The sequence below is a fragment of the Harpia harpyja genome, chromosome 3 (assembly GCF_026419915.1).
Source record: "Harpia harpyja isolate bHarHar1 chromosome 3, bHarHar1 primary haplotype, whole genome shotgun sequence".
Classification (NCBI taxonomy): domain Eukaryota; kingdom Metazoa; phylum Chordata; class Aves; order Accipitriformes; family Accipitridae; genus Harpia; species Harpia harpyja.
The window spans coordinates 49,547,456-49,691,634 of NC_068942.1; the positions used below are offsets into that span (position 1 = coordinate 49,547,456).

The 144,179-nt window shown below is 38.6% G+C and overlaps 3 protein-coding genes across 4 annotated transcripts; all 3 read left to right on the plus strand.

Moving 5' to 3' along the window:
* The first annotated feature begins 19,815 nt into the window (after positions 1–19,815).
* Positions 19,816–28,782, plus strand: ZNF770 (zinc finger protein 770). Of its 2 annotated transcripts, none has more exons than XM_052782508.1 (2): positions 19,816–19,965; positions 24,785–28,782. In XM_052782508.1, the coding sequence occupies exon 2, from the start codon at positions 24,927–24,929 to the stop codon at positions 27,117–27,119; it is 2,193 nt and encodes a 730-aa protein (XP_052638468.1). In that variant the 5' UTR covers positions 19,816–19,965; positions 24,785–24,926; the 3' UTR covers positions 27,120–28,782. The 2 variants fall into 2 exon arrangements, with proteins under 2 accessions (XP_052638468.1, XP_052638469.1); XM_052782509.1 differs by lacking the exon at positions 19,816–19,965 and adding an exon at positions 20,293–20,647.
* A 10,040-nt stretch (positions 28,783–38,822) lies between these two features.
* On the plus strand, positions 38,823–100,678 carry AQR (aquarius intron-binding spliceosomal factor). The gene is made up of 35 exons (XM_052782510.1): positions 38,823–38,974; positions 39,867–39,923; positions 41,109–41,149; positions 42,171–42,206; positions 44,441–44,561; positions 45,903–46,043; positions 47,656–47,724; positions 48,471–48,571; positions 49,257–49,333; positions 51,175–51,239; positions 53,165–53,281; positions 54,245–54,358; positions 55,171–55,274; positions 56,090–56,192; positions 57,262–57,382; positions 60,360–60,501; positions 61,282–61,460; positions 63,415–63,582; positions 64,026–64,195; positions 69,951–70,192; positions 71,361–71,507; positions 72,073–72,142; positions 74,581–74,691; positions 76,238–76,347; positions 78,974–79,109; positions 80,840–81,049; positions 81,896–82,033; positions 82,921–82,992; positions 86,443–86,630; positions 90,997–91,168; positions 93,859–94,029; positions 94,758–94,843; positions 95,648–95,822; positions 96,889–97,002; positions 100,151–100,678. The coding sequence occupies exons 1-35, from the start codon at positions 38,891–38,893 to the stop codon at positions 100,397–100,399; spliced, it is 4,401 nt and encodes a 1,466-aa protein (XP_052638470.1). The 5' UTR covers positions 38,823–38,890; the 3' UTR covers positions 100,400–100,678.
* Positions 100,679–130,075: 29,397 nt separating this feature from the next.
* On the plus strand, positions 130,076–135,636 carry ACTC1 (actin alpha cardiac muscle 1). Its single transcript, XM_052782511.1, has 7 exons — positions 130,076–130,178; positions 130,805–130,953; positions 132,074–132,398; positions 133,058–133,219; positions 133,333–133,524; positions 134,758–134,939; positions 135,308–135,636. The coding sequence occupies exons 2-7, from the start codon at positions 130,825–130,827 to the stop codon at positions 135,449–135,451; spliced, it is 1,134 nt and encodes a 377-aa protein (XP_052638471.1). The 5' UTR covers positions 130,076–130,178; positions 130,805–130,824; the 3' UTR covers positions 135,452–135,636.
* Positions 135,637–144,179: the final 8,543 nt, after the last annotated feature.

The window sequence follows — 144,179 nt, forward strand, 5'->3', positions numbered from 1 at the left end:
CAGCTGCAGTGGTACAACCACATAAAATACTAGGTGTGAAGAGACATAAGAAAAAGTCAAGACAGGAAAATTAGAAACATGTATCCCCAAAGCCTATTTAGTGGTTGCAACTAAGTCCACTGAACTATATTAAAGTGAATCTGATATAAAGGAATCCAAGGTCTGGACACTCTCTAAAATTTACCATGCAATGGGTTAAGTATCTCAGATAGAACATAAACATTGGGGAAAGCTTCTTCTCTGAGCCAGACAATGAAGACAGTTTGCCAATATGGAAACAAGCCAGAAATGCCACAGTGAGGGAGGAGAATTTATTTAGCAGGCTTCTACCAACTCTGGCAGAGACAATATAAGAGCCCTTGATCTTCTGTGTGGATCTATGGACATCTGCCATTCAGTTATACCTTGGGGGTTTTTGTGCTTCTCATACTTTAGGAAAAACAAATCATGGAGAATGTGTGTTTAGTTGACATGAAATTATTCGACTGGGTCAATGTTAGTAATCAGGGACTTGGAGCCCCACAGTCATGTATGTAACCAGTGAAGAAGATGGAGGAGAGGAAGGAGAAGGAGAAAATGCTGTAGGACACATACTACTCCTGATGAGCCTGGAACTAAAATCTGCTGGGTCCCAGTCAGTGACAGGATCTCCATGTTTTTAACTACTGAAATAGTATTTTTCTTCTGCTGTCCTTTCTACATAAGCCACTTCTGAAAACAAGCAAACCTCATCCTTTTGTTTGGTCTTACCACACTGCCATCAGCTTCATCTGGTGGGCCACGGTTTCTTGCACAGGAAGAGATGACAAGGAGTAGATACCTATCCAGTTCCTCCATTGCTGCTCATTCTGGAATGTGTGATGATTTATACTGCACAATATTGTGCCATATAGAGATTTGGATGCCATAGCCATTACTGCAGTACACAGACTTCTGACTGCAGTGCATTAAGCAACATATTCCAACATCCATATATAGTCTTCAACAACAGTGTACATCTGGAGTGCCTTGCTCATAGCCTGCAGGTTAGGTGAAATTTGTAAGGGCAATTCAGTTACTGACATATGTCATTCTCTTTCCTCACTCTTTTAAATAAGGATCAAAACACAGACGGATTGTCCTGGCAACCTGCTCAAAGGATCAAACAGTTCCTCTCCCAGGTACATGCATATCAGGTGATAAGGGATGCTGATATGCTGGTCATACATTAAGCACATCTGCTGGTGACCATATTCTTCACTTCCTTCTGCAGTCAGCTTCTGCAGTTTCTTCAGATGATTTATAATACATGCTTTCAATATAGGGCAGGGGGTACAGGAGTTTTTATGAGTGGGATCAGAGTGCAGTTGTTGTTATTATTATTATTATACCTGAACCATGCACAATTCTCTGTGTTCTTCCTAGGAGAGCTAACAATTCAATTTAGACATGACGCAGCAAAATGAAATTAAAAAAAAAAAACCAAAACATAGGGCAGCTGGAAGAGGGGTAAGGACAGAGGTTATAGCATTACAGCTACACAGTTAGGCAGCAAAAGCTAGCATGTACAAGTAAATTTAGCAAAGTAAATTTATGAAAATAAAATAACATAAATTAAAATAAATCTATGTCTTTAATATAATGGAATTTAGTAATAATAACAGAGGTCTCTGTAATACACCAAATGAGGTTATCCTTGCTATTAGAACGTCCAATTCAGAAGAAATAAAAGTTAACAACTGATCAAATCAAATTAAAATACAGAATCCCCAGCATACCCTTTCATCATGCTTTAATGGCATGTAAAAAGCACGTACTTAGATAACCATGTGAATCTGAGCAAATCTTTATGCACAGATGTCATGGACAAGGACTTACGTCAGCTTTTTACAATATTCTTTTGAAGAGTTGCAAATCTAAAACTAAATCCGAATGTATAATTACTTAGGGATTCTATATCCAGAGAGTTGAATCAGATCATTTGTGAGAGAAAAGCCAGTCCAGTAGACAAGAAATCTTTGAACTGTACATCCAATTTGTGTACATTATAAGCTTGTATATAAAGAACAATACACAGCTGTATAGCTGAATAAAAAGGGGCAGTAAAGCTAGCCTTTTCTTGAAGCAATGCAAGGTTATCTGAAGGAATTGGCTTTGTGTAATTATTTGGAAGGTGGATTCAAAGCATACTACTATCAGCCTAAAATATTCTTCTTTCATGGAATTAAATTTTGTGTATTCATTCTTTATTTCTCTGTAAAAAAAAAATCTGTATAATTTACGCTCCTGTCCTAGATTCAAAATCCTGGAGGTTGTTTATGTCCTCATTAAGGTCTGTCTGAGTTTTGCTATTAACCTCAGAAGGAACAGGACTTGATTTTAATACTACTTCAGGGGCCTCCTCCAGACTTAAGTCGCTAATCCACTTTTATATGTAAATCACAGAGATCATTGATTTATATGAAACTGAGAGGAAGGAGATGCCTGTGATTTTTCTAGGTGGAGAATCAAGGCCTAAATAATTGTCAGCTCTCAGAGTTTAAAAAATTAAAAGACAAACAAACCCCTTCAGAATAGCAAGAGTATCCAGTTCATCATCATTCTGCAAACTGGTACCCTTTATGGTTTTTGCTCTTTTTCTTTTCCATCCCCACTGTTCTTAATAATTCAGTACCTTCTTTCTTTAATCATATTATTAAAGGCAATGGACTGATGATTCATTTTGCTTTCTTTGCTCTCTCAGTCATGTCCATTAATGAAGACTTACTTTTCAGCGCCATTGACTCACTTATCTAAATTATTTATTTGGTTGAGCAGTTCAGTGTATCAAACTTTTTTTGCTCAGTGTAGCAACTACTTATAGCTCAGATTAGAGTTTCATATTGATTTTCTCCTGGAAAATGTGTATGAAATGGATTGTGCTTTAAAGTGCCGAAAGTGGTAAATGTAGGGCTGAAGAAGGTATAGCTAAATAGATAACAATAATTCCTCTTTCTGTAGCAATTTTTTACACTGGTTCTCCTTTCCATTTGGAATGAGTAAAAGACTTTTGAAAACCTTAATGGTGCTGAAATTCCCATAAAGAAGCCTATTTCCTGCTGGTTAAGGTACTGGCCTGAGGTATGGAAGTCAGATATACACTTATTGCCTTTTGCACTCAGCAAGGAGTATTATTTCCTGGCCACTCCAAATCAGAAAAAACAGATTTGAATGTCTTCCCCACCCAAGGCCTATACACTAAATCATCACCTCCAGAAGACTTCATGTAAATCTTCAAGGAAAGAACATGTATTAAGAAAATTTATTTCACAGATAATCTTCGAGTTATTTCTCTTGTGTCAATGATTGCCCATTGCCTTGTTTGTCCTGACTCTAAGGAAACCTCGGTTGTTTGTGGGATATGTTGGTGTGGCTCAGCTTCATTTTATCCCCCTTTTTCTCTCCTGTGACCATCCAAATTCATAATGCCTCCTTCAGCTGCTTTCACAACCGATCCTACTATCTTCTCCTACTCCTATCTCCTAATAAAAATCTTTTTAAAGAATTGCTTTCAGTCTTTCACATAATCCAATCAACAGAAGTACTTGTTTCGACTTGAATACTTAAAAATAATAGTCTGATAAATTTCCAGATATCCAAATTCTCTTCATTGTGCTCCATGTGACATTTTGAAAGGTTATTTTCTTTGTTATGCCCATATTCATAGATTTCTGCATAATGTTTGTATCACTGTTTCAAACTCTCAGCTGTAGATGAATATTGGGAAACCTCTCTTTCAGTCTCAAAGAAAAGAAAAAAAAATCTCTGTGAAATAACATTTCTTTCAGGGAACAATATTTTCTTCCACTAAATACAGTGGTTTGGGATGATGGGAAAAACTTTTTCCACTCAAAGTCCTTGATCATCTGGTGTTTAGATTCCTAGGACTATCTGTACAGTTCTGATATATTCTGTCGGATCTGTGTAAAGCAGTTATCAGAAACAGGGGTGGGAGCTTGATTATGTGTACAAAAGAGTAAAAATTAGCAGAAACTATAGAAGAAAAATGGAAGGTGAAACTTCTGATAAAACATGACTGATATTTGGCATATGGGAAGGTTCTTTATTGACTATTTAGTTTGTTATGGAAATGATATAGAACAAGCTTTGAATGCAGAAGTATCAGAAATTCCTTCACTTGAGACTTAGTACCTCCACCTGCAGATATGTCTGTGGAATGTGACTCTGGGAGAATCGACCAAAGCTATTGTACTTTCTCCAGGTAGCAGGAATGTTTGTTCATAGGCATTATGTGACACTAAGTATTATGGTGTTTCACCACTTCACAAGTAATAACAAATGTTATTTTAAAGCGTATTTTGATCAAGAAAAGATTTGCTCTCTTCATTTTACAGAAATAAACTGAAGCACAGAGGAAGTCTGAAAGTCATATTTTTCCCTGTACTAGACCATGAAATGATTTATATGTGGAAGATGAATGATATTTCCCATCAGATTGAATAACATTTACCCCACCCTTGTAACCAATTACATATGGGAGCAAGATCGGCCTTTAAATGACTAATTCATAGTGAAAAAGAAATCTTTAGCAAACAAACTGAGAAATGTTACCCAGATCCTTAGAGTACATCATATTAAGAAATAGATTGGCAACACTAAGTTTTCAGTGTATCCCATTATTGCTCCTTAATTCCATTAATGCAGAGCAGATCCCCTCCTCATTACTGCTGGAGTAAATGACACAATAGATGTAACAAATAAATTATTTTGTATTTGACACCACAGAAAATCATGTACTTATTATCAAACCCAGTCCAGGCCATACAACCCATGCTTTCATAGCCTGAAATCTCCAGCACCATTCTCCACTGAAAAAATTGAGATGGAAAGTGTTTTGATAATGGTTGACTGATGAGTTTAAGTAGCTTCTGTTAAATATTTGTTGAACTTAAATGCCTACTGAATACTTGGGAAACGAATGTCGTATTGTTAAAATATCAATGCCATAACTTCTGAATTAGTGAAAGCTCTCTACATAAAATTCTAGGTGCTTCTTAGAGTGGATTCCTTCCCAGCCACCTCTTGCACAGCACAGCAACCTCCCCTCTACAGAAACCTTAACTCAGGATGAAAGGTTAGACATGACACTGCTCATCTAGACTCTCAAACGTTTCAGTGGTAAAAGCTAATCAATATGAAAAAAGTAACAAAAACTGAGGTAGAAAAAATTGCAGACATTTACCAGTACCCTGAGTGCAGCCCCATGCCCCTGCTCCAAGGGATTTGTCTGTCTCTTCTCCAGTCAACACAGACACGGTGCAGCTGGATAATCTGGGTTCAGACTGCTGAGGAAAGACTGCTGTGAGCAAGAACTGTAAGAAGGGGGATGGTTGTACCCTCCTTGCTCGGAAGCTGCTTTCCACCCCCTGCCCTTGCCCTTGGTCCCTGTCGAGGATCCCTGCCTGTGCCTGGCCATGCACCCCACTGATCCAGACCTGACCTCGACCCACTGACTTGACTTCCCAGCTTGCACTTGCACCTGTCTCACCACTACAGCTCTGTCTGGCAACCCCAGGAGTGCTGGCTGACCCTCATTACCATCACCAGACTTGCTGCGCTCTTCTTCTTGGGGTACTATGGGACCGGACCTTTGTTAGTGCAATCACAGCCCTCCACCTGCCTTGGGTCGCCCTTGGCTCCTGGCTCACCTTCCCTTAGAGAGCATCCTGCTCTTGCTGCTCCCTGACGACATCTTTGTATGCCGTAAGAAATCCAGGCCTAACACGCCCCCTGCCCTCAAAAAAATCAGAGAAAAAATCAGAGACAAACACAGCAAAGGATAAAAAGCCTTTGCAGGTCACCTTAGGCATTGCTTTTTTTGGCAGAAACCAATTTGAGTATTTACAGCCAAGCTAAAACCCATTGAAAGCACAGGTCAAAATGGAAACACTGACCCTTACCTACTGCAGGGCTAGTGAGTGCCACCCCTGTCTAAGTACTTGTAAGCTGCTTGCAATAAAAAACCCTCTTACTTTCAGCCCTCCAAGTGTCAGTCCTCTGTACTGGTTAATATTATCGAGGGAATCCTTGCCTGACAGAAAGTAATTTAGGATCCATTAAATATGATTACTTGGCCTTGAAAATGATGGATATTGAACAGAATTATAGGATCACTTTACAAAAGAAAGGTCTCTTTTACATCCTTTCTTGTGGGGCATTAAATAAAGTCTGAGAAAACTCCTAAGGGATTCCTGGCATTTATAGGTTACATTTATGAATAGAAGGATTGATATTCATATTAAAAACTCTAAAAACTGAACAGGGTGATGTGGTAAGCACATGGACAGCTGTGACATGTCTAAAAAGTGACTGACATGTTCACCAACTGTTTTCCTTGCTTCAATTATACTAGAAATATGAAAAGTGCCTTTAATTTCAGACTAATCTTTCATGTTCTCTATTGGACTATTAACCCCAAGTGGTTTCCTACATTCCCCATACTTCTCACTATATCTTCATTTTTAACTGACGTACTTATGCCAGAGATTTTCAAAATTCTTAGGTCACTGTTTTCATCATACCCTTTACTAGCCATGTGTTGAAAGTGAGTTTGTATGGAGACTTAATATGTTTATGCTGCTTTAAACTAACTGAAATCCAATCTTGAAAAGACTATATTTTAGGTACAGGGGAAGTTTGACTTCTTCATTACTAAAGGATCTGCCCTAAAGTTCAAACATACAGTGAAAATAGACAGACAGTTTAATCTTCCTCACATTTCTCCCACTTGAATTTCTGACCAAAATTGATAAACTGAAATCAACTAATGTTTCTTTTTATTCCTTTTTCCATGGAGAAGGTGGGTTGGCTAATTTGTCCTATGGAAAAGGCTGGAAATACCGCCCCATAAATTAGAAAAATAAGGTTTATGGATGGCTCCCCCTGAAAATAAATCCTTGTCTAGAATGCAGGCAGAAAAAGGAAAAATGAAGAGAATAAACTAAAGAAAAATTAGGTCTTCTGCTTTGATCTTCCTCATCTCACTCTGTTTCCACATAACAAGCTGCCCTAGAAACCACGGTATCCTGAAATGCCCACCTTCACTCTGATCAGTCTCTATAGATAAGGGTTCACCTTACAGACAGAAATTCCAGACGCTTTACCTGAATCTTCCTCGTTAACCATAAGGCAGCAGATTCATCACTAAGACAAAAAGCGCATTCATCATCTGCTTCATAGACATAAACAAAATCACAGTATGTCTGGGCACAGCACAAGACATGGCCCACTGACAAATCTTGGCTTATGTGCTTTCTATTTTGAGAGGAGGAAGAGCTTTAATATATTCTCGATGTAAAATTTTCAAGCCAGTATTGTCAATGAATTCCCTGACAACTGATTTTTGATTGCAGTGTGTATGTTGAGCACGTACTCAGACAATACAAGATCGTTGATGTATACTTTGAACCATTCACACACACTGGCATCTAAATTTTAGTTATTTTTTAAATGTTAATGTATCATCTCAATGACATTAAATCACCTCTGTGGTTTCTTAGATCTGACTATATGCAGTGCACACCTGAAGCATGTCTGACCACTTCCAGAGGCAGCCTTTCTGCTACTTCACATTATGTGTGGTCATTTGTACCTGTGTAAACATGGCACAGTATTTTATGGGACTACAATGCTTTAACTTATACCGACAATGGCTGCTACATACATCTAAAGCTGGGCAGATTTCAGGAAATCTCTGATTCTACAGTAAAGTAGGTTAACTCTGAGCCGGTTTTTTTAACTAGTAAAACAGCAATGCTCAGCAGCCTCATGCCTCAGGCACACATCGCATACATACACATGGGTTTAAATTCCAGTTTTGCCAAATTCAGAGCAGAGATCTGAACTGGGATTTTCCACATCCCCTATGAATGCCTCAGCTACTTCTTTGTTCAGGAAGAGGGGCAGTTTCACCTTCCAGTTTCAATCAGGAAAGCACAGGCTTGATATGAGATCACGTCACCAAAAAAGGTGGTGATAAAACTGATAGATGGCTCTGAAAAATTACAGTTTTAGTGAACAAGCATTTTCTGATAAAAAGGTGGTTTCACCAAGAAGTTCTTGACCAGGTCCACTTATGTGAGCTTCGCACTAATTTTGGTGACTTTACAATATGTAAGAAAATGAAGAATAAAGGCCCTGTATTACTAATTAAATTTATAAAAAAACATTTCCTGATAGTATCATTATAATTTCATAATCCTTAGCATGCAAACTAATGCAGTACTTCACCTCTTCCTTTTTTAAAGGAGCCTATGATTACATATCTGGGAATATTTAGCAACATATGAAGTTTCTTTTTGTTTCATTTTTCTTTTCAGTACATAACTGGAATCTTCTTGGAGATAATGATACCTGAAAAGTTCTATCAGCCAAGTATAGAAGGAGATGCAGAGGAAAAAAAAGATATGTGGTTGTAAAGAAAGGGGCACTAGGCAGCCTTTGATCTATGTACTAAAAATCTTTATTAACTACGTTCCAATGTATGGAAATGCACATAAAACCATATTTTTCATTATGCATAATTTAATTATTCCTTAGACAGCAATCTTAGGTAGCCAGATTAGGTCAGAAGTACATTTTTATGGTTGTGACATAAACCCTGACAAACAGGAGCTTATAATGGAAGTGCTAACACAACCTTAGCACTTCAAGTGCAAAGGGTATAATCAAATTTAAAAACAATTGTATCTCATCCGTCAAGTATATTGTCACAAGCTGGCTGTACGACAGGAAAGTAGATGACAACAACATGCAAGCAAAACAAATCAGGATTAACTGACGTTGTTTGTCATATGTGTTTGGTAAGTTTTAAGAATAAAATACATTACGCAGTTTTCAGTGTTGTATTTTTTTATAAATGCTGCTATGATGCTGAAGTAGTCCCGCAAGTTGTATTGCAGTAAACATTTTCTTTGCACATCCCTCTCCTCTCTCAGTTCTAGAAGTGAACCTAACCAGAAGCTGCAACACCCAGACTGAAGAGAACAACATTTCATTCTGTGAGATAGTTAAGAAATGTGTCCTCTGCTTCACTTGCATGCATCAAAATTTTATCCTAAGTTTTTAGTTTCAGGCTCTTCTAGGGTTACATCCACATTTGAAATTTGCCAATTTTTTTCTGATGGTTAGTTGATTGGCAACACAAGCTTCCACCCCGCTGTGCCCATACATACACATCTAAACATCTTTCCTTTCCATTGTTGTGTTTAAACTGCACTACAGTGTTTTAAAAAAAAGGTGCTGAACACCATGGTCATACATTATACTGCTCTGCTGTGTACTGCGTGTATTGCAGGATTTATCACATCATGCACTACTGAATCCCTATCAGAAAACCATACAATTTCAGACCAGGAGTGAAACTAAAGGGTTCCTCTAACTTCTCTTGCTTCATTCTATCATTATTCTTTCTTTTTTTTTTTTCCCTAAACAGTGCCATTTCGAGACACTGGTAGGTGGCATGGAGAAAACACTGAAGACCTCTTATTCTCTACAGTGATTAATACAGATAGGCTGCTGAAAAAATATTTGAAGTTGTGCTGTGACATTAAAACAAAGATTCTGAATATATGAATGAAGACATGGCTTGGCAAACATTGAGCGGGGCTGAGAGGAACCTTATGGTCCGCTCAGACAAAAACACTGGATGGTGCAAGACCGCGGTGAAGAGCAGTAAAACTATTATGAACTGCCCAACTCTGATTATTGCTGATTAGCAGGTAACTATGGCAATGTGTTCTCAGTTAACCATTCATTCATCTTGAAATTAAGATGTTTGTGACTACTGAGTGAGTGCTTTTTCTCTAACTCATAAACCGTGGTAAAATGTAAGAGGTTCTGTTGGTTTGTGGTCATTGGGTTCCCAAAACGTACTAAGGCAAGTAATGGGATACATGCAATCATTTTCCTTCCAATCCCATTGTCAGCATTCAATATCAGAAAGGAAACCTTCTCCTTGGACTGGTGTTTTGGTTTCTAATCTTTCTATATATTGTATTTGTTTCTGCCAGGTGACTTGTCGGTGCTGGGATTGTCTACTTCATCTGTTCATTGGCTGAACTTCTACAGGTTATAAAGTCTTATTATCTTTTTGAAGTTATTAACTTGTTACTATAGAGATGAGGGTGGTTTTATAACAAATGTCCCATGTAAACTCGGAATTTATCATAGGATGGCAAAATTGTGTCATGCTTTTGCCGGACCAAAGACAGACTCTTCAGAGTGAAGCACCTTCACCTTTTGACTTCCTGAAACAAGAGTTTGAATGGAAAGTTACCAAACTTAGACCACAGAGGCCAGGAAGTTGTTCATGATATTATTTGCTTTCTAAGAGATAAAGCAGAAGAAGTTGCAAACTAAGGAATGCATCAGGGTTTTCAGAATACCTATATGGCAGTGATCACACTGCTGGGCAGAAGCAGTCTAAATGTCAGTTTTGAAGCCAAACATACCACTTATCCATATTGTTTGACTACTGGAAAGCTTACTACTAGTAAGAAAGCTGCTTCTTCTGGCTAACTCAAGGATGTACTTTATGTGAAGTCAAGTCCTGGAACTTCATGCCTAAGCCTAGCAGCTTGCTTATGCCAATCTGTGCAGTGATGTCAGATGACTGATGTCAAGCAGACAAGGTAGTTTGGACTTTGTCCTAGAAAAGCCCCAACATCCCCACTAGGGCAAAGATAGACAGGGTTTGTGAACAGGTGAGATTCAGATTGCCAAAAATGGAAATATAACTACTTCCAGATCTTAAAAGGATCACACGGAGCTCTTAGGATTGACCAGACATCCAAGCTATATTCCTTTTCTTAAAGGACTTCAAGAATACTTAAACTACAAATAGAAAGCTGACAACTTCAATAACATATGGTAAAAGGTAGACAATCCATGGAAGGGAGGGATGGGACCCTGAAAAATCAGCATTTTCTAGCTCTCAACTGCAAAGGGCAGTAGACAGCCGTGGGCTGGCATTTAAGTGGAAAGGTGTTATACTCTCATGACAATTCTGGAATGGTCAAGGACACGCAAGTAAATGTGTAGGCTGGCATGAGTACCCATAATATATTGTGATAACTGGAGGACTTGGAGGGTGTGTAAAATTTAAAAATTTTCTATTTTCTTAACTGTTTTTGTTATTCATGTTAAGAAGAAAGTAATTTAAAGCGGAAGTCAGCAGGGTGAAGCACTGTGAGATGGAAAATACCTTTTACCTTAATATCCAGTCCCATAGATCTTATGCAAGTAAAAATCTATCCTTAGAAGCCAAAAGCATATTTTTCTCCAAGTTAATAATCTTATGCTTCCTGCAATATGACTTTAGCTGACATTAAGCACATCTATTAAATTTTAACATATTACTTGAGTTATCAGAAATACTTAGGCTACTTGTAACTCTATGTGAGACTCTTAGTTCCTGATTTTCAGAGTAGCTTTATGATGAAGATTCTTGCACCTGCAGAGACCTCTACTGAGTTTTAGAGGACTCTACACATGTGCAGGCATCTGCTTGTGGAAAGGCTTGCAAGAACGAATCTAGATTGTTACTAAACTCTTGATCTTGAAATTTAAAACACTTAAAAATTAGTTACCCTGCATAGATGATTATACCATCTGCGTCCCACTGCATTTACATGCAATGATGTGTCCATACTTTCTAAATTACAAGATCAAATCTAAATGAAAACATTCATATTATAAATCAAGATAATTTAATTTTTCAAGATTCTCTGCGGTGCAGAAAAAACTAATTGTATTGATGGACAGGAGTTTTGGGGCAAGTCAGTACAGGAGCACTGGAATTTAAGAATAGAAAGGATTTCTTGGCTCATCAAATCCAATTTCCTGCTGTCACAGGTGGTCAGGTGTTTCATATACTACTTCCATTATATTTCTAGAAAAATAAACATACAGCTTTCCTAACTGACCCACACCAAGCCTTACAAATTTTGCTGCTACTTCAGATTTTCAGTCCCCCTTTCCTTTCACCTATCTTGTGATCCGTATTGAAAACTGAGGCAAAATATTCAAATACATTTTGAACCATGCATAATTTATCCTCCATTGCTCCTTTATTTTCAGTGCACAGGGATCTCACTTACTGTTTTCTTAAATTTACGTGGCTGAAGAACCTTTTGCTATATATTTTTTAAGACTAATAACGTTTGACTTCTGGCAAATCTTATTTTACCACTACGCTTCCCATCACTGAGGTTTAGCTTTCCTTGCTGACCACTCTTTGATTTAATTAATTCTCCTAATTTCTTGAAGTTCATACTTTCTTTTGAAATCAAGAAACCTACGGACCAACTTCTATTAATCCTCCAGTTAACCTAAATGTAATCTATATGTGATCACTTAAAAGAATGTTGTTTTTACGACCAACTGTTCTTTAGTGCACTTACCGCTTGCCAAAACCAAATGTAAATCAATTCTAAAACAGAATCAGCTATAAGTGATTCAGTAATCATTGAGTATTGTCTACCTCATCCAGGAATAACTGGCTCTGAATATTATTATTCACACTTGTTTCCCAGGGAGTGGCAGAGAAACTGGTCTGTTCATCAGTGGCACTATTGTGATCCCAGCTCATTTATTTCTCCTTAACTCAAGCCGTGGTCCCACAGAAATATAAACCAGTTTAATTGCCAGCTCCTTTGGCCTTTCAAGCCTCCATCCATTCCAACTGTGGATTCTTTTCTTCTCCTTTGTACTCCAGTGCTCTTCAAACCTTTAACAAAACCACTCCAGAAAAATAAATGACAAATAAAAAGCTCTGCTCTGAAAAATTGTAAAAGTTAGCTGCTGTCGAAGCAGGAAAATTCAAGTCCTTTGTAGACTTAGATCAAGATGCTCAGTGAAACCATAGGCTTAAGAAGTTACAATATAATATAGCTGGATTCAGCGCCTTACTCTGAAAGTGCACCGTTAGTAGGCAGATAGATGCTTATGCTTCCTTGACAACATAGGCCTCAGAAATGAACTACTTCTGAAGATAAGAACCTACACACTTCATGACTAGAAAGCAGTGTTAAAAATGAAGTATTACAAGTTCCTTACATAAACCCTAGACCTGATAGCATAGAATCACAGAACAGCTGAGGCCAGAAGGCACCTCTGGGGATCACCTAGTCCAAGCCTCTGCCCAAAGCCATCAGCTAGAGCAGGCGGCTGGCTCAGGGATAGGTCCAGCCAGGTCTTGAATGTCTCCAAGGATGGAGACTCCACAACCTCTCCGGGCAACCTCTTCTAGTGTTTTACCATTTTCAAAGCAAAAAAGGGTTTTTTCTCATGTTTAGGTGAAATTTCATTTATTTCAATCTGTGCCTCTTGTCCTTTCAGTGGCCACCACCAAGAGGAATCTGGCTCCAACTTCTTTATTCCCTCCCATTATGTAATTATACACATTGATAAGATCACGGCTAAGTCTTCTCTTCCTGAGGCTAAACAGTCCCAGCTCTCTCAGCCTCTCCTCATATAACAGATGCTCCTTAATCGTCTTAGCGGCTCTTTGCTGGACTCACTCCAGTATGTCCATCTCTCTCTTGTACTGGGAAGCCCAGCAGTGGACACAGTACTGAGGTCATGTTTGTTTTCTCCAGCTCTGTTTTTGTTCATGTTCATTTTACTGGTTCCGTTAAAGGAATTTATTTCCATTTTACTTAAAGTCATTTTCAGCTCCACTCCTGCGTGCATACATACACCTTGGCATGATATTGCACAGTTTAATGTTTCAGTGTTGTAAGGAATGCTTTATCACTCAGAGGCCACCTAGGCTAGCAAATGGCACAAACCCAAAAACTTACATATTATACACAGCATGTGCAATTTTATATTGCATTTGAATTTTTCACTTCTAGATCATCATAAGTTCCTTTCAAATTGAAACAAAGGAATCTATAGGAAGGAGGTGAAGAGAAGGGGAACATTCCATGGAGTATGTCAATCTGTAGATTAATTAATACATTGATTCCATTTGAGAGCCTGCATGTACCTGTCTTCCCACTGAGATAACCACTGTGCAATCAGTGGTAATTTAAAAATCAATTGCTCTTCTGCAGTAATTAAATTTGTCCATTTAAACAGATATAATTGATAGAGCCTGCAACTAATATCAAAGCAGGGATTCTTAAGGGATTCTAGAGATTAAGGACTGTGAGCCAGCAATTTGTGGGTTTTTTACTCAACAAATGAACATCTAAATAAACTGTTTTATGTAACAGTTTTAAATATACTATACCAGACATGAAATTTATCTTGAAATATACTGCTAGACAAAGAAAAACATATTGCTTAACAAAGCCAATAATTTAATGGAAGTGATTGTAGTTAGGCACAACTGTATCTTAAAGATATTGAAATATAATTATTCTTACATTTCTCAGAACTAAATGTGTTGCCTATAAAATTTCATCATAATCTTATAAAATTTCTCTTTTTTGATATGATACTCTAGCTTTTTATAAGCATGGCTGAATAAAGTTTACTTTTCTCGAAAACATCATTAAAAGTTGCTTTTTGTTTTGAGCATACAGAGAGAATTTATGGAGCTTTTGCCACACATAGTGCTTAATCAAATAAAATATGATGCTTGCATGTGTAGAATACTTATTTCTGAGATTCGTTAAACAATATCTCCCCTCAAGGCAATTCATTGTTATGCACCAGAGGGCTTTAAGATGGACTACTTAGGAAAAAAAAAAGCAGAAAATAGGACAAGAGAAAAAGGGAGAAACCTAAGACTAGCATGAAATGCATATTCACAGTTTTAAAAGTCTTTGCAATTTACTTCAGCCCTGAGGTGGCATTAATTGACACATTAGCAAGTTATATACTGTGTTATATGCCTATTTAGCCTAGAATTCAATAAAAATAACACCAGGGAAATTGCTGTAACACATTGCATAAATCGCACGTTTAAAGTAGGGAACACCTTACATGTTGCAGTTAACTCACAGACTGCCCCTGCAACTCATGTAACTTAATTGCCAACTGCCAGTTTGCAGAAGCATCTTTACAGTATTTTAAGGCAACATCTTATAATTCCTAAAAATTAGAGAGAATTGAAATTTATTTGAATGAGGTCTGATTTTCCATATCAATATACTATAGTGTACACCCACAAAAAGAGTAATCACTCATTTTTTGTTAACATTAAAACTGAGATGCTAATACCTACTCCAAACAGTGTGCCTTCTATAAGTAGAAGTGGAGTAATATGCATTTAGAACAGTAGGGTACAAGAGTTACATAGCTTAGGTTGTTGTAGCAAGTGGGAAATAAAGTTTTCTTTCACAAATGAAGGGACAATTCAGCATTTCAGGACCTCGAAATCCAGTTCTAGCAAGTGAAACTGTAGTATTGTCCAATTTTATTTTAAGGAAAGTTTAGGAATTTTTTCATTGTTTATTTTTTATGCTTTCTTTTCTTTGAAAAAAGAATTAAGAAAAGAAGCTTACATGTAACACTATAGCTATCACTAGAGCCAGATCTGTTTAACCTCTGGAGTGCCAAGTCAGATAACTATCATGTAGATTGTTTCAGTATGCTCCTGTTTTATTTATCTATTAAATATAACCTAATCCAGATAAATAAAACATGGATAATGGGTATACCAAAACACGCACATTCTGCACATTCTCAGTATGTAGAGAATTGTTAGAGAAATGTTAAGATTAGTGTGCATCAAGAATGCATAGCAATATCTGGGTGTGGAAGCATCAGAAGGAAAAACCAGCTGGAGAACAGTTACAAGAGTGGCCTGTATTCATAGCGCCTAGATTAGCAGGTCATCAAGATCCTAGCACACATCTACCTACAGTTTAGCAGAACGCCCAGATGAGGAGGCAAAGGGCAGTGAGTAAATCCCAAAGACTTGCCAAAGTGGGACAGGATGGTGAAAATAATCACGGTCAGGTTAGAAAAAGGTATATCCAAAACCAAGATGTGGGAAGAAGGTATAAGTGAATGACTGAAATCAGTTTAGATTTAAAATAAATCCACTTTCCACTCCTAGGAGGTCTTGCATTGTTGCTATAATGTTGCAACATTATTTCCTACAAACCGTGCATATTTTATTCTTTAGCATCATAAAAGCAAATAATCGATTCCCTGTGTTCACAGCGTTTTCTACAAAAACACATTGAAGGAATTCACCTGTTTTGTTATAATTGGGCTAAGATTGAATTTAGTATTTTTGGATTACACTCTCCACTAACTCCCAGAACTATACAAGCAGATCCTCAGCTGGTATACATTGCTACAGCTTCATTAAAATCAAGAGAGCTACAACAATCTACACCAGCTGCGGGTCTGCTACCTTAATTTGTTATTGGGCACAGGCAGAACTCAGCTGCTTGCATTCTTGCTCCAGACCAGACCAGATCAGAGGTTTCATGAAGAACGGACTGCTAAGACTGGATATACTTCAAAATGAAAGAGACGCTTTAAAAAGAAAAAGATATATAATCAGGTGATCTGCAATTATTAGATGATTAATAAATTTTCTGAATAGCTTTATGAGATGCTTGTGGCAAACATTATGCACTTTTTATAGCTGGGAAATTGACATCTTAGAAGGTTAAGTGACTTGTCTGTGGTCATATAGTGTTTCCAAGCTTTCAGCTATAGGCTGTCCCAACCTTCGTTTTAACTACAAGACTTGGCTGTCTTTCAATGAGGTTAATAAATGATTGTATGCTATTAAAGTAATGATCAACACTATTTAAGCTGTTTTCTTGAGCATTTAAGCTTAACTGCAAATAAATTTTGTTCTGTAGTGTTAAAATTTGGTTTATGTGTTGCAAACTAGGTCAGATATTATTTAGTACCACTGGCGATGAGACTGATTTGATTTCTAATACTGCTCAACTGAGAAGTAGTGGTTGTTCTATAGACAGTTGTTTCTAGATATCAAAAACTACATCTCAAGGACAGTTCTGCAGAGATACTAGGGCCTGCAAAATTATGTTATGCTTAGGCCTGTAAATGCTGCCAAGTTCTCTTTCATTAATGTATTCAAAATTCATATGAGTAAACAATTTTTTTTATATAGCAATAGGATATCTGTCTTTATTCACCAACAGTGAGGGAAAGGTGATTGGGTGTATCTTCTATCCCAAACCAGAATTACGATGATCAATTTCTATGTTTTGTTATTGTTTAATCAGCTGGCATCATACTGCAATGGCTTATACTACAGAAGCTACCCATCAGTGAAAGATGAACCTGAATCCCAGGTTAATTCATTCTTTTAAAAAAAGAGAGAGACATAAATTACTGCTCTGATTCTGTCTTTCTCTTCGTTTCATTGCAAGTAGGAAGAGTTCTGCCCCATGAGTGGGGAGCATAGGACTGGGCAAGGGTGAGGTCTTCAGCGCAATATAAGTGACGACTAGGTACCTACATCTTTTATTGGGGCTGTTTCGAGCAGCCTGCTAGCAATCTGAAGGTAACTTAAAAGCTCAAAACCAAACAAAATATCTCAGCAAAGAAATCTGGGAGAAAACTTTTCTCTGCATTGGTGTTGACACAAGACAAAATGTGGGCAGATCTTTTCTGAACTACTTTATGAGTAGCAGGGATTTGGATCATGCACATGTTGGAAAAGAAAGCTGAAATTTCACCTTGTAAGCTAAGTTCCTCACTACCACCTGGTTCTCAGCTTTCTTCCAGCAAGCTTGTCGAAGGTTTTGAAACAGCCATGCTGTTGGGAGTTTCCTCAGCACACGATTGCCTCTTGAATTCCCAATAGGGCTTGGAGAGGGTACTCAACGCACAAAGCAGAAAGACAATACAAATTACTGCAGCCACCTCATCTGCTGGAAACTGGAGAAATACGGTGGGGACATAGTGGCTGTTCTGTGCCAATGCAGCTGCCGTCTAGGACAGTTTCTAGGGTACATCTCCCTATTACACCAAGGGGTCCAGCCTTCCACTGATTTAAATCCTTGATTTATTGTCTGTTCTGTTCTGCCCTCTTCTTCCATTCCTCCTCCTAGGAGTCAAATCCTAACCTCACGCATCGCACAGAGGTGGAATCTCAGAAAAAGGACAGCTGAGAGGAAAGTATGAGTGAGCTGGCACTCCTGTTTTTCTAAGAAATTAATGCTGCACATAGAAATAATTATTTTTATTTAATTCCAGTCTGCATGAACAAAAGAAAGAAAATAAGCAAAGCTCTTAGAAAATGCATCTATATTAAAAAAATAAACCTTTAATAAAGTGTTATCTAGTAGAATGACTTATTTTGTCTTCAGTGTTGCAGATTCACTCACAAAGATGGTCTAATCAATTATCTGGTTTTTAAAAAGGTGGATTTTTGTGGGTTGCCTTTTTTTTTTTTTTTTTTGAGAGGAAAGCATAAAAGACATCTTCTACTGATCCTCTGTAACTCCTGGGCTAGGGCAGATTTCTAGGAAAAAAAAAAAATCTACGGCCTGTCTTTATGTGAAAATTTTGATAAGGTGTTTAAGATTTGACTAACAGAGTCCATACTGAGCTGTACACACAGGTGGCTGAGTCAAAACTCTGGTGACTAGGAATTCTCTGTCCCAATGGGGCTACAACCTCACCAGCCTCATCCATGTCCTTCTGTTCTATTAACAGACTTTTACGATGAATCTCTTACACTCTGCTCTGACATCTGCGTGTTCTTTTATGAGGTAGAATCACAGACTCATAGAGTGGTTTGGGTTGGAAGGGACTTTAAAGATCGTCTAGTTCCAACCCCCCTGCCATGGGCAGGGACACCTCCCACTAGACCAGGTTGCTCAAAGCCCCATCCAACCTGGCCTGGAACGCTTCCAGGGATGGGGCATCCACAGCTTCTCTGGGCAACCTGTTCCAGTGCCTCACCACCCTCATAGTGAAGAATTTCTTCCATACATCTTCCTTACTTCTTCCTTAAACCTACTCTCTTTTAGTTTAAAACCATTACCCCTCTTGTCCTATCACTACAGTCCCTGATAAAGAGTCCCTCCCCATCTTTCCTGTAGGCCCCCTTCAGGTACTGGAAGGCTGCTATAAGGTCTCCCTGGAGCGTTCTCTTCTCTTCTCTTCTCCAGGCTGAACAACCCAACTCTCTCAGCCTGTCTTCACAGGGGAGATGCTCCAGCCCCTTGACCATTTTCATGGCCTCCTCTGGACTCGCTCCAACTGGTCCATGTCCTTCTTGTGCCGGGCACCCCAGAACTGGACTCAGGGCTCAACTGGAAATGGTTTCTGTCTCTTTCTGGATGTTTTCAGCCCTTTGCCTGCTGTTCCTCTGAGGTAACCTCAGCCAAGCTGCGCTCACCAAGGGGGCTCCAGCTACTGCAGGGATCCCCGTCCGTCCTTCAGCCCATGAGCTCCTGCACTCCTTTGATCCCTCCCTCCTGCAAAGGAGGCAAAACTCTGCAAAACCGTTACTTTTGTGTGCAGGTGTTACTGAAGGTCTTTTTAGACTTCCCAGCCAAACGTCTCTTTTCCCCTTCTCTTCCAGGCACCACTTTCCGGCCTTTTAGGCCGGTGGGTTTGGCCTTATGGTGCAAGAGGGTAAGCGCGCCAGCATGCTTTAGTTGCAACCCGCAAAACCACCGGGAATCCGCTACTTGCGTTCAGGATGCTGAAGTAGAAACTGTGTCTTATTTGTAGGGAACAACGTGTCACCAGCGACTGATAATTCACCAGCAGAGCCTGGGGGCATTTTCTGCCCGGACAGAAATAAAGCCGGGGGGCACCTTCCCCGCCCCGGCCCCGGCCTCGGCCTGGCCGCAGACCGGCCCGGCGCGGCGCCTCAGAGCGGCGGAAGGCGGGGCCGGATTGCGCGGGGGAACGGAAAGCTCCGGCCTGGGTTTCCCGGCGTCCCGGTGCCATCCGGGGGGAAGAGTTTAGGCGGCCGCAACCCCGGGAGGGATGAGGAAGGTGGAGGCGCGGTAGCTGCTTCTCCAGGTCGCTCCCTTCTTCGCCCCCGGTCCCCGCTTGCCGCCCTTCCCCTCGGCCGGCGGTCAGCGCCGCTGCGGCCTCCGCGGCGGCCCCGGGGCGCTGGGCCGGTGACGGCCGCGGCGCCGCCGGCCGCCAGTGCGGCGCGTCGGGGCAGAGCCCCTGCGGGCATCGCCGGTGCGGGTGCCGGGCTGTGCCGTGCCGTGCCCGGCCCGCCGGCCGGCGAGGGGTGGTGGCACTGCGGGCTGGGGGAGCCGCGGCGGGGGCGGGCGGGCGGCCGCGGGCCGGCCCGGCGGGGAGCCCGCTTTCCGCTGCGGGAAAGCCGCCGGCGGTTTTGTTTTGTGTGTCTGTTGGCGGTCTGGTGTCTGGAAGAGCGCCTCGCTAGTTGCTTTCAAGTTTGTGACTGGATTTAAGCGTGTCCTGCTGGGGGCTGCGGTGGGGTCGGTCTCGGGCCCCTTCAGCGGAACTTCGGCGTGTGCTTAAACCGCCCTGCTTCACCGTCACGTGTCTTTTGTTTTGCTTCGGAAAGTGTCTTGAAAAATACGTGGAAAACGGGAGCGTGAGAGGCGTCAGCTTTGAGGAGCCGTGATGCGTGACGTTGATTTCGATATAACTTGCCGGTGAAGGTTCCGTGCCTGGTGTAACGTGTTCCCCCGTCGCAGCAATCTAAACTTCTCCCTAGGGAGAGCTGGTGAGGGAATGCAGTGTGTTTGTCTCGGCGCTCAGGTTCCCTGTATCTGTTGCGTGCTATGTGTTTCATAAATCGGCAGCTAGATCTTCACTTGTCTGTTTTGTAGTTAATGTTACAGGAGGCACCTTATGTTTATTCACACGTTTATTATTGTGTCTGGGAAGCTATAAGCATTAGCTTATCTCAGGGATCTGAGGATACACTAATGATAATGCGGAAGAATCCTTCAGTGGTAAATTTGGAAATATAGTGAATTTTCAATTCTTAAGTGGCTTGTTTTGAATTATATTAATGAGTCATAGGAAAGCAAGCCAGAATATTTAGCTCGTATGAGGTCAACTATATGGGTGTGGGAATTTGAGAGATGTTTGTACAACCTTTTTTGGAGACCTCTGGTGTTGGAGGCAGAGCGATTTCCCCACACAACTTATTTGTATGCTTATTGAGGAAAAACTTTGCAACTGTAAGGACAATAATGTACTTGAATCCTCTCTATAATTTGAAGCCATTTGTAGTTACAACTATAAGTGGCTTGGGGAACAGCTTGCTTCCATTTTCTTTAAAGCTGGCTCTTATGTTTGGTTTTCTTTGGGGTTTTTTTGTTGTTCTTTTTAATCAGGTCTCCTCTTTTTTAACTTAAACATTCCCAGTTACTTCAATCTTTTCCTGTATATTATATATTTAAGCTCTGATCATTCTTGATCCTCTTCTCTGAATTCACTCTGAATTGCTTGAATCAATTTGAAGGGCAGTATTCAAAACTGGATAGAGTACTCTAGCTGAATTCTAAACAGTAGTGAGTAGTATGGAAGATTTATGTGCTAGCAAAGCTTTACTTCTGTTTACATATCCTGGTACGGATGGCACGCTGTTGGCATATTCAGCTTCTGTTCTAACTTAGACTCCAGGTCTTTTCTGCACAACTATAATCTAGTAAGTTGTTCCACTTCCAGTTGATTATTCTTGCCTAAATTGAAGATCTTGCATTTCTTCTTATTGAAGTGCCCTTCCCGTTTTGTTTTTTGTTGTTTTTTTTTAAAAAAACAACCCTTCTCTAATTAATGAAGACTGGATTAGAATTCAGAATTTTCTTCCATCATGTTTTCATTTTGTTGCAGCTTGCTGCCATCTGTAATATTAATAAACATAATCTTAATCATTAAATAATACTAGACTTAAGAGGGTCTTCTGTAGACTTTCAATGGCCTACGTTACTTCTTGATTTTATTTTTCTGCATGACCTTGAGCCAAGATGAAAAGTAGGGTCAATTTAATATTAAATTGGACCTATGCCACAAACTAAATCCTTATCACATAGGGAAGTACATTTTTCTGACTCTAATTAGGACATGCCTGTGTACTTCCAAAGCTGGCAGGAGACAATATTCCAAGCCTGTCTTTTGCTCTTTGATCTTTAGCAGCAGCATGTTTATTCCTTAGATGTGCAAGGCACAGAGCACCCTGAAATAGATGTGGAGAAGTCTGTCCTTAGTAAATAGGATTTGAAAATATATTTGGGCCACACAGTAATGCCTATCTTGGCTCCTTTCTCCTTCCCCTGCGTCCCCTAAGTTTACCTCATCTGAGCCTTTAGTCTTTCCCAGGGCAAGAAGACCACAGCAAGAAGCTCTACTGTGATTTTGACACCTTGTACTACAGAGCATTTTCCTCATTCACCAGATAGAATCTCTAAAAAATTTATAAGCTAAATGCAAAATCCCTTGTGTAATATGCCACAGCTGTCTCTTACTCTGGACGTTTTTTCTTTGCATGTCACTATACTGTTTGAGCACTTCCCTGATGCCTAAATTAGATCTGTATGACAGTATGTTAACTAAAATTCATCAGTCCTTACAGTTCTTTCTCAGGAGGTTTTCCTTCCCTGCTAATGGAGGCTGCCTTGAGCTGTACAGAACAACAACTGGGAGGAAAAGGGGGTCTCCTAAAGCTAAAGTGTTGTGTTTTCTTGCGTCTTCAAAACAAGACTGAAACCCAGTAGCTGTTAAAATTCTATGGGAAAAGAGACTAGGAAAGGAAAAGTTGACTTTCTCAACTGCTTCATAGCATTGATAAATCCTATCTTGAACTATTTCAGTGAGATTAGGTAATCTACCTCAATGTAGTGACAACTGCGTCTAAGGTGTACATCCAAATGTTATTTAATAAGGCCCATAATTATCTAGGAACATATCTGTTAGAGGTGGAACAATCCCAACAGATGACCAGGTTTCCTTCCACTAAGCTTAAGAAAACTCTTGATTCAGCAGACACTTTCAGTCTTTTGTGCGTGTGTCTTGAATCTCATCATAACTTGCTTTAAATTGCAGTAGGCTTTCATTCTTTGAAAAGACTCTGAATGGACTTTTCAGCTATTTCTGAATTTTTAAAAACTAGGGACACTAACTCTTTGTGAAGACAGGGCTTTTGGAGACACTGAATAAATGAATTTTTTATTCTGCTGGTACATAGAAAGAATGTACAACTTGTGAGTTGTAGTGTCAAAATACCACAAATTATAGTTAGTAGAAATGTCTTGTGTATCTCAAAGTTATTACAAGTCCTAACTATTATGCTGTTGCTTTAAAGTTTGCTCCCTCCATCCCTTTTCTTTTTTATAAAGGGATATAGGTAATACCATACCAGAGGTATTTTTATTCTGTTTTTTGTACTACTCTTGTGGACTGGAATACTTAATCTGTTTTAGATGCTGCAAGTTAGGAAGGATGTGACCAACTGAAATTAGTCCTGAGATGATTAAAAAGACCAATTTTTTTGTTCTTTTTTCTTTTTTTATTGGACCTAAAAGCAATATTTAGAAAAAGCAGAATTTTCCTAGTTTAAAAAAGAAAAAAAAAGAAGAGAGAAAGGAGACTTTGAATATATCAAGCTGTGGCAGAGAACACTTTTTAGTTATTTTACAGGTTCACAGGGGGAAGGATAATGAAAATAACTTTGTAGTAAAGAAAGGCTCAGCTGAGTGCAAAGAAGAGCTTCAAGAGAGGGCAATGCGTTGGAGCAGGAGCCCTGCTGAGGTTAAGGAACCTCCTTCAAGGGAAGTTGTTAAGACTGCTTTGGAGGCTGTCTAGACATAAGCTGGCCTCACAGTGGAAGGCTTGGACTAAATGGTTGCCTGAGGTGCTTTCTAGCTATTCCTATGAATATGTTAATAACTTCTTATGCACTCAGGTATTTGTGAAGTTATTGTTTCTTGTTTGTAAGTCATGCCTTAGCTGAGACACAGTAGCTTGCCCAAGTGTGTTCCATCTGTTGAAAATTCAAGGAAAATTAAAACTGACTATTTCATGATTTTGGTTTAGACTAAAACGTTAGTTATGATGAATTATGATAATGAACTTATATTTATCATGACTTATACGCATGGTTATACGGTGCATATGGCATATATGGTACACACATGGTTAGCTATCGCAACTCTGATATTCTAGCTCTGTGGTGAGATAGTGAACATAGCCTGTGTTCATCCTTGTTTTGGGGCTTATCCTTGTTCTGGTTGTAGTTTACGGTTAGTGTGTTGCTCTTGCTGAATGGTTCTGGTGTTTGTCGTTATGAGATAAAGCAAAAATGATTACACTACTGGATACAGTTGATAAGATGCAGAAATGTGATTAGTAACTTTAACAATACGTTGAAACTAAGTATTTTTACTTCTCACTAACACTGCATTCATTTAATTTTTATTTCTGAAGCCCAAGAATCCCTAGTTCTTCTCTTTTTCTCTCATCTTCATAAATATTGTATCTGGGAGTTAGAATTACTGCTGTAGGGGAGAAATTTATTACAATAAGTTCTTGTGGTTTTTTTTTAAGAATATGCTTTATTTGTAAATAACCCAAACTATCATAATGTAGCTGAACAGTATATTATTTGGAAGTATAGCTGCATTTACAGCACAGATGACTTAAACTTGTTTGTTTCTTCTGGAAAGTAGTCTAGGTTTTTTTTGTATCGTGCAACATAATGAGTGATTACTCCGTTACAAGGAAAGCATTTTAAGCTAAGTTATATCAAGAGTATTCTAATCTAGATGCTTTTGGTCTCTTATGTAGAAAACAAGAGACAAACTTAGGCAATTATGTATTAATATAGGCTAAAATAATACTCTCTCTCTTATTTTAGGGACCTGTGGGATTTAAGAATATCTCTCCTAAGAAAATTTGCTGCTTCTACAGCCTTCCATCTTAGTGTGCAATTGATGACTTCACTTGAAATGCCTATCTGAAGAAACTAACAGTAGGCAAAGTTTAATTGCTTTATAAAAATGTTAAAAGTTCAGCAGTGTGTAACAGCTGACAGGATACCCAAAAAAAAGCCATATATTTGTGACATTTGCTATAAACAGTTTGAAACTCCATCAAAATTAGCTAGGCATTATCTGATACATACTGGTCAAAAGCCATTTGAATGTCATGTATGCCATAAAACATTTAGGCAGCTGGTCCACCTGGAGAGGCATCAGTTAACCCATAATCTGCCTTTTAAGTGTGTTGTTTGTTACAGAAACTTCAAAAACTTAATCACTTTCTTAAAGCATCAGCAGCTTCATAATGAAAATTATCAGAATGATACCAAGCAAGCAGAAAACTCTCTGAATTCTGAGCAAGACAGAGTCACTTGTGGCATATTTCGATGTTCTATGTGCTGGAAATCTTTTACAACTGAAGAGAGGTGGATGCTGCATCAGTGTCTGAAGGCAGATAGCCTACATGGTGCCAGAAGGAGAAAGCAAAGTCATGCTTGTGAATCATGTAACAAGACATTTCCATCAAGATCTAAGCTAGAAAGACACTTCCTTATTCACACTGGCCAGAAACCTTTTAAGTGTTCTTCATGTGGTAAATCTTTCAGACAGTCAACACACTTGAAAATCCATCAGCTCACACACACAGAAGAAAGGCCTTTTCAGTGCTGCTTTTGTCAGAAGCGGTTTAAAATACAGAGCAAACTCATGAAGCACAAACAGCTCCATGCCAGAAATAAGACTTTACCCAATATTGTGTACAAAGCAAAGACTCTTAAATATCCCAGACCACACAACCTGTTGGAAGGAAAGAGGGATAGTTTTGAGAACGCTGCCACTTATGAGTCGCAGGAGAATGACCCATGTGATGTTCACTCGATTTATATTGTACCCTTTCAGTGCCCAGCTTGTGAGCAGTGTTTTGAAACGGAGCAGGTTCTAAATTTGCACAAATGTTGTTATCTGAGAGATGACAAAAGTTCAAAGAATGGTACAACAGCATGCAGCCATGCAGTCAGCGTGAAAAATAAGATCCTGATGAAGCTGAAGCATACTGGAGGAAAGGCAACAGATTTTTCTCTGACTGACAGAAAAAAACAAAAATCAGGTCACTTTAAAAGTCCTGACCTGCTTGCAGCTAGAGATCAGTGTTCTGATCAGCACGCTTCCACTAAACCTTTCAAGGATTGCCATAGCAAGCTTGACATGCACAAGGCACTTAGTAATCGGATGAAAAGAATGTTTACTGTGCCATTACGTTGGCAAGAGCACCTGCAACCTCATGACTTTGGAATTAATTTAAAAGGTATGCTTACTGGTGAAAGCACGTTAAACATCAGTGATTCACTGGATAATAAAGATGATGCTTTTTATGGTTCATCAGATGATGGTTTCTTTGACAATCCAGAAGTACTTCACTGTGCTTTTTCAGCTTCTGCTAAAAATACACATAACAGACACAAAGTGTGTAAATGTGACAGATGTGAAAAAATCTTTCCGTCTTCATCCAAACTTCAAAGACATTACCTTATACACACGGGACAGAAGCCCTTTGGCTGTAATGTTTGTGGGAAGACATTTAGACAGTCAGCTCACTTAAAAAGACATCAGCTCACCCATACTGAAAAGAGACCCTGTAAAAGCCCCGTTTGCCAGGTAGAATTTGAAAACCTGAACAAACTTTTCAATCATCAGGGAGATCACATTGAATTTAAGTCTTCTCAGCCTGTGGGTTATTCAGGTTATTCTCAAACACCTTCACAGGCATCTGGCTTTCAAGAATTTGAGCTGATTCAGTCAAACCAAGCAGCTGAAATCAAAGTTGAAATAGAGTCAGGGGACTTTGTTCTTGACACCAGCAGTAGAAACACACAGCCATATTTGTGTAGTAAATTGTTGGGAACAGAGCAAAGCTGTTACAGCTGTTGGCATGATTTTTCTGAATGTACTGAAAAAAGTGAAGTTGTTAACAAATTGTATCAATGCAGTATCTGCTTCAAAACTTTTAAATCGCCTTCTAAGCTTGAAAGACATTACCTAATGCATGCTGGACAGAAGCCGTTTGAATGTTTAGTTTGTGGTAAAAATTTCAGACAGGCCCCACATTTGAAAAGACATCACCTTATTCACTTCAAAGAGAGCTTAAAGCTGAGTACCACTGAGCAACAACCAGAGAATATATTGTTTTTATCAAAACTGGATAATGTCCTATGAAATTCTATATTAAAATTTTCGGTTGCGTAATTACTAAAAGGCTTATGTTACACCTAAGAATTGACCGAAGGGGATTATCTCTTTCTATTATGGAGATGACCTGAGGAGTTCATTTACTGTCTTCAGAGCTGTCTACTTGATATAATTTGTGATGAATGTGAGAAGATGTTTAAAACAAAACAAAAAAAGCAACAAAAAAGCCACTTCGCATTTTTTTCCTAAATTAATTTATAAATGCACATTCTTAACTGTATTAATAGTGTTGCAGCACTCTGTAGTGCTCCATGAATTGGATATTTTAAGTTATATGTTTTCCTATATAGTAATTTATGAAATTATGCTGTGCAATGATAACTATCAGAAAAGTAAAGATGAAAAGGTAATTTCCAGAATACATTAAAAATGGTCCCTTTACTTTCTTCTGGCTCCCTATACCTTGCAAATAACGGACACTTACTGTATTTATTTCATACTTTTTAAAAAAAGTAACTATTATTTTTAGATAAAAGGTGCAAAAAAGGAAGTAGAAAAAGGGGAAAAAGTTTAATGAGAAAAAATGTTGGTGTGGCATTATAGAACAGTTAATAGAAGAAATTTAACTGCTTTGTAATGGGTTTGGAGATCTATGGATGAGGAACTACATCTTTTCCCTTTTGATGATAAAATAAAAGTAGACATTGCTAAAATAGCAGGGTTTATAATCAATTAATCCATTTTACCACTTCATTATCTCTACTTCTTTGTATATCCCTTGCCTTTCCTAGCTTTTTTGGCCAATTCATACAATACTGAACTATTTTTCTGCAAGAAAAGAGGACAAGAAATTACCGTTAGCATTACAAACGGGCTTACTATCTGTTCCAGTCTCCTTTCCTTCTAGCGTACATATTGCACCAGTAAAAGAAATGTTCTCTAAGATGTGATAATAACTCAGATGAGCGGTTTTGTCGGGAAGTCATGTTCTCATTACATTAAATATAACAGACTGAAAATGACTTTTAGCTCAAATTAAGTAATTCCGATTTTGTATTAATAGAATCTGTAGTTGCACTTTCTGGTAAGTAGAGAGCTTTGCCCATTGTGCCTGTGGGGCTGGCAAAATGTGTAAGTGCAGTGGAGCTTTATTCGTTATGAGCAAGAATGAAGTTTGTTTCTTTTTTTTTCCTCTGAAGAAAATACCTTTTAGGATATTTTCCTTTGTTATACAACTTCTGAATAGTTGAAACCTGAAGTTTTTAATCCTATTTCTAAATTAACATACCTGTAAGATACATGGCATTCTTTCCACTATTTAAATAGATCCATATTTATTTAAGTAAAATGGTTTTGATATTTGGGGTTTTTTTAATTTTTGAAGTGATTTATTTAGGTTTTGCTGTGAGCTTTGCAGTATTTGGCATAAATGAAGGTGAAGGGACATGTTATTCTTTCCCATTTTCAGAGAGAATAAAACCAGGAAAGATACTCGGTCTGTAGTTACTATGATTTTTGTATGACAGACAAATTCAGTATGTTAATAATGACTATAGTTATATATTGAGATTTTTTTCTCCCTATGTGAACTGTTTCATATTGAAAGACAGAATACTGTATAAAATGTTTTGAAAGTGTATTGTAGAGCTCTTTTAAAATACTTGTAATAAACTATTTATATTGTATTATATTGTACTTCTATTGTATACTTTATGTGCAAACCAGAGTTTTGAAACTTTGTAACATTCAACGTGCAGAAAAGTTTAAGACTACATATCAAAATAACTAACTTTGTGTGTTAGAACAATAGGTTTTGTTTCAGATTTTTTTTGTTATAGAAATAAAATAGAAATATGTTTAAAGATAATAAGAGCTTTCTTAAGGAGTCACAGTCATTTTAAAAAATGCTATGTTTGAGAGTAATGTTTAGAGAACACTAACCTTGGTATGTTTTGAAAATACCAATTTGAGTAAAATGAAGGGAAGGTAATACAGAAAGCTACTTTTCAGGGATGAATAGACATACACGGGAAGTATTACTGTCTGATTAATTTGGAAACTAATGTAATCTTTGGGCTCTGGGGGATTTCAGAAGGACAGTAAGGGCCACTTTGTTTATCCAGCTCTCTACCCCTTTATGAAAAGTTTTGTGTCAATATAAATTCATGATTTTAGGGGGATTATAGCATAAACTAGCTAGAAAGGGGTAAAGCAGTTTCTAAGAGTCAGGAGAAAAAAAATCTTAAGGTTGAAATCCTGTCTCTTTTGAAGTTAACAGCAAAATTCTCCAAGTACCTTTGAGAATTTGAATTAGAATGGTTTTCCTAGTGTTAACAATAACACCTAGTGTTGTTCATTAGAATGTTAGTAATTTTCTGTAACACTTCAAGGCAAGTTCAAGCCATCAATCTTTGAAGTGTCTGGTGGCAGAGACATTGCCTGTGGTTTTGCTAGAATGAGCTGATGGCTAATAGTAATAATCTCATAATACTGAAGTTGTGGATTTTTTTTTTAAGACTATATGCAGAACAAAAGCATATTGTAAACAGGAAAACAGTGGGTCTTACTGTGTTAATACTGAGCTCCCCCCCCAAGGCAAACTTCTCAAACTGCGTGGATTCAGCTTTGAGGTAGTTCTATGTGGAATAAAAGAAGGGTCAAATATTTTAAAACAAGCAGGACAAGGTAGAAGGGGGTTATTTTAAAGACAAAGTATGCAATACTAAATTCACTGGAACTGCAGTACTAACTGATTACATCGTCCATTTTCTATCTAGGAAATGTGGCTATGGATAACTTTAAAATGTTTATGATTTTGATTGCTGTGCAATCTTTGCAATGTTTGCAGAAAGTAAAAACTTGCAAAATATATATATATAAGTATTCCTATATATGTCTAGGGGAAAATTCAAAAAGGAAAAAAGCCATCATAAACCACAGAAAAACTGTTTAATCACTTTTGTAGCTCCTTCTCACTGAGCGTTTGGCTTCCTACTTGTCTGTGATCTGCTCTCACTATTATACCCAGAGCCAACAAGAAAAGTTAGTGAGGCAAATGGGAGATAGACACAAAAGAAACTTAACTGAAGTTAGTGAGATTTTAGGCTTCAAATTGAGAAGCTGGATCCAACATTTAGTTTTCCTGGCTGCCTTCTAGTATAAATGTAAAACTCAAAGTCATCTTGCAACAGCTCAGTCAAGTAACACTTAGGTAAGTACAGTTGGATGACTCTTAAATCAATAAAGACTATGGATTCAGTCCTTCTAATGGCCCCTTGTAATAATGTTGAAAATGCCTAGATCTCCTAAATAACTAAAGGGGTCACGGTTCATATTCCTAGCACAAGGTTTTGTGGATTTTTAAAGTGCAAGTTTTAACTTAATAGCCTAGTTTTATGGTCTGATGGCTATGGATGAGATGTGTCTGAGAGGCAGTTATCATAAGGAAAATTGAAATTACAGAAGTGACTTTTCTATGCTCTCATATGCCTTATTTTCTCCAGGTTGAGCAAATTAATTGTACTTCTTCATATAATGACTAGTTCTGTCAAGCAGCTTTTAAACAGCATCTTTTTTAGCATGTGTTTAAAAAAGTGAATCTTCAAAGTCCATGCAAGTGAAGGAGAAATCAGCCTTGTGGCAACAAAATCACTCACAAGTAGAATTGATAATTTCCTTGTTCAGGAACTGCTGTTCTAACATGAAAGTGATGTTATGTCTGTCCTGAGTTGTCACAAGTCTCTGAATGCTGTTTGACTTCTGTACTCTGCCATTCCAGTTCCCGTCTGCTTCCAGGATATGCTAATATGTGGCTTGATTCTGCTATACACCTGACATAGTTTGCATATGCGGCTGAAATTTTTCCTCTTCACTGGAATCCTTCCAGTGTCCCTGTTCCTAAATTGGATGAATCTGTGAAACCCTGTATGTCACTCAGGGAGAGTCATGGAGCTGGTTGTTGAACATGTGCTGCTATAGCATGCAAAGTGCTGCCTGAGGACGTGAGTCCATGAAGATGTGAGAATCTGACCGGCTCTGACTGTGGCCCGTCATTCTCCACTGAAAGTGGTCTGGGCACATAGGGTAGTAAGAGCACGCAGAAATGGTGGCTGTCCAGCTTTGCCTATGGCAGCTTCACTGGTGTCGTGGTTTAACCCCAGCCAGCAACTAAACACCATGCAGCCGCTCACTTACTCCCCCCCACCCAGTGGGATGGGGGAGAAAATCGGGAAAAGAAGCAAAACCCGTGGGTTGAGATAAGAACGGTTTAATAGAACAGAAAAGAAGAAACTAATAATGATAATGATAACACTAATAAAATGACAACAGCAATAATGAAAGGATTGGAATGTACAAATGATGCACAGTGCAATTGCTCACCACCCGCTGACCGACACCCAGCCAGTCCCCAAGCGGCGAATCCCTGCCCCCCCCCACTTCCCCGTTCCTAAACTGGATGGGACGTCACATGGTATGGAATACACCGTTGGCCAGTTTGGGTCAGGTGCCCTGGCTGTGTCCTGTGCCAACTTCTTGTGCCCCTCCAGCTTTCTCACTGGCTGGGCATGAGAAGCTGAAAAATCCTTGACATTAGTCTAAACACGACTGAGCAACAACTGAAAACATCAGTGTTATCAACATTCTTCACATACTGAACTCAAAACATAGCACTGTACCAGCTACTAGGAAGACAGTTAACTCTATCCCAGCTGAAACCAGGACAACTGGATGTGGCACTGGAATGTGCCTTGATGACATACTGAAGGAGGGAAAGACTATTCCTAAGCTAAAGAAACCAGCTACACATGGTGTCTCCCATTTGTACTGCTAATGCATTGCACTCAATTTCTATTGACATCAAGGAAAACACTTATCTTCCTGGCGTGCAAATTTGCATAATTGTATTTGTGCTTTTTTTTTTTTAAAGAGTATAAATTTTAATGCTTAGTATGTGTTTGTAAAAGTAGCTTGCTGAGTTACAGAAACTCAGATGATTTCCTCAATTTCCACTTTATTTTGATTCTAAGAGGATCCTGAAAATACAGCTGAGCAGAGAGATTCCTGTTAGTGACAATACAGTCCTACTAAACTGAGTAGAAATCTGCTAAGCCATCTAGACACCCCAAGTGTATCAGTCAATTTGAGGATAATTTTTAAGATCAAGACGTTATGATTTTTTCATGATATTGAGAGCAACCTTGGATTGGTATCTTGGCAACCTTGTTTGCCGTAGTGCACTTAACCTTGTATTTTATACTCTGGGTCTTAATAATAGCAGGTACTTGGGTAGTCAGAATAGCTTCATAAGAATTCCCTCAGGCATCGAATAGCGTGTCTGATGCTAGTGCAATTAGCAGAGGAAAAATGTCCATTTGCCAATAAGCTAAAGTGATTTGTTGTGTAATATTTTAGTTTATATCACAGTAGAAGGGGTTTTTCAGTAAAAGAAATTATTAAAAGTTAATAAATTATTTTTTGGTATTGCACCATTGTGAATTTTTCTGTTTTCAGTAGGTATTCTGTTTTATTGCCATTTTATCCTCTTTTAAAATTCTGACGTACTAATGGAAATGTCTACCAAAAGCCTAGAAAATATGGAGAAAGGCAAGGATGAAAGCTTTAGGAGACTGGAGCTAGCTGTCAGCATCTTAGAATTGTTCTCTCTTGACTAAGTTTTATGCTGCATATTAGATACGCTTCAGTTTTGTCTGCAATCTGTTTGGGTTTTTTTCTATATCGTGAGAAAGTATATGTGATTGAGAATCTACTTTTACAATGATGCTGCAAATAGACTCAACTTTCTATATCATTTCTCATGCTAGCACTAGCAGAAAGGAAATTATTTTCCTTAGAATCTCATTTCAGTGATGAAGGCCTCATGTTCCTCCACCAAACAGATCTATCTCACGTTAATTTTTTTTTTTCCCCACAGAAATTTTATCACATAACAGCCTCTCACAGGATTTCTAGCAAATATTTCTAGAGCTTTACTGGCTATTGGCCTCTTATTTTTATACCACTGTTCTGCTCCGAACCCAGCTAAAAGTCTCTTAAGAGAAATAGAACAGCCCAGAGTCTGCTCTAACTTGAGGTGTTACCCAAATGTATGCCCAGCAACAGAAAGCCAAGAATGACATAAACTCTCGTATTTCCCCACCTCCTTCACTAGAGGCACTGCTTGCTATTCTGGGATATAAAAGCAGCTGGGTTGCTGAATTAACCATATTTTTCTCTAGTTGTGAGCTCAGAATTTCCATTGAAGTTACTGTAAGTTTTGCACAAAAATCAAGGGCAGTACATTGGCCAGAACGTGTGCTAAATAAATATTTATACACAAATCAGAATGCTACTGACGGCTTCTTTACACTTTTAAAATTCTAAATATTTTAAGAAGCATCTGTTACTAAACTGAGGCATCATTTTTGAAAGTACCCATATTTACTGAGTGGAAGTACACATATTTACTGAGTGAGTACCCATATTTAATGAGATGAACACAGTGACAAACTCTTGGACTAGAAGAATGCACATAAATAAAAAGTAAAAGCAATGTGATGCAATTGAATTAAAACTGTAATGAACAGGCTGAACATTTAGTTTATGTGAATATTAACTGCTACGAAGGATAAGCTATAACCAAAGGAATAACCCCTGTCATTTTGCCTAAGCTTTTTACACGTTGAAAGATTCTGCTGATCTTTTTTGAGCTTTTCCAAATTTTATTTACCTGAAAGCAGGTTAAATCAATATGTTTCTCCTATCATATCAACAGGTAAGAGACAGAGAAGGTTTCTGGTCATCGCTGAATAATGTACATATTGTTACATTTCTATGCCATTCACCCCCCCCCCATCCATTTCAAAAACTTATATAACTTTGCAAGTAATATTTCAAAATGCTGCATATTCATAGTCACTTCTTTGGTTAGAAGAAAAAGCTGTATGTGCAAGTTTGTACATACACATGATGAGACTTCAAATTCTCATGTTTGGAGCTTTCTGTTTCAGAGGGATGCCTCTCAAAAAAACTTGTGTTTACATGTAAAAGTCAACAAGCCAGAGGTAAAAGCTGATTTTAAAGAGATGCAGTCTCCTAAGGTTTATGGCCTTGCTTCACAGAAAGCCTACCCAACATACCACTAATGTCACTGAGGCTGGGATTCATCTGCCCTAGGTTAAGGTATCCAGTGTGCAGTTAGGTACTTCCCCAAAGATAAGCTTATGCATTTAGTATAATGCAATTGTATTAGGCCAGATAACAAACTCCTGTACGGCAGTGAGACGCACCCCAGATATCTAGACCTCCATCCTGAGAAGCATAGTTCTACTAAAAATCACCTGGACCACCTCAATATTTTTAAGTTGTACACAGGGAAGGCACAATTCAGCCATCTCCCTCTAGGACTTACATGGTTTTGACTTTCTGCATACAGAACATTGCTGTCAGAACAATCACAGCTCAGTTTTGAAAAAAAGTAATGTAGACTTCTCTTGGCCTCCGAGTTATGTACCACAAGGTCCAAGAAACTCTATGGGTATTCAACATACATAGAAAAGGGTAAAAACTACTATCGTAAGCAGAAGTACAGCCGTATTCAATGATTTTGGAAGGAAGAAGAGGCCCCTGCACCTCTAGCAAGAAGTAATGCAGGCCAAAGACTCAATAGCCTTTATCATGCACTGGAGCTTTAGGCCTAGCTTGAAAGTGTACTGGTGGAGCAGCAAGAAAACAACCCCTGGGTGGGAGAGCGTGGAGCAGTATGACAGTGCTGCCAGTGAGCTGCTTTCCTGCTTCATCAGAGCAGTGTTAGCACGTCCTCAGCTACGAGGGAACAGAGTCCTCACCCTGGCAACAAGGTTTCAATATCTTCAATTCTGTCTTATGTTAGGGGAACCTCCCCCTGCTGCTGCTCCCCTGGCGACCGGGAGTTCGGACAATAGTAGAGTTGCGATGGTAGCTGCCCCATCACTCCAGATCAAAGAGCCAGGAGTAATTGCTGCTGCTGTACTGCAGTGACCAGGCTGAGGCACATGGGGAACCATCTGTCCCTAGCACAATGCTTGCTTGGAGGAGGAGGAGTCAGCCAATGCCTGCTCATAATTTTGAGTGAACCTGATGACTAGAGTGGGTAAGGAAATGCCACTTTGCACCCTGAGCGCAGTGCTGGTATTTGTTACCTGCTTTGGAACAAAGCTTTCCCACCAGTTTACATAGGTGCAAGATGGTATCCATACTGAGTCTGCACCTCTCAGGGCAGTGTTTACTTAGGTCTAAGAAGCTGAAAGATAAAATATTCAAAGGGTAAATCTCTGTATTTGTGTGAAACAGGACAAAGTGAAGCAACTTTTATATCAGAAGTATGTAGCTGCTGAATCTAGTTTCACTGGTCAAGACGCTAAAACAACAACAAACCTTAAAATCAATTAATATTAGAAATCCTTATAGATTAATTGTTTGGAGTGTTCATTGCTAGAAATTAATCATTTCTGTGACTCTAGGTAGAACCTAAAATAATCTAAAAGGTAGATGGGACAGAACATAGAATCAATCCCTGCTGATTATTACTAGATACTTCCTGACCCACTGATACTGTATTCGGAAGAGTATCATTGAGATAAAAGCAATGGCCAGGTTATTGATGACCTTGGCTTGTATAGGTTACAAAGAAGAGGAGAAAAGCCTATTTTTCCTGGCTACAATAATATAGGAGGGCAAGCATGCAAAACAAGAAGAGCTAATTAAGCAAGAAAGCAGCACAGCATTGAATATGAATTGACCAGGACTGTATGCAGCCTAGAAATGAATAATAGTCTTGAAAACTGCATCTACTCAAATGTGTGACTTTTTAAATAATACATGTCTTCATGAATGAATTAACAGATTTTTGAAGAGAAAGAATACTTGATTTTCTTGACGTGTTAAGTCAATGAGTACAGAAAGATGGAGAACTTCACAGACGGCTGTGGGGACGACAGGGTGCAGGGTTTTATTTTTCCCCTGACTACAAAGCAGTTTGGGGTAGAAAGAGACAGATGTGCCTGCACTCTGGGGGAAACTAAGCATAGTGTTCAAAAGACCAGTCTTAATAGACAGTTGTGAGCTGGGGTGAGAGTCGCAGACAGGGACATAGGTACAACACTGGGCGTCACTATGGCTGGTCTCACCACAACTCCTCTTCAAAGGTTCAGCTGCTCTTGAGGCTTGAAAGCGAAGTGTTTTGCCAAAGCACTAATTTATACTTGTGCTATTCATTTGTAGTCTTACTGTCCCAGCACTCTGTAACTAAACAATACCCCTTATAGAGAAATACTTAATGCATTATTTATAGGGAGGAGATCTTTATCACTTTATTTGACGTTGCCACTGAGGGATGTAATCACATTGCCTAGTATTAGTCATCTAATCTTAGTTTCTGATATCAGAAGCTCCTTCAGAAAATGAGTCAGAGCACTTAAATTGGTTCTGATTTGGCCTCTGGAAGGACCTCTGTCACCACATTGACTGTAGTGAGGTTTAAGACAACTAACCTCCTCGCTGGGACACCCAAATGCCAAAGGTTAGGTAAACACGGATTCCTCCTTGAGCTTTCATAGCTTTGATACCATATGGAAATTTGTGGGTTTTGACACACGCCTGATGATCTCTCATAAGCAGAGGTCAGAAGGTTTAACATAGCCTTGCAAGGCTGTTCTAGAAAATTTACTGAGTCCAAAATCTTTTTGCCTGCCTACTTTTTGGCATGGTAATAATTCCCAAAAAAGTCACCTTGTGGGTAGCACTTGAGCATGTGATTAGAAAAGAAATTTAAGGTCACCAGTTACTGTCACCTCTGATCCCAAGAAGTCACCACTGCCTCTCCTAATTGTCCCATGGTCCATCTTAAACACAAGTCAAACTTTTGGCTCTCATCTGAAAGCCAATTTTAGAAGCTTTTCTATTTTCAGCCTATGTTTATAAGTAATGAACTTACATTCCTTTGTCCTTTTCTATCACTGATTCGTGTTCAGTAGTTCCTTCCCTTCCTGCCATTTATCCCTCTAGTCTACTTATGTATAGTAAAAGTACTCTCTTTTGTTTGCCAAACTGACAAGCTGTTTGCTTTCTACTTGTTCTGATACATGCAAACATAAGCTATGTAAGTTGATTCCTGAGGTAGTCAAACACAGAACAACCTAACTGTGGGAGGTAAGTTGGGAGAGGACACTGTAGGCAGTATTATCAGCTAAGATGCAGCAACATACTAATATGGCTCAGCCAGCCACCTCAGAGATTAGGTAAATTTTACTTGTATTTTCTACACTTGTCCATGGATGCAAGTGCTAGCTGTTGTACCAAGTGATGGAGCAAGGGCAGAACCAAACAGGGTAGTTACATTTGCATAGATTTCAATAAGCATAAGTCAGTCACGAAGCTGCAACCTCCAAGCTGATGAATTTAAATTGAAGCATCTTAATACGCTGATTTTTATAAAAATTTAAGTGTCAGAGGGGGGTACATTGGTTTAAGTGTATTTTAAGTGCTTTGCATTTGCATATTTTTCATCAAATACAGATCTCTCTGAAAGGTTCAATCATTAGACAAGGCAATGCTCAATCCTTGTTATTTACAGAATTTGTTACTGGTACTTTTGTACCTTTTTGATTTTATTAGTTCTCATAGAGAAAACTTACATTTTCTGGATCTTTTAAAGCAAAGGCACGCTTTAGTAGGCATATTTATTTGAATGCAGCCATTGTCTGATGCTATTCAAGGTACTGTCATTACTTTTTCCATTCCCATTGCACATTCTAATTCAACTTCAGAAAGAATATTTAGTTTAACCTCTGCTTGAAGAAATGAAATGGAGATCGCCTTAATATCAAAACAAAGGAAGTCATATTCAAACAGACTTCAATGGTATCCTCCTGGAAGTTTAAAGTACTCCTCCAGTGGCAGGTGCTGGATAATGAGCGCAGAAACAAAGCACCGCAACTTCTCTAGGGAGTCTGTTAATTTCCTCCTCAATTAATCCGTTTACCAAATAGAGGAAGTTAATTGCAAACCACTCTAAATCATTACCAAACTGCTGACTTCTGTGAGCAGGTAGTTTTCCGCTCTTACCGTTGCCTTTCCTCTCCTCCACAGATTTCCTGAATTACAGGGACGTGTACCAGAGAGAGCACGCAGCTGTGCTCGGATCTCGGTGGCGTTTGTTTGATGTTCAGTAAGAGTGGGTCTTTTCCACGTTAGATGGACAGAAGCCTTTGCTCTAAGTGATAAATAAATAATAAAATAGAAGGAGTCACCCTAAGTGGATTTACAGAGCGTTTGAAGGGTGACCATATAAGAAACCTGGCGCATTAACTGCCCCCTCCCCCCCCCCGCTCTTCTTTTATCACAGCCTGTCGCCTTTCACGGACTCTCTGAACAGCTCGTGGAAGAGTTCCTCGCAAGGGCCGCCTGGCGCTGCTGGGGCTACCGAGGCCGGCCCCCGGGGCGGCCCTTGACGGCGACCGCCACACCGCGGCCCAGACCCACCTCACCGCCGCCGGCGCCGGGCCTGGGGACAGCCGGGGGGGCGGGCCGGGGAGAGGCCGCCACCGCCGCTCCGCGCCCGCCGGCGGCAGTGGCAGGGAAGGCGCGGCAGGTGGCGCGGCCGCCGCCCCTGCTCTGCCCGCGGCCGCTCTAGCGCTCCTCGCCCCGGAAGCCGTCCCCTCTCCGCTGCACCGTACCCGGAGGTTAATGCCGCTGGGCCTGGCCCGGGCGGAGAGAGGCGCGGCGCGGCCCGGCCCGTGGCAGCGCCTTGGGCCGGCGTCACCATGGCGGCGCCGGCGTCCTCGGCCCCGCCGAAGAAGATCGTGGCGCCTACCGTGTCGCAGATCAACGCGGAGTACGTGACCCAGGTAGGGCCGGCGGGGGAGCGGCCCGCGGGGGTCTTCGGGCCGCCTCTGCCGCCGCCGGAGCCCGGTGCGGGCAAGGCCGTTCCGGCAGCGATGGCGCCTCGGCGTTTAAGGAGGCTTTGCAGGGCGTGGGTGCTAGGGAACGGGTCTTGTTTTGTGGTAAGGGAAGAGAGGTTTAACGCCTGTGTCGCGTACGGAAGGGCGTGTATCCCCAGCGTTTCCAGACCGGAGAGATGTACAAGAGCAGCACCACAAAATAAATCAGCCTTGTTATAATAGGTGAAGAGTTGCCGGTAGTTTCTTGCAGCTGAACGTTTTAAGGGCTTTTATACAAGCGTTCGGGTTTTTGTGCTGAAATGCTGCTTTCCTTCCTCTTCTACAGCATAAAGAAGGTTGAATAAAGTTGGTTGGGAAGCTCTTGCCACCACAGCTCAGGACTTTTGGTGAAGTGATGGCTACAGCAAATAGCCTTAAAACGTTAGAACTTTTATATATAGCCTCTAGTTCCTTGTGAAATTCCTTAATGGGAGCATAGTCATTTGCAATCTGGGGTTTGCAGTCCCTGAAAGGTCATGGTGTATTTTTGAGGGATTTGCTAGAAGTAACTTAAGAAAAAAAAAATTGTTTATTATGTAGCAGTCTGTGGAGCTGAAATTTTTACAGAGAATCGCACCTCTGTTGGAAAAGGTTTAGGCATTAAACCTTAAATGGTTGAAAAGCATCGCTGTTGGAAGACATAATTTTGTTACCTGTAGTCACCATAAGCTGAAATTAAGCACGATACTAGTGAAATAAAGTTTTGGGATGGGATGTGTTACAGAGTTATTGTATCACTACAACTGAAAAGGTATACATTTAACCTTTTTTTTTTTTTTATTATTTTTCCCCCATACAGTTAGCAAACAAGTACTGGGCTCCACATGTGAAGAAAAAATTGTCTTTTGAGTCAAAGGTAAATACCTCTACGGGAATTGTGTTGGGGTGTAAAAGAATGAGGATCAACCTTTTTCTGATGTGCCCACTTCCAGTAGTGCTTATTTTGTATAAGGGTACAGGAGACTGCTTGGAAGATCAACAGTTGCTTAACACACTATAATTTGTTATGTATTTGTAGTTTATAAATGCAGGCACTGCTATGAAGGTGTGCTGTAGCAGTGCAGTTCTTTTGTATGCTATTTGTTCACTTTATTTTGGCCAAGAACTTATGAGAGTAAAAGAATTTTGAGCATCTCCTTTGAGGTTAAAAGACATTTGAGGAGGGGCTACTCTTAAAAATCAAAAAAAGATGAAGGATGCAGGTATTACTGAACTCTGTACTTCTTTCTAAAAGCTTTTTCAGAGAGTTTTGATCAGACAACTTTAGTGCTGTTCTGGTGGAGATGTGTATTTTGAATGTTTAAAATTCGTCACGATGTGTTTGATTTTGTGTTGTTTTTTTGTAGCACGGGGTTCTTATGTGTTAGATCTCTTTCCCTTGTCAGTATTTGGCTAAATCTCCCTTTCCAGCCTCAGTTTACTCACTTTCTTTGTAGTATTTGTGTTAGTATTTGTCTGTGATTGTTAGAACTAGGATGTACATAAGCATCTGAATTGTATCTCTGTGTCACGTGATGTCAAAGTGTGCCTATTGCAACAGATAGTGCAGATTCTTTTAATTCCTGTTGGAAAAACAAGGTAAAAGTGTCTGGATTCGGTTAAATGTCAGTTAAAAGAAACAGTGACAACAGATGATTGAGTTGATGCAGACTTGACTCTTGAAGACTGTTCTTTAAATTCAACAGTAAGCCAAAGATTAACAATAAAAAAGTTCGCATATCTGTTTGACTTTTATACGAAAAATCTTGGTGAGATGTAGGTTATTCTTCAAAATAACTTGAATGAAGGTCCTATCAATTCTCTATCATTGTGTGCTTTCCCCTAAGTTGATTCACTTTCATTGTGAGAATGTGTGTCTATGAAGCTTTCGGACTGTTCAGAGCTGAGGCATAATTGTTACTACATTTTTAATCAAATGGCAGTAAGAGAGTAACTAACTCAGAGTAACTTTGAGTGCATAAGATGTCTTAATGCATTTTTAATCACTTTATGAAGTGTATAAAATTCTTAAACCATTTTTTGGAAATATTCTTTCCCATAGGTTATTGAAGATGTATATATAAAAGAAATTGTCAGGTCAAAGTAAGTACACTAGTCACTTTCACTTACAGACAAGCATTCCAGCATTATCTGTATTGAAGTAGTTTCTAATGTTTCATAGAATATTTTAAAATGCATTTACATGTTGAAAGCAGGTGAAAATGACTGGAGAGCATTTGAGTCATTTAATCATTGTGGCATTTCAAAGTCTGAATGTGGCAAAAAGAAAGTTCATGAGTTCATAATCCTTAAATGTGATGGTTGGACATAATATTGTTTGGCTCCTTGATCTGGCATTTTCTTGTGTTTTATGTTGTTTTTGTTGTGATGGTTATAGAAGCCTGGTCTCTGCTTTTGTCACTAAGGTATGTAAAGAAAAAAAAATTGGTTGAGGAGTGTGCTGCTACTAGCTTTTTGCTCTTTTCCCTAATTATTGTTACCAGGTTTATAAAGGGCAAGTCTCATTTCAGTGAATCGTAATGTTAGATGGGGGAGACAAAGAATTCAAGATAAACTGCATTCTACAGCTGTGTCTACAGAAAAGAGTTGTAACCTTAGCTGTTTGGAGTTTTTCAGGGGACGTTTGAGCTCTGGAGAGAATTCCCTTTATGATTCCTTTATGAAAGTAATCTAAGAATTGCCATACAGGATCAGAGTAAACTTCCATTTCCAGTCACTAAGAAGAGATACCGTTATGAACTGATTAAATACATAGTTGTAGTTTTCCAGAAGACACTCTCGGCTTCTAGCAGTTTTTGTCTTCAAGGCTATTGGAAGCGGTGTCTTCATATTTAAAAGGTCTAGATGGACTTTTTTTTTTTAATGTGAATTTGATTGCTTAATGAACCTGCATGAACTTTAGCTTCCACAGTGTTAGAGCAGTTGCTTCTGCATTCAAGTGGTTGCTCTGGCATGGAAATGAGAAGGCAGAAGTAATTTCTAGGTGTTTCTACAGGTTTCGTTATATAATAAAATAAGGGAAAATGCAGCCATTTTCCATGCAGCTAAGATGTGTATGGGAGGCTTTCTTTCCTGTGTTAATTGATTACTTCTTCCTTTTTAGGTTTGCTATTAGAAAGATAATGCTTCTTGAATTCAGGTAAGCTAATTGGAGTGAAATTTTAGATTATTTTTTTGTAGGAACCCGTAAAGATGAGAAGCAAATGCAAGACAGTACGTCAGTTTGAAGGCAGTGTACTCATTTGTTCCTACTTACTAAAGCTTTGAATTGTGTACCTAGGAAAATTAAGTGAGGAGAGCTTAATTTAAGGAGGAAATAATTTCATAAGCATAAGTAACATATCAGAGTATCTTGGTTTATGATTCTGAATTTCTAGTGTAAGTGAAGCACCAAAGAAGAGTGTATGAATGAAATAGGTGAAAAACTTGAGTCTCTAATTTGGAATGTGTCATTAAGCCTTAAATCAGAACTCACCAAAGTCAGAGGAAGTTTTTGGATTAAGTCTCTTACCGTGAGGTTAAAAATGAATTGTGCTGCAGCAGCATCACTAACATTTTCTTCATTTGAAAAGAAATGGAAATCTGTCCAGAAGATTGTTACAGCTACTTCAGACTTTCCTGGAAGAATTCATGAAGCATGTCTAAAATTATGTAAAATAAGTATTTGCAATTATTTACATATTTAAAAGCACAATATTTAGTGTTCTGTTTGGCTCTGTTTATCTCTGAAATCTTATGAGCAGACAGAATGAGATGGTTTTTGGTTGAGAGAGATTCTTCATTTCAGAAGGCTGAAATACTTAAGTAGTACCACTAACTAGGAAAAGTAGGAGAAACTTCCCTCTGTTCCCTGCTTCTTTATTAGAAAAGGTGGAAGAGAACATATAAGCTATGGTTTGCGGTTTGATGCTAACAAACAGCATGCTGGTAGCATGACTTCTGGAATTCGTATGCCAGCAACCATGGAGTTACAAGTTTTTTTATTCTTTCTGTGAACATTCTTAATGTTACCAACCTGTAATGTAACTTTAATACTTTCTGGTCTATAGCCCCATCTACTGCCATTTGTCCTGTAAGTCATTTTCTCTTCTTACCCCCATTCCCCCAAACTGTCCGTCAAGCTCTCTTGTCTTCACACACATGAGGTTTTCCTGTCTGTCATTCTTGCTCACATATGTTTATTGTCACTTGGGGGCATAATAGTATTTACTAAAATGTATTGAAGTTTATTGGAATTCCTGGGTGAAATGTTGTATGGAGTTCAGCGGAGTTTTGGGGGGGTTTCCCCCTCCTGTTGGTAGATCCAAGCTCTTGGGAAGCAGTATGTATTTCATCTTGTATATGTCTGTGACATTGTCTCAGCTCCATCTGAAGCTACGCATTCTGGCTGAGCTTCCAGAAAGTGTAAATCCCTGTCTGAACATTACTGAGCCTTTTGCTCCTGGTTACATACAAGTTCTCACTGTGTTTTTTCACCACCATCTCTGGTACTTGTCTTATCTGAAACTATTGAAGTAGCTTACTGTAATACATCAGAAAAGTAAGCTGTTCAAAAAAGTAAATAGGTAAAACTGAGTTGGCTCATGAGGGGGCAAATGGATATTAGAGCAGGCCTTGAGATGAAGGAATGGATGAGCAGCTTGTTTAGGAAGAAACAAGACTTTCCACTTTCTGTTGGCAGTTGTTAAAGTAGCAAAAAGTACAAGTGCACTGAGAATGATGGATTTAGGGATTGCCTCCTCGGGAGTAATTCCTGCATAGCTTCAAGAGGAAGTTAAAGGAGGGAGACAGTTGTTTGTCTAATTTTAAGAGTCTCTTTTGAGACATGTGCCATATTAATAAAGAAGAAATTTTTAATTTATTAAAAATAAATTTATTAAAAAATTTTATTGCCTTTACATGATTAGAAGCATAAAATCTCTCTAGATGATTCATAATTTTTTACGAGAAAGGTTATTTAATAATACAAATACTGTTTTACGGTAGTTGTCTTTTGCATCTTATGCTAGGAAATGCTGCATGTGACATTCTTTAGACAAGTGAAGTTTTTGCTTTTTTTGTTCTTCTTTTGGAAAATCAACATGAATTCATGTTATGTCTTTCTATTGAGCTGTGGCTACTTGTTACACTTGAAAACCCTCTGGTGAATGTCTTCCTGGTAAGAAACTCATCTGTCTCTTGTAGCAGTTACCAAGTCTAACAAGTTTTGCTGCAGTGACCTAGATGACAGGTAACGTCAGGAACTACTCTCAAACTATAAAGATGGCTTTAAGCAGAAGGAAGAAAAAACCCCTGTGGATAACTGCTCTTTTAAATGAGTGACAGGTTGCGTGGGTGGCAGCAACTAATGAAATATTCTTTGTCTCTTCACAGCCAGTACCTTGAAAATTACCTGTGGATGAATTATTCTCCAGAGGTGTCCAGTAAGGCATATTTAATGTCAATCTGCTGTATGGTGAATGAGAAGTTCAGAGAGAATGTCCCTGCGTGGGAGGTAACCAATTTCAATTACAACTAGAATTGACTTTGATCCGCAAGTTGCAGCTTTTGCAGTGTGATCACTTATACTGACAGAAGGTAGCAAAGCTTGTAGTGTTAAAAGTAAATAGTACCTCAGCTGGAATGTCTCGTGATGTTTTAAAGTGTGTGTTCTTTTTGGAATGACAATGGACAGATGGACAGATGAAAAATGGCAATGGACAGATGAAAAATCACCTGATTGTTTTGGTGCGTGAGTCCTTTGTTCTGCTGTGTGATGCCTTTACATCATCATCATCATTTGTGTTTTTGGCACTTGACAAAAGTCAGGCATTTGCAGAGAAGTTCTTGCTCTGATATTGAAAGGAAAAAGGATTTCTATATCTGTGGATATAAGAAGGCACCACTGGAAGTCTAACATATTATCCAATAGTGTCTTGCTTAAAACCTGTGAATATGGTTTTGTAGCTTTCTTGCATGGGATTTTATACTAAGATAATCTCTTATTCTGCTTTTGTGTGTACTGGTTTTTGTAGTAATAGGTTTAGAAATGATTTAGTGTTTCTGCAAACAGTCCAGTTCTCACAGGCCATCTCAACAACATCAGCCTAGTAAGAAATTCTATGCAAGCTTTATTTCAGAAACACACTTACTCCGATAGTAGTGCCATTACTTCAGTGCTGGCAAAGCACAAAGGATTAATAACTTGCTCATATGATGTCTGCGTCTTTTTTTTTTTGTTCTGGCATACGTACTAGATGCAAAATGACAGGTGCATGTTACTTTCCAGGCAGCTTAGTTAAATTTGTTATTTGGTACATGGCTGCCCTTGTAAAGAAACGGTTTTATCTTGATGATTATTTGGTTTATCTTTTTCCTGCTGAGGTAGCTGAGTGAGAGTTCCACAACTGTAATTAATCTCTGGTGGTTTTTACCTGCTCACTTCTTGCAGATCACTAAACAGCTGCCATAGTTTTGGCCAAAATCTACCATTTCTCTTCTAACCTGTGTCATTTTACAGTAATTCTCTGCAATCACCAGTTGATCATTCCCACAACACAATCCACTCTACTTGTGCTTCTTGTTCAGTTTGTCCTATGCATCATCTCTGTTAGACTACGCAGAAGGCAGTAGTCCCATGACGAGCATGCCCATAGTGTGAGGATCCCTGGTCAGGAGGATATCATTAGTCTGTTTTGCTTGTGCTGCCTGGTCTGAATAAATGAAAAAGAGAAAAACTAATCCTCCCTTTTATAGATTTAAATGGATTTAGAGAACTTAAGCTATGTTACATGAATGAAGATTGAAATGATTTGTATCAACCTGACTCAAAATCAACTTCCTCTTCTATTCCTAGACATTCAAAAAAAAGCCAGAACACTTTCCCTTCTTTTTCAAATGCATACTGGAAGCATCGCTGGTTGAAAATGACAGTGAATACTCTCTGCATGAACAGACAGTCCTGCTGCTTTTCCTTGATCACTGCTTCAATAGTTTGGTATGTTAAAAGTAACTGTAATACTTCCAGTGTGTTTATGCTGTTCTGTGTTAATAGCAGTTTAGTTTGAGCAATTTCTTCTTATGAGACAAATGAAGCAAAACTCCCATTTAAGGAAGAAGGCCGTACCGAAGGGCTTTTACCCCTCTTTTTGACTCTTGCTTTCTCTCTCTTGTCACGTTTGCTTTTCTCTGACACAAGGTCGTAGAAGAGACTTGAAATTGGAGGATTGGCACTTAGTGCAATTTAAAGGCATGTATTCAGACTTATGTTTAAAATGGTGCTTAAAAAAATAGGTATTTATATTTGAAAAGGTGCTTTACACTTAAAAGCAGGTTACTTACTACTGTACTCTTTGTAGTTTGGCTGTGAAATTGCACAAAATTATTTCCATTAACTATTGAGAAAGACAGTAATTTTTTTCACTTTTGAAACCAGGTTTAGATAATATTTCTATCTGCACTTCTCCCAAGATAGTTTTAAGAAAGCATTGGACCAAGTTGTGTTCTCAATCTATAGTAAAAATACAGTTATAGATCCTAAGTAGCAAGTGTGGAGAATAATTTACAGTTATCTGTTATATGAAACAGTACTCTATTACCTCTCTTGCTACTGGGCTTTTTCTTTACTTACATTGCACACAGGATATATCAGTCAAAATCAGGGTCTGCCCAAGTAAACAACAAAATCAAGTTTCACAGACAAAACAATTTAGAAAGTGTATTTGGAATTAGAAATGATTATGGGAGCCAGTAATCATCCTGAACCTTACATGTATAGTTTATTGAGGTAGTACTTTTCTGTAGTGGCCAAGGTACAATGGATCTTCATTTTAAAGGAGGGTTTGATAGTGACTGTATGGAATCCTGTTTGCAGAGCATGTTTCTCATATAACATGATATGGAAGCGAGTTAAAAAGTGCTTGTAAAAGCATACTGCTATTAGAAGCTGCCCTTCTTTGCGAAATGCAGAACAGGATAGTCACAGTAGTGTTTTAAGTAAGGAGCCCTGACGTGTGAAGTTTCAGAATGCTGAGAATGGAGTATTTGTCTATGAAGACATATTTAAGATGTTAATGGAAGTTTTTCAGTAGTTTAAGAAAGAAAACTTTGTGGATCCAGATCACAGGCAGAATTGGAGAGAGAACATTTGAAACAACAGTTGAAGTTACATGAATTATAGAGAAAATCAGTTATTTCAGGTAATGGGAAGAGTGTAGATGAAGTGGGAGAAACTTGATAAATGAAGGGCTTCAGGAGAGAAAGAATAGAGTAAAAAAAACTAGAGAAAGCACAGTAAGAAAGCTCAGTTCAAGAACAAGAAATGACTGAAGAAGGAACATTGGTTCTCATCAGCTTCTATGCTAAAAATACTTACATGGGTGGGGCCCCTGCTGAAGTATTAAGAACTGACAGAATCTGTTAAAAGAACCTTTTAAGTGTTACTGGGTAGGGCTGTTGCGCAGTTTCCTGTTATGAAATTGTGAGGTCTAATACAACAACATATGTATTTTTCTCAGATGGTAATGTACATTGATGTATTTTGTTACACAGGCATGTTGGAAGACATAAGAATTTTAAAAAAACATTTTCTGTCTGTAACTTTCTAACAGGAAGTGGATTTGATCAGAGGTCAGGTGCAGCAGCTCATTTCCTTACCAATGTGGATGGCTCTACAACCTGTAAGCATAACACTGTAAACTGGCAAAGCAATCTTCTAAGCATTATCCAAGTCTGTAAAGTGAATTTTTATTGAATACTGTTATGGAAGTCTAGTATTTAAAGCTGCCTGCATTCCTATGGAATTAGATTTTTGTGTGCTTGGTAAAATTCTCTTTCTTGTTTGTTGCTGATTTCCCTGTAATTGTAATTATTAATTATATAATTTTTCATAAAATTAAGCTTTGTTGCTTATAGCTCCTTCAAGCTATAATTTGTAGACAACACCATGAGATCACAGGGACTAGGGAATGGAGTTGACATTAGGACGAGAGGAAATGGCCTCAAGTTGTGGCAGGGGAGATTTAGGCTGGATATTAGGAAAAATTTCTTTACTGAAAGGGTTGTCAGGTATTGGAACAGGCTGCCCAGGGAAGTGGTTGAGACACCATCCCTGGAGGTATTCAAAAAGCATGTAGACAAGGCACTTCAGGACATGGTTTAGTGGGCATGGTTGATGGTTGAACTCGATGATCTTGAAGGTCTTTTCCAACCTAAATGATTGATTCTATGATCTAGCCGTGTCTAGACTCTCTCTAGCAGTATTACATTCTCGTTATACAGTGATACTTATTGAGATTAGTCCGAGACAGCTATTTATTTCAGTTTTCTATATATCTTTTCTTTTTTAATAAGAAGACTGGATTGTATTTTTATCTCTTGTGGAAAAAAGGATTCTTGGTGACTGAATAACATTTTAACATTTCAGAAACGACTGGAACAAGAGCTGAAAAAGACACCAAAACTAAGAAAATTCTGGAATCTAATTAAGAAAAATGATGAGAAAATGGATGAGGAGACAAGAATGCGGTATGTTTACAGAAACTTTTTCCTGTTAAATCCAAAGCCCTTAATGCATTCATCGTGTTTCAGCTAAAATAAATTGTTTCAATAAAAAAATGTGTTTTTAAAAAAAAAAACTGTGAAGATGGCAAATAAGGATTGATCATATATGGTCTCCTGGAAACTATTTTGTTTTCCAGCAGTCTTTATGCAAAATACTGTTATAGAACTTAATATTTTATTTGATCAGTGAATTTGTGATACCAAATCTTAGAGCTGTAGGGTGAAAGCCATAAGAGAATATTGATGTAGTTACTCGTATTTTTTCATGACCTTTAACAAACGTTTAGCTCTTAAGCAAATAGCTTAGGCAAGTATTTGAATAAATTTGTGTCTTTCTTGCCAGTTAAATGTTCCAATACTTTTGTGTTGCAATGTGGTAAGGTGTGGGTGGTGACATACTTCTCCTCTTTGACTCAGTAGAAGCATGAGTTGTTAATCAGTTCTGTGCCTAAAAATGTAGATTCTGCTAATCTGTCTGCCTAAGTGCAGAGAGAAAAGTTATCATCTAAATAGTTTAGGTATGTTTCAAAGCAACCTGCTACCATTATATAAATTTTAAAGCAGCTAACTTCGTATTAGTAAAAGATATGATGTACTTCCAGTCTGCCTTTAAGGAATATTAATGCTTTTGTCATATGTCTGATTGTAGAGCATATCGGGAGAGAAGATTTCTTTCACAGCTCATTCAGAAATTCATTTCTGTGCTAAAATCAATACCTGTCTCAGGTAACTGTGGTTCTTACGTTACTTTGTTATCTGGTAATCTGTTTTAAATTCTTTTCTGTTCCTGAAGCAACTGCTCCTTAGGATACCAACTTGAGGTTGGAGACCTTATCTGAATGGGGTTTTAGTGAAATATGTGCCTGTCTGCATGGGTCTCGTGTCAAAATTAGTATTCAGATCTGTATATGCTTTAAAAATGAAATAGCAGAAAGCTACTTTAAGCCTCTTCTCCTTCTGTTCAGTATGGACTTAATAAAAAAAAATATTTCTGGGTACTGATATTCTTTATTGTGTGCTTACAGCCTTCTTACAGCATTAAAGCATTTCATACATACTTAGGTCCCTTGTTAAACAGGTGGTATAAATGCATATCATAAGGCTCTGTTCTGTCAGTACTGTTGATTTACGGTAAGAACAAAAGCCTAAGTGAAGTGAAATTCTGTAAGATTTGACTGCTCTTGATTTATAAGTCATTGTGACAAGCAAAATTATATGCTTGCCTGATTTAGAAAGGAAAAGTGTTTGTACAGGAAGGTGTTAGCCTTTTGACAAAAAAGGCTTATTATGCTCTAAGCACAGCACAATTTGGGTGAAATCGCTTCCTGGAGTTCTGCTTTTGCTCTTAAACTCTTAGCAAACTTCAGCTCTTAACTGATCTGGAAGGGGAAATTTTGTGTATCGTGGCTTCCTCAGAAAGGATACCTATTCCCTCTGTTTTCCCAATTATGCAAGACCTGTTTTAGGAACGTTTACATTAACTGTTCATTGGAGGCTTTAGGAAATAGGTATTCATTAAAGCAGACTTAGTGTTGTGTTTTGACATGATTCTAAAGGCTCCTTAGTAGTCACCACTGAGTACCTTTGAATATTGTCAAGGCCTTTTGCACACACCTTGACTGCAGCTTTTAAATAGGTATTTTTGAGTACACAGTGTTAAAAGTTCTGAAGAAGCTTAGCGGGCCATTGGTATCTTGTGGAAGTGTGCATTTTTGTATGTTGTGTTCGTTGGGTTTTTTTCAGAGTGAATAAAAACACTCCTGAAACTCTGGTTCCATTACTTTCTTATATCCAAAAATTTTCTGGTTTGCAATGAAAGAAATGACTGTTTCAGAAAGAGAAGAATGTGCTAGTGTCCTGGTTTCAGCTGGGATAGTTAATTGTCTTCCTAGTAGCTGGTAAGGTGCTATGTTTTGAGTTCAGTATGCAAAGAATGTTGATAACACTGATGTTTTCAGTTGTTGCTAAGTAGTGTTTAGTCTAAAGTCAAGGATTTTTCAGCTTCTCAAGCCCAGCCAGCGAGAAAGCTGGAGGGGCACAAGAAGTTGGCACAGGACACAGCCAGGGCAGCTGACCCAAACTGGCCAATGGGGTATTCCATACCATGTGACATCATGTCTAGTATATAAACTGGGGGGAGTGGGGGCGAGGGGATCGCCGCGAGGGGACTAACTGGGCATCGATGGGCGGGTGGTGAGCAATTGCACTGTGCATCATTTGTACATTCCAATCCTTTTATTATTGCTGTTGTCATTTTATTAGTGTTATCATTATCATTATTAGTTTCTTCTTTTCTGTTTTATTAAACCGTTCTTATCTCAACCCACGAGTTTTACTTCTTTTCCCGATTTTCTCCGCCATCCCACTGGGTGGGGGGGGAGTGAGTGAGCGGCTGCGTGGCGCTTAGTTGCTGGCTGGGGTTAAACCACGACAGCTAGTTAGCTTTTAACAAGAGTAAAAAATTAATACTGGTATATTAGTAGCGTTTATTACATTTTTAAAGAATAGTTCAAATACAAATATATTGTGGTGTGGATCAATTGCAAAAAAATTTTTTTTCTATCTAGGTCCTATTTCTATGGACAAAGTTCATTATTGTGAGAGATTCATTGAACTCATGCTAGATCTTGAGGTAAGTTATTGTTTCAGCCTGTTTCCAGGTGTACTGTTAGAGGTTTTAAATGTGTAAAGTCATTATTACAGCCTTGTTCCAATTAGCAGGTGGTTATGTCACAGTTGTGTATATGGTTGCTTAATAGTGGTTTTCCATCTGTAAATAGGAGGTTGTAGCAGTGCATCCACATTTGGAACTGACTAGTAATGTTTATAAACCAGATGAACTGTTAGAGAAAGCTAGGATCCTAAATTGCTTAGTGAAGAAAACTTTGTTAATTGGAACAGTGGTAATAATCCTGGCAATTGATGAAAATGTGTGACGCTTTAATCTGCTAGGAATAACCCAGAAGTGTTCTTCTCAGTGCATAATAGGTCACTTGAAATATCTTTTGTGTTGTAGGGTATAATCCCAGAAAGCATCAGCAGTTCTGAAATGCAAACTATTTCTATTTGACTAGAATTCATTATTTAGAAGTAACAGTTCTGGTGATCTAGGTTTGTTACAGAATAATAGGCGGCCAAGTGAGAAAGTGGGACAATTTTAAGCTTCACAGTACCAAAATAAAAATTAAAAGATTAATTTACAATTTCTCACATGAGTAGCAATTTATTTAAAATAACTTTAGATTTAGAAGACATTCTGAAATAAGACAGGGTTTTCTGAAAAAGTAAGCACAGGGAACTTTAAAATGGCTTGATCTTGAACTCATACAGGCTAACCGTCCTCTGCTGAATCACTTAAGTAGCCTGTGCTTGTAGTTGCAATAGAGTGAATTCTTTAAATTAGAGCTTGTTGTCTTATGGGTATAAGGTACTCTCATAAGAGAAAATATGAAGTTAAACTTAAGTCTGGCTGTTAGCCAAAATGCTTGGAGGCGGTACATTTAATGTTGGTTCTTGCTGGGTATTACAGGAAGGTTAGAATTCAGGTGGTTTATGAAGCCTGTTTAAGTGACTGGAACAAGCAAATGAGAAATTAGCTGTAAATCCAAGTCTTTTTGCCTCAGTAGCATGTACTGTGTTAATGGGCTCTTTTACTTATGTCAAGGCCTTTTTCAGAATATCACTGTTTCATATTACAGTATATAGACTGCCATCAAAACTTGGTGATTTGATAATTTGAAAGGAATGACTCCATGGAAAGTTCTTATTCTGAGTTTGGTTTTTGTAATTATTGTGCAGGGCGATTAACATTTTGTACTACAGATTCTTTTACTTTCTTCGTCTTAGTTCTAAACACCATGTTGATGCTTTTTGGCTTTCTAAATTCAGTCTGTAGATTCCACTGAGAACAACTCATTTTTCTCTTGAATTGTTGAGGTGTACTACTATACGCTGTTGAACAGTTGCCACATAGAGCAGCTTAAGCTATTTACATTGAGAAGAAATTATCTCTGTTTTGTTTACAAAAAGCTTTTGTAGGTTTTTAATGAGGATTTGAAAAATTCTTAGATCTAATTTGAGTATCTTACAAAGATTAGAAGATACCATATTTAGAAGAAACACAGTTTGCAGCCTTGAGAAAGACAATCTTAAAATTAATGAAATTAGTATAGAAAGCAAACATTGAAAACAATGTTGCAGCAGTTTGACATACCTTTTGTAGCACGCAGTCATTATGTAGACACTTAGTAGTAGAACAATTGCTTTATTTAATTTACTTTTATTACTGGCAAAATGCAATCTCACTAACGGCAAGTTTTTGCTGTGCTCCCAGTCATATAAAAGGCTGTGTTCATAGCAGCCTACCTGCATAAAACCAGTGTCTTGGCATACGTAAATGCTGCTTTAATATGAGAACCTCTGTTAGAGTATTAGATATGTAAATAACTGTCCAGCAATCTATCTTGATATGCCTTTTTGAAATGGAAAATTACGAGAAACCGGGATTTCTTACATTTTGAAGAATTGCTTGTATTAACATGAGGTTGTTTACCACAGGCTTTGCTTCCCACACGGCGCTGGTTTAATACAGTGTTGGATGACTCCCATCTTGTTGTTCACTGTTACCTCTCCAGTCTTGCTAAAAGAGAGAAGGAGGGTCATCTCTTCTGCCAGGTGAGATACAAAGTTGTTGAAAATAATTTTTTCATTCTGATGCAGCTCTGAATACTGCAATTGTTTTGTTTTATATTTGTTAAGACAGGTTTTTCTGATGGATGCAAACTACGTTTATTTAAATCCTTCAGACAGTAGTTCTTTTTTACCTGTATTTATGTGTGTGACTGCTCTTACATTTCTGGCTCTGTTTGTGAACAGTTCTTAAAGGTACAACCTGGAAAACAGTGCAGCTACTGGCATGCTTTACCCCACGTATAGCAAAAGTTGACACCAATGCATTCTGCTGTGCTTCGTTTTGACCTCAGACTGTTTTACAGTGCAGTTGTTTTTCACTACTGTCCCTCAGTTTACTCAGTCATAGACAGTATATTGTTTTTTATGGCAGGACCTGAAGATCTGTCCCCTTACCTGCACCTCAGCTGCTTTTCCTGCTGCTTGCTGTCCCTCATCTCTGGCATTTGTTCAGTTTCTCTGAGGGTCAGTATTGATGGAACACAAAGCCAGCAGCACATCTGAATAATTTTCTTCTTCTGAGTTAAATAATATCATTGAAAGGTAGGATGAATTCCAGAGCTGTCATCAGAGAGGGCGGGGGGAGCAAGACCTCTCCCTTTTGGTAGCAGCAAGCCCTAAGTTTAGTTCAGTGTTGCAGTGAACCTCTGGCTGGATTACCTTAGTGCAGTTAGTTTCAGTTTCAAGTCCTAGTGTGTAAAAGAAATGGCATTGGTTGTGGGCTGTGCTGTAATTTCTGTGGGTTGTAGATGAGATACCTAAACAAAATTATTTTGTGCCCCAGCCAAGTATAAAATTTAGATACCACTCCTTAGTCCATTTCTTCAAGAACTTTGAGGAGCTCTTGTTTGTGCATGGTGCCCAGATTTGTCCTCTTAAATTGTGGTTTTGTTTGTGGTAGGGTGTCTCCTATTGTTAATCCACTAATTTATATGGATGATGTCTCAGCTTTTAGATATGCTTAAATTCTACACTGGCTTTGAAATCAATGATCAGACTGGAAATGCTTTGACGGAGAATGAGATGACAACAATTCACTATGACAGAATTACTTCTCTACAGGTAGGCAGATGGCAAAGTGCTTATGGGAGGGAAAGGATTTGGTTTTGTTGGTTTAGTCTAATTTGTATCTGCAATAGGCATTAAGTTATTTCCCAGAGTAAACCCCTTATTTCTCCTGTTGAGTTACAGGAATAGTTTTAACTTGACTTTCTATACCATATCGAAGGCACTTAACGCTTCAATGTTATGTATGTGACTATGACTAAATAATACGCTCTAGCAAAACACCACCACTTTTGATTTGATATTGTTGAGATGAACTGCTCCCATTAAATCTATTCAGAGGGGAGAATCAAGTGCTATAGGAGCTTAACTTATGATTATGCAGTAGGTGGCACCATTTCTTCAAGAGCAGCACACACATATGGTAGCAATAGTGCATAAGAGACAAAATAAAAATTCACATCACTTGTAGTCATATAAAGATAGTTACACTTTTCAGAATTTTTCCCATTGGTTTTAATAAAAAAATTCAGGGAAGCATGGTTAAATTAAACTTGTTCCTTGCTTTTTTTTAGTTGTCTGCAAGGCTACATGTCTTCCCCCTTATGTTTTATTTTAATGACAGAACAAATGCTGATAGGAGGGTGTATAAAAAAGATATTGTATCAGAAGCACAGGAGTAAGAAATAGGTGGTGCTAACTAAGAAAAACAGAGATTTCATCTTGTTTTTATTTCTATCCTTGTAGAGTCCACAGGGTGCTACGTGTTATGAATCAGAAGCTATGCTTTTTTTATAACTATTTAGATTGTTATTAAATTGTTTCATTAATATGCGTACATTCAGTTTTGGGGTATGGGTCTTTTGTAGAGAGCAGCATTTGCACATTTCCCGGAGTTATATGACTTTGCACTCTCAAATGTAGCTGCAGTAGATACTCGTGATTCACTGGTGAAGTTATTTGGACCCCTTAAGTAAGTTATCAAAATGCAATTTAACGTGAAATTGAAATGCTTTGTTCTCAGTATGTTTCAATGTAACAAATTTCTAGCCTTTTTTCTTTCTGACTTCTCATGTGCCTTCTCATGTGACTTCTCAGGTCTTTCTGACTTGTCATGGTGCCTTTACACCTGCTGAAATAGGGAGACAGGAGAGTTGTGTCCACTAGTGGTGAAGTACTAGAACTCCAGTATAAGAAAAATATCTTTATTTTCCTTTTTTCTAATGAATGTGAGAAAGTACTAATTTTCTGGAAAATAGCTAGCTGCTGAAAGTAATTGTAGCAGTAATTAACTTAACCTCTAACTTTTTTAATTTAGCTTTTTTAAGTCTTGTGTACAAAAACTACTACAGAAATCATAAAAGTATACCACTGTATTAACTCTACTGTATTGTAAATGCTGCGATTAAAAGGATAGCAGTCTGTATTTTGACAAAGGCAGATGTGCTCCGTTGTTTGATTTGGTTTTCAGGTACATGTCTTGAAACCATAAAAAAATATTCACACCTTGCTCTGTTTATTGCAGATGACTGGTTCAGCTTACACCTGTGGCTGAACACCCTTCACTCATGGAAGTGCTCTAGAGCACTTCATAACAACTGCAAACCCAAATATTTAAGTATCTCAAACTTCCCTTAAAATACTGATCTGTAATTGTTGGTCTCTGATGAAATTCATAGTTAGAATTTTTTTTTTTTATTTTTTTAAAAGCTACAGTGAGTGGTAAGTGCTCTCTCCGGTTCCAGTAAGTGACACAAGCTCCTTTCTGTTTTTCCTTCCACTGTGCAGCTCAAATGTTCTTCACCAGGTGGCGTCATACCTCTGCCTACTGCCACCCCTTCCGGAAGGGGAAGACTCGAGCTACGAGAAGGAATTTCTGCTGGAGTTGCTGGTAAAAACATGATTAACATTGCTTGTGGTTTTCCTTGTGCAAACTCAAGACATAGCTACATCTAGCAACTACACTGTAGTAAAGGACCTTTTGCAGAACCACCTGTGAACCACAGCAGTGTTATAGCAGTAAATGGCATACTGAGATGGGGTTTAAAACCATATCAATTAAGTATTTGAAAATGTTTACTTATAAATGTAGTTTTCCTGAGAAACTAGTACATGTGTGCTTGGTGTAATTGTAAAGGTCAATAAGCAGAGTCTCAGCAACAGTTTTGAGTTCTTCTGGAAAAGTTGTTGCTCTTTATGTAGTAACCTGTTTGTCCCCTTTAAAAACAAAAAAATCTGCTAAAGTAGATCTAGATATTCAGTACCTGTTTGGTTCCTCAAGCCCATTTGAAATACCCTTTGATGCACATAATGGGTTTTTGGGATATTCAGTGTATAACAATATTACTGTAGGCTTCTAATCTGATATCAGTGTTAGAACGGCATAGCTGCTTTTTAGAATCTTTTTCATAGGCTTATTTTGTGGTTGTTCATGTCTTTAAAAATCATTCACATAATTTCCTAAGGTTTAGGTGGTAGTAATACAATGCTTATGGATGCCATGGAGAGAGATTTGTTCAGATGACATATGGTAGTATTGGATGGATTTTTTTTTTTTCTCCCAAAGAGGGAGTTAAGACTATCTGTTGCTGAACGAGCAGTGTTAGTTAGCTATTGACCGTATGTTTAATGCAAAGCAAAATAAATTTTATTTGAAGTTGATTCTTTGCTAAGCCTTGACTGAAAATATTCAGTTGTGTTGTGCCATTTTTGGTCTGCTGAGTAGCCAAATGATTGTTTGACTCTGGTAATATGACCAATAGTTGGACTATGTGTTTGTTCACCTTTTGATGTCACTGTGTGCATTTAGTTATATTTAATTAAAACAAAACAAAACTTATTAAAAGAGAGAAAATGGCAAGGGACCACCAGCAGTCTTGTGGATTAATGTGTATGTTTCACAAATAGCTTTATTGTCCCTTTTTTGACTTATGGAAGTTTAAAATGCATCCTTTCTTTAGGTTTCCCGTCATGAGCGACGAATATCTCAAATTCAACAACTCAACCAGATGCCTCTTTATCCCACAGAGAAGATTATTTGGGATGAAAATATTGTACCAACTGAATATTATTCTGGAGAAGGTATGATTAGTAGTTTAGTAAATACTGAACACAACAGTGAATGCTGGAAAAAAAAGCAGTTCTGATATCTATGTTCATTCTGTCCTTGGAACTTATATGCAGTATTTTGGCATCTTCCAGTATCTTAGAGTAAGGTCAGCTTTTTTTGAGTTGTGAATCAGGAACTCTGAGATAAAATTGTTAGTAAATTTACAGTGGATTTAAAGAAAAATCCAAAGGCCTGTGTTTACACAAAGACATTGATTTGCTTATAATCTGGGTAACAGATGTGCTTTACCACCAGCTGTGACACAGGTGTGACACTTACTGTAAGGTGAAACAGGTTGTAAACATACAGCAGAAAAGCTGTTGTCTGTGCTTTGCTCTCAAGTATGTTCAAGAAAGCCTTTTTAAAAAGAAAAAAATAAGGATGGTGATGGGAGGAAACTTAACACTTAATTATCTTACTCTTATTTCAAGGTAGAAGTGTACATAGTCACTGAAAGGTAATGTATGCACTCTAAATTCAGAACCTAGTGTTCTTGCTTGACGTGCTCATTATCAAGGAAGCAAACTGCAGGTATTGCAAACAAGGAATGATGTAATTTGAAGCTTTGCAATAATCAGCACATGTATTTTAGTCTAGCTACTTTAAAAAAAACTTTTAATGTGGATCATGACAATTTTCATTAGGAATGTGAAAATTTTAATTTGGAACATGGAATTTCCAAATAGCAACATATATCTTCAAAGACTAGTATAAAGTATGTTTCTGGTTTGAGCAGTGAGTATTCCATAGCCTCCTCCATGTAGTTTTGATTCAGAGGGGCTTTTCTGTAGGTATAAGTCTCAAGTTCAGCTGCTTAGCCTAGATTAGTTTTTTTGGATAAATTCTCTGTGAACAAGTACTAATGAGAAGAAAGAGATTTTTTTAAATTTGACCCCTTTAGATAGGTGGGGTTATAGGCAACAAAGGATCTTTTTCCAAACAGATATGATACAAATGCCATCTAGAGATCTGCCCAAAAAGAGATAAAGTACTTATGTTCAGTATGATGCAAGTAGTTAAAAGCTGATTCAGATTCTTCTGAATAATAGGTCTCCTGATGGGATTTATCCTTTAAAAAAAACCCTAACAACAAAACAACAAAAACCAGACCCCCACCCCCCCAAAAAAACCCCACCCAAAACCCAAAAGAAAAAACAAAACCAGAACAAAAAAACCCACCAAAACAGGGTCCTTGCTGTAATTTCTAGGAAATCGATATATAAACCAAGATTTTTTTTTTATTTTATTTTTTATTTTAGTGAACAACAAATAGGTTGTTCTAATGGTCTAGAACATTCAGGTTCTTAAATACAAGTCAAGGTAGCTTTACTGTCATTCAGACCATATTGGAAGGCTGACTTTGCAGTACTTAACTTGTTCATGCACTGTGTGTTTATTTCGTGTTTTATTAGCCAAATATATTAATCACAGTATATGTATTATTGCGGGGGGGGGGGGGGGGGGAGAAAAAGCAGCTTATCACACCTGTGTTTGTGCTGTTTTGTGACTTTTTCATAATGCATTGAAGAAATTTTATTAATGGTGAAATGTAATTTTGGTAAGTAACAGCAGTTGCTAGTAGAAACATTTCCTCCTTCTGTGGTGAACTCTTTTGCTATTATTATTGGTGTATTGACAGCACTGTTGTGAAGCATTTCTGTTGCTGTCAGACTGTTACAAGTATTTTTCTATTTTGCTTCTCTTAGTTTCAGTTTACACTTTCTCTTTTTAATCTCCAAGTATTCTCCAGCCCTGATTTCAAACAAGACAGTTTGTTTTCGTGGTCTTGGTTTTTTTGTGTTCTTAAAGTAGCTAAATTCTTTTGGTCTAAAATTTAAATAAGAGTAATAATTTAGCCCAAGAAAGGTAGGAGTACTGTTTCTATTTTCTTTTAAAAAATGAAGGAAGAAGAATATATGTCTGATAAATGCTGTGCAACCTTAAAGAGGTATTGCTTCAGGCCCTGCCCCTTATGCATATAACTAGCTTTACAGGACAGGGTTTGTTACTTGGTCTTGGCAAATGTGTTAAGGTATTTTATCACCATGAGGCTTTCCAGAATAGAAATTACTGTGTTCTACAGCCCTTCTTCACTGCCATTGTATCTCAGTGCATGTGAAAGCCAATATGTAGTACATATACCAGTGAAAGGTTTCAAGGATAATACTGCAAGTTACAAAAGCCTGATGCTTTCACAGATCTTAAGCATAGGTGTCAAACTGGAACATTAGTCCAGTAATGTTAAATGACTACCATATAAGAATTTTTATTACAGAAAATTTACATCTAAGACTACCCTAAAGCTATGCAAGCTTTAGGACCTGTCTAGGAGTTTTAATACTCCTTGTTTAGTTAGATCTAATCTTCCCATGGTTTTCATTCTCATTTGGAAAAAAAAAATCTATAATCAGAACAGAAAATTTCCTCAAAAGTTGTGTATTAAAATTTGATTTCTTGGCTTAAAACTTTTTTCTACAGTAATGGTTTTCATGGCTTCTAATAAACGTAAAGGATCGGAATTAGGGAATTGTTGGATAATGCATGGGTTTTATTAGTTAACGAGCCTTTTTCATCATTACTTAATGCTGGTTTAATTGTTGCATTCCCAAAGTACCATTACTTTGCCCTGCATTTGATTTTGTAAAAATCAATTTTGTTGTAGTCTGAATATGGGGAAGGATTCAGTCTTTAAATAGTTCACTGTATTACTGCCAGAAGGATGAAAATTCCTTTAATTTTGTGCAGGTTCTTTTAGAGAAAACCTGAAAAATGTGTGCTTTTTAGCAGTGTATATTTATAAAAGGAGTATTTCTTAGAATCTCCCAGGATAACAACTATGGCAGTTATAGAATAACGTGTGTATGTATTTATGAATTTGTAGAACCAATATATTAATTCACTTTTGTTTATCCATCAAATACCTCTTTCCTTCCACCCTTACCCCCTTAGGCTGTCTTGCACTTCCCAAATTGAATCTACAGTTTCTGACTCTTCATGACTACCTGCTGAGGAACTTCAATCTTTTCCGCTTAGAGTCTACCTACGAGATTAGACAAGACATTGAAGATAGTGTCAGTAGGATGAAACCATGGTAATATTTATTAACTGATGCAAACCAGTCAGTTCAATTTCAATTGTAATCAAAGTGCATTCAAGAATGAATAACTGATATTGTGTGTATACTAAATACATAGTAACAAATGCATTTTAAATTATTATCTAGATAGTATGTTTTATACTAACTTCTTCCATAAGGTGTTGCCATCCTGTGGGATGATTTTGTAAGGGTCTGTTGATACGCATCCCTGAAGATGTGTTAAGACAGTATGCTGGATGCTAACCACCAACCTTTGTTGTGTTAAGATGGGCGAGTTAGTTTTCCAAAAATACTAAGCCTTGGCTGAGATTATAAAATCTGGAAACTTAACACCAATTCTTCTGGTTTATGTGAGGTGTTACTGAGTACTCTTAAATTTGCTATCTACTGCATTTTGATCCTCTTTAGATTTCAAGGGATCATTTGGTGTGATGTCTCTCATACTCAGTAGTTGCTTTTTTGTTATCTTCCCTTTTTCTTCTCTCTCTGTGAGGTGTTTGTCGTTTGTGGTTTGTTTTTTTTTTTTTTTAATGCTAGCATAAGTTGCCTTTGTTTCTTGAAATATAAGTCAGTTCATGTTATGCTTCAGTTCTAAAAAGCAGGATCATGTGAATGTTCTTCAGTAGCATGAAAAATTAAGACTTCTGCTTTTGTCTGAGAGCTGACTGTGAAGTAAATTGTTTCACAGTTTAAAAAAAGAACTGAATCTGTTATCAGATAATGACTAACAAAACTTTGGTGTTTTGGGGTTTTTTTTGTTGTTTTTTTTTTTAGGTTATCGGAATATGGAGGTGTGGTCTTTGGTGGATGGGCTAGGATGGCACAACCCATTGTCTCTTTCACAGTGGTGGAGGTGGCAAAACCCAATATTGGTGAAAACTGGCCCATGCGAGTACGAGCAGATGTTACAATTAATTTGAATGTCCGAGATAACATCAAAGATGAATGGGAAGGTACTTAGGTTCTTTGAAATAAGGGGCTCAAAATAGGTGCTCATCAAAATACACTTTGATGTAATCTTTTTTGTAAGAAAGTTTGTTTGTTTTTAATGTGGTACAGATTTGCCAATCTTAATACACTGTTTAAAAGTCAGTTACTCAAACTCCAAGTCTAAGAAGTTTATACTTTCCTAAAGTGAAGACTGAAGTTATTAAAGTATTTATACATCCATTGGGGACAGAATGTTTACTATTTCAGGCTGATGTAATTCAGTTTGCTAACTGTAAAATTTTTCCCTTTACAGGGAATGTAGAAAAGTAACTTAGCATTTTAAATTAATATGCATGCTAATAGAATCATAGAATCATTTTGGTTGGAAAAGACCTTCAAGATCATCGAGTCCAACCATTAACCATGCCCCCTAAACCATGCCCTGGAGTACCCTGTCCACTCGCTTTTTGAATACCTCCAGGGATAATGTCATATTGGAAAATTAGTGGGGAACGGGCTATCTGTCTCATATACAAATGGAGAGGACAGATTTGATTTAATTCAAACAAGTGCATTTTAGTATTTTTCAGTATATTTGAATGTTGTTAGGAAGTGCTGACTGTACCGAATACAGTTTCTTGTAAGTATCCACAGGCGACACTACTTTTGCTTGGGGAGTTGAACTTTAGTTGACCGTGTTGGCAAGTGGCACAGAAGCATGTACTTGTACTTGGATTATCAGTAAATGTCACTCCCTTCTCTTTTGTTAGAGAAACCTGTTAAATGTGCTGGAGCTGCATAGTGTGATTACAGGTCACGTAGCACAAATGCTAAAGCTGGAGTGTCTGATAAATAAACAGATACAAGTTTGAGAATGTAGATTTCTATTAAAGTAGTAAAGCTAGGAGGATGGCAGCAGACTTTGCTATACTGTAGGTAGCTATATAGTGGTGCATCTAGCTTTTGAACACCCTCTGTGATTTCAAAAGCAGTAATGCTTTAACTTAATCAAAACTGAGGTGAAGAATTCATGAATCATTGTCTAACATACAGAGTCTTGATGAAACTGCTTTAGGTTGGATAATATCTGGTGCATAATGAAAAATCACTTGTGTGAAAAATACAGCATGTGTTTACTAAATTTTGAAGGTGTCTTACATCTGTGAGAATCTGTAGGTGTACTGGAGAAAAGGATTAGTGTTCAAAATTACATTAGTGAATTGGAAAAACTGCATTTTAAAAGTAGGATGTAGTTCAACAAGGTTGAATATTAAGATGCTAAACTTAAGCAAGAGCAAGTCACTGCATGAATGCATGTTGGGGGAATAACTTGTTAGGCAGTAGCTCTGCAGAATGAAAAGAGTTTGGGGTCACCATTGCTCAAAAGTGAATGTGACTCCACAGCAACACATTACTGCTGAGGGGAAAATTAAAATGCTCAATCAAGTCATATCAGGATTTATGAACTGGAATGTAGCATGGAAAACAAGTAACTTGTTTAAGTGACCTTTTACCCTGATGTTGTGCTCAGTTCTAGGCACTGCACTTAAATTGTTGTAAAAAAAAATGTGAAGGTTAGTCCAGAAGAAAGCAATGAGAATAAGAGATTAATGACACACTATTTTTGAGATAGGACTGAAAAATATATAGGTTGTGTAACCTAAGTAAGATTATTGGGAGAAGAATAATCTTGAAATAAAAAAGTTTGTTGTCTTGAAAAAAAGCAGACAATTTCTCCTTGTTATATCTTAAGTCCTAACAGATATTAGTATGCAGGAATAGTTGAAAAGATTACAACATCCTATGGTTCTGTATCCTCTAAGTTAAAGGCATGTTTTGAAACAGAACACATTATTCCCTAAATGGGTGGGGTTTTATTTACAAGAAATTTTTGTGTATTCTATTGTATATATATTAAGGAACGGATAAGGAAAATGGCATTCAATCAAATCACTGAATGTTCCTTTTTGGAATCAGGTCTGCGTAAACATGATGTCTGCTTTTTGATTACGGTACGTCCCACGCAACCTTATGGCACCAAGTTTGACCGACGACGACCTTTTGTTGAGCAAACTGGCCTGGTATATGTCAGAGGCTGTGAAATCCAGGGCATGTTGGATGAGAAAGGACGTGTTATTGAAGAAGGTATGATATACCAAAACTTGTCTGAAAGTTTGGGGTTTTTTTCTCTTTTTGTTGTTGTTGTTCTTAACAGCCTAATCATTGACTTGCTTCTCTTTTAAGCAATGCTTATTGAATTCATTACCTACTTGAAAAAACAAACCAGTTCCATAAGCAGCCTGAGAAAGGTTAACTAGTTTCCTCTGGTAAAATCTGATGTAATTAGATTAATTAAATAAATCCAGTACACTTTGGTTTTAGGAATAAAATAGCTTATATTCAAAAACTCTATTAGAAATGGGATGAAAACATGAAATAAGAATGTTTGTAACACCATGCAGAAATTAGTTTCATCATATGAATTTGTCTAAATTTCATTTCAGGAACAATTATGGATCACTTATTTGAATGATAATCTGCTTTTAGCACTCCTTCAAATTCTAATCTTACTGTTTCATTATGGGCAGGACCTGAACCCAAACCACGGCTTAAAGGGGATTGCCGAACATACAGAGTATTTCTGGACCCAAACCAGTATCAGCAAGACATGACCAATACAATCCAAAATGGAGCAGAAGATGTTTATGAGACATTTAATATAATAATGAGAAGAAAACCAAAAGAAAACAATTTCAAGGTAAAGTACTTGCTCATTGACTCTTAGGATAAGAGTTCGTTGGAATATGCCAGCAGTACTGAGACATGGTCATTTTAGATGCATGTAGTTAGGCTTCTTAAGTCGTGTTGGATCACTTCAGGAAGTTAGAGCATGTCAGCTGGTGATAACTTCCCCCTGCAGGTAAGTGTTGAAGTAACTGAAAATCAGAACACTCTTACTTCACTTGAGTATATAATAAAACAATAGTTTATAATTTCAGTCTTTTAACAGGTAGCCTACTGATTAGCTGTATTTTCCCTTTTGGGTTGAGGGAGTATGTGGAATGTTTGTGTTACCTGATGTAATAGTGGACTGTAGGAAAAGGGAGGAGTAACTAGTCAAAAGGTGAAAACCAGAGAAACCTGTTAGCTTTTGGGAGCATCACTGTATCAGTTTCTTACTGGGCTTTAGAGGATCAGACGGGATTTTTTTAGCACTGATACATTCGGTAGTCCTTACAGAGATTGTATGCTAACTGGAGCTTTGTAGATTGAATGGTGCTTTTTTTCCTGCCCTAACAGTTTTCACACAGTTGCAGTGCATGATTCTTTAGCATTTTACTTCCTTGGGTATTCGTTGTCAGGAGAGCCTTCAAGTAATTTGGTCAGAGTTCAAAATAAACCTGTTGCTAATGCTTTATGATACTGTATATTGCCTATAAGTAATATCAAAATTATGCACACAACATTAATTCAGTTTTGCAAATAAATTCAACAAATGCTGTTTTTCAGGAAGCTTATCAATACCTTAGCTTTCCTTACCCTCTATTAAAGCAAGAAGAGGAAAGTTTTCCAGGAAAGTTGAAATGTGTATATGAGTTTCTAGAATTGTGAATTGACATAAATTTAACTTTGACCAAGTGGTCTTTGTTGCCCTTAGTAAACTTTTTTGATCAGGTGGCATAATTACAGAATCATAGAATCATTTAGGTTGCAAGGCAACTCTGGAGATCTAGTCCAAGCCCCCTGCTCAAGCAGGGTCACCTGCAGCAGGCTGTCCAGGACCATGTCTAGTTGGGTTTTTAATATCTCCAAGAATTAAGAATCCAAAACTTCTCTGGGCAGCCTCTTCTGGTGCTGAATTGTCCTCACAGTAAAAAAAGTGTTTTCTTGTGTTCAGATAGAATTTAATGTCTGTTAATTTGTGCCCATTGTCTCCTGTCCTGTCACTGGACACTACTGAGAAGAGTCTGGCTCCTTCATCTTCATTTCCTCCTATCAGGTATTAATCACATTGATACGATACCCCGAGCTGTCTCTTTTCCAGGCTGAACAGTCTCAGCTCTCTTGACCTCTTCTTATGTGAAAGATGCTCCAGTCCCCTAATCATCATTGTGGCCCTTGCACTGGACTTGCTCCAATAACTCCATGTCTTTTTTTTTTATTGAGGACCCTAGAACTGCACACAGTGCTCCAGATTCAGGGTTAGTATGCAATTCAGAGGAACCTGGAGAAGCTTGAGAAGTGGGCCCATGTGAACCTCATGAGGTTCAACAAGGCTAAGTGCAAGGTCCTGCACCTGGGACAGGGCAACCCCCAGTATCAATACAGGCTGGGGGTAAAGGGATTGAGAGCAGCCCTGCAGAGAGGGACTTGGGGGTACTGGTGGATGAAAAGCTGGGCATGAGCCACCAATATGTGCTTGCAGCCCAGAAAGCCAACCATATCCTGGGCTGCATCAAAAGAAGCATGGCCAGCAGGTTGAGGGAGGTGATTCTTCCCCTCTGCTCTGCTCTGATGAGACCCCACCTGCAGTACTGTGTTCAGCTCTGGAGTCCTCAGTACAAGAAAGACATGGACCTGTTCGAGCGGGTCCACAGGAGGGCCACAAAAATGATCAGAGCGCTGGAACACCACTCCTATGACGAAAGGCTGAGAGTTAATGTTGTTTAGCCTGGAGAAGAGAAGGGTCTGGGGAGACCTTATTGCGGCCTTTCACTGCTTAAGTGGGGCTTACAAGAAAGATGGGGACAGACTTTTTAGCAGGGCTTGTTGTGGAAGACAAGGGGTAATAGCTTTAAACTGAAAGAGGGTAGATTCGGGCTAGATAGAAGGAAGACATTTTTTACGATGAACATTGAAACACTGGAACAGGTTGCCTGGAGAGGTGGTAGACACCGTGTCCGTGGAAACATTCAGAGTCAGGTTGGATGGGGCTCTAAGCAACCTGATATAGTTGAAGATGTCCCTGCTCAATGCAGGGGGGTTGGACTAGATGACCTTTAAAGCTCACTTCCAACCCAAACCATTCTATGGTGCTATGATTCAGCCTCAACAGTGCCGAGCAGAGAGGAAGGAGCACCTCCCTTGACCTGCTGGCAACTTCCTAAAGCAGCACAAAATACTGTTGGCCTTTTTTGCTGTGAGGGTACATAATTTTGTATACCTGAAAATATTTCTTGTATGCATGCTTAGTTTCTTTGCTGTTAGATCATTTAGACCTTTGAATCTTTAATGTTGCTTGAGTTTTCCATTATGAAAATGCAACATGAACAAAAAACTGCTTTTCTTTTGGTGCCTTAAAATCATGCATTGCATAATTGAAGTGATTTTCATTTTAAAGGATTCTGCAGCAAGTTCTGTGCAGATGGATAAAGAGGGAGGCAGGAAGACTTGTGACTTTTTCTTTCCTGTATTTGGAAAGATGCCTCTAGTGTAAAACAATAGCTTGCAGTCTGCACAGAGCATTCTGGTGCCATCCAGCTGTGGATTGGTATAGTGGAAGTACTTCACAGAGTCCTTTATAACTTTACATTAACAATCAGTTCTGGGTTTTTTTTAATGTTGTGCATCTGTGGCAGGTTCATTTTACATTATAAGCACAAGTGCTCTCAGCCAAAGCCTGTTGGTGTGCCAGCACTATAGACATGTTTTTTATTCACGTATGTATGCGCTTTTGTGTCGTCAGAAGGAAAGTGCTGCAGTGAATACTTAAGCTTGCTCAGCATTACTGTTAGATGTGAGTGTAGCTTTCAAATTTGTACTGTGTGCTTGCAGCTAATTTACAGGCAAATCACAATGCAGACCATTCTATGCTGGTTTTTACTTAAGTATCATGTATTCATTTGTCAAGACAAACTAAGATATTTCCAGATCTATTGCATCGCTACCAGTTTGGGTGCAAGTGTTCCACATCATTTGCAAACCCTTCTAACTTCAGCTGGATAAAAGAAAACAAGGTATCACTGTGATTAGTGTTGATAGTGTATTGAGCAGATAGAAGGCAGCTTGAAGTTTTAAGCTGAGCTTGTAGGAGAGAAGACAACAGAACTCTTGTGCAGTCTTAGTAAATTAAGCAGATGAGACAGGAGGGGAAGTGCAAATACAATGTGTTTGCTGGAGGTGACACCACTACATCACTACAGTTGGTCAGCAGTGTTAGTTCTTACAAGAACTAATCTTACTATTTTTACATGTATACATGTTACTTTTGAAAAGCTGAAGCGAAGTTTTTGTGGTATAAAAACAGCACATTAGCTGTTAGGGACATATTTCTTAAACTTTCCTCTGAAAAACTGATCATCTAGATTTAGAAATGCTACCTGAAGATGCCACATTTTCCAATTTATTTGTGCTTTTCTTAGCACAAATTTATTATGCTATGCTTAATATACATTTAAGCTGGAAACACTTGTTTTATATTTGCAACAAAAATATAAATATTCTTAGTTAATATGGGACTCGTCCATCAGTATATCTTGGGCCTTTGAAGTAATTGGAGAACCTTCAGGCTTCAGAAGTTAAGTGCAGGACCTCTCTGGTCCTGCAGGTCACATACTAAAATGTTTGTAAGACCAAGAGCAAGAAGAAATAAACTCCGTGCCTTGGAGAGCCAAAGGGAGAGGAGGTTTCTGCAGTGGCTTGTAGGCATCAGGTAAGATACTTTGAGCCCTCCCCTTTATTATAAAATGGGGCTGAGCTTCAGAGTATACTTTGTGTCACAGTGATACTTTATGCCAGCTGTATTATCCCACGCAGGTTCTCTTCTTCTAACAGCTGCGAATTTGACTATCCAGAGGTTCCTGTACAAGGACAGACCTGCTATGATATGTTTCCTTGGTAGGAGAATTAAATTTGAAATGGCAGGAGCCATTCTACTGTTAAGACAATCAAGCACCCTTTTTAGATAAGGAAAGGACGGAGCATGTAACTTTACATCAGTCATAAATTTTATAGTGCTAAGTTGCCTTTGAGTTAATAACTTTATAGAGCTATCACAGAATCCACAGCGTGGTTGAGATTGGAAGGAACAGAATTACAGATTTACAGAATGGTTGAGGTTGGAGGGACCTCTGGAGATGATCTAGTCCAAGCCCTGCTGAAACCAGAGTCAGCTAGAGCAAGTTGGTCAAGATGTTGTGACTTTGTACAGTTGGAATTGGATATCTCCAGTGATGGAGACTGTATAACCTGTTCCAGTGTTTAATTACCCATACAGAAAAAACTTTTTCATGTATTTAAGTGGAATTTCCTGTATCTCAATTTGTGTCCATTGCCTCCTGTCCTTTCACAGGGCACTACTGAGAGGAGCCTGGGTCCATTGTCATTAATTCCTCCTGTTGTGTTTTTTTTTTTTTTTTTTTATACAGACTGATAAAATTCTCCACCACCCTTTGAGTCCTCTCCTCTTGAGGCTAAACAATCCCAGCTCTCTCAGCCTCTCATATAGCAGATTCTCCCATCCCTTAATCATCTTAGTGGCCCTTTGCTGGACTCATTCCAATATGTCTGTCTTCTGTCCTGAGGAGCCCAGCATTGGACACAGCACTCCGGATATGGTCTCACCTATGCTGAGTAGAGGGGAAGAATCAGAACCTTTATAGAGGTTGACTGCTTAAGCAGGAATGATGATCACATTACTTTGATTCCTTGAATGATACAACACAAGCAGGAAAAGCACAGAGAATCCTACCCTTTGGAGCTGGATATGTAAATTTAGACTATCAGAATGAAATTCCATACTTTGTTTTGGCTGACTGTTCTTTACAAGATTGGCATTTGGAAGATGTGTATTATATCCTGGTCTGGACTGCTGATGCCCTATCTTTGACATCCATTTGTGTCCATGTTTGTTGGTGTAGTAAGTTGGAGGATCTGGAAATCAGTGCAGATTTCAGATCCTGTGTTTCTTCTGCTGAAGAGCAGAGGGTCCTAATACCAAGTTTCAAGTATGGTGTTGGAAGACTTGCCACTGAAGTAGCCCTTTATCAGGAAGGCTAAAGTTCAGCTACCTCTCAGTTAAAATGGACACACCCTGTGCAAGCCCAGGGTCTGAGGCACTGGTGTTTTCATGGGAGGAGGAAAGGAGAGAAGATACTGACATAACCACAGATGAGTAGAGAGATTAGTTTGGGAATGAAGAGCAAGCTTTTGGAGGGAAACTTAAGCTGGCTGCAGGGATGAAATTTATAGGGTTAAAAGAGAAATGTTAAGCTGCATGAGGGTCTTTTATGCCTTTTGTTCCCCCCCCCCCCCCCCCCCCCCCCGAGTGTTCTGGAATGAAAACTTTACTGATGATTATGGTCCTCTTTAAGAACTATATAGTTTGACACTAGCGTTTTGTTGCATATATATACACTATATATATTGACTCCATCTAACCAAACACCTGTCAATTAAAGACTGTTGTATGCTAGCATCTTAGAATAGACTTGATTAGTCTTCAGTATCTCATGTTTTCTTGGTAAAAAGTCAATCCCTCCAATCATATTTTTTTCTATTTTTCTAATTTGCAGGCTGTTCTGGAGACTATTAGGAATTTGATGAACACAGATTGTGTTGTTCCTGACTGGCTACATGACATCATTCTCGGATATGGAGATCCAAGCAGTGCACACTATTCAAAAATGCCAAATCAGATTGCAACTCTGGATTTTAATGACACTTTCCTGTCCATTGATCACTTAAAAGCTAGCTTTCCTGGATACAACATTAAAGTGACTGTTGACAATCCTGTTCTGCAAATACCCCCCTTCAGGTGATCTCAAAATTTCAAATACTGCTGGTTTGATATTCTTGCTGAAGTGTGTTGTCAAGTGGAGTTGAGTTCAGTGGTTGAAGGGATGCTCTCTTTCTTTTAAGAAAAAGACTTTAGCAACTGAGTTTCACAGTGCATAGCATTGGAGAATAGTTTCTTCAGCTGGACTGAAGAAACTATATCTCTTTTTCCTTACAAGTTAATGAGAATTGAAATATGTTTCCTTTTGAAGGAATAGATTTGACTGGGGAGGGAGAAGATGGCTTCCCTCCCCTTCCCGCACAAGTCAGCTCTTACCATGGCCAAATTGAATGTTGAAAAGCAGGGAGGTAATCTTCCATGCTTTTTTTGAAACACTGGATGTAGAATACGTGTGGAGAAGACACTAACACTATAAGATGATATAAAAATAGTCTGAAAGGTATCAAGACAAGATACCACGCACAATTTCCCTCGATGAACTAGTGTTCATTTCAGTTCATAGATTAAAATACAGATATTCCTATTTATGAAGAGCTATTGCTCTTCCTACTTCTGCATTTGTCCTGTAAAGAGACTAAGAGATTATTGCTGTTAAAGATGTCTGCATTGTTGTCTCAAGATAATTGGATAGCCATTGGAATTCCTTCACTGTGATTTGTTTCTGAATTAGAGAAGCTTGCTAACATGCTACGGAGGGCTACAAAAAAAATTGAAATGGGAAGATAAAAGGCTTCATGTGCTAGAGCAGTTTAGAACATTGACATATCTTCTGTGTTAAAAAAAAAAAGTGTGCATCAGTTCTAGAACAAACTGAAGTTATTACTGCTGAACAGATAGTGCTGGTGGCTTTCTATTATAACTTTACTGCTGTCCCTTCCATTTGCATTTCTGAACTCTTTGCCTTCAGTGTTTTTCCAGCTGGTTCTCAGCACTGCTCCTAGATTTTCAAAAAGAGCACTTCTGATATACTTTTTGTCAAATATGCTTTCTTAAAATCAGCTTCATCAGTTTATTTGTCATTATTTTCCTTATCCTCATTAATACTTCGTTGTTTGCAACTCTTGTTTCCCTATTGTGTGAAAGTTTGTCTTAATGGGGACAAAAAAATCTTTTGTATAAACTTCTAAGACAGTCTGTGGTATCATAGTGAACATGTTGAAGTGTAGTCTTAAATTATGTGTTACAGGATAACTTTCCCAATAAAGGGAGGCAAAGGAAAGAAAAGAAAAGAGGAGGATGGGAATGAAGAAAAACCTGAAGAAGCTAAAACACTGATTGTAGAGCCTCATGTCATTCCAAACAGGGGACCATATCCATATAATCAACCAAAACGGTAATAACTGGATGAGAACTTGTTTACAAATGGTGACACATGCATCGCAGTTAATTTTCAGAAATACTTAAAAAATAACGTTGTTGATTGTAAACAGAATGTCATTTTGATTTCATTACCAAAAGAAGACTTGAATATGAGGCTGTTTTGTTTTATATTTAAATCAAACTATTCTATTATTCCCTCTCTGTTAAAAAATTTCCTTGAAGAACAATGAGAAATACTGTCTCTTAGTATTGTGTCAGGACTTTGAATATTAGGAGAATCATACCTAAATAATTTGACAGCATTCTGAGCAAATAATAACTAAAGACAATCTTTTCGATGGGATGATTTTGTTGTCACCTGACCAACGTGATTTACTGTCTTGCTTAGAAATTGCAAGATTGTCATGTCTATAAAGGTAGTTTTAATATTGGTTTAATTTATATAAGAGTTTGCAAGCATGTAGTTCTGGAGAAACTTGTAGCCAATGAATTTAAATCAAACTTGTTAAAACAATTTCTTTTATCAAAACTGTTGGCAAAATCTATCAATTCTCTGTTCTTGTTTTGCTTTGTTACAGCAATACAATTCAATTTACCTATACTCAGATTGAAGCTATACGTGCAGGAATGCAGCCTGGGCTAACTATGGTAAGAATATTTTTAAGGATTTTATACTCTTATTTATTTGATTCTGGCTTTAGGTACATTCAGTGAAATACCAGTAATGCCCATTTCTGTAGCCTTGCTGAGGTTACTTCTATTAATAGTTTAAAAATAGGAAAATTAACATACAAAGGTTCAACATCCTCCCATCTTCACAAAATCATACAGAAACACATTTGATCTCTGTATAACAGTATTCTGTGTTTCAGTGGCTGAAGACTTTCCGCAACAACTGAATTTACTTTTTCAGTGGTTGGATTGCTAGTTTTAGACTGTAAAGCTCTTGCCACGTCTGCCATTTTTAGCTGTTTTAAATTACTTGCATCATTTTTAGTTTGATCTAACTCCATTAAAGGAAATGAAAGTCATTGAATTGTCTTCAGGGAGCTTTTTTCTGCTGTCTTGTGAAATGTAATGTGCAATCCTTTATATCCTATTGAATTCTAGAACTAAGAAGTTGCAAACCAAAGCTGTAGATTTGTTACAAAAATAATTTCTGATCAGTGAGTTTCTGCAAAGGTCATTAAGGTTTACCACTCTGTTAGACTTTGACTACAAGTACCTGTCTCCCAATGAAGTACAGTCTATCCTGGTAGTGACTCAGTGGAATATCTGAATGACTTTTCTCTGATACTCCTAATTTCTTCTTGCTCTGTATAGGCAATAATGCTAATTTTTAGGTTTTTGTATTGGTATTCATTAGTACCATACTTTTCCTCCTCCCCTTCCTCCTTATGTTTTACCACTCCCTATACACTCTGTAGCTAGCACACAAAAGATAAAAGGCAAAGGAAAAACTAAACTTCATTAGAATTGTATGCCTTTTGTCCCTGCCTGCCTAAGTGTGCCGAAATTAGTAGCGTTGTAAATGTTACCCGAGTTCTTGGCAGTGGTTTTGAGTGTAGTATGTTTTCTAGTAGAACACAGCAGAACTTTCTGGTTGTTATAGAGTATCAATGTTAAGGTCTATTTAGAAAAGAAAGCTCTTTTTTTGAATGCTGTGAAAATGCCACGGTGATAGATGCTTTAAATTTGGTTATTAAACAATGTTGGAAGGGGTTTTCTGGAATGATTTGAAGTGCTGGGTTTTACATAATTAGAGTGTTTGTCTAAGAATACCCACACTGGTGTATAGGAGTATTGTTTTATATCAGTAGCATTGTCAATAAGAAAGAAGATTGGGAAATTAAAATCTTTATCACCAATTTGTAGTGTATAATTAAGACACAAAGTACTAGAGAGGGGGTCTCTAAGTTACCTAGTTTTTATTTTTGTCTTTTTTTTTTTTAATAGTATTGCATACTGTTCATTAGTATCATGTGTATCTTGTATAATGCATTATAAACTACCATCTACCTCACTTTTGGAGGGCTTTAAAAAACAAAAGTAACTTCCTGTGCCTGGTACTCCAGCTTTCATAAATATTTGAGATGATGTCCGTTTATATAATTTGAACTTTTCTACTAAAACTGCATTTGTTTATGTTTTAAGAGATTAGAGAATGAGAGTTTGGTCAAAAAACAGTGGTGAAGTCAGCTTTTTGTTTTTGAGGATGTATTTCTGATTTTTTTTCTTATTGCATCACCCACTTTTTTTCAGGGAAAGAAGGCAGACTGATAAAACAGTTACATAATGACAGAAAATAAAACATAGGCCTGTATTATGTCATGTATTTCTGTCTAATATTTTTGAGAATTACAATCTTACTTGATTTTGAATCCAGTAATCAATGAGATTCATTAAATAAAGCAAGCGTCATTTCATAGCAATTCGTAATTTTATGTCTAGATACATATGAAACCTGCTATTCTGTGCTGCTTAATGCTGAGCAAATTACTTTGAGATGCTTTATAATACTTGGATACCTTTAAAATGTTTCAGGTGTCAATTTTGGAATGTTATTGGTATAATTAAGCCTATAAACCCATTAGTTGTCAGTATTATTTCTATATCATCAGTTGTAGATTTTTTGAGTAAATGAAAAGATTGGACTCTTTTTTCTGTTCTTTACATCTGCCTCGCCTTACTTTTTTTGCAATCGTGTGTTTTGATGCTCTTTTCACTATTTCCCCTATGTTTAGGCTGTCCTGAGGTTAAAAAGCCTTTTTTTTTCTGAGGATGTCTGTTTTCATGGGTTGTGAAACAGAATAGTACTTCATATGCTGGATTACCATATTCCTCTTAGGCAGGAATCTGCATTAGCATTGGGCTAAGTCTTTCGTAGTATATGTACGTGTTCTTGAAATTCACAGAAGCCAGCAAGAAATTGTACATGAAACAGATTTTTTTTGTTGTTAATGTATGATGTCAGTGTCTTGAGATTGTTCTGGTTTTTTTCCCAACTGGCTATATTTCTGTATTGTGCAATATTCTGATAAATTGTGTGTTGATATTTTGATGACAATTTGTTTGTTTGTTTGTAGGTAGTGGGTCCACCTGGTACTGGAAAAACTGATGTAGCAGTCCAGATAATATCAAATCTTTATCATAATTTCCCAGAACAACGAACTCTTATAGTTACTCACTCTAATCAGGTAAAGTGTCAGTCATGTATGAAGTTTTCCTGTAATTAAAACCAAGAACAGCAGCAGATATTGAGATGAGTAGTTTGGCGATTGCAACTGTCTCTTAACAATGAAAACTTGAGTTGGCTTGTGTGCAATTTTGCCGGTTTCATAATGTTTGTAGTTCTGAGCGATTTATCAGAAGTTTTCAATATATTTAACTGGTTGGGGATAGAAATTAGGAAGTATTTTGAAAAAGTATCTGCATATTTCTTACAGTTGCACATTCACTGCATGCAAGCCAGATTTTTGCTAACTAGCTTTCTCAGACTCTGTGCTTCATGCTTTTAAGGGAAGGCCTCTTCAGCTGAATGCTTGCTTCCCATTCATAAGAAATGGAGTCTGCATCTTAATTCTCAAGCATATATAAAATAAGAATAATAATGGTAAAAGTCTTAAAGATTCTTACTCTAAATCTGCATCTGGTTTGGAAGGATTTGTTTGGAAACCAGGGTCATCTATTTCCTGGTCTCCCTAATTAGCCTAGCTCAGTTATGAGCTATTTTAACTGAACATACCGCTTTGAAAACTTTTCATCTTTTTCCATCAAAGCAAGATCAGGCACTTAGGCTGTTGATCAAAGAATGGTGGATGGGGCTTTGTTTTGGTGAGGAGTTACAACCTGAAATATTATAGGGTAGTGTACAGTGGGTTGCGGGAGAGTAACAGGTAGTGAAATTGAGAGAAAGGGTTGAGAGCATGTCTGTTGGGGAGAAAAGGAAGGAAATAATTCAAGGCAGGTAGGAGACTCTTCTTGCCAGACAAGACTTATGTGAGAACATGAACTTGAATTGTAGTTCAGGAAATAAATTATATCTCAGCAGGGTTTGTTCCCTATGCATTGATGCTGTACTTGTAACATGTTTTGCATGACTTCCAGCAGACTTGAAGTTCAGGTGGAGCTTGCTCATGTTTATTCTTAGTTTCATTATTTGATGATCTAGTGCTTACAAACTTAATCCTTTGAAAAACACTGAATTGGACAGTTGATATTAAGCTGTTAGGGAATTGAAGAGTTTAAGGCAGGAGACATAGCACACCTTGAAGTTTACTTCAGCAAAACTTACTTATCCATATGGAATAGAGTCTCAGCACCTGCCAGTCAGTACCAGATCACACTCTTCTAACGTACAGTAAAAGTTAAATGGTTTAAAGTCATCCAACAAAATCAATGTTTGCAAAGTGTGCTTCTTGAGACAGTTTTATAAACTAATAGCTTTATCAACTAAATTAACTATGTGATAGAATCAAATCTTAAAATTGTTTCAAAATCATAAAATAAAATTTAATTGTTATATGAAGTATGCAAATACAAGCATTTTAGTAGGCTAATTTCCTTCTTGTCAAGGTTAAGAACTCTAGTTTCAGTATTAACTTCATGTTTGCTTTGGCTTCCATTTATACCAAAACAGGCATAATTTCCTAGCTGGCTTACCACTAATTCTTCAGTTTTCCCCTGCAAGAGCCTCTGAATTTCTAAAAACTACCTTTCCCTCCTGTTCTTGTCAATCTTTAGGCCTTGAACCAGCTGTTTGAAAAAATCATGGCCCTAGACATTGATGAGCGCCACCTCCTGCGTCTGGGTCATGGAGAAGAGGAATTGGAGACGGAGAAAGATTTCAGCAGGTGAGGAAGGAGGTGCTAATGATAAACTTGCTTGCATAAACTTTGTAGCAAGGTGTATGTGTTGAATCCATTCTGCCTCCCTTGTAAATGAGCAAGGAGCTGTGCTTGACAACTTTTACCTTTCTCCTATTATTGAATCCCAGTAATGCAGAGTGCACTTGTTTTCAATACAGGGTTAAGTAATTTTGGTTCTTACTCAGTAGAGAAGCTGTGTTCCCTTGAGAATCCAAAGGTGGAATCAGGCAGCTGCTTGTTTACAAACTCAACTGCTTGAATAAAAGTAGTTCACTATATTCTGAGCCCATATACACTTTATAGAATTAATCTGTTTGTGAGAGGAAGTTGAATAATAAAAGTAGGTTTTTGCAGTTAACGAGTATTTTGTACAAATATTATATCACTTCTACTGGCATGGTGAATATTGCATTAATAAATATAACCATGAAATTAAACTTTCTGCTTTTAATTCTTCAGAATTTTGCTTAACTACAAAGTTGCTTATTTCATAGGTAAATAACACATTTCGAAGAGCACATACATAAGGAAAGCTGTCAACTCTGTATCAGTACAAAGACTTAAGAACCTGTTCTTGTAAATATTTGTACGTTTGTTAGGTGTTAGTCCAATTGATGTCAGTCGGATTACACACATTAATAAATGTGAGCTGGGGTATAATGGTTGTGCACTGGAAATAACTGAATTGTCCCAGTACTGGCTTATTATAGCAATACTTTGACTTCAAAAGCTGTAGTAAAAATTATATATAGTCACTAGAAGCTACCCATATATGCATAGCTGAGTTTCATTTAGTAAAATAAATACCTGTGATTTTTTTTTTTTTTTTTTTTAATTTGAATGCTTTGACATAGTCAGATTATTCCAGAAATTTGATAGCCAAAATCTTAGTGAAATGATGCTGTGGCAGATACTTGTTTAGTGGTATTCATGGTTTAATATATTCCTTGAACAGCAGTGCTCATCATTAAAAGGAGTTTTCTTTGAGACTCTCTACATTGTCTATTTTCATTCTTTTTCAAGGTAACTCCAGACCTACAGGACGTTACTGCAAGTCCTATGAGTTCTGGCAGTTGGGTAGGGAAGGATAAGGGTTGAGGAATATCTTTGAAGGTGGGCTGCACTACTGTGAAAAGAAGTTTACTTCCCATATTCATTTTGTTTGGTTTTAGGTAGCTTTTAAGTTAATGATTTTTGTGTCAGGCTGGTTTAGAGGGCACAGTACTGCTTAAGGAATTTCTGCTGCTTGCAAGCTTCGTGTTCCTTTTTTGCTCTCTCTGCAGGCACAGCCAAGTGGGGCAGGGGGCATAAGAACGTAAGGTGGACAGGAGCTGATTAAACTGGTACTGTCACTTAAACACAAAGGGAATCACAGCTAAAGAAAATTTTTGTAGCGATGAACAAATACTTTAAAGAGGACATATGACTTCAATTGTGAGAATTAAGAGGACGTTGGAAGTGTGAGGAAAAAAAACCACAACTGGTTGCAGTCACTTGTAATTATAATGGATTAGTTTGTTGAAGAAGGAAAAACTATTTAGTATTCCAAGGATCTTAACTGTCATAGTTCCTGAAGAACTTGTTTTTTCCAGCTGTGAACAATATCATGTTCAGTTGTGTCTTAGTAAATTCAAATCTCTAGCTTTAACTACTCTCACCCTTCTAAATAAGACAGTAGAACCCATTGTGATTACCAGGGATTGTGTCATTTCTTTTTCTGTGCTGAAAGTGTATTTTATGAGTAGTAAGTTTAATAAGAACTTGAAAGTTAGCCTTTATTCACTTCTGAGCTTTTAACTACGTCTGCATTTTTGAAAGAAAGTGTTCTGTTCCTCTCACTTCTTTAATTCCACCCATTTATACCACTGTTTAATTTGTTTTCTTTTTTAGAAAATGTGATTCATTGATTTTTTATTTTTATTATTTTTTGTTGTTGTTGTTCTTGTACTGCTTCTGATAGCGGGGGGAGTGCATGGAATAAGAAATTGATTTTTAAAGGAGAAAAATTGGGCTTGAATTGTGTAGGAGGAGGAAGAATGGAAGGAGTAGGTTACAAACTAATCATAAAAGTCATAAAAGTTACTCAACAGGCAGCTATGAGTACAGGATGCAGACCTGTCTGTTAAGGTGGGCTAATCATTAGTGCAAGACTCTTTGTGTATTGCCAAAGTCAGCCAGCCTTATCATACTGAAACTTCCAGTATAGGTTCTATTTATGATGGTCCATACACTTGTATAACTTGCTTGTATTTGTGTAACGTGTAGTGTATCATAGTTCCCGAACAGTACATTGGAAGTAATGTTTTTCTTCTTTACAGGTACATCATGAGAATGTATTATTAACACTTATGAAGCTTTTGTTGAAGTGATAGGATAAAAGGAGCTTTTTCTACAGTAATGGCTCTTGCATGGCTTTGTAAACTATTAGGGCTCAACTGATAGAAATAGTCAGCATGCAGCAAATTCTTGCTTTTTTGGAACTGGGTAGTAGTTGTGGGTTTTGGCGGGGGGCATTGGGGTTTTTTTGTGGTCTCTCGTGATACTTAGATGAAACAGTTTTGAGTTAAATACATTTGAATATGAATTATGTTATATTTAATCCATTTTGTAGGTATGGAAGAGTTAATTACGTGCTGGCTCGAAGACTTGAACTTCTGCGAGAAGTTGGACGATTGCAAGAGAGTCTTGGAGTCCCAGGAGATGTTTCTTACACTTGTGAAACAGCTGGACACTTTTTCTTATACCAAGTAAGGACTGAAATACTTCTGCAGAGACTATATGACCTCAATATGTTATGAAACACTTTGTAAAAATTTGAGTGAATTTTTCAGAATTGGGTCTAAAAAACCCCACATTTTCTTTGGTGGTTCAAAATACAATAACAGCTAAAGCTATAATTGCAACATTACTTACATGCGTTGCTATTATTTTAAATCCTGCCTGATGACTCACCAATTGGAAGGCCAGCATTGCTACTCTTCATGACTGCTGGCAAAGATTCTAACCTGAAGTTTCTCCTTCAAAGAGGAAAATCTGTGGGCAGCTTTACATTTTGGACAAGCATTAGAGCAGCTACTTGATGGTCCTGCTAGAAGGCTTTTATGGTGTTAAATGCCAATGTGAAATCGGATGCATAGTATACAAAACGGTGGTTTTCTGTATATTGTATATCCCTCATTTCCCTTCCATGTATTTTTCAGTGACATGGTCTACATTAGCAATTAGTGTGGCTTAAGCAGACTTGTACAGTGGTACTTAGGATCAAATGCATACACTGTATATGTTTTTACAGAAGTTACTCTGGGCTACCTATGGTGTAGGCCTAAACATTAAATGGACATTAGGTGTTGGAGAGTGCTAGGAGCACTGCTAGAGCTCATCTTCTCGTTCAATTTCCTCCCAAAGGAATCCCACTTGGTATTTAAACAAAAGTACTGTAAGTGGAGATAATCAAGAGATTTGCTTCTGTGTTGGGTTTATGTGGCAAGGTTTTGGTAGCAGCAGGCTGCAGAGGTGACCTCTGAGAAGAGACGAGGGGCTGCCCTGTGCTGGACACAGCCAGCTCCAACAGACCCACTGCTGGCCAAAGCTAAGCCCATCAGCGTCACTGGTGGTGCCTCTGTGAAAACATCTTTGAGAAGAGGTCAAAAAACACCGTGCAGCATCTGGGGGCAGAGAGGTGTGAGAAACAACTCCACACACCAAGGTCAGAAGGAAAAGGAGGGGCAGGAGGTGATCCAGGCAACAGAGCAGAGATTCCCCCATAGCTCATGGAGAGGACCATGGTGAAGCAGGTTGTCCCCCTGCAGCCCATGGAGGACCATGTCAGAGCAGTTATCCACACTGCAGCCCTTGGAGGACCCCATGCTGGAGCAGTTGAATATCCCCTGAAGGAAGCTGCAGCCTGTGGAAAGCCCATGCTGGAGCAGGGGAGAAGTGTGAGGAGGAAGAGGTGGCAGAGATGCAGTGTTATGAACTGGAATGACAAGCCCCATTCCTCCTGCACTGCTTAGGGTGGGGAGGAGGTAGGAGAGTTGGGAATGAAGGAGTGAAATTGAACCTGGGAAGAAAGAAAGAGGGAGTGGAGAAGAAAGGTGGTTTTGTCTTTGTTTCTCACCATTGTACTCTATTTTTAATCGGCAATAAATCAGTTTTCCCCAAGTTAAGTCTGTTTTGCCTGTGATGGCACTTGCTAAGTGATCTCCCTGTCTTTATCTCAACCCATAAGCTTTTCCACCTTATCTTCTCCCTGTCCTGTTGAGGAGGAGTGAGAGATGCTGGGTGGGAGTCTGGCAGCTAGCCAAGGTCAACCCACCACAGCTTCAAAAATGTCATTCTGATACAAGGTCAAATGCTAATTTAGACATACCTCGCTTTTGTGATTTTTTTTTTTTTAATACTATGTGTGCAAGACTACACCTTGCCAATGACTTTATGATATAAAAACATGTCAGTATGACACTTTTGTTTGGCATAGGTAATGTCTCGTTGGGAGGAGTATATCAGCAAAGTGAAAGTTAAAGGTGGAAAAGTGCCAGATGTTACGGATGTCTCCAGTTTGTTTCCTTTTCACCAGTATTTTGCAAATGCTCCTCAACCAATTTTCAAAGGCAAATCCTATGAAGAAGATATGGAAGTTGCTGAAGGGTGTTTTAGACATGTTAAGAAAATATTCACCCAGCTTGAGGTAAGACATATAATTATTAAAGGTAAGTGGATCTGGCTAATCCTATTAAAAAAAAAAACCAAAACCTTTTCACAGTTCCAAAATTCTCCTTTGCCCTACATCCGAAAATAAGTATATAGCTCTAGGCGATTTCATTAGCTTGCAAGGATTTCAGGTGAGGATTTCCACCTTTGAGTAATATAGGTATGTTTCACAATAGGGACGAGGGTCTAATCTGTTTTATTTTGATCTTGGGAAGCAGCCGTTCTGCATGTTTGTTTTCACTGATGTGGTTACTAGGGTTGGTGTGCCTATCACTGCTCCTCTGATCCTCACAGGGTCTTTGTATTTACAGTGAATTGCCTTTAATCAGATAACCTAGAAGTAACTTAAACAGATTATCTTCTATATTTCTCAGAATTGCTTGAGGGGCTTTTAAAAGTTGGGGTGAAGGTGATCTGTATATTGTTTGGTCATATTAACTGTATTGGTCTTTCTAACACTGAATTTGATGTGATGTTATGATGCAGTAAAGTAGGAAACAAGAAGATACAGTAAATCAAAATTTTGCAGGATTCTGAGAGGGTTCCTTAGAATTAATTGAATAATTATCTGCAAATTTATATATGCATACAGGTTGCAGAACTCTTTGATGTGTTTTTAAAAGATTGGTTTTTGAAATACTGTTGTTTCCAGGTTTAGCATTAAAAAAAAAAATTATTCAGATGGGATTGTTAACAGTAGATACCTTCATAACTTTCTTGCCTAATTATATTAAGAAGGTGGCCAGATAGTTTGAGTGAATACATTTTATAAGCAATAATTTTTTGTATCCTGACTTTCAAGATTTTCTTTTCTCCTCCATAGGAATTCAGAGCATTTGAACTTCTCCGCAGTGGCCTGGATAGATCCAAATACCTGTTGGTGAAAGAAGCAAAAATCATTGCCATGACTTGTACTCATGCTGCTCTGAAACGACATGACCTGGTTGAATTAGGTTTCAAAGTAATGATTATACTAGTGTTACTACACTAATTGTTTTGGGGGTTTGGGTTCCCCCCCTGCCTCATATAAACCTTTTTATCTTTCCTAAATCTAGGCAGCTAGATTATTTTGAGTTGCATTTTTTTACCAGTATGTTTCAATTTGTAATTTTACTGAAGAAAAATTTAACTTCTGTAAGTAAAAGATGAGATCACTTTTAAGTTATTGTATATACAAAAATGGTTAATAGCACATGTATATAAAGAAAAAGTTAGTTTTGCCATATTAGATGATGAACTGCAGTGATACGATTGAGTAATAAAATAAAGGCAGAATTGGGGAAAAAATGGCCTTTATAATTTTGTTTACATAAAAAATGAACAGTTTGGGGAAAAAACTATGATGCAATGCTGTTTTCACTCTGCAGTTTTAAACATAGGTATTGATTTAGTACAGACTTTTGTCTCACAAAAAGAAAACGAAAGCCCACCACCAATAATTCTTTCAGTATTATTTTTCTCCCATAATGCACTATATTGGATTGCAAAAGTGCTTCTTTTCTGCTTCAGTGCAAAGATACCAAATTGGTTTGCTCCACTGCAGAAGGCTTTTCTCTTGCGGATGGGTTATGACACATGGGAAGCATGTCATGTGGTTCAGTCATGGATTCCTTCTAGATGTAAGCCCTGATTGGTACAGATAGATCTGCCATTGATGTAGTAGGATTTCACCTTCTGACATGGATTTTTGGTAATACTGATATTTTGCCTATAAGGTAAAATCCTGCTGTAACTGTCTTCCCCATCAAAACCCAAATGAGTAATTGATGCTTTTTTTCGGTAGGCTGAATAACAGCATTAATTTGTGTTAATTGGTTGATGGACATCTCTTTACTTTTTCATTCTCAGTATGACAACATCTTGATGGAAGAGTCTGCTCAGATTCTGGAGATAGAAACCTTTATACCTCTCCTGTTGCAGGTTAGACCTTAATCATAAAACATATTACAAAAAATAATAAATGAAAGTCTGTGCGCTTGAACAATATAGAATATCAAAAGGAAAATATCTTGTGCAGAAAGTAACCTAGAACTGATATTTGCCATTTGGTTGGACAGTAAGAACTTTTACGTTGTTCTACATTAGTTGTTTATCCTTGTTTTTTAACATTATGGAGTAAGCTAATAGGTTCTAAACATGTTGCTTTTATTGACTAAATAGTAGGATTAGCAGGCTTTCATTTTGAAAATAAAAAAGCAAAGATATTTATGTAAACTAGGTCCTGGCTTTGTTACTTTCATTCTTTCTCATTTCATAGTGACTACTGCTAATTTTAAATATTAAAATTATTACGTCTTGTTAAATAACGGTTTTGTCTCCCAAGAACACAAGGCTTACATAATTGCTCTGCATCCTCCTGTCTGCTTGTGGTGTTTGGTCAGTTTCAGTCAAGAGTAACAGAGATAGAGAGATAGTAAGCACCTGCAACTTTCAGGAAAACTGGAGCTAAGTAGAGAGGAGACATTCTAATTGATGTTACAACTCCACAGAAAGAAAAGAAATGGTTACTGATTCTAATTCTGTTTTTGCCCAATAATTATGCACCTTTTGTCTAGCTAATTGGTAAAAGTTTAGCTTGGAATCAATTGCAGCTTGTACTGTGTTTGGCAAACCAACAATTGGTAGATAAAGGAATGCAGATGTGATACAGTTGAATGGAAGTCTTGCAGCTGGAAAGGTACTGCTAATGCAGGGAAGGAAGGAAGGAAACTGATGTTAATGTGGCACAGGGGATATTTATAGCACAGTCTTTAGGAAGCCAGGTAGCAATAGCTCTGTAATGTAAGGGATTGTTGTAATAGAGGGCCAACACTGCTACTTTAAAGTTGAGTGTCTTTCCCTAAAAATGTTTACTCTGATCATTCTAAACTCAACACATTCACTCAGACTGCCTTGAAGTTTTTTGTGCCTCTAGTGAAGATTATCTGTGGTTGCTTTTAGCAATCTGAGCTTGGCTGGCATCACTTTCCTCTTTTAAGAGCTAGAGGGTTTCGTAAGTAGGCAAAATGTGCTTCTCACACATCTGTGGCTCTGTTATCTCTGTAATCTCAGATTATTGTGAGATAAAATTTCACCTCTGGAAGTGAAGTATGGGCTCCCTGAGGAACTTTGTGCAAACTTCTTCAGCTGCAAATCAGAAGCCGATGTGTGGGAAGTTAGTAATAACTGAAGACAGTCTGTACTGTTGATTTGATTCTTACTCTAGTGGCTTTCTGAAAAATACACAGTCTGCCTTTGCTCATATTCTAAAATTGTTTCCTTTCAGAAGTTTTGCCTGGAGCAGGTATTTTCATTGAAAAGCAATAATTTTAAGTCTTCTAGAAAACCACATCCAAGCTTTTGGATTTTCATTCTAAAAGAAAATAAATCTCAATTGAAAAAGGTGTGATAGAAACTCCATGAAATATTTGATGTATTTGTAATTGCAGCTCATAATTTTTCACTTTGCTCTTTAACAATGGAGAGTAGAATACAATTGCAGGAAAGTAACTCTGTATGGGCCTAGTGCACAAAAGAATGTGCATGTCCAAGTTAAGCATATTGCTATTAAAGCCCAAGTAAGTCCTGTTCTCAGTTGCTGTTTAACTCTGTAGGTTTTTAAGTTTTAGCAATATTAATGTAGTTTTTTAACACCTTCTCAATGTGTTAAAGACTGCTGAGTTTTGATGATTCTGAGCAGGCAGGCAACTAATTCACCCTCTAAACCCCAAATACTGCCTAAACTCTGAACAGGAGCACATATTTCTCTATCTTATTTGGAGTGTTCGGAGAGCAAACCTCTATTGGGTGAGGCTTCTCATAAATCGTAACACAACATTGTACTGCAGTGCTGTGTAATGAAGAAATCCTGTGTGGCTTTTACCACGATTTTCATTGATTATGAAATTATTATATTTAGTGAAATAAGCATCTTACAGTGTTTTTCAAATGTTTGAATGAGCATTGAATAACTAGATGCATCAGGCTGGTGAGGGGAAGGAAGTGTATATGAGCAATGCAGAAGCTGAAGAGTTTTATGTAATTAAAGCAGACCATTTCACCATAGAGCCATATTCTGGGGGGTATTCCATGACCTTATTTACAAAAGCCATCCAAATAGTACTTGAAAATTGAGGATTTTTTTAAACAAAACCTAAAGATCTAGGCTTACAGAGTAGTAGTACTTGATTTCTTGCACTTGCAGTTCAGAGTAGGATATTTTTAAAAACAGAGTTCTTTGGAGGGCTCTTTGTCCAAGATTTGAAATTGTTGATAAGAGCAGAATGATTATATAGAACACTTGGTCTTCTCCAAAGCAGTAACCTTTTGGGAGGAAAAAAGAAAAAAAAGAAATCTTTTTCCATGCCATTGAAAGTAATTTCCATCCTTTTACCTTCTCATTAAAGTGTCTTCAGGCTTGACGAGCTGGACAGTCCAGAGTTCAGTTTTCCTTCCTTGCTCTCTGATCAGAGAGGGCTTCAGAGATCTTCCACTTCAGGTGTCAAGAAAAGGAATTTTAGCCTCTGTTTTGAACAGTGCTCCTATGGGGAAAGGGAGATATTACAGGAGTGTGTGAAAAATGAGGGTCTGAATTATAAAACTGGCAGGTGGAAATCTTCAGGATTCTAATTCGTGGATAATGTTGCCCACGCATCTGTTCCTTTTTTGTTCCTACGTTACAATGTTCCTTCATGAGCTCTGTCAGTATGTAACATAGGTACACAAAGGATGAGGACCTGGAAAGAGATATACCAAAGATACTGAAGAACATTCAGTCCAAGAGCCAGGTTGGTGATTAATTAGAGGCACATCTTGGTCGTGAAAGAGGCCATGTGGGAATCCCAGAGGTAAACAAGTGAAGCACATGAACTACAGAGACACTTGAAGGGCAGGTTCAGTTTGTGCCCCAGACATGTGAGCACTAAAACGGTTTCAGATGCTTCAGGCAGTTCATATTCACTATCTCAGAATCCAAAAATTAAAGTTTAAAGGACTGTTCTAGGGTGACACTACCATGTAGAAATCACGTTTTTTTACTACTGTAACTTTTCTAATTGTGGTTCTTCCTTTTGTCCTCTGATAATATGTTACTTTTGACCTTTAAAACAATGTAATATACTTATCCTGATGTTTCTCTACTGATTCTAATAAATAAACTTACATGTTACTTTATAAGAAACAAGACTTTATTTAAAATACTATTCCCTTTTTCTGGTAGTAGATTGGAAAGAAGTTAATAGTCTTTAAAATGACTGCAGTTCAGTGTAGCTTAAGAACAAATGTTGAAATTTAGGGTTTAGACTAAGACAGACAATTTGACTATTAATGTGTTGTAATTGAGTGCCTTGATTATACTGTAATAGTTATAATTGTGTAATTGTTTAATTCTAGAACCCCCAGGATGGATTCAGTCGTTTGAAGCGGTGGATTATGATTGGTGACCATCATCAGTTGCCACCAGTCATTAAGAACATGGCTTTTCAAAAATACTCCAACATGGAGCAGTCTCTTTTTACACGGTTTGTTCGTGTTGGAGTGCCAACTGTTGATTTGGATGCACAAGGAAGAGCAAGGGCAAGGTGAGAAAGAGAAAATGGCATCTCTAGCTTGTAAGAAAATACTAGGTTAAAAATTGGAAAAGTGCACATGTAATTTTGGAAACTGTTTTCATTGTTAGGACAGGAGTTTGCAAAACTGTAATTTAGTTGTTTTGTTCCGTGTGTTTCAGCTTAGACTAGGAAGGCAGATTTTACTTTGTTGAAATGCAATGAGGTTTACTTTTTTTTTTTTAATATAGTAGTACTCTGCTGTAATATGAGTACTTTAATGAAAATTATATTCAAAGGTATTTTAATAGTCTTAAGTGTTTGGGTTTTTATTACAGCTGAGACTTTTTTGCAGAAGCTTCCTTTTCTAAACTAATACATTTAATATATTCAAGGCTAAATAAAGATTTGATTTATTTAGTGTTGAATATATAATACTGCCCTTAAAGTCTACAAAAGGGTGGGGGTTTTGTAGTATTTCAGCAGAGCTTCAGCTTTGATGTGTGGACAACCAGGTTGTCCACACAAGAGCATAAAGCCTTTTTCTATATTAAAAGAGATACTGCATCTCTGTAGTAAGATAACTTTTCTTTTTTATCCATGTATTTGTCATTTCAATGTGATAATTTAGATGTCAAGTTTATTTATTGTGTTAAGTGCATATTTGTGGTCATATTAAGAAGGAAAAATAAAATCAAAGAAGAGAAAAATACTCCATATAAAATCTTGCTACTCTAAGGTTAGTTTTAAATACTAATTTTTTTAGGCATAGAGTGGTGTGAACAACATGAAGGAGAAATTTTTTTTTTTTCATGTAGGAAATGTTGGGGGTGGTAGAATACTGTTTTCTAGTCATATGAACAACAGTTCAATATGATTTAAAAAATACAAATTATATCTGAGTATGATGATAAATGAAGTTTATTTTGCCATCTACTATTTTGCAACATCTCAGCAAATTTCTTAGAGATGAGAGCAGAAGAATTCCTTCACTTTGCAAGCAATTTCTTGATCAAGGATTTTTGCCATACCTTGCTACGCTTTGTCTTTTCTGATCATAGAATCATAGAATCATTTAGGTTGGAAAAGACCTTCAAGATCATCGAGTCCAACCATCAACCATGCCCACTAAACCATGTCCTGAAGTACCCCGTCTGCACGCTTTTTGAATACCTCCAGGGATGGTGACTCAACCACTTCCCTGGGCAGCCTGTTCCAGTGTCTGACAACCCTCTCAGTAAAAAAATTTTTCCTAATATCTAACCTAAATCTCCCTTGCCTCAACTTGAGGCCATTTCCTCTTGTCCTATCTCCAGACACCCGACAGAAGAGACCAGCACCCACCTCACTACAACCCCCTTTCAGGTAGTTGTAGAGAGCGATAAGGTCTCCCCTCAGCCTCCTCTTCTCTAGACTAAACAGCCCCAGCTCCCTCAGCTGCTCCTCATAAGACTTGTGCTCCAGGCCCTTCACCAACTTGGTTGCCCTTCTCTGGACACACTCCAGCACCTCAATGTCTGTCTTGTAGGGAGGGGCCCAAAACTGAACACAGTACTCGAGGTGCGGCCTCACCAGTGCTGAGTACAGGGGAACAACCACCTCCCTGCTCCTGCTGGCCACACTATTTCTGATACTGGCCAGGATGCCGTTGACCTTCTTGGCCACCTGGGCACACTGCTGGCTCATATTCAGCCGGCTGTCAACCAGCACCCCCAGGTCTTTCTCTGCCGGGCAGCTTTCCAGCCACTCTTCCCCAGGCCTGTAGCGCTGCATGGGGTTGCCATGACCCAAGTGCAGGACCCAGCACTTGGCCTTGTTGAACTTCATACGATTGGCCTCAGCCCGTCCAGATCTCTCTGTAGAGCCTCCCTACCCTCAAGCAGATCGACCCTGCCTCCCAGCTTGGTGTCATCTGCAAAATTCCTGAGGGTGCACTCGATCCCCTCATCCAAATCATCGATAAAGATATTAAACAGAACGGGGCCCAACACCAAGCCCTGGGGAACACCACTTGTGACCCGCCGCCAACTGGATTTCACCCCATTCACCACAACCCTCTGGGCTCGTCCATCCAGCCAGTTTTTCACCCAGCGAAGAGTACACTTGTCTAAGCCATGAGCCACCAGTTTCTCAAGGAGTATGCCATGAGAGACAGTGTCAAAGGCCTTGCTGAAGTCAAGGTAGATAACATCCACAGCCTTTCCCTCATCCACTAGGTGGGTCACCTGGTCATAGAAGGAGATCAGGTTGGTCAAGCAGGACCTGCCTTTCGTAAACCCATGCTGACTGGGCCTGATCCCCTTCTTATCCTGGAGTTGCCATGTGAGTGCTCTCAAGACAAACCGTTCCATAATCTTCCCCAGTACCGAGGTCAGGCTGACAGGCCCGTAGTTCCCCGGATCCTCCCTCCAACCCTTCTTGTAAATGGGAGTCACATTAGCAAGCCTCCAGTCCTCTGGGACCTCCCCTGTTGACCAGGATTGCTGATAGATGATAGAGTGGCTTGGCAAAGACCTCTGCCAGTTCCCTCAGTACTCTTGGATGGATCCCATCAGGTCCCATAGATTTGTGAGTGTCCAGATGGTGTAGTAGGTCACTAACTAATTCCTCCTGGATTAAGGGGGGTATGTTCTGCTCTTCATCCTTACCTTCCAGCTCAAGGGGTGGAGTACCCTGGGGATAACTGGACTCACTATTAAAGACTGAGGCAAAGAAGGCATTAAGTACCTCGGCCTTTTCCTCATCTCTGGTGGCTACGTTCTCTTCTGTATCCATTAAAGGAAAGATATTCTCCTTGAGATTCTTTTTGCTGTTAACATATTTGTAAAAACATTTTTTGTTGTCCCTTACGATAGTGGCCAGATTTAGTTCTAGGTGAGCTTTTGCCTTTCTAATTTTCTCTCTGTATGATCTAACAAGATCCCTGTACTCCTCCCAAGTTGCCTGCCCTTTTCTCCAGAGATGATAAACTCTCCTTTTTTTCTTGACTCCTAGCAAAAGCTCCCCATTCAGCCAGGCCGGTCATTTTCCTCAGCGGTTCGACTTGTGGCACATGGGAATAACCTGGTCCTGAGCCATTAAGATTTCCTTCTTAAAGAATGTCCATCCCTCCTGGACCCCTTTGCCCTTCAGGACCGTCTCCCAAGGGACTCTCTCAACCAGTGCCTTGAAGAGGCCAAAGTTTGCCCTCCGGAAGTCCATAGTGGTGGTTTTGCTGACCACCTTCCTTGCCTCACCAAGAATTGAGAATTCTATCATTTCATGGTTGCTAAGCCCAAGATGGCCTCCGACCACCACACCTCCCACCAGTCCTTCCCTGCTCGTAAACAACAGATCTAGCAAGGCTCCTCCCCTGGTTGGCTCACCTACCAGCTGTGTCAAGAAGTTATCTTCCACACACTCCAGGAACCTTCTAGATTGTTTACTCACTGCTGTGTTGTATTTCCAGCAGATGTCTGGAAAGTTAAAGTCCCCCATGAGGACAAGGGCACACGATTCTGAGACTACTGTCAGCCACTTGTAGAATGATTCATCCGTCTCTTCAACCTGGTTGGGTGGTCTATAACAGACTCCCAGCACAATATCTGCCTTATTGGCCTTCCCTCTCGTCCTCACCCATAAGCACTGCACTTTGTCATCAGAATCATGTAGCTCTGTACAGTCAAAACATTCCCTAACATAGAGAGCCACCCCACCACCTCTTCTACCTTGCCTATCCCTTCTGAAGAGCTTGTAGCCTTCCATTGCAGCACTGCAGTCATAGGTAGCTTCCCCATGAACTATCTGCTACTTTATCTGGTCTGGATATTGTTGTGCATTTGTGAATGAGGCATTTTGGTTATATAACTGCCCCTATAAATACCAGAGATGATTCAGAATTGGGTAGATTTTGGTCACTTCCCTTCACGTCTGATGTTAATACATGGCAATACACAAAATAAGAAATTTCTTTTTGCAGTAAGAAGTTTTACAACTGATAATGCAGAAGATCCTTTTTCCCTTACTCTTTCCTTTTTGTAAAGAAGTATTAATATTCCTTAAATTTTGTTACCCGTGAAAATTCCTACTAGATTTGTTTGCAAAAATTGTACTCTTCAATGTAAAGTTGATCAAGTGGAACAGGCTTAAGGCTGAGTGTACTGCACTGAAGTGAAATCTGAAGTTTTCTTTGAGAGAGAACCAAACAGAATCAAAACTGAAAAATAATGTTGCTGGATAGCTGGTACAAGTATGTTCATTTATATATGTACAGGCTATCCAGCAAAATTACTTTTTTTATTGAAAACCTACAGAAGTTTTAATCTTGAAAGCAAGGGGTTGTATGTGTCTGAACTATTTTGAATAAATTCAAGAACCGGCTTTAACCATTTGGGGTTTGCCTCTGTGTGTTTTTGAACAGTTTATGTAACCTGTACAACTGGCGTTACAAGAATCTGGGTAACCTGCCTCACGTGCAGCTTCTGCCAGAATTCAGAACAGCCAATGCTGGGTTTTTGTATGACTTCCAGCTTATAAATGTAGAAGACTTCAATGGTGTGGGAGAGTCTGAACCCAATCCTTATTTCTATCAGGTGAGAGAAATATTACATATATACTATATTTAATCTAGATATGGTTTAGTAAATCCGCAATGAAGACAGACTATCAGAATACAGTAAACTGATTAATTCATGTTCTCGGATAATTGAGTCATGCGTATGCATGATTTTTTTCTCCTTTTAATGAGTTTTGTATGTTGAAAATGATAATGTATTATGTTGTGCTTTTTACTCAAAGTGACTGACTTTGCTTGGTGTCTATGTTTTCTCAGTGTTATGGGAGGGGTGAGATTTGGTGTATAATTCATCATGAAACGTTGTTTTGGCTTATGGCACATTGAAGTCTATTGTAATTCGGCTGTACTGCCATGATAGTGAAGTAGACGGTAGCATTTCTCCTGTACATGAAGGAACAAAGTTTGCTCTGTGGCACATATTTGAGTTTGAAGAGTCAATGTATTCATTTGATCTATACGTAAGAATGCTAAAAAGCCCATTCATAAAAGAATGAAAAGGTACTGCAAGAAATATACATGAGGCAGAGAGACATTGAAGCTGAAGTAACTTGCCAAAAAAACCTTAGCCTTGGAATTTCTCAAATAAATTTTCAACTTAAGCTATCAATAACAGCCTCTATCTATTTCTTTTAAATATAGGAAAACCTTTTACGCTTGTAATGACATGCTTGTATTTTCAGTCCTCTTATTTTTTTTGTTTTAAAAACAGTGATGAAACAAAGTCTGGTGCCTAAATCACCAGTTTGAGTTTCGAAAAAGTTAGAAGCTGGAGCTGTGTGCAAGTTAATAAGTTTAATTCAGATATGGAATGAACACCTTATATTTTGCTAGTATTATGGAAAGCAAACAATATACTTTAAGGTGATCATATTCATGGTCATTTTTTCCCTGTGAAGATCAGTGAGGGTTATGTTAATCTATTTTTTTAAAAGGTATGAAAGATATTCATAGGTTTTGCTTGGGGTCCTCTCACCTTCTTTTTTTTAAATACAAACTAGTGTGTTGTTAGTGAAGAAAGCAATGGTGAGCCATAATCCACTTTATCTCACTTCTAGATTGAGGACAGAGTCATTTGGAGGGGAGAGTTTCTTTTGATTTTGTTTTTTAAGCTGTAACACTGTAACGTAAAAGTAGTAAAAAGTTGTCCTGTGGAACAGGAACAGCTGAAATCAGTGCCTTAAAAATGGGATTCTGATAATTGAGAATATGAGCCCTGCTTTAGAATGTTTCTGGGCCAAAGAAGACTAAGAACACTCATGCAAGGACAAAGAACACCTTTATCATTGCAACAGTGCTTTCATGAGCAAACTCTTCTAATACTTCCTACAGTTGGGGGGGGGGGGCGGTGATCTTGAGGATTGAGAGATATTAGCAGAGTATGTTGGTGGCATTGCATGGTTTTTCATGAGATAACAGATCGCCACCACATATTATTTCTCTTTGTGAATTTGGGCATTTCTTTCCAGACTTAAGGGGGGTTAAAATTTGTAGAATAGCTTTACACCCACAGGTGTTTGATACGCCTGGCAACTGCATTTTCCAAGTAATGCAGAGCCCACTTAATAAGAAAAAATAAATGAGGTTGGTGTGTCCAGCCTAGTCAAACATATGCCAAGTGGGGATAAGATTCCCAGTATAAATAGAGCAGGAATAAATGTCAGCAATTGAGAACAATTTTTTAACCTGAAAGGTAGTTTTTCTTGACAGAAAATGGATTTAAACAGGCTATGAATAACTTCCATCTGGAAATAGGACAGAACTTCCTATAGCCAGAAGAGTGGTGCTTTGGAAAAGACATTATTTATTATAAGTAATGAAATACTTGTAAGTTATGAAATACAAAGTAACAGCTGGTCATTTGAAATTGAATAGGTAAGGCCTGTAGTAGAAATAACTAGATTTGATAATCCATATGTCTGTCTCCTAATTAATAGTTGAAAGGAGTTTAGTTATTCTAGTTCAGCTAGCTCTTACTTTCAGCTTACTGGAGAGTGACTCATTGCAACTTTTTTGCGTGCTTATTTGGAACCATGTTATATTGGTGCTAAGTGTTTTTTTGTAAAGCCTTGTATTTAAATACAGGTATCTGTAGATTATCAGCTTCTAATACTTTTTAACAAATAATAATTCCACAGTTTTACATAGGAGGTGGTTTTTTGACATGTGACCTTTAAGAAGGAGAAAATGAAATACTGTATCAGTTGAGTTCTGTAGTAATACAGTTAAGGTGGCAGTTCATTTGGGCAGACAGCTATAAGCATATAAATGCATTTAGATACAAATGTGTAAATATTTAATAGTCCGTAAATATAATTTAAATGTTTTAACATTTAATTATTATTCTATTTAAGAACTATTAAATATTTAGAATTTAATCTTGTTGAAATAAAACTGGGAGCTTCTGAGTAAATATTGGAAAGTGTCAATCAATGACTAACAATAATATTGATGTAGATATTTTCAGCAGTTCTCTGAAGAGGAGTCAGAATGAAGTTATTAAACCTACTTGTGCTTCTTTTATTCCTTCAAAATGGCTTTTATTAAGTGAACAAAGAAATGTCAGGTCTAGAGACATTTCTCTCAGCACTGAGTTTTTTGTCTAAATACACAATAATGACACAGGTGTTATTCTTTCCAGCCTTACGGGTTGAGTAACCCTTTTTTTTTTTTTTTTCTTTTCTTTTTTTCTCCTCTTTTAAACTTAAGAATCTTGGTGAAGCAGAGTATGTTGTGGCACTCTTCATGTATATGTGCCTGCTTGGTTATCCTGCAGACAAGATAAGTATCCTGACAACATACAATGGCCAGAAACACCTGATCCGTGATGTCATTAATCAGCGGTGTGGAAATAATCCACTGATTGGACGGCCAAACAAGGTGACTTTGAAAATATTTCAGTCATTGGAGTGGTTCTGGTTTGTTTGTTTTTAAATTGTCGTATTATAGAATAGACTAATAGATTCACAGCTTTCTGTGTAAGTATTCCCTGGTTAACCACACATTTACTAACCTATATTCTATGGAATTTCATAGGGTAGTGCCCTTGTTTCTGCCTGTTTGTAATTTGACATACAAAGTGAAGTCAGTGAAGTTGGAAAGGCTACAGACTACATGGGACAGAGTAACTCTTTATTTTGTCATTTATTTTGCCCTCAAACCCACTCTAAAACCCACACCTTTAGGAAGGTCCATGGAGAGTGGAAATGATTTAATAAAACATATGATGATGAATCTGATGAAACAAATAAAAAGCATCGTTATAAAGGTCTAGTCCTAATTCTGCAGGTTAAAGCTCTGTATTATAAAACTGGTGCCTTTCCACAATCTTTTGGAATTACCACCCCACTGTTAGCTGTCGGAATTGAATAAAAATGTAAAAGAAATGGTATACAGTCAGACAAAAGCTCCTCCCAACATCTCCCAGAAAGAATAGGCTGATGATTTTTGGTTAGAGGCCGACTAAAACAGAGTTAAAGCATTTTCTTTTCTCTTCCCATTTACTGCAATCTCAGTCCAAAGTTGATGTTAAAATTTTGGTATCACGTTTTAGTTGAAATGGCAAAGATTAACCTATGGAGGCTTTTTCTTGGTTTTTGATTCTCTAGGTAACAACTGTGGACAGATTTCAAGGTCAACAAAATGATTATATTCTCCTTTCACTAGTGCGTACCAAAGCTGTAGGCCACCTTAGGTACGTAAGATGATACTCTTGTAGTGTCATTAAACTACATGTTTTCTATCAGAAAGATGTTTATAGTACATTATACAAAAGTGTTTAATTATTTGAGTATGTAGTAGAAATTAAGTTTAATGCTATGTATTGATGAAGTTCAGACATACTTCCTTTTATAACTGTCTGGTACGCTCTTCACAACCATTTTATCCTTTAGTAATGGCTCTTACACTACAATTAGTTTATATTACTGCAGATAGGCTGAACTCGGTTTCACCCTAGTAGAATGATAGGAATGTAATGCTTGTTGAACAAATGCAGGCTTAAATTTTGTCATAGATTTTTTTCCTGTAAGTGAGCTTTTTATTTGTTTTCTATCAGAAGTGTTTGATCACTGCATAAGTTGCATTATGATGTGTAGTTTAAAATGTTTGCACTTCAGTTTTGGGGTGGAGCGGAGGAAGACTTGTCTCATCAGCAGTAGTTAGATGAGTTACCAAAGTCATGTTTACTCATTCAGGATACAGAAATGCTATTGTGATTTGTTGTCAGTGTAAATCTTTACCTGTGAAGTCTAGGAAAATAGTAAAGGGTGATTTTTTATATCATTATTGGTACAGTGAAATCTCTTTTATATAATGGTTCTAGTATTTGGTAGTTATTGAAACAGTATGTAGCAGAAAAAAACTAAAGACAAAATAGTATTTTAGCAGATGATTTTATATTCCCTTTAATTAAGAATTCTGTATACGTCTAGTTATTTTTATTGCAACTATGTCATCAGTGAAAAAGAACATGATTGATTTTGTTTGTTTTCTGAAGGGATGTCCGACGATTAGTTGTTGCCATGTCAAGAGCCAGGCTCGGGCTTTATATCTTTGCGAGGGTATCGCTGTTTCAGAACTGTTTTGAGCTAACTCCAGCTTTCAGCCAACTCACAGCTAGACCACTTCACCTCCATATCATTCCCACAGAATGTTTTCCAACGGCAAGACAGGTAGGAACAGCTGCTCTGAATTTTGCTATCTGTAATGGCTGTGTGTGCCCACTCTTTTTTGAGTAGGCTATAAGGAATGGGACTGTCTTCTCTGCTAAACCAGTGCCTCTTGGATAATTATGTCCCTAGAGTTAACTTTTGTCATGATACACACTAGCTGTTTTTAATTGATTTTTTCCACAAAACTTAGTTACCAATATAACTCTGTTGTGCCGGCTTTTTTCCTGCCTGTGTAAGTGATTCAATATTTTTCTTTTATGTTAAATAGGTGAGTTTTTAGTGTGTTACATATTCTTGGTCTTGTTATGAAACAAAATAATGTTATTTCTCAAAAAAAAAAAAAAAGGCACACAAAGCTAATCATTTCTTTTAAAAATGGGTCTAGAATTGCAAAATAGTTTTGTTGCTGAGCTAGGTTCATAAGTACTAAAACATAATTTGTAATACTGCATTGGATCTTTAGGGAAAGGTTTGTATTAAGCATCTGAGCACAGGACGCACAGAGTAGGATGCTAAATGAAGAAATGGAGGAGCGTATCTGCTTTGCTTCCTGGAACTTTGAGAAGGGGTGCCTACGTGAACCCACAATTCAGTTACTGATCTTTACCTTGTCTTAAGTGTTGTTGACAAGTTTGGGAGGGAGCCCTTCAGTTGAAACTTTCATGTCCACGGTGCAACAAAGAATGCAGTATGCAAGGTCAGCAAGTGTGAGCAAGAAGGAGTTGGACTGTGATGGACAAGTAGGCTAAGTCCTAATCTGATGGTAAACTATTTGTGCCTTTAATATGTTAAATGACTCAAGTCCAAAATGTACTTTATGGAATAAGCATCAGAACCCAGCCTTTCCGTTTGAAATTTCTTCATTGGGCTGCAGTATCGTGATTGATCCAGTTCCCCAGTGTAAGACCTACACTTCCTGTCTTTCCAGAGAATTCAGCTATTTTTTTCTTTAAAAAGCATTATTTAATTTCTTTGGGTTTATGTTTTCTAATATAGTTAAACAACCTTTGAAAAATGGTTGTTTTGCTTTGCTTGCTGAATGTCTACTTTTTTTCCCCTTCCTTAGAATGGAGAAAGACCATCTCACCAAATACATGTTATTAAGAACATGCCTCAAATGGCTAACTTTGTGTACAATATGTATATGCACATGATACAGAGTACACGCCACTACCAACAGGTAAGGTCCTTCTACCTTTTGGAAGGTGTGTATTTAAAAAAAAATTGGTTTTTAGTAAGTGACGTGAGATGCTGTTGAGGTTTGAGACTGTTCCTGTTATGTTTAAAATTCAAGAAGGTTTTATGACTGGGAGTGAGAATACTGAGGTCTTTAAAATATTGCAGTAGCAAGAGCTGTATCTTTTAGTAATTTCAGCCCCAATTTAAGGCCCCAAAACCAGCAGTAATTGGTGCCGAGTGTTAGACATGGCTCTGTCTGGGCCCAAAAATTCCTCAATAATACTAAAGAATTAGCGTGCCCAGTATTTACTTGAAGTAAACTTGTGTGTTATGTTTCAGGTAAGTCCAGCTAGTGGTGTTATAGCATCACTGCATGGTGCAATAATGTTTTGTAATACAGGTTTTCATGACAAGCCTGCAGTGTATAGAAAGACCAGATCATGTTTTGGAACCATTTTAACCATGTTAGCTCACTGCATTATCCAGGCTGGTTAGCAGCTGTAGCGTTTTTATTCTGGAGCAATTTTTTTTCAGCAGTAGTTCAGCACCAAGCAAAATAAAATAGCATGGGGTTGGAAGCAGTTGTAGATGCTTTCTCACTTCTATACCTAATTTTGTCAGTGTTTAATCCCTGAAGCAGAATTCAGAACCCAACAGAAACACCTTGTTGTCTTACGTATGTGAGCAGGGTTTTAAGGCAGTTTAGATAGTATACTGAGCAGAAAGCTGCCTTTACTCAGCATACTTGCACCTCTAGATGCCTAGAAGTAGTTGATAGTAAACAGAAAGGGAGAAGTCTTAAATGCTACCCCTCAACTGCATCAGTTTTCACTTAAAGTCTGGGGTGTATCATGATTTTATAACCTATAATTCATTCTTTCATGGTACTCTGAAGTTCCCTTGTTAGTTTTTGCTCTTCTGAAGGATTTCCAAAAGTGGAAAAAATTGATGTAAAAGGACACTACTCACTCTGGATTAGCTGCCTGTGGGAAGAGAGTGTGAGCATGGCTCTGTATCCTTGAACAGATTAGTCCAAGGTACTTGTCTGTGAGATCTAGGTTCTGTGCTTTAATGCAAGGATGTTTCTCTATCACCTCCTCTTCCTTCCTTCTTCCACTGACTTTTTGATCTAATATGGAACAGTGTAATCAGTAGAGATCAGAACCCAAAATGTCTCCTTTAATTGAACGTCAGACTTTCAGACAGAAAATTTCTTTTTCTCTGTAGTTCTTAGCCAGTGAATTTGGATTTATGTGGGGGGGGGGGTTTGTTTTTTTTTTTTCTTCTGGGAGGCATAGCTTCAGCCAAATTTGAAGCATTTTGCTACCCAGAAAAAGCCTTTACCAGGTGGACAGGATGCTTTCTCACTATTTTGGGGAAGTGCTCTAATTATCTTGTCTGCTGTAAAGAAAATGGGATAGAGAAAGAGTGACACTACTAAGATCTCTTCTTCTTCTAACTGTATTCTTTTTAAAGTAGCAAAAGCTCACACTTTTGTTAGGAAACCCGGTCCTATAAGCACATGACGAGACTTGTTTTGGAGCCAGTTTGTCTAATATAGTTGGAGATATCTCAACTGTGCAGATTGTATGTGATGAAGACTCCGTGGACTCTGTAGTTGGTCACAGTCAGATGCAAATGAATTGCCCTGTCAAAACTGAGAAGTGTATACATGTCCTGAAAAGCAGATGGTAGTATCTAAATTATACCAAAAGATGGGTTTGCTGGACACCTTAATCAAATATGGACCCAGTCCTTCTGCTAATACCAGTTACCCTTCTTAGCATCCTAATCTAATCCATTGCTAGCTAAAATTAGTTACAAAACTGCTGTTTTCCTGCTGTGGCAATGGATCACATTCTCTTTGCAGGAGAAGCCAAAAAGTGAACTACAAAAAAAATGCAGGCATTAAATTACTTTTACCCTATTTAATACAACATGATATTTTTCTGTTTCTTTTACACTAATGTTAACGGCAGTAGTCATGAAACACAACATGCATCTAACTAAGTCACAGAAGTACTCTGAGTTTGTCTCATGCATCAAGAGTATATTTTTGTAATTAAAGGATCTCTGGTTTTGAAATAAACTTTTTCTGTGAACAGATGGATTATAGAGACCAGTACAATTGCTTCATAGATTTGCCTGTGCTTGTCAGAAATTTGTAATATTAGTGTCATCTAATTGAATATAAGACTTCACTGTAATTAAACACTTAATTTGTCATGTGAAGCCAAGCTGCCTTTAAGCAAAACAAAACTAAACAATTGTCCATGGGAGGTTTATCAAGCTTTCATTTCATTAAAATGCTTCACAATATTCCAAGGAAACATCCATCATGTGGTTAAATAATGTTAGGCTGCAAGAAGTATGAGTGTTTCTGTACAGCCTGGAGTTGTATAACATTCATCCATACTCTTCAGCTCTCTGTATTCTTGGTATTTTTTTTTCCGAAGTCTGTAATATGGCTACCACTGCTGCTTATGTTTTGCAAACTACTTTTTTGGTTGTGAGCAAAACACTTTGAATATACTAAATTATTTTCCGGAAGTATTATGTGGAAGATATCTAAGCATTGCTTTAACTGTTACTGGAACTTGTGTTGTTCTACATTTACAGCTGTGGGTGAAATGTGTGTAAGTACAGATAACATTCACATAGCATTTTATAAGATGTTTCAAGGGGAAATTACTGGAATGAGTTGTTAAAGACAGGCCTGTTAAAGGCCTCAAAAAGCAAGCTAAACATATCTAGGAGATTGAAATGGTAATAGATGAGATTATGGTAGGAATGTGCTTGTTGCTCCAAGTAGGGATTTACCATAACCCTATTACTTGTCTGGCTGTTTGGGATAATGAAATGTGTTTGATATCCTTGAATTGGAAGTACTGACTTTTTAACACCCTCTTTTCAGGCAAAAAAATGTGTCTAATAAGACCATTGTGTGAGCCAAGATTATTATTTTTTTTAATATAGGACTTAAATGCTTACAAATTATTAGAGCTTCTAAATTTTAAGTCTTTGTTGTTAACTTATCTAATGCAAAATCCTAAATATAAGGTGAACAGTTCAAGCTAAAATAGGAATAGATGCCCAAATAGATGTATTTGTTGTAATAACTGAAAATCCTTTCTTTTTTAATCATCTAGCGTTTACTGCCCCCACCTGCCATGATTGAAGAACCAGAAACTACTCAAACTCAAGAGACTGAAGTAGAAGGTGAAGGGCAAAGCATGCAGGAAGATGCTGAAGGAGAAGAAAATAAGGTAGGGGAAGAAATGATAAAGGAAGGAGAATTGAAAGTGGCCGAAGTGGATGAACATCGAACAATGCCAGAACACCCCGGAAGAGACAGTGATAGTGGAGACAGTGAACCTGAGACTGAGACTGAAAAGTGATCCACGGGATGTTTGTCCTCACATGTTTTGGAAAACAGAAGGGGAAAAAAGCAGTTAGAAATATAATCGCTATTTTTACAATGACTTTTTTTAAATGGTTGCTTGTGTAATGTGACCTGTTTGGTATATTTTTCACGGAATACTCTGTGGACAAGCAAAATGTTTGGCAAACATTTTACTGAGTTCTTGTCAGTATCAGTAATGTAATTTGTTTCATGGCCTCAAATAATACACAATTTCCTTTTCATAAGTTGTTCAGTAAAGATGCTTTTTATACCACTTTGAATATTTGACCTTTAATTCAGTCACTGAGTTACCTATTAAACCTCACTGATTAAGTACGTTCAATATTGGTCAGACACTCTTCATAGTTTATTTCGTATTTCGCAGTGGAGAATTCCTTATGCAGAGCTGTGCTTATATACACTGAGATGGTATTTTAGGCATAGGCTCAAGTTCAGTAAGATATTTAATTGTATGTCTGAGAAATGTGAATTACTATGGGACTTGAAATGTTTAAAAGCTTTATTGAATTGGGACCTTAGCAGGTTCTTGGAATTTCATAAGACCCAGGTACTTGTAGAAATTTCTCATTGTTGACTTCTGGTGGTGTTTCTAATTGATCCTTATTTACCGAAGAAGTAAGGATGCAGCTTTTCAACAGCACTTTTTTTTTAAATTAGTGTTCTGAAATAAATTTCTTTTGCTTTAAGAGGACACAATAATTGCTGAGGATAAAGTCATGTGAGGAGGAAAAATGAAAGTAGTTCCCTGAATGCAGGATTTGCAAAACATACAATATTGAGATTAATGACATAATGATTAAGTGGTTTTTCTACGGTAACTTCCAAGTCTACATCTTTCATAAAGTGATCAGAGAAAGGTTTCTCCCTGGTTCATTAAGAATACCTGCCAACTTGGCAAATTATTCAATGGTTCAATGAGACTTACAAATTTCCAAGTGGATTTTCAAACAAAGCAATAGCCATAGGAACACCTTTTTTTGCTGGCAAAGGGAAATGCTTGGTTTTCAAGTGTTGCAGTTGTGAAGCCGCCAGAAGGACTTCCTCACTTAAATTGACTAGAGAATAATTAACTTAAAAACTTATATTAATAGCATTGAAGTTCTTTATTTTTCTTAATATTTTTGTAGTATAATAAGGAAAAAAGAAATAGGATAAAATTAAATGTAAGCCAAGCTCCATGAAACACATCTGTTGCATACTTGTGTGTGCATGCTGAGATCTCATCTGCTCCTCCCCCGAAATCATTCACCCCCCATCAGTTAAGAGGGGAGCTCAGGAGTAACAAATTCTAACGCTTGCTGTTGGTACACAGTGTTCTCTTATGTTTTTCATTCACTGAAATGGAAGTTTTCTCAAACAAGAGAACTAATCATTTGAGCAGAATGTGTGTTCTTTCATTGCTTCTTTTGATTGGAAGGAAATCTACTGTTTATTACCAAATTGTCTTCCTTGGAAGAACAAATACTACAGTGTTGAACATTTGGGTGTTAAGTTTCATGCAGTAACATTCATATGTTCATGCACGGTCGAGTAATACAGGGAGTAATACAGGGCCTTCAGACCACAAGTGACTAGCTCAGCTGAGGGTTGTCATCTTTGTTTTCCAGCCTATTTTCTATAAATATTTGTCAATCATTTTTTGTGTTTTAGTATTTTAGGAATTGAAAAAGGATTCTGGAGTTTTTTTCTAAAATGAATAATTTAACTGACAGAGATTCTATCAGTAATTAGGACAGAATGGCTATTAGCAAGTACCCAAAGCTGAAAGGAGCTGCGAAGACCTTTTTGAGTCGTGCACAGTTTGCAGTGAACTGTGACCACACCTGCCTGTGTGATGCTGTGTTCTGTGTGCAGGCCCCAGGTGTATGTGGTTGCTTCTGGCTCAGTCCTTGCAGAACAACGGCCAAGTATAGAGTTGTCCTAGATGTCATTGTTGCCCTAAAACGGTGAGTGGAGTTGTAATGAAGGTTGTTCCTGGAGATATTCATAAAGCACGTAGACGGGGTACTCCATAACATGGTTTGGTGGGCATGGATGATGGTTGGACTCGATGATCTTGAAGGTCTTTTCCAACCTAAATGATTCTATGATTCTAAGGTGCAGGAAGAGGCAATTGGACTGCAAGCAATTGCAAAAGCTTGAACAGCCTTAACATGCAGTTTTCTGAGGGACCAAGCACCACCTATAAAAGAGGTGGAAGGTTTTGTTGAGGTGACTTGAGCTGAGCAAGTGGTTCATTATCCTTGCTGCCATCTTCCATATGTTGAACTTTACTTTTTTCAGGGACATCATAGCATTAGGAGAATGCATTTTCAGAAGTCTGGGAAATCATGATTTTCTTGTAGCAGTGGTTGGAAAGTTCTTGAGGCTTTGATTTAGAATATGAGGTTACGGGTTTGGGGCTTTTTTTTCCCCAAAAACTTTTCAGTTCTGTTTTTCATTTTTGGTAAAGGATGAACTTTGTCTTTTCCCTCAAAGTAGTTTTTATGTTCTATTTTCTTATAAGAAAGAGTAGGTGGGAAAACTGAAGCAGTCTAAAACTGTAATTTTGATCTACATGGTTTCTTTTCCAGTGGCAATATTTACTTGGGATTTAGCATCCTTTTCTGATGTCCATATCTTTATTCTAGTGATCAACAAGATCCAGTTGTTAAACTAAATGTATTGAAATTTAAAAAAAAAAAACACCACAAATTTATTTATTTTTAGAAGACAGAATCTGTGAGTGAACAAAATCAATGTTAAAATAGCTTTTAAAAAATTCTCTTCAAGCATTATTGCAAAGAATTATTACAGCACTGCATGAAAACCTACTGAACAAAATCTTTGTGAAGACAAGATCCTTTAAGGGTATAAACTGGAAAAAAAGCTATAAAATTAGTTTCTTCTATTGTTCCAAAGCCATGTAATAAACAACCCCAAAACACTAAGGACTTTTTGAGTGAAACTAAAGAACTATTAGTGGGGGGTTTTTCATATTTATTTAGCCAGCACTTCCATGAATTGCTTAATTTTCCTCTGTTACACCAAGCCTGTAAAACAACTTCGGTGCTACTTTCCAGATTTATTTAAATAGAGACTAGTTTAGAAATGGCTCAATCCTTGGACTCTTAATATTGTGCTGATAGAAAAATGATACTGTAATTCAATGTACTGTTCACTTCTGTAATAGCCAGAAAAACAAGGGCAAAGAGCAATTTACTTAGGGTTCTGTTATCCACACATAGCTGAGATAGTACTATAAATACAGGCCCCTTTCCATCTGTGACTGAAATAGTGCAGTAAGTGCATCAAAGAAAATGCCTCAGTAATACCTGCAGAGCATGGCTTGCTTTTGCTTTAGTCTGTATGGGACTTTGAACCGGCTTGGCAATGTGGCAAAGACGGTGGGTAAGTTAGTTCTAAAAAGTTCAGGACAAGGTTTGCCAAGGGGAAAAGAAGAGACAATCTGGAGGTCTCAATAAGCACTTTACAATAATGAATATGTCCATAAACTCCTAAAGATAAGGCCATTACTTTTTCCTAGCTTACCTTGCATTTGCTTTAATGGTGGATACCAAATACTGTTCTACGTGTTGGATAAGGTAGGTTCTTACTTCCTTCAAAAGGGGAGCAAACATCTGGCCCCTTCTCTTCCCTCTTGGAATGGATCTCTGCAGTTTCCTGGGACGTAAAAGTATACGAACCCTGAAGAAAAGTATTCTCATGAGGAGTAGAAGTTTTCCTGACAGAATGGCTTTGCTGACAGGACAAAAGAGACCAGTCTTATTCTCTGAAATCACAGAATTCTTTTAGAAAAGAAGACCTAGAGGCGATGTTGATCACATACTGGATAAATATGATGACATACAATTCTATTGAAACAAGAATTACGTAACACTTGAAATCTTGCAGAGCAAGCAGACAAAAGCGAACGTCCTAGCCAACAAATGAATCACAACCCACAGCAGTCAAGAAGCTGCGAATGCCATTAAGACATATGGCAGTGTAGTCTCCTTTGCCAAACATGGTAATACTCCCAGTAGAAACAATCAATAGAAAATTAATGTTTTGGAGGAGTTTTGGAGGCTGTTTATATGGCCCTTAGTGCTTCCTTTGCTATGTGGTTTCTCAAGTGTAGTTCTCTTACAGTCCTTTTTCTCAGAGGATCGGTTTCTTAGGTACCTGTCAAAAAAGCCCAATAACTGTAATGTTTATGTGCTATAGTACTGATAAACATGTTTTAAAAGAATGCAGTTTCCATTGCAAATTGAAGAACAACTTTCTTAAAGGACTTTCTGCTAAGCATCCTCTGTAAGTCCATGTATCTTCCTAACTTTTGAGAGGTTTCTGAAAAAGTACAGTACTGAAACTTCCAAAATAAAATTCCTCCTTGCCAACACAGGCATCTACAAATTACTACAGTGAAGAGAATGCAAGAAAAGAGGGAGAAACAAACAATATCTGCAATACTACTCCCTCTCAGTTTGTAAAAAATAATATTTCAGGAGACTAAATACTACTACTGTAATGAGAAAGTGATCTTTTCCCACTCCTGTGATAGGTAACAAGGACAGATTATCTCTCTGGGCCGTGTTCTGGCAGAGCTTTAATCAGCTTAATCTAGCCCATATTGGGGATAATGTAATATATTGCTATTAAGAAAAATAGTAGATTTCATTTAGCTTCTGTTACAGTTTTCACTCACCTTGAAAAAAAGAGCAAGGACAAGGATCTTTGAATCAAGTAATAGCATTACTTAAGTGTAATGCAGAGAAGCCTGTTGCTGTACTGTTATATGTGGAAAACAAGATAAAAATAAAAGCTGAAGAAGAGTTATTTCAGCTATAGGTAAGTTTCCAGAGTTCAGTGTTATCTCTCTGCTTGAGAAACACTATCAGAGCAGAGTATGTTTCTGTATGAGTATCTCTGAAGAAAATGTAGACCCCCAAAAAAGTTGAGCCAGCTGCTGTCAATTACATAGTCCATCTATACATGTCAGTGAAAAAGCATATACAACTACAGTGCATGTTTGCCTAGTGAAACATTAGAATCTCATGATTCCAGAGAACAGCATAAAAGAATAAGCTGGAGAGCCAAATAAGGGTCAGGAATATATCAGTCCTGGCACCATTTGCACGAGATAAAAAGAAGCCGCCCTTATTGCATTTATCAAGTGTGAATTTCTAAATTGCTGCAACCCAGTGTAAGAGAAGCCCTGCTACGCATCTCGAGACGCTTCAGCATCCTGCTGTGCTAGCCTGACATCTCTTGTGTGTTAAGAGCACTTATTTTTAGATGGGACAGTCATTAGGGACATAACGTATCTTAACTACTGTAAAGGAAGTAGTTCAGGGGCAGCAGAAGCGGGTAGGGAGAAGCTCAGTTATAGAGGCACTAAGATTCTGTTTCTGACCTTCATCTGCAGTGGCATAGACTTGCTCTGTTTTTTCAGAGTGATTTTCAGCAGCAGCAGTCATGCCCTATTGGGCAATACCATGTTTTCTAGAATGAGACATGCCACGTGTTTTGCATGCTGAGTCAGAGGGGAGAAGGCACCTCACCAGTAATCCTCTTGTGCTGAGGACACATGCAAGAACGCTGAAACAAGACTAACTGGGAAGAAGAAAAGCCCAGCTGCAGAAGAGTTGTCTTGGTGTCACTGACCACCTCTGGAAACATAAGCAGAGTTAAATAAATAACTGCTGTATTGCATGGTATGTAGATTTGACCTAAGTTTGAACATAACTCACGTGTACCCAAACACTGCCTCTGTATGGCTCTAAATTAAAACCTAATAATGGCTAAAGTTGAGGTAAGATACAGTTAAGAAGAGATGATGGGTGTCCTGGTTTCAGCTGGGATAGAGTTAACTGTCTTCCTAGTAGCTGGTACGGTGCTATGTTTTGAGTTCAGTATGTGAAGAATGTTGATAACACTGATGTTTTCAGTTGTTGCTCAGTAGTGTTTAGACTAAAGTCAAGGATTTTTTCAGCTTCTCATGCCCAGCCATCGAGAAAGCTGGAGGGGCACAAGAAGTTGGCACAGGACACAGCCAGGGCACCTGACCCAAACTGGCCAACAGGGTATTCCATACCATGTGACGTCCCATCTAGTATAGGAACGGGGAAGTGGGGGCGGGGATTCGCCGCTCGGGGACTGGCTGGGTGTCGGTCGGTGGGTGGTGAGCAATTGCACTGCGCATCATTTGTACATTCCAAACCTTTCATTATTGCTGTTGCCATTTTATTAGTGTTATCATTATCATTATTAGTTTCTTCTTTTCTGTTCTATTAAACCATTCTTATCTCAACCCACGGGTTTTGCTTCTTTTCCCGATTTTCTCCCCCATCCCACTGGGTGGGGGGGAGTGAGTGAGCGGTTGCGTGGTGTTTAGTTGCTGGCTGGGGTTCAACCACGACAATGGGTTTGCTTATGAGAGAGATATACTGAAAAGTACTATTTTTTGATAGAAATCTTTACTGAAACTAAAGTCTCTGTTAGCAGTTTTGTGGTTTCATACAGATCCTAGAGGAGAACCTTACGTATTCACTTTCTAGAAAATGTTGAGTTCTTATTTTGCAGACTGGCTTTTACTGATACCTTACCATGTATTGGTCTGGATTTTCTCATCTCTGTCAGTGTGTAGCAGTGAAAAATCATGTGGAGTAGAAGGCCAGAAGGTATGGCATCCTGGTCAATTCTGTATTTATCATAACATTGTATCTAAACTGTTGTAATGAATGTGATTTACATAAAACTTAAGTGATAAACTAGGGATTTTCAGAACAGAAAACATGTCAGGGAATTAGGAAAATTTTGTGGGTTATTGTTTTAGGAAATAATGCAATTGTAGGGTTGATGAAAATTTTCCCAAAGCAATGCTTTTCTCAGAAACGTTAGTTAAATGTTGCACTTTGTTGGTATTGTATTTAAAAACAAACAACTACTGTTCAAGCACTTGGCTTTAGTAATGCACTTTTCTTTTACATGAATTATATGTTATTAGAAAGTCAAGTGATAAAATAGAAAGTAAAAGATACAGTATTCCCAATTAAAAAACCAACCAAACAAAACAAACAAAAAACCCCACAAAGACCCACACCAAAAACCTCAAAATATTTCAGAGTGTTTAAAAATTATCTTTTTTTTTTTTTCAATTGGCACTGAAAGGAAAATTTAAAATTTGGACTTTCACACAAAATGAAAACTTGAAACTCTGACCAGCTCTGATCAAACATGTTTGGATGTTGAAGCCTTCCTGCAGTACCACTTGAGTTCCAGTTTTGAAAACCGACTGACCTAGACACAGAAGTGAATGATTCACTGTAATGTTCATGAATTCCAAGCTATTAAAATCGTCCTCAATGCCCTGCTTTCCTATCCTGGTACAGGATGTAGTAACATACTATTGCTTTCCTTGTTTGGATCTGACCATGTTTCAGGCACCTGCTAGTTTTACTCAGCGCTAAGAAATGCTCCCGAGTAGCTCATTATTTTCACAGGCTCCGTTCTTTATCTCATTTGATCTCTAATGTGCCATGAACTAATCTTGTTCCTGCATACACAGATACTTCAGTGATGGGGCAGTTGTCCTAGATTGCTCCCTGCTCCCGCGACGTTCACCCACTGGCGTTCTGTCAGTCTGAGCTGCGTAATGAGATGAGGCACTGAGGACAGCTGCTGCTCCTGACTCATCTTAGCGCTTGTCCCATGCACAGTACCTTCCTGTAACTCTAAGCTGAAACAGTCATTATAAATCAGAAAGAAAAACTGAGCAAACCCAGTGGATTTAGTGTTTTAAATTTTAGTTATTAAAACACAAATACCAGTGGAAATATACGTGCATACCTTGTGTAGTGGTAAATTTATATAGAGAAAGTTGATTCTTAAGAGAATGTCTTACTATAATCACAAATGTGCTATGCTTAATTTTGTCAGTATGAAACTTGATATTTTACTTAATACAAGGTAAAGCCTATTCTGTAACTATTAGTTTAAACCAGGACTTTAAATATTTTTGATATTCAATATACAGAACTATGAATGAATACACCCCTATGCTTTCTACGTATGGGAATATATGAAAAGCCTTTCAACTTAAACAATGTAATGCCCTTTTAAGTGGTGTTTTGGCATCTCATTTCCCCAAAAATGGTTTGCCCTGCAAATTTAAAGTTACTCTATTTGGATTTCTTTTTTTATATTTAGCAATTGTATCTTGCAGTGTTCCAAGATGAATACAGTGGAATAAAGAGCCGATGTAAGTTATTGCTAATGCTCCTGTACCATGGAGGAGGAGGAGGTGTGGAGAAGGCAATCCCTGTCCTAGGTTTCTGAATTCTGCCAGCAAAGGAGACTACTAGAGGAGAGCATGTTCCACCCAAGCTAATGAGAGTTGGGTCAATAATTTTTAACTTAATCCTCCTAGACCTTAGCTAAAGATGCTAAGTTTACATACATACAAATACAAAGCTGTCCTAAAAATTGCTATCCAAACTTTTGTATAAGGGATTGCATGACTGGGTAACTGGGACCTGGAAGACAATTGGCAGAAACTGGTGGGACCATTAGATCAGGGGTGTGATAAGCATAATATGCCATGAGCGTATTATGAGGAGATGCCGTGTAACATGTAGCAGTGAGCTAAATATATACCTCAGTGTTTTAGCTTTAATCTGTGAATGTAACAGTTCCATGTTTCTTCTAGCAAGATCTTTTAAACGAATTAGAAGCACATCTGCTTTGATCAAATATTTTCCCAGTTGGCACCTGTCTCCACCTCAGGCTACCTTTCTCCTTCACGAGGGGAGGGAAGCGACGGTTTTCGTGACTCTTCTCACGCTCGTGCCTGCAGAGCAAAGCTCTCTTCCTCAAGTCAACCAGAAAAGCCTTAGTGGGAATCTTCCCTTACCCTCTACCTTCTGATATGGGCTCACTGCCTCAGTTTGCTGGCAGTGGCACCTTTTTTCCCCTACTTGGTAACTGTTTGCTGGATGAGTTTTGCTGCTTTTTGCTGCAGCTTTTTGCAATCTGGATATGGCCTCCCCAGTTGAGGGGAAAGGCATAAGCCTTGCTTGCATTTTGGACTGGTTATGGTATGCCTCTGAAAGACGTAATGTGAAAAAAGAACACATGTGCTTATAAGTAGAAATTTATATTAGGGTAATTGGCCTAAATTGCCAAACTGCCAGTAACCTAATTAGCCAGTGCCCGACTCTGAATGTAGGCCACGTACATCAAGGTCTTCCCTGAGCCATACAACCCTTTGGGATTCTGTAGGAGCTATGTGCAGATTTCAGGTCACAGTTTTAGACTTTGATGTTTACATGCCATTGTAGTCACAAAAGTCTTTTTTCTGTTGTTTTTTTAGATCTAGCTCTAGGCTGTATAGATATCAGTAGATGGAGAAAAAACAGTCTTGCAGCACCCTTTCAAATCAGCAGTCTTGGAGACAAGTAGCAATTATTCATAGCAATCTTTTTGGTAATTCTAAGAAAAGACTGGAACATATTCATAGTGTTTTCATTAAATTTTGTGGGCTATCAGCATTTCAGATACTCTAGTAAAATCTGCTTAAAATAGGGAAGTCATTCAATAGAACACCAAAGGCTGTACTTTCTTGTCTTGTTCTAGCTTGAAGCCAGATTTAGGACATCTTGAATATATTGGCAACTGAGATGTTTGAAGACAGTTTTAATTAGCTATTTAACTAGTTTGTTTATGAAAGATGATCAGAAATTGAGCACTAATTTGCAGTATTATTTCAATAAGTACATGTTCAGAGTGAAGATTAGACTGTTTTCTAATGGAAGAAAAACAACAAACCGTCTGCGACTGAATTTTAAGGGCCTGCGCAGCAAAGGCAAGACTGAAGATACAGCGCCACTGTTTTGCTATGTCCTGTGCAGTTTCTTTATTTGAATTCATTCTTCTGCTTAAGTTGACTGGGTGTTTAAAATTTCAGCTGGCAAGCTGTCAGGCTTGCCAGCAGCATTATAACAATATCATGACATCCATATACTTACATTTTCCACCATAATACTCGTTTAGCAACTTCAGTGCTGAAAAAAATTATGGAGAAAACCCACTTCTTCATATATGCTGTGAAAAAAATGTTGACATAATTCAGATGTAATTTTGACATAATTCAGATCACCATGTATTTACCCGAAGATGTTTTGTTAAACTAAATGCTCAAATAATTTTATGACTGAGACTTTCTTTGAGATATATAGGTAACAAGAAAGTTACTTAGAATATCTTACAGTGCTTCACTCTGATGTGACTGAATATAGCCTAAGTGGATTTTACCAGAACTTTCTGAAGCATAAACGTAGCTGAATTATAAAAAGCTGCCTATAAAACAGCATTTGTAAGCTGTCTTTTAAAAAGTTACCAAACATGCTAAGAGAAATACACGCTGAAAATTCCTTGGAAATTATGGAATGTTCTTGTTATCTAACAAAAAGATGGGAAAGACAAAATAAAGGAAATTGGAGGATTTGAGGAACATCTGAAGTGCTTGTGTAACTGATACAAACAGAAACCTTCCCATAGGGATTTTGGGACTCATGTTTTCCTCCCTGTTTTGGTTCTTTGCTGCTTCTATTGTATGCCTGTTCCAAAATGCACTCTTTTCTACTGGGCACAGTGGAGTTTTCTGTAAGATTGCTGCAAAACTTTTCTAGCCATCCTTATTTCTCTATCCCTGTCATGAAAGGATGGGGGAACCGCATTTGTAATATCTCTAGGATATGCCAGGTCTCTCCTCCAAAAGTTTTCACTAATCAAAACGTGACATGCACATGCATTAGTGTCTACCTTTAGTCTCCCTGCTTCATGCTTTTCGTGGTTGAGAGCAGAAGATGCTTACCGTACCAACTCAAATGCAGCTGCCAAAACCACGGCTAAGGCTGGAAGCTGCATCTTCAGCTCTGCGGCACAGGTGACACACCACGGCTTTAACACAGGGCAGCCGGCAGTTCCCCTCGGGATGTGCAGTCTCTGGCCGATGTTGGTGACTTCAACACACTTCTGTCCTTGCCCGGCAGCTCCAGCCAGCCCAGCCACCCTGTTGGGATTACGTGAGCCAGCGCAAAGGCAGTTTCTCCCAAGGCTGCAGGTTTACGGGTGTGGATGTCAGGGACCGCCAGGCTTAGGGGTGCCTCAATTCCTGCGAGACGTTTGCTGCCTGCAGCGATCCCTCCGTTCCTTGCAGCCCACCCCAGACCTGATGAGGCCACGTCTGTCACTGTGGGCACGTCCGTGTCCTGGTACGGTGCGGTTGGTCGTGTTCGGGTGGCAAAAGAGGAGACAAGGGCTTTTGTCAAACAAAGTATTCACCTTGCTTTCCTCCTTTGGTGAATGCCTGGCAGAGGAAATCCGATCATTTAAAAAGCCATAGAGTTGTGCTGTAAGAAAGGTAAGGCTGTTTTCCATGTATTTTTCTGCTTTTACTGATACTTGAGCAGTTCATGTACTTTTCAGTATGATATCATAAAGCAGCATAAATTCAGCTAATAAATCCACATCATCCTTTCCCTGACCCCTATTATAGTGTCTTTTTCTAAACAGGAACAGTAAAAGCAGTGTTAGTAGGTTAGTTATGAAAAAGTAGTGTGATTGGTATGAAATTAGTCCATGAGCAACACTAGGTAGAGTTAGATTGTTCAAGAAAACATTCTTTCTGGTCATATTTGAAATGTTTTGTAAACAGAACTTGGCTGAAGAAATGGAACTGTTTAGGTTGCCCATAGATCCAGAATTACTGTTATTTTTCATGACGTTGTTTGTCATGATTTTAAAGCAGTGCCTGCTGCCATGTTGTTCATGTATTTTATTAGCATCTGAATTAAAGCAACCCATTTAACTCAATAATATTGTGCCACCCTCAATGATCACTCATTAGACTGAGTAATACTCTTTTTTACTACCCTGACTTTTGCTTCTTTTTCTCTCTCCTTGATGTTTAACCACTTTATCACTTTGTATATATGGTTGGTTAACAGGAGTCCTTTGATAACCACAGTGTGCACATAGTAAACGCTTGGTTTTCAATTTTAAAAGAATTTCCTGAGCAGTTTATATTTTTACCCTGAAATCTCAGTTATGAATTATTAAAAATTAAACACTGAGAAATGTTTCAGTGTTTTAGGTATGATACATTATTTTTCCATTGTTTGATTTTTCTTTGTTTGTTTAGCTGCTGGACATCTCACAAGACTACCAGAAAATGCCAGGTTGTGTTTCGGATTGTGTAGCATTTTCATACATATAAATATACCTGCAACTTTCCAGACTGCTGAAAGAATAAACAAGGCAGAAATAAAATGCTCTGACAGCTCACAACACATCTCGGTCATTGGGGAGATAACTGTTAATAGTCGTGGTGGTAATAGGCTTGATGGATCTGTTAAATAAAGCATATAGTCTCAAAGTTCAGCACAGGGAGTAGGTGATAATGAAAAGGACCAGCAGATAAGTAAACTCAATTAACCTGGTACTAGTTGTATGCAACCTGTTTCTCACTAAGCTGGAGAATAAGCAATGGGGAGTGTCCTCCTTTGGTTGCCTGTTGACAACCTGAAAAGTTCTGCAGCTTTATGGGCTAGCCATAGTCTGGACCTCGGGATTTTCTTAATGTATTATATTCCAAACATATTATATTCCAAACATTAATTGTATTCACCTATAACCATATTTTCTCATGTGTTGAAGGAACATTGCAACTTATCTCTGTAGAGCTATGTTAAAAATTTTCATCCAAGTCATTCTAGTCTAGAAAACTCATTAAAGTGAATCTGGTATTTCCCTTTCTTCCTTAGGAAGTTTCCCAGGAGGCATGTGTGGCTTGGGATTTGCTACATTAGACTTTTGTTAAATATATGAAACAGATTTTTCTTGGCTGAAAATATCTTTTTTTTCCCCCAAAATAAAAATTTCCAACAAGAGAGAGTTCTATCTATATATCTCTGTATACACTTGCAGTCAAAGTTAACCCTTCTTTTCCGTGTCACTGGGTTTCAGATGGCAGACCGCAACTGCTTAGTATGGGGATTATTTTGGCTCGTTGTGCTGGTGTTTCCTGGCTGGCCCATAGGCATAGCCTTGTGTGCCCTCTATGGATTCTTTTCTCCTCTCGCTACTTTAATAGGACTAGATGAATTAAGCAAAGTGTTGCTGAAGGGCGCGTTTGGGGAGGCAGCGTGCTCAGAATGTGTGTGATGGCAAGCGCCTGTGTTAAGCAATGGAGACAGCCCTGCATCAGTCAAGCAGTCAACTGTATGCTGTTGGATTTCATAGTTTACTCTGTTAATCTTATTTTTTTTCAGATCTAAACAAACTTTTCTTAGTTTTTAACTGTGTACTTTTCTCTTCAGCATGTCTAAGAAACCTTACAATGCAGAGGTTTGTCTTCTAAAATATACGATAAAAGTTGTAGCTATTGTTTTGAAAATAAGTAATGATACCATGTACTTGGAGAAGGTAGCTATGTGCACATCTCTCAGGTTTTGAGCTCAGTGTCAAAATCTAATTAAATAGTTGAAAATACTGCCTAAGAGGTGGAATGCACCTACTGGTTCTGATTAAGACACTTGCTGAAGAGAGGATACTGAACTGGAAATTTATTTCTGTGAATATTTTAATCTACAGTGTACATTGCTCAGTAATAAGAAAAGTAAAATTCTGATCTGATGTCTTTACAGTGTGTATTTTTTAATATATACATTTCAGTGCCTGTTTAGTTCCTTTGCAATAGACATTAGAAATCTTGTGCGTTATCATCTCAGTTTGTGTTAATTTCCTGTGAAGAGCAGTTTTTCAATGGAACAACTTTGCTCATGTGGGTTCACTGCACTGTTTTCAAGTATATTAAATTAATAAACAATTTCTGTAAACACCCTGATTGAAATGTCTCCTCCTTTGTCCTTGTTTGAAGTATTTTATATTTTTATAAAACACTAAGCATTGTCCAACCATTTACTTGTAATACTTTGGATTTCTAAGAATTTTAGTAGGTGTCTAGAAAAAATATTTTTTATTTTGCTTTTTACAGCCTGTGTTTGCTGGTTCTGTCATCTTATATTTTTATTATAGTGCATATTTATATGAAAAATAAGATTGGTTTTCTAAAGTTTCTTTTCTTGCTTCAAAAGACATTGCATATCTTCAAGTGACCAGCTGACAGAGTGACAGTAACTACAATTTCCTGTGTGTTTCCAGAAATGTTTTAGAAATTAGCAAGTCTAGAAGGCAGTTTAAAGAGGTTTAATTGATCCAGAGGGGGTTATGGTTAGATGAAACAGTCTTTTATCTATATGTTTTAATCTATAGCAAGTGTTTTTTGTAATAGCTCCTGCCTAGAACTGCCTGTAACTTGGTTCTGGGAGGTAAGGATATGTATTTCTACCACAGCAGGAGCACAAGAGTATTACATATGCTATTTACCAATAAGCTACTGCAATTAAAAAGCCATTTTAAAATAAAGTTGGCCATAATTTAATTATTTTTTGTTCCTTTGAATGAGAATAGCAAGGGCTCAAGCCTTTAGAAAGTGGTTTCAGGGTGTGAATCTAGACTGGTAAGAAAGACTGTCTAAGTTTTGGAGACAAATGGTATTTCAGAAAGACCCTTGTCCTCAACCATCAAGCATCATCTTATGCTGAATTAGGTGATGATACATATGAGAAGGATAATTGTAGAGGATAGGATCAGAGAAAACACAATGCTGACCAAGGTGATTCACTGAGGGGGGGGGGATTCTGTTCTCCGAAACATTTAACTTCCCCTGTGTATTAACACTGAACATGGGAGCTGTGAATTCTGCGAGGGCAGAGCAGACAGCTAAACTTAGGTATTAAACATTCATCTACTGTGCGTGTGAATACAAAAGGTGGAAGTATGAGCTTTAGATTGACCCCACAGTATGTGTTCTAGATATGGAAAATGAGACAAACAAATGCACCCAAACTGAAACCCTAAAACTAGTATGTGGTTCATGTGATGGACTCCCTGTAGGGAGCCTTCTAAGTGCTGGAACAAAAGAATATTTTTTGTTTGACTTATTCAGCATAAACAGAATGACTTGGATATTTTCTCTTTTCTCTCTCTTTTATAGCTCCACAGTAATCAAACAGAATTCAAACAAACTTTTGAAAAACCAGGTTTTTGTTGGACACCACTTTTGAAATATCTGTCTGTGGTAACTTTTTCTTCTGCATAGAAATAAGCCTCCTGAAATCAATGTTAAAATTAGATTACCTTTTCAATCATAAATGTTGCTGTGTGACTTCCAACAGCAATTGTACGAGCTGGTAAAATGAAGCCTGAAATGTGCAAACATCTTTAAGTTGCTGCTTAAGCCTAGCAGCTACGTTCTGGGAGTACTGGAGCATTAGACGTTTTGCTCTTCATTTTACTTCTATTACATATCTGATTGGTACCACAGAGGATCTGTTGTGTCAAGGCTGTGGCTGTGATGCTGAGTCCCAGAAGGATTTGTGAGAGACACGCTGGGAGTTAGAATGCTGAGTGATCTCTATGAGCACCTCTTTAATTTGCTCTTCCCTCCCCATCTCTCTCAAATTAGAAATTAGTAGGTGATTGCTCAAATCCTTTTGGAGTGCAATGAGTTTTTGAGTCCAGCAAGCAAGAGAGATGTGAATGTTTGCCAGAATAGACTCCATCCTTCTCTCTTGTCTTCCAATCCTAATCTAATTGTCCATCTTTATTCTCCTTACCTCTTTCCTCTGTTTTTTCCTATTTTTGTTGCTTTTTGTTTAATTCATCATAATCTGCATCCTCTTTATTTTCCTGTGAGGTTTTGATCTTTTTTTTATTTAGGATTTCATGAATTGATTTTATTTTCCTTCTTTATGTTTTTTACCTTCCCCTTTATCTAACTTATTTTGTTGAATTTCCTTTTATATTTATGAAGTTGCTCTTACGCCTGACATAACTTGTAGAATTCCTTGTGCTGAGTATGTCTTAAGGGGCTGTTGTGTTTTGTGTTTGGATCTCAGTCTGTTAAACCTTATGTTATTAAGTTTATTGTTCAGCCACCCTTGATCAGATTTTGGACTGCATCCTATTGTTTATTATTTCCTCGTGGGTACGGACCTTCAGCAGTAAGTGTCCTAGACTGGTGGTCTCCAAACTTTTTTGATTGTGCACCCCTATCAGTAAAAAATTTTTGAACATGCACCCCTAATATATGTATATTTATTAATGTATAAATTATGTATGGGTACCACTGAACTAACACATTCTGTATATTATAAAACCTACACAAAAATAGAAATTAAAAAGAAAATGAGATAAAGATGAAATAAACACTTTTTAAAAAATATTTTTAAATTTTATTTACTAATGGTACAAAGAATATTTTCCTCCTGCACCCCAATGGATTGTCTTGCGCACCCCCTGGCGTCCACACACCCCACTTGGAAGCCACTGTTCTAGATATTCCCAAAATGAGCACCAGTACCGCCAAACACACTTCTTCCAAAGAGCACCTAAGTTCTAGAAGTGTTCTTAGTTTGTTGGGGTTTTTTTCCATATCTGATAAAGGCAGCAGATTTTGTAACAGCTCCAGAATAGCTAGCACAGCAGGAGAGTTAGTTGAAATAATAATTCCTCACATTCATCTTCCTCTTGTCCATTTTCTCACCTTTCTTGTGTATTTTTGCCCATCCTTTTAAAGTAAACAATGAAATACATATACAAACCGATCACTCTTTTACACAAGGCCAGTTATGATTTTGCTAGTAGGTTGGAAAGAATTCCTGTTATGTTGTAAACCAGTTCACACCACCTTCATTATTAATGGTGTAACAAAACTTCTTTTAATTTCATTCTAACAGAACTTCTTACACAGTTCTGTGCTACTTTAGAAACTATTTATGTCTGCAGTATTACTGTGTAATTCTACAGCAAGAAATTATCTCCCCTTGGTTATAGGAGGGCTTGATTCTGAATAATGCAAGGTATTTTAGGATGAGTAGCACTGCTGCTTTTATTGCTTTACCAATTTTGTTCTGTTCTTTAGTGATAGGCACAGAAAAAATAACTAGAATCTCCCACAATGAATCTAGAGATCATTACTAAACAAGCTGTGTTTTTGTAATACTTTAAAATTTATTTTCTTTCATCTCCTGGAAGAGTCATGATGCACGACAAATAGATAAGAATTGATGGAGCCTGATGTATAAATATGCTATATATGATCATTTAAATGAATATGTATTACAAATAAAAGGCCATTCAAACTCATGAATATTCAAATGCAATAACCTCATGTTTAGCTTTATTGAAATTTTACTTGCAGACATATCTACCCAAAATTTACCTTTTGTGACATTCTTCTCCCTGACTCAAATTTCTGCAGTACTATGCAGAACCAGGATCTTTTCTTCCTTTAGTTTTCCTTTCAGAGTTTACCTATCCCACAGGACTTTCCCCCAGGTTAAGTAATTAGTCTGCTCATAACATCATATTAGTTGTTTTGGCTGCAGTGACATTTTTATATCTAACTGCATTTTCCTAACAGTTACAGAAGCAGGTGGCAAAACAAGAATTTATGTAAAGTTGTGATTTTCAACCCACTTGTGTTTCTGTGCTCATTTGAATTCCAAGTTTGTCTTTTTTCTTTTCATTTGAATACTGCAGAGATATTTTTCCTAAAGGTAAGCCCTTCAGTATTTCATTTTCTTGTTGTTAATAATTGAACTCAGAATCTCACTTCTCTGTGGCTTCAGCTGGGCATAACTTTGCTGACACCAGCAGAACTTTCTACAGCTTTCAAGCAGATCAGCTTGGAGAATCTGGCTGAGCAAAGCAATTTCTTCATCATGACAACTATTTGATCCTGTTGTAGTCATCTGTAAAATTGCACGCCCCAAAACACCAGTAGGAAGGGGGTGATAAGTGGAAAATCTGAGGACTTCTGGACCGATGCTTAAAACACTGGAGTGGTACTTCTAAGATTAATTTTTCTTTTTCAGATTGATCAACAATTTCCTGTTTATCATTAAGTCAATTAATCTGTACCTCATTGCCTTGTGCATAAAAACCTCACAGGAGTTTGGGGAGTTTAAAATTCACTAATAAATACAAACTTAGTTATACCAAACTGGAAGGCCTCTAAAGAGCTAGAAAACTACTGACTTTAGGATACATGCAGGTTGTTAGCTAGCACAAGACTGTAACTACAGTCCATATTCTAGCTTTTTCTCTTAATGTCTCAAGCTTTAAGGGCTTACTTAGTTTATATGCTTCCAGCCCAACTGATCTAATTTTCAGAATATGCTTAGACATGATATTTTCAGCATTCATCCTATTATTTATTTAATCTTGAATTTATTTCGTGCTCGTATGGAATTTCACCTGCTTCCTGGTGCTATAGAAATCGAATCAACAACATAATATTTCAATCACTTAGTTCAATATGAATAGTCCAGTTCCTGCTGGGGTTTGAACTCCTGCAGTATGCTTTGAAGATGACAACCTAAATTAACAGGTTTGTAGCATACACAATGATTCATAATTAATGGCCAGAGTAAATTTGCTAGTTAAAGTTCTACCTAATAAATATTTCTTTATCCTTGGGTATTTATGCCTTTTATTTAACTATAAATAGTTGTTGTGTCCTCCTTAATTTGATAGGAAAGCAATACACATAGACAACTCTTCCTGGGTTTATTCCAAAGTCTATAAAGTCAACGAGAGTTTATTAAGAATTTTGGTGTGGTTTGTATCAACTCCTTAAGCTTTCTTCTAAGGATTTTTCTCAAACTTATAATAATTTTTCTGAACTTGCTGTAGTTAATACCAATTTTTCTTGCACTTGGGTACTTAGAACTCCCTGCAGTATTCTAGGTGCAACAGTTTAATTCTTACAGCAGCCTTCTGAGTTGTCATAGGGTCTTCACTGGGAACCAGGTTGACCATCAATGATAGAAAAAGGAAACAGTGCAAATGAGTCTTACAGAAGATAAAGTATTTCTTTTCAGTTTCCAAAAGCTTTGACACAATTTACATTTCACAAGAGATTCTGTATTAGAGACCTTTACCTTTAAAATGGTGTATTTTTTGAAAGCACCATGGATTTTTATTGCTACTTTCACAAAATATATGTAGCGTGCTAAATGTAAGGAAGGCTGGAGGTACTGCAGTACCTAATTCTTAGTTGCCTGTCACTCAGTCAGGAATCTAGAGAATTGGCATAGATGAGTAGGTTCCACCTAAAATATGTCAGATGATTTAGGTACTGGAACATGACAGAAAAAGCTAAAGTAATGATAAGACATTTAGAGCTAATATATTTGAAGCACTAAATCCTGGGATGTATCTGAAACCTCCATCCTTTCTGGAGTTAGTGTGCTTGAACTGAAGAAGCAGGCAGGTAGATAACTCTGTTCACTTGGGAGCCAGAACCTGAAATCCTTGTAGAAATTGTCAGCATCTTTTCCTCCTGAGAAGCTAAATAGGACTTATTCTTCATTGTTTCTTTTGTTGGGCTCCTTTTTATGTGCCACCTGGGCATGAAAAAGGAGGTGAAGGTAGAGAGGAGGCTATTTCTTCTCCCTTTTATTTATTACAGACTAGAGGTCAGAGTACTCTGCTGGGATGTGAAATACAGGTTTAATGCTCCCTTCAGCTCCTAGGTTAGCATCCTATGCACCATGACGCTAACCTCCTAGGTTAACATACTTCACCATTGTTAAGCCTGTGAGGCTTAGCAGATAAAATTCTACCTCATTCTGTTTCTTGTGGGCCTTTGGGCATGAAAAAGCAAAGGGAAAGAAAACAAGAGATGAAACACATCTCTGCAATCTACTAGGTCTACTTGGCTGAAGGTGTCCTGGGTATCTGCTTTTATTTTTTTAACCCGATGTCTGCGTAAAGCCTCTGTGAATGGTGGTAAGCGGAGCAGAGGCAAGTGATATATCTGCCAAAAAAGCTGAGCAGTGACATGGCTAGCGAAGAGCAACAATGAATGGGTGGTGCAGCCAGCAAGAGCCGCAGGATGGCTTTTGGTGTGGCCTCCCTACAGCAGACGGGGGATCCCGTGGGGGATAACACAGCGGGCAGGGCATGGCAGGGCAGGGGTCCCACCAGCCAGGTCCCAGTCCCACAGTGCCCGAGTGAGGCGAGCAGGGCAGACCTGGAGATGGCGGCCAGGTCCAAGCAACGGTTTAGATGATAAGGCAACGCCACGGTGGTGAGGCAGGTCTGAGGTGAATCCGGGAAGTCAGTCTGCAGGACAGGGTTCAGACCCACCGGTGGCCGGCAGGACCATAGTGACAAGGCTGGGCTGAGACGTCACGGTTCAGATGGGGATCGGGGGAAACAGGCTCAAACGTGGCCCCAGGATGGCTGGGCAGGGCTGTGGGGATGGGGACGGGCCGACCTCGGCCTGCGGAGAGCTGGAGATCAGCCCTCCTCCAGCGTCACTGGGGCAGGGTCTGATGGCCCTGGGGGTCTGCCATGGGGTCCTGGGCTGTGCAGGGTGGGGGGAACCCCGTGGGGCTGCCATGGGGTCCTGGGCTGTGGGCTGGGTGGGGGCAGTCAGGGCTGGGAGTGACCTCGCAGCCGTGGCAGAGACAGTCTCCAAATGCCATGGGGTTAAACGAAGTTAAATAAAGATGTTTTCTTTTCCCTTTGCTCTGTTGGTCAGCCTGAATATAGTCTGAATCCTTAGAAACCTCGGTCCTCACCATCCCTATTGGAGGGTGATGTCAATGCCAGCCCATCTGTGGACCCCTATTCTCTGTAGAGTGTGGCTGATTCAAGACTTGGCAACCTCACTCAGCAAGTAACTTTTCTTTTTTACTGATTTTTACTGAGTTCCTTGTCTTAGGGCAATTTTTTCTCATTTTGAAGGGCAGTGTGCTATATTTGTTTTTTTCTGCATGCCAGGCTTTGTCAAATGTCTGTCCAATACCTTAGTCTATCCAAGACATTTTGCACTGGGAAACAATTGCTTATGAGAGTCATTCCTCTGAGGGCAATCACGTGGCCTGGTAGTTTTGAAACTGTTTTGCAAAGTAGGAAAACATCTAGATTTTCTTTACAGTGACTGCCTTTGGTTGTGTTTTGTGTATTATTTTAGAAGATACTTTATGGGAAAATAATTGCTTTATGAACCATCAAATTGACCTTTTTTTTTTTTCCTGAACATCTCCTATGCTTAAGGCAACAGATTAAAAGTGTATTTTCAGCAACATTTTCCCCAGTTGACTTAAATGATGAACTTTTGCCAATGAGATTTTACTGATGCCATCTGGTACTTCCTTTGATCTTGAATCATTGAGATTTTAGGTAGATTGCCTGTTCCCTAAATATGCATTTAACCTTTCGATTTTAAACCTCTTTTTCAGAAGTTTTCCAGGTTTTTGTAACGGTTCAGACCCCTACCTGCAATGGATCATTGTTCCCAAGTTCAGGTCAGTTTCTGTCTGGCCATTCTTTACAGGAAGAATGACAATAAACAGAAATTTTAGCTATGCCTTAGAGATGTTTTAAATGGAAGAGTACATTGCTGCTGTCCACAACTCTATTTATCTGCAGGACATGTTGAACAGCTTTGTACAAAATGCTAATTCAAATTTAAATCTTTGTATCAAGCACAAATAACTACTAAGTTGGCTGAGCCGATAACAGGTCTTCCTATGTTAAAGATGACAGTAACTAGAATAAAGTATTCCAATACACTGGAAATCAAGCATTCTGTTCTACAGGTAACTCAGAAATGCCCCTATGACATTTTTCCTGTGATATTAATGAAGAATGTTAAGTGAAGTCTGAAATGCAGTGAGTATTTACAGAATATATACATAAGAGACAGCACGACCTTCTTACTAAAGCCTTGGTAAATGCTCGGTGTTGTCTAAACCGGAGCCTTTTTACAAGAAAAAGGGGCTAGACCCTGATTTATTTTTTCTGTAGTTAGGACTTTGGATAAATAAGTAACAAAATAAGTACTGGTAGAAACCATTTCCCACTGTCATTCTAGAATACTATTTAGAAAATTATTAAGCTCTAGAAGTAATCCCCTTTTAGTCCCCTGAAATTGCTTCCATCACCAAGCATTCTAGAACGGCTCAAGATGTGGTTTTGCTGTTTTCATTTCAGTTGAACTCTGTTTCTCCACTGTGGTATTTTTTTTACCCTGTGTGTAGGAGTAGCTTAAATGCTCTCTGAGATCTGAAAAATCTGTCAGTATTGTTATCATGTTACACATAATTTATTGTTAAAATGAAAAATGTCAGTCTGGTATGGATTCTTTTGAATTGTACTGAACATATAATGGGAATGCTGGATTATTTGATTATCAAAGTTTTATCTTTGATTAATAAACTGTTATGTTTGAGGTAATTTTTCCATCTTTTGAAAAAGGTGAGATAAAAATATTTTTCTACTGAATTTGGCTAAGAGGTAAAAATCCTGAAAATACTCAGAAACAAAATTTGGAAAAAAAAACATTTCTGTCAATTAAAATATTTTGTTCATAATTCAGATAGTACTTTTCTACAAAATAAATCTGTAGGTTTGTGGATTTTTTTAACCTAGAAGAAAATGAAATAAGCTGACTTGAGAGCATTCTTTGAAAAATGGAGTTCAAAACTTCTGGGGTAAAATGCATTTTGAAGAATCTCTGGTTTTTAGCAAGAGAAATAATTTTGCCAGAAAGTTCTGAGCCAGTCTCAGCATCCTGCAGTTCTACTCTTGAATTCACTTACTGCAATGTTGTCTCCATATATCATGGTCCAGCTAAATCGTTTGTTAATAACTGAGATGCTTTTGTCTAAATCATCTTACAACTTTGCAAAATTGTAGGTTGGAATCATCACATTTTTATGAGACCCATCAAACATCTTTGTGTTCCTAATAGCAGCAGTAGAATCCATAGGTCTTATAAAACGATATTTCTTGGGAAGGATATATCTGTCAACTGTGGCAAAGCAAACTGTTTCTGTGTACACCACAGATTCAGAGAGCCTTATGTACCCATATTTGAGAACAACAGCGCGCTACTTATTCAACAGCTGGAATTGGTCTTCAGAAGCAGGATTCAATACTTACATAAACTGCTAATTTCCAATGTGACTTCAGTCAAGTGACTTACTTCATCCTGCTGAATCTTAGCTTCTCATCTGTAAAGCAATACTTCCTTCTCTCCTTAGTCTATACAGATTAAGAGATGTAGATTCTCCTGCTTTAACACGCAGTGCAAGAGAATGCATGTAGAGAGGTTAACAGAAAAGCCAGTATTTGATGGTTTCCTTTATTAAAAGTTAATTCCTTAGCTAGAATGCAATTACAATAGACTGCTTCATTGTTGCTTTTCTTGTAATTATGAGACATCTGTCTGATTCTGAAAAATAAAAGGCAGCTGAGAAACAATCTGGAACTCACACAGTGCTTTGCAGCAGCTAGTAGATTCAGGTTCCTTTTGTTTCAGATTATTGAACCCTACTCACTGCAGCGGACTTCAAATCTGCTCATGCAGATCGGTGAGACCAAAGTAATGTGATGGGTTATAAATAAGAAGATGGGCCTGTGTGATATCCCAGTAAAGACAAGATACACGTATGAGATTTCATCTTCCTACAACTGTATGCTAGCTGGGGAAGAAAACGGGTATGTTTCTTGTTTCTCTGGGAAACTTTTCCTTGGCAATTTGAATCCACTTTTCTCTTATCTCCACAGTGTCAGTGTCTGCTCATTTTGCATGTAGGTGGCTGCACACAACAATCTATGCACGCTGGAGAACTTACAGAGATGTGGTGAGGAAAATAAAGATGGGAATTACAAGGGAAGGAAGGTGATGAAATAGAGGATAGTGGGAAAGTGATAAAAACATAAATAAAAGTAAGGGAACTTGATGAAGAGGGGGACACTAGAAGCAGTGAAGAAGGGAAAAGATCAATTCCTAATATGAAACATTCTGAATAGTTCTTAGACACCGGCTTTGACATGAATTACCACAGGTGGTTGTGACCCAGAGACCTTGCAGAAGGACAGTAGAGAACTAGACTAAACTGAAAGGTTACAGCAGTGTGCTCGAAACACCACTGCTGGTAGCAGATTTGCATCTGCTCATGGCACTGGTCTGGTAGCAGTTGTGATGCTAAATTTGAAAAGCAATACATAGATAGGCTATGAAGTCCTGATCACTTTCTATAGAACATGACAGGTGCAGAATCTATGGCAAAGAAACAAGACTGAAGTGAGCTTGGAGGAAACTGAAGGTGGAGTGAGACATAAATCCGGGCGAGGAAGTGCCTTTGGCTGCAAATTTCTGAGTCTATGTCTTGCATTCTTTTTCTCTCTTTCACTGTTCTCTTTTGTCATCTTTAAGTATCTAGGTATTAATCTACATAATTTATATACTCATGAAATATCTGCTAAGGTCCCATGTCATTTCATTACACTTCCTGGGTGACCATTCTGCAAATCTGAGCTTTTTACAGTCATGTATAAGAAGGAAATCTAATTTAAATAAAAATAATCACAGATTTGTTAGCTGGGCAGAATTTGGCCTTAAGCATTGGTGTTTTTTCAAAATATTCCTAATATAAGATATCGTCAAACCATCTTTGGTACATCTAGCAACTACCCATTGCCTTTGGAATTGTTATTTATTCTGAACAAACATACACAAAGGTGTTTTTTGTGTTCCATCTTTTCTGGTGTTTAGGTCAGATGTGTTTTCTAACTGGAAAAAAACCCAACAGTAGAAATGAGACTTCAAAATACTGTTAGAAATACTGCCCATCAGCTTTCTAACGTAGGGCAGGTATCTCTCAGAGACGCTGCACAGGACTGGCAACCGAGATACATGCTGGCAACAGCTGAAGTGCTCAGGACATATTTCTGTCCTCTTGAACTACTCCATGTCCCTCAGTGCATAAGACAGCCTGAGGAGCCTAAATTATAACAGTTTCCCTGGGCTGCATTTTATTTCAGAGCAGACTGCAGTCTTTGTGGTATGAAATGCTGGAGTCCTACACTGTCACGCCTGCCTTGCTCGGGCTTGCGAGAGATGCACAGCACTTCTGGAAGCAAGACATTTCTCCTGTGCAGGCGCAGTGCTTTTAGGATCTCCCGGCACTCTCTGAGCCCTCTTTCCCCTGCAAAGGGGGTGTAATGGAAGCGGGAGTCCCGGCCTTTCTTTGTAAGTGACATGTGGCAAATAATGATTCTGGAGTCAGAGGCTCAGAAGCACAAATTCCTTTCACTGCCACTCACCTCCACTTACGTTGCCCGCGCCTAATTCTCTCAGCTTCATAACAAGATGTTTTAGCTGCATCTCTAACTCCCAGTGCCCACCTCATGATTCTGCCATTTCAGGGCACACTTAAGATGTTTTAGGTTAATTATAGATGTGCAGCAGTACATGAGTGAGTGAGAGAGAGACACAGAGAGATGATAACAGCCTGCAACTATGCGAAGGGTTTAAATGCTGAGAAGACAGGGAATGTATTAAGTATGAAACATGGGCTATTACTAGGGTGAATGAGACGTAACTTAGAAAGGGAAATACCCAATGAATTCTCTGGAGAAGTTTTCCTGACAGTGTGATTATTAAACTGGGAGAGTCTCCTCTAGCAGAACAGGAGAAAGATTTCTCACGTGGGAGGTTCAAAATCTAACTGGAAAAGTGTAACGGAGCTTTTCATAGGGAACAACTTCAGGCTGGTGGTGACTGCAGAATTGCCTTTTCTGGCTTCTCTTTGTATGTCTGCATACAGAGACAGATTCGTAACTACACAGATGTAGATAACCACATATGACTCCTTCATGACAGTGGCTCATTCATGACAGTGATATTCATCGTATATTTTATGTTTGGCATTCTCATTTCATCAGGGCTCCTGCCCATCAGTAAGAGTCTGCTACAATGCTTCTTACATTTCTAAAGCCCATATAACTCCAAACAGCTGTCATGGGACAAAAGAAAACCTGTCAGAGTGGCATTTGCTTTTTATTCTTGAAAAAGTAAAATTTCTTTCAAAGATTACACTGGCCTGAGGCTTAAGAGAGGTAACATTTGGCTCTGTGCTAGGACAGATTTTATATGTCATCATCCATTGGATTTAGAAATAGCAGATTTTATGTGAGAAGTCGTCTGCTCTAAGACCTGCTAGGTCAGGGTATACTGTACATGAAATGTTTTGCTGTATTATGAAAAGTTTATTATTTTTATTGGAACATGTACAGATAATAAAAGAATAATCTGAAAGGCTGAAAAAAAATACAGAGAGGGCCTGATCCTACACATTTTCAATTTTTCAATGCAATGTTAACTACTGTAAATGATCTGAAGTCTGTGGTAGTAAGTGGTCTATGCTTTAAAGTTTTTGAAGAATCAAGCCTTTATTTTTAAGCTAAATGGTTTTTTTTTTTCATTCAAATGCTGAATAGCAGTTGTGAAGATTTCTGGGCATCATAAGATCACAGTGTGATTTTTATATTCACATTTTTGCCATGCAGAGGGAAGAACTCACTCATGTTCTGATTTTGGCTGCAGTCACAACAGTGTCTTGTTGGTTGAACAACACATCCAGTTTTGCCCATGCACATGTGTCATATATATATATATATATAAAAAAATTTGCTACCCCATTAATATTGTGTACACATTGAGGCTTCATGCTCATGTGTGTTCAGGCTGTTTTAGGGTACGTGCAGATCATGTCCACTGCAGATCTGTCTGCCCTCCCAATACTCCACACTGCCTGCACTGTCCTTTGTCTCTGGGGTCACTCCCAATAGCTAAGTCATGAGAAATGCACACAGCATGTGGGGACCCTGGTCAGTCAGACACTAGAGTATTTTTCCTCTAGATGACATTACATAAGATACTTCAGTAGGTTTTTGCTTCTTTGCTTGCCTGTTTGGTTTATTTGAGGCTGTAATATCACTTTATTGCAGAAAACAGAATTATTTTGGCCAAAGTACTGGGGACTTTTAGCTGGGTACTTTTCTAATGGCTACGAGAAAGCAGATGTGATTCTGGATTTACATACATTATGTGGTGCCCTTTTCATTTGACCTTGCACTATATGGCAGGGGGGGTGGTGGTGGTGGGGATTGATGACCTCTCAAGTGCATCAGGCTCCTAGATGCACTGTCCTGCTGGATTAGAAATTTATAACTTGAGAAAAGAGTAGAGAAAGCAGATATTTAGTTATAAAGTAAACAAGAAAATACAGACTGTTTTGTGTAGATAGCTGGCTCTGTCTCAGTTTCAGCAGAGTCTGTCTCTCTCTCTCTAGCCAAAGGGAATGTAGGATGTGACAGGGAGGGTCTGATTGGGGAGGAATTCAATGCAGCTATCAGCAGTGGGCTTCTATGTAAATACTGTAACACCTCTGAACCGAGGAACAGCTGAGATAACACTGTAAACTAATCTCTAGTGCCCGAGAAGCTGGCCAATCCCTCACATTATATGGTTTCTGTAGAAAAGATGTGCTAGGGAAAAAAAGCAGCAGATTTAAATTATAGATGGCAACTTACCATGGAGTAAAATATGCTGACTTGTTAAAATTGAAAGCAGCATATGGTAAAGTATTTTTTCTTTGAAATGGTACTCTGTACCAGGGTGTATATGCTTATACATCCTTGCATATATATGAATTCTTTATATAAATAGGCATTGCTATCACCAAAATATTTTCACCTCTCTGTTACCTGTGCCTAATCAGTTTAGATAAATATATACTCACTTGGGGTCCTTATCCCATCAGTATTGATTTTGGTCGATTTTTTCGTCAATACCAGGAAAAGTAAGAGCCAAAGTTTGTTCAGAGCAGAGGCACTGAAGCACAGTCTTTCCCTGCTTTGACCTTTTGAAGTCACTGTATTTCACAGTCCTACACCCTCCTTTCTTAGGTAGCTAAGAAAAAAAATTAATATATACATACATATATATACACAGATACATACATACATATATATGTGCATATATATTTATATATACACATGTATGAAATATACATGCACACACCTTTATACACAAATAGTGTCTCACCTGAAACAGGTTGTGTCTCCTCAAAGGCATTTAAAGAAAAGCAGGAGCTATCAATGGCCAAGAAGTTTGTTGCTACATCTGCTTCAGAGTTGTGCTCAGAATTGGGCACAACCCCAAGATAAACTGGGGTTGGGGTGGAGCTAACCACCTCATCAATTGTGCTAGAAACGAGGAAACTGATTCCCCTATCTCCGATTTCAGAAGAAATTAAAAGTCTAAGCATCTCTGACGCCCCCTTTGGATCCAGTTTAGAAATGAGTCGTCGGCGATTTACAGTTCCCGCACCCTTTGTCAGAGCCAAACCGCAGTGCAAAGAGAGCCCTTACACCGAGAGCCCCCCCGAGCCCCCAGATTGCAGGTTGGGCTGGATTCACAAGCTCTTTCCTTCCACCTCGTTTAAGATGTATAGAACCATGTGATGGCTGTCAGCCCTTGTATGGCATCTAATAAACTGGACCTGTGTTTAAGCAGTTGATCCAGTTTACTGAGCGTTCCCCTCTTGACCTTTGCATCCCACCCTTCCCTTCTGTCCCAAACCTCAGTTCTCCCCACGGCTCCTCCCCGTTGTGTTGTACACAGGCAGACATGGGGCAGTTTATAAGCCGAGCTCCCGAAGGACACGGTAATCTGCGTTACAGTGCAGTTCCTCTGGGACACGCGTTGACGCTCTCTGCCTTCACATACCAGGCCAAACCCACTCAAGGGATGCTTCTCCAGTCTTTCTATTTTTAAATGGAAAAAAAAAAGTAATCCTGAAGATACGTGGATTTTCTAGGCTCCACCGCTGGAACAAATGATCAATGTGGATGTTTCAACAACTGAGTGGGAAAACAACTGTCACATTACATTAATACCATAGCTGGTTTTTGCCCGAGCTATTCCCATCTCTCATCCTCCGCCCTATACTTATCACCCCACATTACCGATCCGGTGTGCATTAAACGAGCAAAAATGGGGAGCTGAATTATACGCATATTCATGTAAACGAGCGGATCCCATTTTGTGCTATAGCTGTCAAGCAAAAGCGGAGAAAAGCGCGATCTTTGCCGCACGTGCTCATCAAAGTTTGAAAGAAACTGAGGGCGCGCTGCCCCTTCCCAAGGCAAGGCAGGCGGCAGATGCTGCCTCCGGGCAGCAGAGGAGCCTCAGTCGTTGGCACCGACGTAACCTCACGGGTCGCTGGTTAAAGAGGAGCTCGGCTCAGCTGCCCCTCTTTTCGGTGGGGAAAGGGACGGCCGGGGCAGAAAACACCCGCGCGGCTTCCCCCGCGCCCTCCGCCCAGCCCGGGCATCTCCGGCGCAACGTGCCGCGTTTCTGGGTCCGCCCGGGCCGGCGCCGGCGGGTCTCGACGCCTCGGGGCGCCGGGCTCCGGGCGTGCCCCCGGGAGGCCTCCCGGGAAGGCCACCTTTCCCCCCCGCTCCCCGAAAGCGCTGGCCCCCGAGGGGCTGCGCGGGGCTCCCTATTTGGCCATGCGGAGGGCCGGGGGCGCGCTGCCCCGCGCCTGCCTTACATGGGCCGGGCGGCCGGGCCGCGCCGGGGCCGACCGGGCTCCATTCATGGCTGCGCGGCCGCTCAATGGCGCGGAGCCGACCAAATAAGGAGAAGGTGGCTGCCCCGTCCCGCGGCGGCCCTGGCCGACGCTGCCCCTCGGCGGGGTATAAATCGGGGCGTCTCCGCCGAGCCGGCACCCAGGCTCTCCTCCGCAGCCCCCCCCGCCGCCGGTGCTGGTCTGGTGAGTAGCGCGGCGGCGCCCGCAGCCCCGCGGGGACGGGACGGGACGGGACGGGACGGGACGGGACGGGACGGGATGGACGGAACGGGACGGAACGGGACGGGGGCACCGGCGGGCGGCGGGTGCCGGTCGTGCAGGTACAGCCGCTGCTCTGCCTGTGCCTCTCCCGCCTACGGCGTCATCTCTGCCGGGGTCCCCCCCGCCGCCCCCCGCGCAGCGCCGGCCGCCGCGGCCCCACCGGGCGCGACGCCCCGCCGCCCGTGAAGTGCTCTCTGGCCAGGGCCGATAGCTCCCATTTCAAACGCTTTCCCTCCCGTTTCCATCTGCGGCCCGAGGGCACCGCTAACGCTGCCCTAACGAGCGTCCTGCCAGCCGGGGCGCCTTCAGCAGCGCGGAGAAGCAAGCGGCTGACGGATCCCGTTCAAAGCGCTGCCCACCGGCGCGCCTGAGCCACCGAGCATCCTCCCGGGACGGGTCACGTTCCCCGCTCCCGCCGCCGGCTCTCGGCGTGCCGCCGCCGCCGCCGCGCCGCGCTGCGGGGTGGCGGGCGGGCGGGCGCGGCGGGAGCCGGCGGCAGCGCGGGCCTGTCCGCCGGGGTCTGGACGCGCCGCCGCGCTGTCTTTCAGGTCCGTGCCGCCCTCCGAAGATGTGCGACGACGAGGAGACCACCGCGCTGGTGTGCGACAACGGCTCGGGGCTGGTCAAGGCGGGCTTTGCCGGAGACGATGCCCCCAGGGCCGTTTTCCCGTCCATCGTCGGCCGCCCGAGGCACCAGGTAAATACGGAGGCAGGACGGGGGCAGGACGGAGCCTTCCCCCTCCCCTCCAGGAGTCGCCTCCACTCGCCCCTTCCCTCCTTAGTTCTTCCGTCGTGTCCCAAATACCCTGCCCTTCCCTCCGCCCGCTTCTTGCGGTAGTACTAGCGGCACATTTCCAGGCCTCTCCAGTGCTTCCCTCGACTCCCCCTGTCCCCTTCCCTCGACTCTGTCCCTTATCTCCCTTCTAGCACTTTCTCCCTTTCCCCCAGCTATGGCTAACTCGCCAGCTTCCCTCTTGACTCTCTCCCTATTCTCTCCCCTAATGAGCCCAAACCCAGCTTCCTACAAAGCTGCTGCCCACTCTGTCCCCTAGGCCAGACCTGCTGCTGGTGCTAGTTCAAAGGCATCTCCGTTGGCTGAGTTTGCACACAATGTAGTTTGTTTAAGGCCCTTCCCACCCATCCTGTCCAATGTTTCACATACCAAACACCTTCTTTCAGTTTCCTCTGCTTCTTTTGTCTGTCTCTGATCTTACCTTCTTACTGCTCTCTGAGCCTCCTTTTCTCTGTTCCCGTATCATTCTCCTTCTCTTTTGTCACAGTTAAATCAGTACACAGAAAATATGGTACTTTTTCTCCTACAGTTTCCTTGGTTAAAAGTTTGTAATGCTTTTTTTTAACTAAAACATTTGCAATTTGTATTTTGTTATCATGAATAAATTACTGCTGAGGCTCCATAGTAATACGGAGTATCTTCCTTCACTAGAAGGCTAATCTTCCTCTGTATCTTCTGGTTTATACACTCTCTTTGTACGTCTCACTGTATCTTTTCCTGCTGATGATGTTGTGCAGTTTGCTTTCAGTCAAACTTTTGGACCAGAAAAAAAAGTAATTGAAAAGAAGAGGTGCATTATAGAAGGGGAAAAAAATCCTTTCATCTGATGAAAGGAAAAAGGATTTTATGAGAAAGCTTCAAATTCTGTTCACTTAATAATTTAATAATGCTCATTTCTTTTCCTAATCAACCTTTTAGTGGTGTGACTGCTTGTACCTTTCTTGAAAATAGCATAGTTGTGATGTAATTGTTTGGGCTCTGTGATGTTGTCTTCCTCAAATAATGCTTTACTTTCTTCTCTTAGGGTGTTATGGTTGGTATGGGTCAAAAAGATTCCTATGTGGGTGATGAAGCTCAGAGCAAAAGAGGTATCCTTACTTTGAAATATCCCATTGAACATGGCATCATCACCAACTGGGATGATATGGAAAAGATCTGGCACCACACTTTCTACAATGAACTCCGTGTGGCCCCTGAGGAACACCCTACCTTGCTCACAGAAGCCCCCTTGAACCCTAAAGCTAATCGTGAAAAGATGACCCAGATAATGTTTGAGACCTTCAACGTACCTGCTATGTATGTGGCGATCCAGGCTGTCCTGTCCTTGTATGCTTCTGGCCGTACAACAGGTAAAATAAACAAATAATCACTATTTAGATATTTCTTTTCAGGAACTCTCCTTCTTTCCCACTCCAAAGAGGAAGAAAACCCACCGTAACTCATTCAAATTTACAGAAAGCTAGGTATTTTTAGTTTATAGCGATTGATGGTAACAGTAGCAGAAAAGCCAGTACAACATAGTCTATGGAAAGGACAATGTGGACCTGTCTGCATTGCTTTCGGAGAGGCGCTGGGGGACAAAGTCTCCTGCCGCTTGTCATGTTGCAAGCGAGGAGACATTTCTGTGAAGATACTGCTGTTACACAAGTATTACACCAGTTCAAAGGTTTCAGCTGGGCCCCAAAGATGCCCATTATCAGATCAAGACAATCACTATTGCAAATATACTTACTGCTCGGTGTAGTAGCAGTGGAAGGCTGCTTGTATGGATTAGCTTAAAATGTGAATGGAACAACTGTTTTATGGGAAAGTTCACACCAAAGAGGAACGTCCAGGCAAGCAAAGACAGAAGGAATGGGCAAGATCTTTATGGCTAAAATAGAATGATGCTACTTTATACTGCCTGAAAAAATCCTATATTGTGTTGTGTTTGTTGCTGCTTACTGTGCCTAAGGGCTCTAAGCATTTGCTAGGTAATTTCAACTGCTCTCTGACATTTCTCTCCCAGGTATCGTTCTTGACTCTGGCGATGGCGTCACCCACAATGTACCTATTTATGAAGGTTATGCTTTGCCTCATGCCATCATGCGTCTAGATCTGGCTGGCAGGGATCTGACTGACTACCTCATGAAGATCCTCACCGAGCGTGGCTATTCCTTTGTGACAACAGGTCAGTCCTTCAGCTTTGCCGTCCTGTGAAAATCCTCATGTCTCTCTTGGCCCATCTTCCTCCTCTAGTATTTTGCTTATCCAAACCTTGATTTGATACCCATATATCTGCAGCTGAACGTGAGATTGTTCGTGATATCAAAGAGAAATTGTGCTATGTTGCACTGGACTTTGAGAATGAAATGGCCACTGCTGCCTCTTCCTCCTCTCTGGAAAAGAGCTATGAATTGCCTGACGGTCAAGTGATCACAATCGGTAACGAACGTTTCCGCTGCCCTGAAACCTTATTCCAGCCGTCCTTTATTGGTAAGTGTTCCCAGGAAATTCTCCTTTCTGTAGGAGGTGTGAGTGAATCAGAAGATCTAGAAGGTGTCCCACTCCTCTTCCTGCTTATCTAAATTTGGCACTAAATCAAATATAAATAAATAATGAGTTAGATCCTCTAGTGCCTGTAAGCTGTGCTTGATGTGAGCTCAACTGGTAATTAGCTGAGCTCTGGGCTCTTGTTGCAAGTTTTAGATCAGGTTTTAGGGTCACAATTTTCTAGTGATAAAATGTACAGTTAGAATATCATCATTAGGGAGTTGGACTCCATGGTCCTTAATGGTCCCTTCCAACTCGAGACGTTCTGTGATTCTATGTCACTGATGGCAAGAATAGCTTTCAGAGCTGTATTTGTAAGGCTTAAACTTAAAACAGTATCTGACTCCAAGAAGAAGTAAAGTGTGAGGGGAAAAAAATGGAATGAAGGTGTGTGTATTTATATGCACTGTAATTAAACATTGCCACGGTCAAGATGGTAAGCTTTGCTGTTTGTGAGTGCAGCTGACGGATGTAGCAAATGCTTGTACTCTAACTCCTGAGCAATAAGTGCAGTTGTTCATCAGCTGACATCTTACTGTGGATCTAGTGTCAGCCCTTTCAGGAAGCACCTGTTAAAATTAATAAACTGGAATGCAACCTACAAACACTTGCTTCTGGTTTCTTTTCCCTTACCACCAAGTACTAATATCTTGGTCCATGTCTTGGTTTTGTCTTGCCTTGATGTTTCTAAACAGTATAGACTGTATTTTGAGTAGGCTGAAAAAGAAATGAAGTTACTATTGTCTTCTTTAGTTCTACTTCAACTGTTTTCATTGTCTTTACTGCTGTCTTTACTATATTCAACTAATGCTTTTTTTGAGACTCTGACATAACCTGATACTCATGTTTTCTGCGCTATATAACTTCCTCCCATCGCCAGGTACTAAATAAGTTTATCATCTTGTGTGTCTACTTCTTCTTTTCCTGTATATTTTTAGTATCATTCCTTTGCACATGCATTATGATTCTTACCTTTTCTAACAAATAATTTTCATTTTCTAAGCTAGTTCTGTAATTATTTTTTTAATGTTTTTCTGCAACATTTAATAATCCATAAGTAATTTTACAAAAAAAGATCATAGAATTTCATGTTAATGATGAGGAGAAATGCCAAGAGTTCTTCTCATGAAGACCTCTTGCATAATTTACTGACCTACTGTCTTCTTTCTTCTCAAGGTATGGAATCTGCTGGTATTCACGAAACTACCTACAACAGTATCATGAAGTGTGATATTGATATTCGTAAGGACCTGTATGCTAACAACGTCCTCTCAGGTGGTACAACGATGTACCCTGGCATTGCTGATCGCATGCAGAAAGAAATCACTGCACTTGCTCCTAGCACTATGAAGATCAAGGTAAGGAATTTGACTCCATACTATAAGATGTGGATAAAGACGGAGAATATGTCCACGTCATTAAATTGGGCTATAGGAACAACTCAAAAGTAAGATCATCAGCTGATGGACAAATGAGGAGAAATTCCATTTAATCAGAATAATTATATTGGTTAGAAGCAAGTGTTAGAAAAGAGGAAAATATGGTTATGGATTTTCTTAAGGAATAGTACGTGTTGTACCAGCTGCTGAAGATCTATACTGTTACTATAGAAAAGTTCTTTATTTACTTAAGGGAATATCTAGCGGTTTGTTACATTGGTGATGTGGGTTGGTTGTTCAGAAATGTAACTGTTAAATGAGGATTTTGTTGCTTTTCTTTATCCTAGATCATTGCCCCACCTGAGCGCAAGTACTCTGTCTGGATTGGTGGCTCCATTCTAGCGTCTCTGTCCACCTTCCAGCAAATGTGGATCAGTAAACAGGAGTATGATGAAGCTGGTCCATCCATTGTCCACCGCAAGTGCTTCTGAGCACTTTTTCCCTCAATTTACTTCCCACTCAGGATGACGACAATATGCTTCTTGGAGTCTTCTGGCAACCCTTCCTGAACTCTTCAGTCATTGTACAGTTTGTTTACACACCCGTGCAATTTATTTGTGCTTCTAATATTTATTGCTTTATAAATAAACAAGATCTGGGACTTGCAACCTACAAATGATTGTCTTTTGTTTTATTATAAGTATTATTTTGTCAAAAAAATGAGACTAAACACCCTGGGATTTGGAAACTCTCATCAAACCTATCAATGCCTTCACTGCATGCGTGCCCTAACTGATGTAGGCGTGTTAAGTCATGGTTTTCTATTAGTAAGAATTTATACTTTATAGTTTTAATTTTGAAACTTGAAACAAAAGAAGCATCATATATCAAGGCTTACAAAGAAATAGCCTTGAGGGTAGACCCAGTAAGTGGAACAAGTGGAAGGAAACCTCTCATATTCACTCACTGGGTTTAGAAACGTTTCTTCCGTTGCATTTATTATAACCCAAGTATTTTAATATTAATTTATTGAAAGCCAAAGCTTCTGTAAAAGAATTATGTTAATACATTTAGAATGTGATTTGTAACTGATTAGCTCAATCCTAAAGAGTCATACAATTGTTTTCTGTGGGCTATAAATATTTATGACAAAACGTTAATTCAAACTGACATTTTACTCATCTCCCCTCATCTCTTCAAAGCCAGAGATAAAAAGTGAAACCTTTATTGTACTAATGCACAAGAATCAAACTTCTGCTGTATAAACATACAATTGTTATAATCACGATTATTTTCGCATCATCATTCACATGTCTTAGGCAATTTTTAATCCTTAATCATTGCTATCCTTTGTTGCTATTTGACCCAGATACTACAGTCATAAATTGCATACTTGCCATGGGCTTTTGTGTTCCTCACCATGACTTTTTATAACTGTGCTCTTTGATTTTTTTAAAAAGTAATATCTAAAAGGTGAAGTACAGAATGATCTGGGACATTTTTATTAAAATAATGGAATCAGTCAGTGTCATAGTTTGAACTATGTACAGACTGGAGTTCGCCTAAGCTTGATTTAGGAATCTGTTAAAGCATTTATCAAACTGTGCATGTAGTTAGTTAGGCAAGTGCCATTGCAGGTGTTTGAAAAGATTAGATTTCATGCTAATTTTATTCTCAAATGCTAACTGAAAAAAAATATAAAATAGACAGTTTACATGGTTGCAGGGAAACTTTCTGTTTCTCCCACCTCTTGAAAGGCATTAAAACTGGCCATTAGATGTGATCTGCAATTAATTAGAACTGATTTTACTCTTTGAATATATGAAGATATATTTAGTGTCTGTCTCCAATTTACTTATCATTAGAAGACAGTTTACTGAGGTGCCACTGTCATTGCTTACCATCGGCTTGCGATTGAAATATTCAAATATTTCTAGGTATTTTTGCTTTTGGGTAGAGAAGGTGGATGGAACTGTTGAATATAAATAAAATTTAAACCTACATTTAGACATTTTAGACAAACATAAAAATGGAATTTTAACATAAGTATGAAAATGCAATATAAATGTGAAATACTTATTCTCACATTGCACACAGTATTACTGAAATGCTTCTGCAAATAGGCCTTTTCACAATACAAATTAATTAACCTGTGAATCTGTTAAGGCAAAGTCAACAGCCTCCACTGTTCTCAAGAAGGTTTCCAGAGTAGGGAATCACTCTGAAGTTCACACCGTGGAGAAATTTTGTATGTTATGAAAACATGGGACCTTTTCCAGATTTCTGACCAACACAAATTCAATTACTCAAACTTAAGACATTTGCCAGTGACACTTGCATATTGTTGTTCAGAACCATTGCACTTTTCTCGCTTGGTCTTGCTTGCTACTTTGAAAGATTTGGCCAGTCAGAAAGGTCGTCTCAGGTGTTAGTGTGAATTAGTAGGGTGATACCGGCCATAAATTGCAACTAATTGGAGCTTAAAATGTTAAGCAAGTATGCAAAGGGCATGCTAATTCAGAGCCAGTGGGTGCCTGACTGACTGGCTCTGACTGATAGGTCAGGAATGGCAGGCGTAGAGCTGGCACCGCGTTCATGGCTGTGATGGGGACTGCACCCCTGAGCGTGCGGGCATGAGGCAGGAACTGAAGGAAGCCACTGATTCCACGACTGATGGAAAAATTCCTTCCATAGACATTTTGGGGTTTGTAATTCACAGTTTATAGAAATGGGTATGACCAGCAAGGATTGTGCAAAATAGTGATATGCTTGTATATACGTCGGATGTGACTAAGAAGTAGCAATGCCATACCCTTTTTCTCTTCTTACAGTGTGTTTCCAGATGTATTCACTTTTAATGCGATAAACCCATATTTTGCTGTTGAAAAATATGTATTCATACTGAATGCAGTGAAAACTTTAATAATCCAGTGGGATGGGAATTATGATAACTATTTAAGGAAGCAAAACTAAATCTTTTAAATATGGATAATGCAACTGATCAATTTGAGAGGAATTTGAGTGTTAAGTCACATAAGCTATGATTCAAAACATCGATAAGACATGCCACTGTTAATGTTTACCCTCCATTTACATTTCACAACGAGCCTTAATTACAGTGGTGTACATTTTGTACGGCAAATGAAGATGGTGGAATGGGATGCAGGAATTAACTGTAGAGAACCTATATGATAACCAGTAAAACTATTGCAGACACTTCCTTGAAAAAGGCAAATTAAAAAACGGCTGTACCCAAACCCTGCTGCGACCATCAACCTTCACCTCCGAAACACCTCAGCTAGTGAAGATGCTGACATAAATTTTGAGACTAAAGGATCACAGCTAACCTTCATTGCTCTTGATAAGATTCTCTTTGGATGTAAGAAGGAAACTTAATGTTTAGCCACATTTATAGATTCAACACAGGCATTTTGAAAAGCAGTGTGGATACTTGGCAAAACATCTGTCTGCCACACCAAAGTGTGTTCTGTTATTTGACTTTGCAGCTCCTTGTCACTCTGTACGTACAATGGAGTGGAAGTCGTTCTATGGAAGTCAATCTAACATGATATTTAAGCTGCATAAAGAGGCTTTATTCAGTAATAAGGGCTAAAAAGTGTTAAGAAATACTGACATACATCAGTAAGAGCTGGGTCAAAATCTTATGGCAACCAGAATACCACAGCCCAGTACTTCTGCTTTTGACTGGAGGGTACTGGGGTATTACCACTGTTGCCGGACCCACAGATCTTACAGAAAACTTTCCTTGTAGATCGAGGAGCATGTTGGCACTTAAGGAGTATTGAGGAATAGGATTATGATCAGAACAGAAAGCTTGTAATATCTATATGAAATATGTGCTCAGAATCTGAAAGTCCTGTGATTCTGCTTTAAAAGATGGATTTTTTGACAGAAAATAAGGAGATGTTTCAAAAGCCACTTCTTAATGCTTCAAGGCTCCTTCAAAAAAATTGGTAAGACAGTCATTATAAATTTGATAGAGTTGTCTACTTTGCACTAATCTTCTCTAAAAAGACTGTTTTAGCTAAAGCTTTAAAAAAGTCAGCCTGAGGCAAAGCACTAATATGAACATTTTTAGCTTCAGTAATTGAATTCTGTAGAGTGATAATTTTTTTAATGTAGAATAAGAGGCTTTTATACTTAAAAACATTAGGTGACTCTAAATATATGTGACAGTCAGATTAATCTACAATAATAACAGAACAATAGAAAAAAATCGAGAAAAACCTCTTCTCTGCTAGTTGGATAAACTGAATACATGGCCCAGGCAGGGATCGATGCTTTCTTCCAGTAACAGCTGAACCCAATCCCACCCTGAAGCATCCTGTGATAGAAGCTTCTGTTGTTATCAAAACATAAGAAAATGGAAAAAAAAAATCATTGATAAAATTGAGTGATTAGTAAATCTCACTCATTACACTCAAGAAAGAAGCAATTCAGGCTGTTAACATACTACCTATTACCTTTGCTTTTTCTCCTGAGGATGACTATGATTGCTTAAACTTGCAAACTCAGCATATAGAAATGTTAATTATTGGAAAAAATTTATTATACTGATATATAATTAAAGCATGGATTTAATTTGCGATTAAGCTCTCCTGTGTGAATAATGTTGGATAAAATTAATTTAGTGGGCATTAGCAAAAGTTAATATACCTGGTGGCAATCTTATTTTTCATTGTAAGGAAATAATTCACAAAATACAGTATATCAGAGGTCTACCAAATATAGGGTAGTATGCTCTTTTAGGGGAGGTGAATTGTATTTAGAAACCTATTTTAACCAGGTGAGATATATATGCAGAGGAAAGAGTGGGTGTGGAATAGAATGAAGCTTTACTGACGTAGATTTACATAACACATAAATGATATAGTAAGTCTAGGAAGGTACCCAATAAAATCCAGGTAGCAAGGCAGTAAGAAAGAGCTTAAAGATTAGTTCTGAGTCTCTAAGCCCCTCAGGTTTAGATCACCAGAAGGGGTATTGTCAGTGATAACGAGGACTACACGAGCTTTCTTTCCAAAGGGTCCCAAATGCCTTATGAGCTACATTGTGGCTTCTGGACATGCTTTTGCAAAAAGGCGATGCTCAAAGGGAAATCGAGGAGCTCCTGAGTGTTAGAGAGGGTGTGCAACTCCAGCTCTTCTAGAGAGGGTGGCAATGGGTGGCTGCAGCAGCACAGCAGCTCCTGCCACGCATCCCTCCCTCTCCCCCAGCTCTCTGTAGCTGGCTGTGCCTGCCTCAGCTGAGGTGAAAAAGCAAGCAGGTGAAAAATCTAGTTCATGTCGTTCTGGGGAGGAAAGGGTCTGGGAGGCACATATTGCTGCGCCAGTCGGGTGGGGAGATCCTCCACAGCATCCAGAAGCACAGGGATTTTACAGTGGCTGCTATCAAGTAAAAAAGATAAGTTTAGGGAATTCAAGCCTTATCCTCATGTTTATATAATAGATGACTTTTGACACTGAATTTCATGCTAATTCTTCTTTATTTTTTATTCTGATTATATAAATTATTTTCAGGACACAGGCTTCTTCTGTCTTCAAAAGCTGTCTCTATTTTATCAACCTCTTCCCCCCCCCCCCCCAAACCCAAACAGAGAAAGAAACGTTAATCTTAAGCAAGAAAATTGTCTACCTTGGGTCTTTTTTTTAACCAATACTAAAAATGTTTTAAAGTTAACTCTGTGTGTGTGTGTCTGATTCTGTGATAAGCCAGAGGGGAGAAGAATTCTTGCAGAAATAGAAATCTCAGCAGATTTTGAAGACAAATGACTGAACAAGTCATTAGAAAAAAGCACTTTACTCTTTACTTCTTTAGCATGAGTTATGTCTTGAATTTAGCAACTAAACTGGGAGATACTTCCTTGTCAAGGAATATGACCTACAAGAAAACATTGTTTTCCACCAGTTAAATCTGTGACTGTCCTGTGACTGTAACTTTACTTTGGGTAAAAGATTAAAGGGAATCATCTCCTCCTCAGTCTTCTATTACAGGCTAAACAGAAAACACCTTTCTTGTGCTAAACTTCTGACTTCATTAGCTGATGTATTAATTTGACAGTTTGAGTAACTGATTATCAAAACTGATTATCAAAATTAGTATCATTAACCAATTGAGTTACTAATTCAGCATTGGCTGTGAATTGAACTTTGTTACCATACTGTTTCACTCATAATATAAAACACTGATCTCATAGCAGATAGCCTGTTTGTATATGTTGAAATGTGAGTTGTGAAAAATGCAATCTGTGGTTTTATTCTTACATACGTTTAATGATTTCTTTGATCCATATTTAAAAAGTCATATATATATTTGCAGGAATGAATATATAGTAGGTATTTAATGTATATTATGGCTTACTAAATGTCACAATTCATTACGAGATACTACAAAATGCCCAGATATACTTTTAACTTGTAGTATAGTGTATTGTAAAAACCAAAACCTTTAATATGTGACAAAACTTTTAATATGTGATGCACAGGTTTACAAAAATGGTCTTAGGCCTTACTAGTCTTACTGGTGTGGAAATGATGTTGGATTTATTTTTAATTTAATTGGAGCTCTCTTGTGTGCCTTAGCTCTGTATGGCAACCAAACAGCAGCAATGCAGTAGCTTTTGATCTTTTGCCCATATACTTTGGCAGCTAAATCGAATGGACTTTGAAGGAGACTTACATGGGACTGACATCTTCACTGTACATAGGAAAATGAGTGATTATGCTATTGCTGGTGATAATCTCTCTTGCATTTGGTTCTGGGTTCTCCAAAGTGTTTGCTGTAATAACATACATATATACATGCACACACATAGATATATTTATATGTCTGTGTGTATACACATATATAAGTTTATTTACACATATGTATGCATATATATGCATACAAATATTTTCCCTAAGTCTTCTCTTTACCTTTGCAATGGAAGAGCATCCCTGACTTGGTAACAAGTTTCAGAGACCACATCTGCATGACATAGCATATGAGTACTCCCCCCTAGAAAATTAGCGTAGTTGAAGTTGGAAGGACAAATATTTCATGTCAGAAACATTACAGCGATATTTGACTAAGACAAAACTGGATGTTTTGTAGCCTGGTTCTTAAGACAGAAGTTAATTCCTGATTTAGTTTTCTGCCAAGGGAAAATCTCAGAAATTTGGAATTTTGAGAAAAGATCAGAACTGAAGTTTTTTTAGTGATAATGTGAAATACTCTTTCCTTCTTACAACCTACAGTCAAAGTGCCACAGAGGTATGTTCTTCAGACATAGCCTGAATACATCACATACTGCTGAAAGGGTAAGTGCCCAAAGTCATGTAGAGAATAAGTTTGCAATGTCTGGTGTCTCCTTCTGTATTTTAATGGCTGCAGCAATAGTTTTGTAGACTTCTCCTTTCTGATCAAACATAACCTCAGCCCCTGTCATTAACTGGGTGGACAAATTTGTTTCTGCCCTTTCATTTCAACTGAGACCATGAATTCTGCCCATTGTACTGGCACCTAACAGAAGTAGGAAACCACCTTCTGACTTTATTTTTGTAAATAGACAGCATATGGAATTATCAGGAATAGTATGCTGCAGGCTTTTCTTTCTGCCAAAAGACATACAAAGGGTTTCTTTGCTCATTCTGTCTATATATATTATAAAAAGCAAATATATTGCCATTTAAAATGCTAAAAAGACTATTTCTTTTATAAGTAATAATACAGAGATGGTGATTTTGCAATCTCCAAATAGGGTCGTGTGGTGACAGAGAGACAGTGGGTGCTATTAAAAGCTTGACATTTATCACTCACAGTGGTTAAATTTATCATGGTATTTGTGGCATTTGCCAATCTAAGTACAGAGAATGCCACAAATACCACAGAACAGATAAATACTGCTGTGCAAAAACCAACAAAATGCTGGTGGCACTTTGCTAAACCTACAGCTCTCTATGTTCTGGGAATGCATTGCAGGTGCTACTAGCTAGAAATTCTCAGTATGGAAAAGGAAGAAAGTTTGTTATGTTTTTCTTTTCCTTTATCTTGCCTATTTAGACAAAAAGGCCTTTTATATAGGAAATATTTCTGCATGGCTGTCTGTAGCCTCCAGAGCAATGGAGGCCCTATCAGAGTTTGAGTGTCCTAAAGCTAATAAAAACCAGATCATGGCATATTGTTCACACAGACAAAATGGAGTCTCCAGTACATGAAGTTTAGGAAATGTTTCACTGGAAAATATGCCATGTGTCTCATACAAACAACCCACTGTGCAAGTCTTGTTGGAAAAAAAGACTTTCCATGCAGAAAGTTGTTCTCTAGGACATAATTTAAGAGCTCTAGAGCTCTGTTTAAATCCTGAAGAACAGAATGGATATATTCAAGCACATTGTACACTTATTCTAAGACACATATAGAAAAATCATCATTTTTTTTTTTTGCAATAACTGTAGAAAAGGCATTAAGGTAACAAAGTGTATAGTGCAACTATTTTTTCTCCACTTAATAAAACAATTTTAATGGTGGTAGAGGAAATAAAGGCTTTGTCATTGTCTTATAGTGTTGGGTTTGGGGAGTCTAGGCACCCAAATCCCATTTGTACCTTGGAAAATATCGTTTCTTGACTTCTCCAGGTTCACAGGGTAAACGTGGAATGGACAGCTGCCCTCAAGTCTTACCTGCAGGCGCAGTTCTGTCCCTGCTTGACTGGAGGAGGTGTTGGGGTGCTAAAGCAACAATTCTGATAGATATCAAGTTGTGTAAAGGGTATTTTGCTACAGCTTAAGAAAGTGTAGCAAAAAGTTGAAAGAATGCGGCTGTAGTTGTGACCAAGTTCTTCATCTTTGGCAATGATGTGCACTTGATTCTTTAATGGGATTCTACCCTTGTAGGACAGACCTAAGCCTAGAGTTAGGTAATGTCCCTGCCATGGAGCTATTGAGACTGGCTATTTTATTATCTCTTAAGTTTTTGAATGCATCTGGTTACAGCAGATGGCACTGAAGAGTATATAATGAAATTCCCGGGCTATTGACAAAACCTGTGTGCTATAAGTCAGTCCTGCTGTCAGCCCTTGACATGAACTCTTCACAATCATTTGGCATTCTCCCCCAAATTCCCTGCTCTTTCCACAAACATAATCTGCCTGGTGAAAGCAATGGAGAGAAGTATGCTAGGGAAAGAGGGTACTGTATCCAACTTCAGTCATTTATATAA

Coding starts and splice junctions, on each gene's coding strand:
- ZNF770 (XM_052782508.1), top strand. CDS start 24,927: ATGTTAAAAGTTCAGCAGTGTGTAACAGCTGACAGGATACCCAAAAAA.
- AQR (XM_052782510.1), top strand. CDS start 38,891: ATGGCGGCGCCGGCGTCCTCGGCCCCGCCGAAGAAGATCGTGGCGCCT. Junction 71,508..72,072: donor CCATATAATCAACCAAAACG/GTAATAACTGGA, acceptor GCTTTGTTACAG/CAATACAATTCAATTTACCT. Junction 72,143..74,580: donor TGCAGCCTGGGCTAACTATG/GTAAGAATATTT, acceptor GTTTGTTTGTAG/GTAGTGGGTCCACCTGGTAC.
- ACTC1 (XM_052782511.1), top strand. CDS start 130,825: ATGTGCGACGACGAGGAGACCACCGCGCTGGTGTGCGACAACGGCTCG. Junction 133,525..134,757: donor ATTCCAGCCGTCCTTTATTG/GTAAGTGTTCCC, acceptor TTTCTTCTCAAG/GTATGGAATCTGCTGGTATT. Junction 134,940..135,307: donor CTAGCACTATGAAGATCAAG/GTAAGGAATTTG, acceptor TCTTTATCCTAG/ATCATTGCCCCACCTGAGCG.